The sequence below is a fragment of the Lepidochelys olivacea genome (genome assembly GCF_965140295.1).
Source record: "Lepidochelys olivacea isolate rLepOli2 genome assembly, chromosome: 1".
NCBI lineage: Eukaryota > Metazoa > Chordata > Testudines > Cheloniidae > Lepidochelys > Lepidochelys olivacea.
Genome location: NC_140411.1, coordinates 176,843,954 through 176,965,849, shown reverse-complemented (window position 1 = coordinate 176,965,849; position 121,896 = coordinate 176,843,954). Strand labels below are relative to the sequence as shown.

The following is a 121,896-nucleotide window of genomic DNA, read 5'->3' as shown; positions in this document are numbered from 1 at the left end:
ACAGAACCCAAACATCAGGTCAGGTTCTCAGCCCTATTCTGACCACTTTATTGCTAAAGCCAGTGAAACCAATCAGCTGTGGATATGGTACAAAAGGAGCAGGAATCTCCCACATGATCCCATCTGGGGCTTCCCATAGTGGGAGGGTGTCCCAGGGAGTGTATAGTCACTGCCATCTCTGCCCCTGCTGCCTTCTGCTTAGAGGTATTGTTGGGTAGGGAGAGGTGCATTGGGGTCATAGCCTGACCTCAGTGCATTACAGAAATGACCAGGTTGTTGTGTGGTCCCATGGTCTAGGTAAGAGCGGCCCCTAGGCTGTTGCAGGCTGGCCCAGAGAATCAGGGAGCCATGACAACTCCACGATGCCCCCCACCATTGTACCCACAGCTTAGGCAGAGATGCCAGAGTGGGAGCATCAGGTAATGGAGGCAGATGATGAATCTGGCCAGTTCTATCAGCATTCCCTTAGCAGAGATAAGAGTAGGATGAATTAGGAGAAATATGTTCTTTTTTTCTGTTTAAGTGCAAAATGTTAAAGATGCCCTGTCTATGAGACATAATAATGTATTGCACACAAAAAAGCTATATTAAGGTTGTAAAGTCAAGTCCTTAAAAGTTAGGAAATGCCTGAATTAAGGTTGCCTTCACCAAAATTCAGCTCCCTTGTGCGTATGCCTTAAGACACAGTCTGTAATAACATGATCACCTGTTTTTTCCATAGGATCCCTGCTTCATGAAGAGCACAGGAATAAAGGGGGCTTGCATAATGAGTAGCTATTCAGTATTTCTGTCTTCATTGTTCAATGTGCACCCCTAGAACTTATTTACTGCACTTTATTCAAACCCTTCTCTGAAGACAGAATTATTAATTTCTTCCTGGGCTCCTCCACTTTAGTAGCTGAGTGTTGCACAAATATTCATAGGTTTCAGAGGGGGTAGCGGTGTTAGTCTGTATCAGCAAAAACAACCAGGATTCCTTGTGGCACCTTAGAGTCTAACAAATTTATTTGGGCCTAAGCTTTTGTGGCCACACCCCACTTTATCAGATGCATGGAGTGAAAATACAGGAGCAGGTATAAATACATGAAAGGATGGAAGTGGGAGGTCAGTCTAACGAGACAAATCAATTAACAGCAGGATACCAAGGGAGGAAAAATCACTTTTGAAATGGTAACGAGAGTGGCCCATTTCAGACAGTTGACAAGAAGGTGTGAGTAACAGTAGGGAGAAATTAGTATTGGGGAAATTAGGTTTAGGTTTTGTAATGACCCAACCACTCCCAGTCTTTATTCAGGCCTAATCTTATGGTGTCCAGTTTGAAAATTCCAGTTATGCAGTTTCACGTTGGAGTCTGTTTTTGAAGTTTTTTGGTTGAAGAATTGCCACTTTTAGGTCTGTTATTGAGTGACCAGAGAGATGGAAGTGTTCTCCTACTGGTTTTTGAATGTTATGATTCCTGATGTCAGATTTGTGTCCATTTATTCTTTTGCATAGAGAATGTCTGGTTTGGCCAATGTACATGGCAGAGTGGCATTACCAACGTAATATATGCCAGCAATGCCCCTCTGCCGTGTGTGTGTGTGTGTGTGTAATTTACTTGGTTTTAAAAAAAAGCCTAGGAATTCCATCATGTGGCATCATATTTGTTATGTTCATGACATACATAAAAAGAAGTTAGATTAAAAACATGAGTATTCTTGCTGGAAGGTCGCAGCATACTCTACTTTATTTCTTGGAATTCAGATCAATAATACCCAAGGACTCCAAAACAAAAAGAGACAAAGCAGGTTGCTCCCTAAAACAGCAGCACAACTCATCCCACCTGATTGTTAATCCCAGGTGCTTCACTACAGAGCCACCTACCTTGCAAGCAGGACTAGAAACAAAACTGATCCCCCCTCTCCCTTAAAGTGATAGCTTGCAATTCCAACACAGTCCTCAGTACACCAAAATACTGATACCCACGTGGGTCATCAGCAGGGCTTGAACCATAAGCCCACAGACTTCTTCCACTTGAGCTAACAGAGTAACTGATAGCAGTAGTAGGTTGTCATTCTCTACGTGGACCAACACTCGAAGGGGATTGGACACTGGCCAGAGGGTTTCACAGATATATGCTGACAGCGGAGGAATGGTGAGACTCTGGTTCCATTCTGGAGGGGTGTATGCTCTAGTTGGCACAGAATTTTCTTTATTCACCTCAAGCTTGATGCCTTTATTCCCATCCCCTCAAACCTGTCTTTGTCCCAGTCGTGTGTCTTCTCCACTCCACTTCCTCATCCCAGTCCCATTCTCCTCACCTAGCCAGTCCTAGTCTGCACTCCTCAGGCTTCTCATTCCAGTTCCAGTCTCCTTGCCTAGCCAGTCTCAGTTTCCCCTTCTGGCTTCTCTTCTGATTTGTCTCTTTCTACCCCACCCAGGCCTCCAGTTCCCACCTGTTCACTCCCATTTTTATACACATTACTTCCTAGCCTCCATATCCCTCCCTGAACTTCTCATCCAATCTGTGTCCCCAACCCTCATGGCCTCTTGTTTCAGTCTCTTTGCCCAGCCATTCCTAGTTCTCCCACTTGCACACCTGCTCCACATTATATCAGTCACCCCTCACCTCTTTCTCCCACCCTGCTGGTTCTTAGTCCCAGTCTCCTTACCCAGTCAGTCCCAATCTCTATCTCTAGCTCCTTATCCAGTCTCAGTCTCTACTGTTTCCCTTCCCAGCTCCCAGTCACTTTGCCCAGCCAGTCCCAGTTTTCCTTCCCCATCCCCCCGACCCTCAGGATCCAGTCCCAATTTTCTCCCCATTTGGCTTCTTTGGGCTAGATCCACAAATGGATTTAGGTGCCTATGTCCAAGATGAAGGTGTTTTGAATACCTCAAAGCCCCTGCTCATCTCCCACCTAACCCTGGAGGTGCCTCAGATTCCAATGGTAAAGTCCCAAAGGTCAGTGCTTATCTTGTAATGAAAGAGGTGCTGAGGCTCAAGCAATCTTCTTTACATTGATAACTGATGCAGCAAAACCAGAGGTGCTGGGGCTATGAACTACCAAGCCTAGAAGTGCTGGGGCTCAGCCCTGGCACAAATTAAGTGCTGCCAAAGGTACCTAAATTTCTCTTGGTGGGCACGCACACAGTGACTGCAGTCCTGATGCTGTCACTGCTTGGTACCTAGTTCAGGCCTAAGTACTGGCAAAATGTTCAAACTAGGTATTTCTCCATTCTTTGGTACCTAGCTCTCCCCATGCATTGTACAGGGGGCCTGGGCACCTAACTCAGCATTCCATAAAGTCGCAATGTGCTTAAGCCCCCTTGTGGATCTAGCCTAGTGCGTTCTCAACCTATTTAGTGTTGGCCACATATGCAGCTCTTAATGTATATACTATTTGTATGGCCCTGAGGATGTCACATGGGCCACAGCTGTGTGCTGATTGGGCCATGACTGAGAACCACTGCTCTATTATAATACCCTGTTTTCAGTTGCTTGTAATTTTGCCATCTTTAACCATTTGGGCTGAAAATGTCGAGTGTCTGCTTTAGGCTGATCATTTATTTATTATTGGAAAATTTCAGCCAAAGCAGTTCAGCTGTTTCCAAGAACAAAATTCATTGTTTTGCCCATGTTAAAAAATTCAAGTGAAGAAATCTAGCTGAAGATCTGGCCTGCACTGAGCATATTCCAGCCCAGGACTGACCAGGACTTTACCTATAATTCCAGCTCTGGGCTGCTGCAGGCTGTCTCACTTGTGCTCTCAGTGACCCCCTTGCTGGGCCCAGGTAGCATGGAGGAGGAAACTGTCCCCTCTGTTTTCAAATCAGACAAGGGCTGGACTTTCACATAAAACAGGACTACAATCTCTGTTTTACAATTTAACTGTGGAGTCAATAGGATTTGCCTCCATAATAACAATTAAAAGAATATTAAATTTGAGCAGATAAAAACAAGAACTGACCTTCAGTATGAAGGCACAATGAAACACTCCCACATTCCTTAACAGGGCCTGATAATGTCTTGTTAAAGATGAGCATGTACTGTGAATTCCTCGTTGTTACCAGCCCATGCCATGACTGAAACATTTTTGAAAAGTAACTTTGGCTAGTGAATACAATTAATGTATGGTTGATGTCCATACACAGAAAACTTTATTCTATTTGCATCCAAACATTAACTATTAGTGAGTTTAAAATATTTTTTCCTTAATGAGATAAGCAGAAGTTTTATATCTCCTGTGTCTTACGTATGTTATGGCAGCAAGAGAAAAATGATATAATATAAAGCATGAAGAGTTGTGAGTTCTGTTTTGGAGAGAATTATTGTATAGATAAGAACAAAGGAAACAGGAATTAGGTTAGAATATGATGTACCAGTAGGCATGCATTGTTTTATACCAAGAAGCACAAATTGTAGGTAAAATTTTGAAACCTGAGTAACTAAAGTTAGGCAGCTAAATATTATATATGTATTTTACAAAGGCACAACCGATTTTAGGGTAGAACCAGAATCCAAGATTTCTGGTTACCACTCTTATGGTGCAGCTGTTAAAAGACATACTATCACAGTACTGGTACTGATGATGGATGGTATTTTCACAAGCATCTAAGTAACTAACATGCATGTGACTTTCATAGAATATCAGGTTTGGAAGGGACCTCAGGAGGTCATCTAGTCCAGCCCCTGCTCAAAGCAGGACCAATCCCCAACTAAATCATCCCAGCCAGGGTTTTGTCAAGCCTGACTTTAAAAACCTCAAAGGAAGGAGATTCCATCACCTTCCTAGGTAACCCATTCCTGTGCTTCAGCACCCTCCTAGTGAAAAAGTTTTTCCTAATATCCAACCTAAACCTCCCCCACTGCAACTTGAGACCATTACTCCTTGTTCTGTCATCTGCTACCACTGAGAACAGTCTAAATCCATCCTCTTTGGAACCCCCTTTCAGGTAGTTGAAAGCAGCTATCAAATCCCCCCTCATTCTTCTCGTCTGCAGACTAAACAATCCCAGTTCCCTCAGCCTCTCCTCATAAGTCATGTGTTCCAGTCCCCTAATCATTTTTGTTGCCCTCCGCTGGACACATCCACATCCTTCTTGTAGTGTGGGGCCCAAAACTGGACACAGTACTCCAGATGAGGCCGCACCAATATCGAATAGAGGGGAACGATCATGTCCCTCGATCTGCTGATATGCCCAGCCCAAAATGCCATTAGCCTTCTTGGCAGCAAGGGCACACTGTTGACTCATATCCAGCTTCTCGTCCACTGTAACCCCCAGGTCCTTTTCTGCAGAACTGCTGCCTAGCCATTCGGTCCTTAGTCTGTAGCAATGCATGGGACTCTGCACTTGTCCTTGTTGAACCTCATCAGATTTCTTTTGGCCCAATCCTCTAATTTGTCTAGGTCCCTCTATATCCTATCCCTACCTTCCAGCATATCTACCACTTCTCCCAGTTTACTGTCACCTGCAAACTTGCTGAGGGTGCAATCCATGCCATCCTCCAGATCACTAATGAAGATATTGAACAAAACCGGCCCCAGGACAGACCCTTGGGGCACTCTGCTTGATACTGGCTGCCAACTAGACATGGAGCCATTGATCACTACCCTTTCAGTGGGAGCTGTGAGCCTAAGTTACTTTGGCATTTTTGAAAATCCCACCCACCCACTGTTTTGATCTAACACAATTCCAGTTACCTACATTGATGTAGCTGAATGTCCTTCTATTCAACAAGAAAGTAGAAATTCTGCTACAAGATTCTTTTCTTGATGGCAATTTACCAGTGATCTGAATTTGATATTCTTTTCCTTTTGAGTGAGTTCCTTTGCTTAAACCGTAGTCCAAAACTCAACATCTTTTTAACTTTGATTTGTTCATTATTTTTAAAAGTACAAAAATATATTCCCGGATCTCACACAAAAGCCAAATTGCTTTGAGTATTTGTCATAATGAAGGCAAAAAGAGAATTGGCCATGAACAACAGGGACAATAGTACAGATTTGTGCAGAGTCTCCATGGAAAATCTGAAGCGATTCAGCTGTTTCTTTTGAACTGCTCAATTGTTGCATATTTGAGAGCTCAAATTCTGAGAGTTATTGTGTGACTCTCATTTCACAGAAAAACACATCCTTGTACATTGTGATCCACGTCTCCAGTCTTCCCCATGAGTAAATCCTTCAAAATACAGCTAATGTTATTAGAGACGATACTTAAAGGTGATGAAATTCTCTGTGTACATGGCTGTCACCTGGAAGGAAATGTATGTCTTTGTGTTTAATTTTGAAACAGTTGTTGTCTGGTATTGAGCAAGTTCTCTTTTTGTGCCGAGTTATTTCAACTTAAGGCTATGTCTTCACTGCACAGCTGTATCAATGTAAAAACACAACTTGTTATCTCTATTTAAAATCCTAGTGGAGACAAGGGACAGTAATTCTTTCCTCGATGTGTAGCTAGGAGAGGTCAGCCCTAATCTCACTTTAGGTTGACTGTGACAAGCTACCTCAAGTTAAAACCTCTAAAGTGCCTTGTCTCCATTATCATTTCACATCAAAATAGCTATCTTGGGGTAAAAACACACTGCTTTTTCATTGAAGACAAAGCCTAACGGTTAAAAGCAGAGAGAGCTCTACTGGACTGTAGCTAAAGCTTTTCTTTCTTTTCTTTCCTTCCAGCTGTTACTACGGCATGTGGCAGCTCAGTGCCTGCAGAATTGTAGTTGCCCTTTCTCTCTGGTTTTGGTTACGCAATGGGAATCAGGATTATGCACTGGGAGACAGGATTTCTCATGATCCTGCACTGGTGGTCAAAAAAACAGGAACATTTTACACAAAAAAATTCACACACACCTTTTTAAATTTTTTTAATTTCTTGATCAGCTCCACTCTGACTCCCCAGTAATACAGGCGCAATAGAAATGTAAAAGCATCTTTTGGTGTCGTTTATAAAAATAAGTGGCCCCCGTATCATTTGGGCTGAGCTTGAAGTGCTGGTTGATCACATGTTGTCACATGCTCTTATGCAGCTTTGATTCTATAGTATGACTGCTCAGCTATTTTAAAGCCTTTGCTTTTCAAATAGCTACGGGCATGTGACTTTCAAAGAGCTTGTCTATTACTCTTAGGGCTGACATTGTCAGCAGCCTAGAACAGTGGAAACTGACAAGCCAGGAATATTCTTGGCTGTTGGGAATCAGGATAGAATCTCTGCTCCAGCAGGCCAAACTATAGGGAATGTTGTTGATGGCTGCAGCAGCTACTGAGAAGGCTCAGCGACATCCATCTCTTGTTAGATGATGTGGTTATCATTAAACAGATTAAATGTTCAGTCACTGCTTATATTAGGGAATTTCCCAGATGCCATTGTGTGGATTCTGACCTGCAGATCCAACAACATTGGTAAGGCTATTGTTCTTTACCAAAGTCCTCTAACCCTGGGGATTTTGCATGTTCCAAGATTAAGTACTAATTCAAACAATTACACTGCTTTCCCCCATTGAAAAAGACTTGGAAATTACCACCATCATTCGTAAGGCCCAGCAGTAAAGCACTTAACCACATGCAGAACTTTACGCAATGGGACTGCTCATGTGCTTAAAGTTACACACAGGCTTGACTGTTTTGCCAGATTGAAGCCTAAGGAAAGATGTGTTCAGTATTAGTCTCTGAAACCATCCTGGCTAGGAAGCTTTGTGTTTTTTATTGCAGAGTCACTGCACAGCTATAAACACAGTAAATTGCACTCCATGCTATTTTCATTTCAAAGTGTGAGCACGTTGGAATTTGAATTCTAATTAAAATAGCTACTGGAGTCCTGTAAACTGCTAGGAAAGAAATGCTAACACTGACTTTTAGTGAAAATCTGATGGTCTGTGCTAGACTTCTTTTTTTAGCTTGAACAGGTTAGCATAAAAGGTGGAAAAATTGACTCTATTTCCCAAACATTTCTTCTTTCCGTAGAAGGAGGATTAAGAAATAGTCTTATTTTATAAGCTGATATTTGCCTTTCAGTGTACTCATTTTTGTGCTGCATCAGAAAGCTGGGGAAACGTTTTAAAGTGAAATCATTATAGGGAGTGCTATTCTGCACAGGAATTTGTACCAAGCAAGAGTTACTAAAAGTAGAAGTTTGGCAAATTGCATCAACTCAGTTGTGGTCTCCTCATCTCAAAAAAGATAGACTGGCATTGGAAAAGGTTCAGAGAAGGGCAACTAAAATGATTAGGGGTTTGGAACAGGTCCCATATGAGGAGAGATTAAAGAGGCTAGGACTTTTCAGCTTGGAAAAGAGGAGACTAAGGGGGGATATGATAGAGGTATAGAAAATCATGAGTGGTGTGGAGAAAGTGAATAAGGAAAAGTGATTTACTTGTTCCCACAATATAAGAACTAGGGGCCACCAAATGAAATTAATGGGCAGCAGGTTTAAAACAAATAAAAGGAAGTTCTTCTTTACACAGCGCACAGTCAGCCTGTGGAACTCCTTGCCTGAGGAGGTTGTGAAGGCTAGGACTAGAACAGGAAGAGAACTTGGTAAATTAAAAGAGAACCTGGTAAATTCATGGAGGTTAAGTCCATTAATAGCTATTAGCCAGGATGGGTAAGGAATGGTGTCCCCAGCCTCTGTTTGTCAGAGGGTGGAGATGGATGCCAGGAGAGAGGTCACTTGATCATTACCTGTTAGGTTCACTTCCTCTGGGGCACCTGGCATTGGCCACTGTTGGTAGATAGTATACTGAGCTGGATGGACCTTTGGTCTGACCCAGTATGGCCATTCTTATGTTCTTAACTCCTGGTCTGTTGAAATTCCAGTTTAGTCACCTTTATTGCCAATATAATACAATATTTAATGCTTTGTAACATGAATTTGCTTTGACTACATATCCTTTTAGGTGACAATCACATATTAGCTCCAGGAAAGACAGCAATACCAAGAATCATTAGAAATACCGGCTTGCATATGTTCTTATTGGGACAACCCCCCCCCCCCAGGCCCTTTAAGGCATCAAAAACATTAAACTGTGTGTTAGTCTTGTGTCTAAGGTCTCTCCCTCCCTTCTTCAAACATTTGGCCAAAAAAGGGAGGGAGGGGAGTGGCAACTATTTAAATATTTTCTAGTAGAGTACTTCATTTAATAAAGAGGGATTAGAAAGAGATCTTCCCCAAATTGCTATATTTTCAAGCATGCCTGCACATATATCTCACACGGTTAATATATAGGCGCACACATCTCCACTCACACAAATGTGCTGGTAAGAGCCATGTGTTAAATTACAGAACCTGTAACCAATGCAAATTTAGCAGATGGCTCCAAAACTTATCATGTACCTTTATAGCACCACCTGTCTCTGCTCACTAATCTGTGTCCATGGGGCCTTCTTCCTGCATTCCACCCCACCTTTTAAAAATAACAGCAACAACAAAACATGGCAAAGGAATGATTCCTCTCCTCTCCCCATTCCACCTCCTAAATACGCAGACCTGAGGCCAAGGATGGGTAACATCAATTCTTACAGCAGTGTGTCCTTGTGACTATGCAGGGCTTTGAACAAAAGCTGTCATAACTGATGCAGGGTCTTGTGGGCTCTCCATTGCAGATCTGGCTTGCTACACTCCACTAAGGATGTAGAGACATGGGAGAAGCTCTCTGCTCAGAGCCACCTTGATCAGGGGTAGGGAGAACTAAGATGAACAGTCTAAAGGTCACACCTATGAGTAGTCAAGCCTAGGGAGAAGTTTTTACTCTGCCGCAGTGCATGGAATGTGTTTTAAAGGAGACTCTAACCCTGACAAGGCCTCCTTCAGGTTTTGGACTTGACCAGAAACAATGATCATGTGGGAAGGGTCAGATCTAAGGACTCAAAGTGGTTCGTATTAGTGGTGCCCAGTGTGTAGCCCATGTCTGGGATCACTGTCTTTTCCTGTGTGTTATAATGACAATTTTAAGAAAAAGAGAAGTTTTCAGCAATACTTACCAGGAATATGTTTGAAGTTCTCTAGCCTTACTTATATTAGCTCAGCTACGAGCAACCTCGTATAGCAGTGATGCTGCTACTGTAGTAAGATTTCAAACTTTAAAGTCAGCCTGAATTGAAACAAGCACTAGTGCATGTAAAGTATATTTGTGATGGACTGAAGATCTGTAGGCCGTTGCATTCTAGCGGATGTCATCATGTGGTTGTCAAGGTAACCCAGTAGGGTGCAGTTGTGTTGGGGTTTCAGCTGATAGGCAGAAATCAGTTGGAAACCAGGGATGTGGTGGGATTGTGTTTGCGGATATAAAACTTGGAGCCTCTTGGGAGGATAAATGGAGTTCTAGCATTCCTCAGTCCTACAGGGTGTTCTGTCAAGTGTGAGACCAGAAAGTAGAGTCGGGAGAAAAAGAAAAACATGTTTTTAGGAGACAACCACATTTTGTTCAGTGTTAATGTCAATGTTAATTTTCCTCTTTAGATATATTGTCCTGGAGTTGAACAGGCCTAGTGTTAGGGGGCTTATTCCTTCACCCACTTACTTCCCTGGTCCTTCTCGCATGAACAGAGAGCAACAATACCCGAAGTCCAAAGGTGCAAACAATTCGATGTTTATTGGGGTGAACTTCCAGCAAGCATGATTCCAGTTTCCTTCCTTAGTATCCTCCTTCCCAGCTCTGACACCACAAAGCCTTACACCTGTGTCCCTGTTCCCATTCCTGCCCTTAGCCAAACATGATTCCAACTTCCTTACTCCCATTCCCTGTTCCCATTTCCCCCTTTAGCAAAACATGATTCCAATTTTCTTACCCCCATTCCCTGTTCCCATCTCCCCCTTTAGCAAAACATGATTCCAATTTTCTTACCCCCATTCCCATCTCACTCTCACACCCCCACCCCCACCCCATCACTTCCTCATTGACTACAGATTATATAGTAAAACTTGAGTTCTGCTTAGCTATACCTTAACCAATCATTTTCCTGAAATTTAACTAACCAATCCTAACATATTGTAACATGATTATGTAACCAATTATATCCCACCACCTCAATTAGTTTACACCCAGCAAAATTAATTATACAGCAGACAGGAACAATCACAGAACCAGACAGAGATTATACAGACAAACAACAGCAAAGTGGGAACTATAATGACAAAACAATACAGAAGTGAGGATTTCACATCCCAGCTATTGATAAGTGAGTTCTTGCCAGACAGGATGCTATCAAACTAAGTTTCCTTTTACATTTTCTAGGCACTTCCCTTTCTCTGGAGGTGATAGGAATACAATCCTGTCCTGATAGTGCCTAACAGCCCAATAGCACCTTATTTCAATGTGACTAGTTTGGAATGCGAGGATGTGACCGTTCGCTTCCCAGCTTATGGCTGCCTCTGCTGCTTAGCCAAAGGCCTGAGCCTAAGCACAGGGCCACAAACTGTCACAGTAAGAGAAGGCCCTTACACTGGCAGACAGTGGTTTTGATTCTTTCTTTTATACCTCTATCACTAGCCAAGTGATAAGAATACACCTAAATTCTTAGAGTATAGGCCTTTACAGACAGGCCTGAATATCTATATCCTAACACCTAGTAGTTTATATAGTCTTTTTTTTTTTTTCAAATTAGCCTCGTGACCTGTTGCACTTAACTGAAAGGCAGTAAGTAGTGAGCTTGGATGTGCCCTTGAAATCCTGCTCTGATTAAAGTTCCCCAGAAGAATCAGGGCCTTGAATAAAACAACTATAAACCTAAGAGCCTGGATGGGGGAACCATGAACTATTATTCCTTTTAAACCTTCTTTTATTCCAAAAATGGTACAAGAGCTTTAAGGCTGCACAGTTAAACACTCAAAAGTTAGCAAATGTAAAAGTTATGATCATACACTACACTCACTCTTCCCCCTTGTGTCAATGAACTGAGGACATTGCCTTTAATTATATGATTACATGCTACTGCAGGTGAAGTGTCGTCGTTTTTCTACAACCCGAGATGCATGAGTAACATCTTGCAATTTTTATTCTTGTATATTTACAGTTTTCATTATAATAGTCCAGTCTATCCCTGCTGATAGATTTTTAAAGTAATTTCACATTAGGATACATAGTACTTTCAACTATGAACTAATATACCTTCTCTCACCAATCAGCAGCACTGCCTTCCCTTTTTAGTTAACAGTCTCACTGCAAATTCTGTGGGCTGAAGCCCCTTAGACAGCAGGGAGCTTACTATTGACAACTGGTGGTGAACAGGGAGAAGCGTGGCCCACATATGCTTGAGAGCTCCAGATGGACAGACTACATAGGTGAAGGGGCTCTCTGCTGACATCTGTTGGTGAGCAAGGGGAAATAATTGAATGGGCGAGGCTTCATTTGCATTTCTGTTATGTGACAATTTGGGGCATTTTGGTCAAAATCCTGTTAACTTTTTAAGTTTGGGGGAATAGAACATTATTATCCCTATTGTGTAATGAAAGGGCATGAGACCTGCATCAACTGTGCAGGGGGAGAGGGGTCACCTTGACCAAAACTACAATCTGGTATGGTTGGGTAGTAGTGAGTTTGTTCCTGCCTTGTGATAGGAGTGTATTCCTAGTGGTAAAGATTTGATCCTATATGCTACTGCTCTCTGCCTGAGTAGTGCACAGAGGTGTTTTCATGAACATGAGGTGGGTAATGGTGAAGAGGTAGCTTTTGCTGAATCTGCAGAGGGTAGTAGCTGAGCTCTGGTGTGGGTCTCATACCCAGCAATCAAAGCTGTAATCACTTCAGCTGGGCTAGGACCAGGCAGCACTTCTGTTTGGGGGTCTGCCTGAAGTCTGGAGTCTCCTAACACTGGAAAACAGTGAGTGGCATTGCAGCAGGGGAGGAAAGTGGCTATTTCAGAAACATATGGTCTGATTGGACACGTACAGTGTGAGAGGAGGACTACGTTTAAAACTGTTGTCTAGACACCATGGGAGACTGAAAGGTCTCATTGGTTCCCCCAAGCTTATTCTGTGCCCTTTTGTTCATACAATGGCCTCGGTGCTTGTATGGGGAAGTGTTCCTTTCAAGGGCATCTGGGTGATATATAGTTTCCCAGGCTTATGGACAGAGGCCTTGAGTCAGTGACATTACAGATCATACAGATGCACAAGGGGACAGGGTTAAATGTTGCATGTGGAACCCCAATGGCAGCATTTACTAACTTCTGAGTAACTAACTATGCAAATATTATCAGGTCTTTTAAATATGGAATTTCCTACATTTTTCCCCCTCCAGCTAAGGGTGCAAGTAAACAGCGAGTACCAGATTTATCAAACCCTTAGTATGTTTAGGAATAAACATTTTTTTTAAAAAAAGTTCTACACCTGGAAAATTAAACATATCATTTGGAAATGTTTGTCACATTTCAGGGTGCAATCCAGATCAGTGAGGGGCTGTGCCACTGCTGCCCTGCACCTTTGGGTGCCTCACAATGCTTTGCTGTTGTAGCTCCCAAGCTCTGGGCTGTTCGTAAACAGCCTAACAGCACGCAGGTCCCACCCTGAGTGTCTGGGTATAGCTGCAGCCCTGATCCAATAGTTCTGACACAGCAGCCTGTCAGCAAACACCAGCCACTCTCTGGCTTTCTGCAGCCTTGGTTATTACTTGCACAGTGACCCAAGCACACTCCCAGGCCCAAACATTCCCCAAAACATGTGTTCTGCGCTGTTCATCCCCCTCCTGGGTAGTTCAGATATTAAAGGTCCATTGGCCCCTGTGAAGGGTCAATATTCAACAGTTTTCTACTTCAACTAGAGTAACCAAACAGCTTAGTTTAAATCCAACACTGGGTTAGTTTAGATTAAAAATAAAACAAGTTTATTGAACTACAAAGAGAGATTCTAAATGAGTATAAGTATAAGGTATTCAAGTCAGAAATATCCACAAGAAAAATAAAGATACAACACTTCCTAGTAGCTAAAATTTAACATGTTAGACTTGGTTCAAGGTAACATTCTTACCACATATTTCCAGCAACATGGCCAGCCAAATTCTCGGGTCAGGCTCTCCCCTCACCAAAATCAAAGGGCTGGCCCACATATGCTTGAGAGCTCCAGATGGACAGACTACATAGGTGAAGGGGCTCTCTGCTGACATCTGTTGGTGAGCAAGGGGAAATAATTGTTTTTTTTAGCCGAAAAAGAGAGGTTGGGGGTATTTTTGCTCCTCATTTTTATAGTCCAGTCACCCTTTGAAATGCATTTTCTTGAGGGTTACCCCAGATAAAGTTCATCCCAGCAGTGAGGACAGAGACCTGGAGTCTGGTGGTGAAAGAGGTTCCATGTTGTTGTTTGCTAAGAAATCATTACTTAGTGCAACTGTGGTTCTTTGAGATGTGATCCAGACGTGTATTCCTCTTAGGCCTGTGTGCACCGGATCCGTTGGCATAGTTGAACCACCTCCAGGAGAGGCAGTAGCTATGTCGGTGGGAGCAGCTCTCCTGCTGACATAGCACTGTCTACACAGGGCATTAGGTCGGCATAACTACGTTGCTCAGGGATGTGGATTTTTCACACACGAGTAGATGCAGCTGTGTATTACATTTAGGCATGTGTGTGCCCAGTGCACTGGAGCCAGAGAATTTTGCCTTGCAGGAACCATAGAGGGGCAGCACTCATGTCTCATGGTCATAGCCCCTCACCTGGCTATATGAGGAGGTGGCACTTCTGCTCCAACCACTCTGTTTTTCACACCAAATGTCCAAAGATGAGACTCCGATTCAGAGGGATGGAGGGTGAATTGTGGAATACACGTCTGGATCCCAGTAAGTAACAGTTTCTTCTTCTTCAAGCAGATGCAGCCATGTATTCCACTTAGGTAACTCACAAGCAGTACCCACCCCCAAAAGCTGGGGCTCAGAGTCTACCTAAGCAAGAATTGGAGGACTGCCCTTCTGAAGGCTGCATCCACCCTGGAAGATGTGGTAATGGCATAATGAGTCAAAAATGTATGTATGGAAGATCACGTAGCAGCCTGCAAATGTCCAATATGAAAACATCGCTGAATGCTATTGATGTTGCTTGTGCTCTCGTTAAGTGAGCTCACTCCCTCTGAGGGGGTGTAGTGGAGGCTATTTCATATGCAATCTTGATACAGGATGTTACCCACCATGGGAGTGTCTGCGAAGAGACCACTTGGCCCTTCGTACAATCTGAATATGACACACACGGGCGGGGCGAAGCACTAAATTGTTTAGTCCTGTCCAGATAGAAGGCTAGACATCACCTGATGTCTAATGTATGGAGACGCTGCTTCTCCGGAGATAAATGTGGCCCAGAAAAGAATACAAGTAAGTATATCACCGATTTCAGATAAAATGGAGAAACCACTTTAAACAAAAATTTTGGATATGGTTGTAAAGTCACCTTGTCTTTGGAGTATTGTGTATAAGGAAGCCCTGCGATTAGACCATGCAACACGCACACTCTCCTTGTGGACGTTATCGCCAGGAAAGCAGTTTTCTGACCCGAGCAAAAAGGGACAAGATGCTGGGGGCATCCGATCAGTGCTGCTAGGACCATGTTAAGGTCCCACAGAGGAACCTATTCTTGGACAGGAGGCTGTAAATGAAGAAGCCTTTTTAAGAATCTTACCACTATGGATTGGAGAAGACTGATCTTCCCTGAGGAGGATGAAATGCTAGTATCGCTGCCAGATGCACTTTCAATGAACTAAGTACCGGTAATTGAAGGTGCAGAAGGTACTCCATAATGTCCTGGGTGGAAACCAGCATCAGTTGAATTCCGCAGGAGAAGTGACTGCATGGAAAACCATTTCCATTTTGCTGAATAGGCCAGCCTGGTAGGGGGCTTTCTGCTGTTAAGTAGAACCTGCTGAACAGCTGCCGAATACTGCTCTTCCTCCTCATTCAGCCATGCAGCAGCCATGCCACGAGATGCAGGGAACTGAGCTCAGGGTGCAAGGTGTGGCCATGATTCTGAGTGAGTAGGTTGGGATGGAGAGGAAGTGGTATGGGAGGCTGAACTGACAGTGCAAACGTCGAAGAACAGCACTCTCTTGGCTGCGCTTGGGCAATGAGGATGAGCTTGGCCCAATCTGCCTTCAGCTTGAGAATGACCTGTGGGATGATTGAGATCGGGGGAAAGGTGTAGAAGAGAGCCGCTTGCCAGCTGAGATGGAAAGCGTCAGACAGGGAACTTGGACCGAGGCCCGGGAAGAGCAGAACAGGAGACATTTCCTGTTGTTCCTTGTAGCAAAGAGGTCTATCTTTGGAATTCCCCCAAGTTGTGGAGATAGTCCAGAGCATGCTTGTCTTTAGAGACCATTTGTGACTCAGTGAAAAATTCCTGCTGAGATGGTTGGCAAGGTGATTCTGAACAGTGTTCCCTCTAATTTTTTACCAAGTGTGGAATGAATTTTGTTATGTGCACCAATATAGAGGTGACGTGTGATACATCACCTTCATATTGGTGCACATAACAAAATTCATGTGGCGGGAGTGGGGCCGAGGGGTTCAGAGTGTAGGAGGGGGCACAACGGCAGGGCAGAGGGTTGTGGTGGGGGGGGATGAGGGCTCTGGGCTGGGGGTGCAGGCTCTAGGGGCGGGGGATGAGGAGTTTGGGGTGCGGTAGGGAGCTCAGAGTTGGGGCAGAGGGTTGGGGTGCAGGGGGCATGGGCTTTGGGGTGGAGCTGGGGATTTGGGGTGCTGGCTGCCCTGGGGCTGCGAGGGGGAGAGAGAACTCTCCACAGCCCTCTCTCGCCACAGCAAATCAGGGCCATGTCGCCTCTCCCGCGGCCATGGCAGGTCCACGCTGGGGCCAGCGGGGTGGGGCGTCTCTCTCTGCTGCAGCCCTGAGCCCCTGTGCAGGGCTTAATAGGCAGCTGCGCAACTTAGAGGAAACATAGATTCTGAACCCTGAGCAAGTGGTCAGTGTTATATCCTTGGGAGCAACAGTTTGAGGAAGAAATCACTGGAGAGACAGAGCGCTGTAAACCTTTAAAGCAGCCATTTATTGCCCCACACTGAACTAACCAAAAAACAGCCAAAACTGCCTGGGCTATCCCCATATAATCTAACTCAGTTGCCATAGCAACACAAGATTCTATTACCACGACAACCAAATACACAACAATGGGCTATAAGAATGAAACTCTCCCCCATGCTAATCTGTCACAACCTGAGCGCCTCCTGGCAGAGCATCCTGGACTGTGCTCTTCCTTGCTTGTTCACGATACGTTGTCGTGGTATTGTCAGTAAATATGTGAACACCTAAGCCCCTGATCTAGACCTGAATGGCTCCAAGCACCTGCACGCTGATACGCAGGGAGGACTCCTGCTCCAGCCACAGACCTTGGTCTTTCAGCAGTCTCAGATGTGCTCCCCAGCCCATCATTAAAGCATCACAGTACAGCGTGGACATGCCCAAAGAAGAAAATGCCCATTGATGTGTTCCTGTCCCACTTTGTTGCCAACGAATGGCCACTTGAAGGTTAGTGCCAGTCAGTTTTGATGACAGCTGGCTCGAGCTGTCAGCTTGTGCTCTGTCTTTGAGAAACACATTGTAGTTATAAATGGAAATTATGTTCAGAACTCTTAATATGCATTTCATACATAGATACATTACACAAGAATATTAATGATCAGTGTGGTGGTAGTTTTTGAAGGATACCTCACAAGGCATACATTGCACAAGCATTATTACAATAATGTGTAGAGTATGAATACAGCAGTGCTTTCATATGAATCTAATTGTTTTTGGTAATGGGGAAAACAGGATTACAAAACATGAGATTAAGACAGACCAGACCTGGATATAAGCATCCAAGCTATACGACCCACTAGATAGGCCAGAGGTGGGTAAACTACGGCCCGTGGGCCACATCTGGCCCGCGGGACCATCCTGCCTGGCCCTTGAGCTCCTGGCCGTGGAGGCTAGCCCCCGGCCCCTCCCCTGCTGCCCCCCATCCCTCACAGCCTCAGCTCGCTGGGCTGCCAGCACGCTAGCCCTCCGCTCCTGCCGGGCAGCATGGCGACGTGGCTGGCTCTGGTCGGGTGGCGGGGCTGTGAACTCCTGCTGCTCTGAGCAGCATGGTAAGTTGGGGGGGAGGGAGATTGGATAAGGGGCAGGGGATCCCAGGGGGCAGTCAGGGGACAGGGAGTTGGATAGGCATGGGAGTCCCGGGGGGGCCTGTCGGGGGTGTGGATAGGGGTCAGGGGAGCAAGGGGACAGCTAGTTGGGGAGGTTGGATGTGGGGCGGTTAGGGGCGGGGGTCCCAGCAGGGGGTGGTCAGGGGACAAGGAGCGGGGGGGGGGGGGGGTTGGATGGGTTGGGGAGTTCTGAGGGGGGCAGTCAGGGGGCAGGAAGTGGGGGGGGGGCAGGGGCCAGACTGTTTGGGGAGGCACAGCCTTCCCTACCCAGCCCTCCATACAGTTTCATAACCCTGATGTGGCCCTCGGGCCAAAAAGTTTGCCCATCCCTGCAAAAGGCTCATAGCTTCTTTCTGGTCCTTGCTGGATTCAGCAGTGTGGTGATGAATTACGAGAAGGTAAAATCAATGAAACTGTCATCTGCTTACTGTGTGTGGAGCACCTACCACACTGGGCTCCATGACTGACATCTCTGGGTTGCTGCAGTACTAAACAAAGCAATGAGTTTAATCAGCCTGGAAGACCTGGTATCTTCTGGCCACACACTATTAGTCCCTCTTTCAGCTCTCCCTTTGATTTTTAAACGTTAAGTATGTGTACGTTTGAATAATGATAGTCTCAGCTTTTTAAATGTTGAGTTTGTAAGACTTTACTAAGACAAATGCTTTATTGGTGCACCATGGAGTGAATAGACACATATACGTATACAGCCCTCAAGCAATGAACAGAAACCCGAGTTTTTAAAAATATAATTAAATAAAAATTACTTCTAGTCTTCATGAAACGGCTGTTTGGTTCTTACAGTGATCTAATTTTGATGACCTTCTGAGACACTTTACAAGCACAATTTTTATATGTTTAAGAATTTCCCTTTGGGGAGAAACAATATGATCTCATCTCAATTTTATGCGGTGGGAGCCTTGCAGGCAACTACAGGTGCAGTTGCATTGAACTATGACAAGTACCAGTCCAGAAGCATCACATACCTGACCAAAATATGAGTGTGTGTCCTTTGTGCTTCTCCCCCACCTCCCAACAGCCAACATGGATCAGTGGGGGCAGCTTTGATTTTTGTAAAGTCTTTGGGGATGACCAGTAGAGTCTAAAGATAATTTTTTTTAGAGAGTGAGACATAATTGTCGGTTGAAGTTCACTTCTTTAACCTCTCATATTACTCTATTCCACTATAGGGTGTATTTGTGTGAAACCTATTGCCATTCTTTGTTTGGCTCATGACATCAGTATTATCTCTGGGTGGGTTCATTAGAAACTCATACAGCATAGCTGCCCACCTAGAGGAAATAAACAGTATCACACTCTACTATAAAAGGAAAGGAGGACTTGTGGCACCTTAGAGACTAACCAATTTATTTGAGCATAAGCTTTCGTGAGCTACAGCTCACTTCATCGGAAGAAAAGTACTCCTTTTCTTTTTGCTAATACACTCTAACACGGCTGCTACTCTGAAACACTCTACTATAAAGTTTGAGAAGTCCTGGTACTTCAGAAAGTGCAAGTACTTCCAGGCTGAATTCTGAGCAGGTGATGGATTTGAATATTTGCAGTGTAGTTGGATAGCAGTAAAGGGTGTGGGTTTTTTGTCCTCAGTTGTTAATTAGCTATATAGTATACTGCATTCCATTTAGTTTTACTACATTAACAAGCTCATCTAAAGCAACTCTACTGAAGACTATTTCAGCAGCTAGGCCCAAATGATCAAAGTATATTAAGGCACCTAACTCCCATTGAAATCAATGGGTGTTCAGTGCCTAAATACCTTTGAGGCTCTAGGACCTAGCAATTATGCTACCAGAAGTTCCTCTGAGTGGTATGATACTGCAGTTGGATTGATTTAATAAAGCTGTCCTGATTTAGGTATATAACAGGGATTGGCAATGTTTGGCACGCATCCCACCAGGGTAAGCCCCCTGATGGCCCAGGCCAGTTTGTTTACCTGCTGCGTCTGCAGGTTTGGCTGTTCTGGGTCAATGGGGGCTGCAGGAAGCGGCGTGGGCCAAGGGATGTGCTGGCCACCTCTTCCCACAGCCCCCATTGGCCTGCAGCAGCAAATCGTAGCCAGCAGGAGCCCCCCCCCCCAGGGGGCTTATGCTGGTGGGCTGCGTGCCAAATGTTGCTGATCCCGAGCATATAACAACCTGCAGCAAGAATCTTTGCATCGCCATTTATCAGTGATATGAGCCTTTAACTTATACTAATGATGGGTTGCCAAGATTCATGGCCAAACAGCCTCATCAAGGAATTCATTAAAGGCTGTCAGGTGGGCTGTGTGTTTTGTGCGTGAGGGGGGATCTGTTTTGTATAATTCGGAATAAGAAATATGGAATTATTAATGTCCTCCTCTGTTGTATGTATTTTTAAGCATTATTACATAGTAAGTGTGTTTTACCTGGGGATTTTTACTTTCAGCTTCTATAGGAGGAAGTTGCCTACCCTTACCCCTGGACTCCAATCATCTTGTTTAAGGTAAAATACAGATTGAGATCTCCTTTCTACCAGGATTTTGTCAAGAGTGGATTCTTTAGCATAGCCTTAGTCTAAATTTGTTTTTTAGGGAGAGTTTGGTAGATATTTTCTATAGTACTGTGGTTGATGAGGCTGCAGGACCCTTAGTTTTGTGAAAGGTCTCCAGTTCACTGGTGAAATCCACAAAGATGGTATTGGTCAGGAGTGAGATGTTAAGTTTCCATGCCTCCGTAGGACCCCAGCAGGGAGAGGTTCAGCTTGTACATTCATCTGTTTTTTCAGATGACTGCCCCAGGCCACCAGACTATAGAGTAGTTTTCTTTCATGCTCTGAAGCTCTGCATATTTAGAGTGAAAATATTTCTGTAGCTTAACACCACTCATCTGAGAAGTGGGAGACAGATGGGAGAACTGGGTCTCCCACATTTCTGGACACTAACTCTTAGGCTAAAGGTTAGGGGGGAGGCCTCTTTCTTCCCACTCCCAGGCATTTTGGATAGAATTAAAGTTGTTTTGCCACTCTTCTTGCAGGAAAGGGTTCAGGGCTGTGAAACGCAAGCAGAGCAAGGCACTTAAGTCTTAGGACATACCCCTCTTAACACTGCCTGCTATTGGCTATTGTAGATCGCATTCTCAGGCACCTCTGTCTCCCCATGTGTTGTATAGGGAACCTGTGCACGCATTTGAGTTTGTGAATACAAATTAGGTGTTGCAACACTTTGCTCTTTAGGAATACGGGTATGCAAGGGCAAGGTGTGATTGCAGCTTGAACTTACATTGCTGAGCTAGCTTGGGTCCCAGCAGTGAAGTTGCTTTAGTGCAGGCTTGCCCTTTCATCCCTTACACAGGGTTCCAGGTTGGCTTGTTCAGCTCACACAGTCACAGCTTCACTGAACTGGGATCCAAGATAGCTAGACGAAAAGCTTGCCCTCAGCTATGTCAACTCAACCTGTATGGACATTTTAAATATAGGCTAGAGCTCTCCCCCACCTACTGTGAGTAGGATGAGGCAGGCTGCAACTGGTTAGCAGCATAAGACTAACCACTTACAGCATCAGCAAGGGTACTAAGTATGAGAGAGGAATGAAGAGTGCCGCTGGAGTTGAATTTTGGGTAGGTGTGGGTATTAGCAACCCACAAACTGGGCTATATATTAAACTATATATTAGATTATAAAGCTGCTTGGCTTCTCAAGCAGACAATTTTTCTCTCTCTCAAGTACACAAGTAGCACATCTCAGAAGGAGCAATAGCCTACTTTCATAGTGGCTATTAACTGCTCTCAAATCTTCTCCATCTGGCTGGTGAAATATTTCAGACTGGTCAGGCTTCATAAAAATGCTAACAGCAAAGCTACTGCTTTGATTTTGCTGAAAGCCTAGGATAAACTGTTGAATTTACTCTGCTCTAAAAGGGTAAATATTTCAAAATGTAATCCAGTTAAGTAACCAGAGACCTTTATCAATACACTACCAAAAAATCCCCTTGCTGAACATCTTATTCATGTTTATAGTTATCTTGATATTACATTAAGAAGGTTTAAAGGTGGTCTTGCCTATAGAGAATCCATATTCTCTGGTAGTTTTAGATACTCAGGGATTAGCTAATGCACCACTGTACTTCTAGGGCTCATTTTGCATGCAAGCCATTTGGTATTACAGCTCTTTCTCCCTTCAATCACAAAATACCGCAGTGACAAACAATTCATAAGTTCCTAATGTTGGTGCTCAGATTTTGCAGTTGTTCCTTTCTAACAGGTGAAGGCCTCTGAACTACATGTGACAGTCACATTAGTATTCAAACCCTAGAAAACAATATTGCCTTGGCGTTTGTTCTGACATATTTTCTCCCACCTCTTTCCTACCTGCCACTAGATTACTTCTGAATATGAAAACCCCAGCACCATGCCATCTTAATTGTGTGCACACATCAGTTTAATTTATTTCAGCTCTGGGAAAAGCCTTTACTAGTAACTTGTTTATTGCAGTAGCAACAGAATGAGCAAAACAAAACACTAACTGTTTACCTAAATTTTACATATTAGATCCCTTCTTCTGAGAAATGTAAAGAGCAGAGACTGTGCCTTTTTAATATTGGTAAGCACAGTATTATTTGTGCTCCCAGCACTAGTTCCTCTCAAGATACAGAATTGTACTACGACCAAGTCTCTTCAATTCATATTCTATTTAAAACACTAGTATTGAGACAGTTAATGAGGTATTACAGGTTTATTTAGTTTCTTTGAAGCCATATACCTTTATTAAGCATTGAAAAATATTTCACACATACAAAACCAACTCCATACACTAAAATCAAAATATGGAATTTCAAAAAAAAAAAGAGGTGCTGTGCTTAAGTTTATTCTACCAGAAGATACAATCCATGCCTGATGAAATCACCTTCTTGAATTATAAAGTTGCTAAAAAGAGATGCACCATCACAATTTATTTAATGGGAAATAAATTTGTCTTTAGAAAACTTTTTTTTAAAACATCTGAATCATGAAATATAACCATACACAAGGCATAAATGTTACACAGAATCATTCAAACATTTTATAAAGAGATTTGAAAAAGTACCTAAAATAGTAACTTTTGTTCAGTATAAAATTTCAATAATAAAATATTGCTCATAATAAATAAGGAATTTCATGAATACTGCTCTCCTTGTAAAGCTCTCTTGGTTGGATGCTGTTTGATCAGGCATCAGGTCGTTCGTTGTTGTTGAACAAATATTTCTGTATCACTAAGACATGACACCTGCTTCAGGGGACACTGCCAATTGTGCATGGAAAAAACTACTTCCAGAGTGAACGAAAACAACCCCCCAGTAGATTTTAACATCTAAACACTTGCATTTGTTAGAATCCAAAAGCTGTTGCATACAACTTGTTTTATTTAAGTTTGAAGAAATTTTTCCCCCCCATCATTTCCCCAAAAGCTCCTAGAAGTCGGTGCAGCTTTATTTAATGGAACTGTTATGGAAAGTTAATACTAGTAAGGACCTCATGCCATTTATATGGGGACATTTGATTTCATTCCTGCTCTTCCCACCTGTAGACATGGCAATTTGGAACAGTTCTTAAGCAGTTGCTCAATAGCAATGTGGCGGACATTGAGTTCTGAGGCCAAAGAATCCTTTTCTTGCACTTGCCGAGTCAGCTCCTCAAAAACATCTGTAAGAAGGTGGACAGTCAGGTTTAAAAGCCATTGCCTGAAGATGTGTTAAAATTGGTTTTGGAATATGCAGTGTGATATATACAGGTGCACAATAGAGAGCATGAGTACTGGGAGAACATTCAAACATTTTTAGTTGCAATACTCCTTGGTATACAACGCCCCAGTATGTTTTAACATCTAAACACTTGCATTTGTTAAATAATCCCATTTAATTTATTTGTAATTTTATTTAAAGTTAAACTCAATGAGCTTACTTTAAAATACAGTTTAAACTCTTGCACAAATACCTTACCAGCAAATGAAGAAGCACATCTTTGAGGAGTTGTAACTGTTTATCAAGAGGTAAGTGCATTAGAAAATGTAGAAGTGTTTTTCCTGTCTCTGCTCTGGAATTCAAGTTTGTGTAGATTTCAAAATGATCATTTAAGCAAACCTAGAGTTTCATTTCAAATGACATTTTCTGCATTATAAAAAAAAATCAATAAGTATTTAAAAATGATTTCTCACCCTGGATTTGCTTGAGGAGTTTTTCATTCAGTTGCTCTACCTCTTCAGGAGTCATCATATTCACTGCAACATGAACAAAACCCATCACCACCCCCACCAAAACAGGGGATAACAAAAAAGCACCTAAGATTTTTTATTTCTACCCTTGAATGTTAATAGCTGTATTAATGTGGATTTGTCAGTGTTTGAGATTTTTCTAGTATGATAATTGTGCTCTAAGACAAATGTGTATTTCATACAAAAACACTTAGTTCAATGTTAAAAGTCAAACATTCAATGTTATGAAGTGCCAGAATTAAAGCTGTAAGAATAGATATGCAGTCTTTAACTACATGATCATATTATGTTTTTCTAAGTGTGGGGAGGGTTAATTTTCATACTTTTAGGCACCTCCACAATTAGATGGTGAGCACGAATAGGAAGTGCTATGAAGTTTGTGATCCTGCAAAAACTGCCTCTGGCCATGACTCCTTCAAGGTAGAAAGCATCTGTCAAGAGCCATGCTGGACTATGATGTACACAAATAGCCCGATGGCAACATTTTTCAAACCTTCGGGAACTCAGAACAAAGTCAAGTATTTCTTTCTCTTGCCCAAATCCCACAAGCACCAAAGACAAACCCTGTACCACCTTAGAGCCCTTTGAAGTGCCAGAAAACTGTCAGTTTCCTATTTTCTACTCAGCTTGCTTTTCAACTGTCCATTCCATGATCGTTTTTTCCATGTCTTTCTTCCCTATGCAGCTTGACTGCCCTCAGAAGGGTTTTGAAAAGTTCTCAGGGGTGCCAAACTCTGCTTCAACTGAAGTCAATGGAAGGAGAGTGAGGCCAAAGCCTAGTATGTGTCTGGAAAAAAAAAAATCTCATGAGAAAGCCTCTTATGCTGTCACAAGTGCAGGGCAGGCTGGGTATGGTCTGCTGCTGCTCAGATTTCCCAGGCAGCAGAGTGAAAGTGACGAACCTTGTCATTAGCACAGATGCCCACAGGATGCTGCATAGAGGCAGCAGAAACTTGAAGATCTTAGTAAGTTTTTACTGTGCTGCAGCTTAGCAGAGCCATGAGCAGGTGCACCAGAGGCGCTTACTGCAGACTTACCACCACACTGCACCCATTTACACCTAAGTTCTTGTTCAGAAGATTAAAAACATTTCTAGCACTTGTTTGAAGTAAAGTCAAAGTTAAAATCAACCTGGGATTTTTTCTTGCCCCATTTTAGTTGCTATCTTCTGCACAGCGCCCTGCCCACGGGGCCAAGTGAGGAGGCATCAATATAGAGGGGACAAAGAGCAGGGCACATGGGGTTGCTGGGGCGTGTGTGGGGCACTCAGACTGGAATTTAGAAGGGCTAGTGGGGGAAGGGGGGGCACAGAGGTAGTGGGGTGACATTGAGCCAGAAGCTGAATGGGGGTGGGCAGGAACAAATGGGGCCAGGGTCAGAGGTGCCTGACTGAATGGAAGAGGCTAGGGGGTCAAATAGGTCTGCATGGCATGGCGGAGGCTCCCTAAATCCCTGCTTCCCCAGCCCCACCCCACCAAAAAACGAACCTGTTCCATACTTCTTCCATCCATACCCAACCCCCCCACTCCCCTTCTTCAGGTTCACACTCTGGCTCCTTCATAGCAATTACTTCCCTCTCTTTCAGCTCCTCTGTTATCCCTGACTCCCCTAAGTCTTTGCACTGCAAGAAATATGTTTTTGTATTGTAGTTTAAATGAATTAACAACTTTGAGTAATATGCTGGGAGTTAACTTCACTGTCCTAGTCAATATGCCTTTCAATAAGACAGGTTCCAAAGTCCAAGGGTGTTTGAAAGCTTTAGTGCATAAGGGCTACTGTATATACCTATAATCGTTACCAGTATATAATTAAGTACTTTAGGATACTTTGAGAGTGTGACTAATCTCAACTATTTTACTTTGCACATTATTTTGGTTCTATGCAAAGTTTTCTCTAGTTTCCTCGAATTCATTCTACTATTCAGGGCAATTTGGTCTCTGAATTACATATCTCAGGAACAATAATGAGAAAAAGTCAGTCAGTAAACTGCTAATAACCTCCACTGACACGACTGTGCGTCATTGCCATGTCTGAATTATGAAGGATAAGCAAAGAACTCTCCTCACAAGAGCTTAGGAGACACATGCTATGTGATGGTTGGGTTAAGACTAGCAGGGATATAAAGTGAACACCTCACACTGATTCGCTTGGTTGTGTAGACGCCTGAAAGCTAGTTTTTATAGATGTAAAATAAACTGTTTCAGCACGTTAGACACTTATAGCTAGTATGTGGGTGAACTTAACTGTTAAAGAGACTACAGATCGTTTTACAGAATATAGACCATAGTGAGAAGTAGAAGTGTACCCACCTAATTCCCCCTCTACTTACATTCGTCCCTGCTGTAACAGGGATGTTGTCTTTGGGCATTGGCATCTGAATCACTTTTAGCTTTTTCTGTCTTCGGTGCTTGACTGCAACTAGGCCACAAAACACTCTTGCAACAGAATGTAGCTCCTGTTTCTTGCAACATATCAAGTCTGAAATCAGTAGATTCTTTTTGTTCCAAAATACTTTGAGAACAGTTTGAGATACCCCCAGAACTTCCATCTATCCATTTTGCAGAGTACCTGGGTACTTGGGAGTCAAATTGTGGAATAAGTTTTCTGTCTGTCTGATGTCTGAAGTTAAAAAGCTGGTGTTGAGAAGTTTTTGTGCTCTCAGAATCAGAATCCAAATCTTTGTTTTGTGCATACTGTATAATCCTGTTAATTTTTTTGCTCAAGATACTTTTTACTTCTGCATAGGTACTTTTGGAGAGTTTTGATCGTGGGCAGTCCTGATTTGCTATTAAATGGAATTTTTCAAAGCAGTCTCTGTGCCCCCTTAATGATCTTGTGTGTAGAAGATTGGATTTTGGTACCCCTGTAAAGATAGAAATGACATTGATTATGTAAAATGTGTGTTATTCCGTAATACCTTTAATACTTAGAAAGCAAATGCTTATGTTTTCAAGTTGAATTTGTGGTTCTATATATTGTTTCCGGGACTCTCATACAAAATGTGTTGGCAGTTTTCCATTTAAGTGGATCTGAAGACAACTAAGGCTTCAATGAGCACAAAAAGGCCACAAGCATATGCTGCATCAACACTTAAGTATCAGAGTATTAGACTTACTGTTTTTGTTTTGGAAAGATAAGGTGGGTGACGTAATATCTGTTATTGGATGAACTTCTGTTGGTGAAAGAGACAAGCTTTTGAGCTACACAAAACTCTTCTTTAAATAGTTTTTACCCTAAGGCTTGAGAAATCTTATTACCTGTTCATCTCTAATGAGTGGAAAGGCAGAGTGCTGTACATCAACTTCTGCAGAATCCAAGTTTTTACTCAAAACTAAGTTTCTAGCCCTTACAGTTGCAAAGATAACCTTCCAAAGATGAAGCTTGTGCACAACAATGTATTGGCTTCACCCTGAGTCCCTCTATTGCCAGTTAGACATTCCCAAGCTGCAGCAGAATTAAATTAACAAGACTCAGGTTAGTTTTATTTCTAATTTTGAATTCTGTGCACAGCAGTGAAACTTAAGAGTGTTAGTTTCATACTGTTGCTTAGGAAAGCATGTAGTGCTGAAACAGTTTATGGGGAGAGAGGAACCAAAAAAAACCAGAAAGCGAGGGAGAAAGAAGAACAATGGAGATCCTTCTCCTCCTTTTCTCTTTTCAGCAGCCAGAAGGGTCTGGTGGAGGAGAAACAAAATTTCTCACCTTCTGGGAGCTACATAGGTAAGGAGACCCTACTAGCCAGATACAGGAAAGACTGACCTTCCAAATAAGGTCCAAGGACATATTCCTACCCAGCAGCTACAGGTTGGACTTCTCACCAACATACTGCCTCAACTCTTCACTGACATCTTTCCACCCTCCATGTTTCATATCTACCATTGGCTAGTATGTGGGAGACAGGTTTTTTTTCCTCAAGCTCTGGTTATCAACTCTATAGTTTTCAAAGATAACCTGCAAAAGACTTTCAAAGCAAACTCCAGTGATAAATACATACACATTTCTAGTGTAAACCAGGGAAAGGCAAATCAATTTTCTTTTCATAGCTTCCTAATATAACTTAAATATAGCAAATCTGCTTAACTCAAGAGGCAACAAGCCTTTGTTGCAAGCCATCAGATCTTTAAGCCATCAGAGAATAGAAACGTCTGTAAGTCAAAGTTACAGTGAATACATTGCTTAAAAGCCTTCAGACTTTTGAGATTGATTTTTTCAATACCATTCCCCTCCCTCGCCTTTCTTTTCAGCATGAAATGCTGCTGATGTTATTTTATGCTTATGAAAACTTCAAGTCTCTCATATCTTTAAGTGAAATATTATACAAGTTACTGTATTTTAAGTCTCTCTCTTTGTCCAACAGTGCTACACAGAAAAGAAGCTACTAATGATTTGGATAGGGAGCAGAATGCACAATGAAGTCTGTTCCTTTTGTTGGCTTGAAAAAAAAAAAACAGTCCATGCAGCAGTAACTAAGGATCCCCTGAAGGTCTTGTGCAAGAAAATGGGGAGGGAAGACAGAGAAAATATTTTATCATTAAGTTCAGAATGTAAGTTTCAGTACACAATGTCTCTACGTTTTTGCCTAGTACCCATACACTGTAACGGTTATATGGAATGTTCAGTTTAAAGAGTTACGCCAATACTTACAATATACTTCTTTGTTTCCTCCCATGAAAAACAAGGAAGTCATTAGTCGATAGAGGATGAATTTCTCGCCCCCATCCCCACAAAGTTAGTTTCTTAACTATGGTTGTTCGGGGAGTGCGGAGGATGGATGAAAGGAATTTTAAACCCACACCTCCAAACTGTTGTCCCAATTCTATTTAGATAATACTTTAAAAACAAAATAACGTCATGTGGTCTACACAAGGCTTGAAAAGTCTACCAGACACGAACCAGAAGATTTTTGACCAAGGACATCAATCCTGCAAAGTAGTTAGTGTGACTCCATCTCACACAAGAGATTCCATATTAGGCAGCAGACTCCATCAATTTGCTCACAGATGGCCACAGACTAGGTTGCATAAATGAATTTGGACACTGTCCAGAAAAAGCTATTCCTTAAAACTGCTCAAATATCTAAGTGACAGACTTATGTCCATGACATCCAGAAATCCTCACAAGAGGGCTACCATGAGAACAGTCAAACATCTACTGCAAATAGGGACAGAGTCCTTCACTCAGAAAAAGCCAGGGAATATGCTATTTTCTCTCCCAAAAGACATGGAGAGTGGGGGTGGGGTGGGGAGGGAGGATGGGGGTGGAGAAAAGACCATGCTGTACCTGATCAAATTAATACAGAATACAAAATTCAAGACAGAGGCCTTAAAAATCTAGGTTGGCAGCTGCCATCTCCAAGGGCTCTGGAAGCCATCTCCACCATACATTAAAAAAGGAAATATTTTCATATTCCAATCTGATCTGTGCACTGCAGTTTCCTTTCTTTCTGGTACACCTCCAAAGATTTCCCTACCTTTCAGGTTATTCTCTGCTCTAATGTTTGTTTGTTTTTTAAACCAAAGTAAATAAATAAAATAGATTAATTTTTTAAAATTATTGGTCCAGATTGCTACACTGAAGCTGAAGCAACAAGTCTGCAATCCAGAAGCACATGCTAAATGTGAGGTCCCCAGCTCTTCAGGGGCAACCCTTAAGCTACTGGAAAGTGGAAGGTTACTTGGAATACACCGGGATGTTGCCCAAAAATCCTTCGCAGGGGCCACATCTTTCATATCAGTTTCTCACTAGGAGGCTCCTAATGAGATTGAGATCCTCAATCTCCTCTGGCTACCGAAAGAAGGTGCAATAGGGAGGATGTCCTCTACTACAGTGTTTTCCTCAGCCTTCTGTCTTGATTTCACGTTGCTGCACTTTGGGAAAAGTGTGACCAGCAGAAGAGACTTAAGAGTTGTCTGAAGACTTAGGAAGGCAGTTGCATTGATTTATGATGGGTTTACATTCAGACAGTTATAAGGGCTAGAAGTGTTGGGTTTTTTTAATCAACTTTTCAATTGTGCAGAATGTCCTGGTCCTTAGTCAGAAGTTATGATACATGGTTTCCTCCATTCACAAGGGAAAGAACTATACCCACCAATGACTGGGTTTTTCAAACCCAGAAAGCAGGCAACTGCTGGTCATGTTTCTGCATAATGTAACTATTAAACAGCTAAGTTTCAAAAAATGAATGAGTGCGACTTCATGAAGAAATGCTGATGCCTCAACTAAAGGAGACACGACATGTTGCAATTAGAAGCAGCACTCAGAGTTTATAAAGGAAGTATATTAAAATGTTGACAGATCCACTAAGAACTCTAGAGTGTTAAATAAAGCCACATTCTGCCCTTGAATATATGGCCATTATCCCCACCAACTTCAGTGGGAGTTCCATGCATGTAATTACTGGCAGAATGTGTCAGAGGGTCAAAAGGTGCATAACTTTCTACTTGTAAAACTGAGGTTGAGAATTATGGATCTGACTCAGTGAATGCCTGGAACACTGTAAAAACACAAAACAGAGAGACAAGGGGATGCTCAGTTTATTTTTGATTCAACTGATACAAGGAAGGATTTTTAAAATACGTCTGTCAATATTTTAACTGGCATTTTCTCTTTTTTGTAAGGAATGGAACGTCTGCAAAACAGTGACAGACAATACGCACTGAGCAAAGTTTGAATTTTACTAAGATGCTATAACATTTTTTCAATGTTGGAGAGTTAATTACAACTTGCAACAAGCACTTCGAAGATGTGATTTAGTACAATGGATATTCACTGCCCCACTTCTTATCTTAAGTTTCCAACCAAAAATGTGTATTAAAAAAATGTAATAATACAAGAGCTGCATCTTACTTAAACACAACCCTGGGCAAAGTATTTATTTTTATACATGTTCTGAGGTGATGTTTTAAAATCCTAATCAGTAACTCATCTATAGACTTGAGAGCCCAATAGTGTCAAATTCAGTTGTGAAAAAGGTCATGAAGTTTCTGAGGGTATGTCTACACTACAAGCACTACAGCAATGGAAGGGTTCTTTTCCATCACTGTAGTAAATCCACCCCCTTGCTTGGAAGAATTCTTCCCTTGACCTAGCTGTGTCTATTGTGGGAGTTGGGATCAGCCTAACTACTAAATCATATATGGGGATACATTCATAAATAGGACCCTACCAAATTCAAGGCCATGAAATCTGTTCTTTTGTGGGCTTTTCCCATATACCACCGATTGGCTACCTTTGGCATCCGGCCCGTAAGGGAAATCCGATGGAGGGCCGGGATGGTTTGTTTACCTGCAGCGTCCGCAGGCTCGGCCAATCTCAGCTCCTAATAGCTGCGGTTTGCCTTGCCAGGCCAACGGGGACTGCGGGAAGTGGCGCGGGCTGTGCTGGTCACCACTTCCCACAGCCCCCATTGGCCTGGCACGGCAAACTGTGGCCAGTGGGAGCTGCGATTAGCTGAACCTGCGGACACTGCAGGTAAACAAACTGTCTTGGCCCGCCAGTGGATTTCCCTGATGGGCCGTGTGACAAAAGGTTGCCGATCCCTGCCACATACTATACAGATTTCATGGGGGAGGCCACCATTTCTCAAACTGAGTGTCCTGACCCAAACAGAGGTTGCTGGCAGACTGCAAGGTTATTTTAGGAGGGTTGCAGTATTGCCTCCCTTACTTCTGTGCTGCCTTCAGAGCTGGGCGGCTGAAAAGCGGCAGCTGTTGGCTGGGCACCCAGCTCTGAAGGAAGCACCTTGCTAACAGCAGTGCAGAAGTAACGGTGGCAATACCATACCATGCCATACTTACTTCTGCGCTGCTGCTGGCAGCGGCTCTGCCTTCATAGTTGGGCTCCCGGCCAGCAGCCGCAGCCCTGTGGCCACCCGGCTCTGAAGGCAGCACCACCTCTGAAGGCAGCAGCAGTGCAGAAGGGTAGCAGTACCGCAACCCCGCTACAATAATCTTGCAACCCTCCAACAACTCCTTTTTCTGTCAGGACGACCCCCATAATTACAACACCATGAAATTTCAGATTTAAGTAGCTGAAATAATGAAATTTACAATTTTTAAAATCCTATGACCGTGAAATTGACCAAAATGGACTGTGAATTTGGTAGGGCCCTATTCATAAAGTAGTTTAGGCATAGTCACTATACCTAATTTTCAGGGGTCTGGGATTCACAAAGCCTGATTTTGGCAACTATGCTACATATACAATGAAGGGGGATAGACAGGTGTCTTAGAATGGGATTAATAAAAGTCAGCACACTAGGTGGTTCCCCACTTAAATTACCCAATGGGAAATCCCAAGCTAAGTGTGTGCACTACGTCCTTGGCCTGTCTCAGAGATCAGTGCCTATGTCCAAGCTGCAGGGAGGTGTCTCTATCTGCTTCAAACTCTCAGCTGCAAACACTGCTTTAGCATTAAGTTGTTTTTGTAAGAAGCTGGGAAAAAGGAGGATGACTTCCCTCATACCCTAACCTAACCACTGTGGTAAGACTTATTTGCCTGGAACGTGAGAGACCCCTTGTTCAAAACCCTCCTCTGCCTGAGGGAGAGAAGGGATTTGAACAGGGCTCTGCCACCTCTCAGGTCAGTGCCCTTGTTACTGGTCTACGGAATAGTCTGAAGTGGGGCTCCTTCAATCTCCCCTGCTGAAGCTGTTCCACTGTAGATATACAATTAAAAAAAAAAAATCACTGGAGCAGGGGAACTGGTTCCTGGGTCTCGCTCTTTCCAAGTGAGTGCTCAAGCCACTAGGGTACAGAGTCTCCCATGCTTGCTCCCCCACCGTGATCCCCCTCCCCCCCAGCCAAAAGTATTTACCCTCTGGAATAGCTCAATATTGGGCCAGAGAGTGCACATAAGCATGAGAACGACCCTAGTCCCATCATTTTATGCAGTCAATTGAGTCAGGCTACTGCAACAACCTTCCAGGCCAATAACTTTACTATTCCAACAAATACAATTTTATGCATTATTTATTTTCTTGCTCTGGACTTCAAATAACTATCACACTGACCAAATGTATCTATTCTGTGTCAGAGTATGATATTAGAAGTTGTGAGCTTCAGACATAATTGTTATATAAGCAGAATTAAACAGAAGAGAAGAACTCAAGGCCATGTTCTGTACTATGTCAGTTGTGCAGCCACATAATTTTAAACCATATGATCATTTCTGTACTAAATTACAGAACTGTTTGTTTTTTGCAAGCACAATGTTGTCTATGAAAAAGCCAAAGAGGGCCAAAATTTAAATTTCTTATGTCAGTTATTTTTTTTTTTTAAATTTGGAATTTGAAGTAGTCTTTATACAACAAAACAGCAAAAAAAGGGTGCACAAATCATTTGTAGGTCACCTTTAAGCTATCATGAAAGCTTTGCATTCCAAGATTTCACACATCCACACTACCAATCTTACTACATGATTTTGATGCAATAGTTTCTAACTACCTTTTTAATGAGTTAAGTGATAAGTAGTGCTTTCCTCCACAGCAGCTCTGTCTAAGGTCTAGAACTGATGTTCTTTAACATTTTGGACTGAAAACTCAGAACTTACAATTGCCAGCCCACCACAGGCTAACAGACACTCATCCAGAATCAGACCTACAGAAAAAAGTACTCTCCATGCAATAGATATTGTAGTCCAAAACATTGCCCATCTGCTTTATATGGTAACTGGAATGCCACTCTTGGAAACACACACACCACACAGAGTCTTAAGATTTATTTTTTCCTTTTATTGGTATTTCATCAAAAACTTTTTGCAAACTGAAGAATGCCATGGACCAAGCAGCTTAGTCAGTTTTATCAAGAAAACAGGTATTCAGTCCTGGTAGCAATTAAATTAGTTCTTCCTCCACCCTATGGAAAGGGGCAAATAAGCAAGCAAAGCAAAGCTCATCAAGGTTATGGTAAATTACAGCATAAGTTTATCTTACAATGATACAATATTCACTAGCCAACTTTGAACCAGAGCTTCCCTGGCTAACCTTGTCCCAGGGTTTCTTTATTACACTGTTTAAAATATTGATCCTTGTGCCTCAAAATTCCCACATGGTAGCCTGCTGCACCTGTGCTCCCAGCATGACTTGACTAATTTGGATAGTCTAGTCTTTAGTAGCCAGGTATGCATCAATAGTTGCTTTTACGGGTATATGTATACACTTGCCCATTCGCCCTTTCCCCAGTTTTCTGGGAAGGAAGCAATGCTGCAGCAATTAACACAAAGAATACTAGTAGCCAAACACCATGCTATTACACAAGTATAATTCATTACATTGTACATTTAAAAACAGCCAAAAATGGATGAGAACTTAAAACCAAGGCAATAACAGATCACAAGCCCCTGTGATGATTACATTTGGTGATATTCTAAATAAAAAAGAGCTCTCAGCCATGTTTGCAGGTATTTTGATCACTTCACCTGGGGGGTGGGGAATAGTCATCCAAAATTCAAAGTACATAAGATTAAATCCACTCAACAGGTGCAAATGCTGAACACACCACAGGATGCTCTTGAACACCAAGACTATTTCACATGCCTACATGACCAACTTGCAGTGATCAGCAGCCTGTTTTGCTTAACTTCTGTTGCATTTTACTTTGTTAGGTAGCTGTTAAGACACTTTGGTCTTTCCACCCTATCAATTTAAATTAAATGTAACAGAATAAGCTACTGCCATTACCTTCAGATCCCAGCAAGCGTCTAATGGGACTTCTCAGTTCTAATTGCTTTTACAACTGTGAACATCAATTAATTTTATCAGTAGCTGGAAAGGAAGGAACTTTTTAGTCATAAAATGCACTTTTCAGATACATGAATGCTATAAAGCTTACTAAACCGGTTAATGAAGGTTTGTATTGCAATATTACTTAATTAAAATGTTCACTATAAGGCTACTAAGTTTGGCACTCTCCTCTACTGAAAAATTAAATGTACAGGTGTAAATTAAAAATGATAATCCAGTTAAAGTGCATTACTTTAATGGAGTCTGTATGAAAGCACCTTGTTAGTTAAAATTTAATACTCCTGGGGGAATTCTGCACCACTGTGTGTTTGCAGAATTAGTGTTCCCTGCAGATTTGATTCCCTGCAGAAAAATGACTTTCTGACAGGGAAGCTGCAAGAGCAGTCACGCACCACTCCCTAGAAGTGCAGGTACATTGTTTCGGGTTCCTCCCCTGCTTCCTGCCCCCATCACTCTTCAGCTGGGTGGGGGGAAAAGAGGGGGATCACTATTGGGGGAGCTGCTCCCTCATCTGCCCAACTCCCATGCATCTGGGCTTCTCATACCCAGACACCCGCACCAAGCCTTACCCCGTATACCCAGAACCCACCCTAGCCCTCCATACCTGAACCCCACTCCACTGAACTCAATCCCTGCATCTGGAGCCCCCCTGCATCTAGACCCCCTGCCTCCGGACCCCACACCCCTGCACCCAGACCACCCCCCACTGAGCTCCCTGCACTCAACCCCCCTCCACACTGATAATCCCCACTGCACATGCACCAGCCTCAGCCCCCACATCCAGACCCCCAACTAGTTGCACCCAGACCTCCACCCCAACACACACCATTCCCCCAGCACCCAGACTCTCCCACTGAGCCCCCTACACCCAGACCCCTCTGCTGAGCCCTAAACACCTTCACCTGGAACCCCCTGCAGAGTCCCACTGCCCCTGCACCTGGAACCCCCCCCAACAAGCCTCGGTGCATCCAGATTCCCTGCTACTCAGACCCCCCGCTGAGCTGCCTGCACCCAGACTGTCCCACATAGAACCTTCTCACCCCACACTGAGTCCCTTCATACTTGGATCCTGCCTGCCCCACACATGGTGCGCCTTGCACACAGGGGAAGGCCCCCAGGGTGTTTTTGGGGCAGGTCCAGGCCTTGTGCTATGTCGGGGTTGGATGCAGCCTCACCGCTGAGTCTGTGTCCCAGGGATGGGTGGTGGGGAGGCTGCAGGGTGATCTCACATGATCGTGCAGCCAGTGGCCTATGCTCCACACTGCCATGCTGGAGCCTCTGCATTTATTTATTGACAAATAAAACTTGCAGAATTTTAAAATATTGTGCCACAGATATTTTTATTTTTTGGTGCAGAATGCCCTCAGGAATATTAAACTGATGCAGTTTAGTGTGTAGACCAGGCCTAAGATCTAAAGAGCAGCGGAAGGGAGTATAAGACTCTGCTATCTGGGTATAGTGCTGGTGCCTGTCCTATCCCCAACTTCTATTAATTCAGGATTTTGGGGTGGGGTTACTCATCCACAAAAGTGTAGGAAGGAGGGAAACTGCGTTCCATGGTCTTCTGGATCCGCTGGGCCAGTGATGGGAAACCTGTGTTACCATCCTATTAATCCAGTACTTTGGAGCACCAAATCCTTCCTACCTGGCCTATTAGGTGGCTTTAGGCACTCTTGGTGCTTTTCCTTTCTGTCCATAGCTGTTGAGATGCTTCAGTCACTTAACAGTTGGTCTGATTCTGCCTTCCCTGGGAGATCCAGCCCTAGTTATGACATCTATGGAATACCAACTTATACTGAACTTAAATCAATGTAGCATTGCGCGGTGTGAACATAACACTTGAAATGTTATGTCATGTTAAACTGGTTTAACTACATTAATGTAACTATCCCCATGTAGCTTAAACAACAACTAATGTGTTGAGGCCAAAAGCTAGCCATTACTCAATCTCTAGTTTTCCTGGGCTGGTGGTGAAGTTGTAAGTAAAGTGCATAAAATTCTTTTAAACATAAAAGAAAGACAATGACTACAGCTTCCTAAAAATGTGAGAGACTGCATAGCCTTGGATAGCGGTTCAGGTCAATAGTGACCGAAAGCAGTTGTTATCCAACAGTGGCCTGTAGTGATCTGGTCTGTCTTGAGTTTGAGACCCCCTGAACTAATGACCACGAGGGCCACATGAGGACTAGTATATTGGCCCAAGGGCCACACCACTCACCACCCCCGCCCTGCTGCCTCTGCCGCGCCCCCAGTCCACCTTTCCATGAGGCCCTGCCTCTTCCCACCCCTTCCCTGCCCCCATTCCAACCCCTTCCCTGAAATCCCTACCCCAACTCCACCCCCTCCTGCTCCCAGGGGGTGCACGGTGCATCGGGGGCTCAGGGCAGGGGGTCGGGGTGCAGGGTGAGGCAGGTGGCTCAGGGCAGGGTGTCGGGGTGCAGGGGGTCAGGGTGCGGCAGGGGGCTCAGGCCAGGGGGTCGGGGTGCAGGAGGGGTGCGGCAGGGGGCTCAGGGCAGGTGGTCGGAGTGCAGGAAGGGTGCGGCAGGGGGCTTAGGGCAGATGGTCGGGGTGCAGGAAGGGTGCGGGATGCAGCAGGGAGCACAGGGCAGGGGGGTTCGGCTGAAGGAGGAGTTCAGGGGGTGGCTCCGGCCCGGCACTAACCAGGGGCAGGGCAGGCTCTCTCCCTGCCTGCCTGCCCCCCACGCCGTTCCGGGAAGCGGCCAGGACCTGGGGCGGGGCCCCAGGGGTCTGTGTGTTGCCCTGGCCGCTCCTGCAGGTACCTCCCCGCAGCCAATGGGAGCTTTGGCGGAGGTACCTGGAGGAGCAGCCAGGGCAACACACATACCCCCGGGCCTCCAACCCTGGTCCCGGCTGCTTCCCGGAGTGGTGCATGCCGGGCCGGAGCTGCTTTAGGTAAATGCTGGGGGGGCTGCGGGGCCGCAGAAAATAACCCTGCGGGCTGTGTGTTTGAGACCTCTGGTTTAGTTCCAGTGGAATAGAGTCCACATTGAAGACTACCATCATAATTAGTCTTTGCAGACAGGACACACACAAAAAAAAAAGAATAGCAACTGAACTACTTTAACCCCTACTTGGAGTCTTCCGTAGGAGGAGAAAAAACTGGCGAGAGTGGATGACGGAAACTTTCACTGCACATGTTCTGCCGTTAAGTAACAAATTTCAGTCTGACACATCAGATTTTAGATTTTATCATGTAATATAGTATAGCTTTTATTTAAGACATTTTAGATGTTTAATAATAGACTTGTCAAATGTTTTCAATAATTCTGCATTAACAAGGTTTTAAGTTAGTATGTCTTGGAACAGTTATTTTCCCTTCTGCCAAAACACATTAAGTGATAGGAGCATGCAAGCAAGGTAGTCCAGTGTAAGAAGTAAAAGTTTTTTTGAATTACACCAGAACCAACGCACCTTGATCTATTTTTGTATTGCATATCTTAAAAAAAGAGAGACATCCAACTTTTGGAGGAAAAATGCTGGAAGAGACCTTTACTGCCAAGTCTGAGCTCTTAATAAGCGCATGCAGATGTCTTAAGCTTCCGATATTAGAGCATCCGTCAGAGAAGCAAAGCAGAGCTCAGTAGTAAAGCAGAGTCTCCAAACTAGTTTACAGAGGATGTGTCCGTCTGGATGAGAAGCAACTCAGATCATGCAAGGTTTCTGCTAAAATTAAAGATCCAGGCTAGCTAATGGGTAATACTGAAAACGGTTCAGTTAGTCTCCCTTCCTACGCCACAACCAACACGAAATTACAAGGGGGGAGGGGAGGGAAGAAAGAGTCTGTAGAACCGAGATACATCATGAGATTTCCTGGCTTACTTAAGCAATCTAAGCCTTATAAATTAGAAACAGGAAATGCATTTTAAGCAACAAATCTTTTCATGTTTCCTGTAGTTGTGAAAAAGCAACTAAATTATGTGTGTGTGGTTGAGCTGTTGGTTTTTTCTTCTTTTTAAAGCCGTAGAAGAGTTGACATGCAAGGATATACACGAACAAAACTGACCTTTTAAGTTTTTGTAGACTTTGTTCAGCATAACTAACATGTTACATGGTTTAAAGAGTTATCAGATGTCTATTCTGAACTAAGTGTTAAGGGACACAATCAGTTACTTTAGGCACAATTCAGAATTGGCAAAAAAACATTTTTTAAATTAAAAATGATTTATATTTAGGTAAATACACCTTCTTTCCCCCAAAGAAGAGATTTAGATACAAAGATTCCCTTACAGTGCAGATTAACACATAATAACTAAAATGTGAATCTGACTACACAAACTGAGCAAAGTGTAAGGCAGGTGAACAAATGATGTAAGATTATATTAAAATGGAAATAATGTTTGAAGTTTACTAATACTTTAGCACAAGTATAGAAAAATTTTAAGATGTGATTTAATCCAAGTTTTTCTTTAAATAATGATAGTTTATAACCCTCCTTCCTCCAAAGAAATTATATAGGTAGGTATCAGGAAACAGGGAGAATCAAAGCTGCAACTGTAATATTTTGCATATGTTATGTGTCTATTCCTGTGTCTTCTGTCTTTTGGCTCAACCCTGCCAAGAGCTCAGATCAGGTGGACTTCAGAACTTAGGTGGATCCCTACTGATTTAGACTGCAAGCTTTTCAGGAGAGTGACCATGGATGAAATCCTGGTTCCACTGAAGTCAATGGCAAAACTCCCCTTGCCTTCATATGCATTTATACAGCACCTAGTCAATGATATGAGCCTGATTTGGTCCTTATGGTATTAACTCAATACAAATATTGACCAACAGTATAGACACAGCATGCATTTATATTTCACTCAAAGGCTAAAATCCCTACTGGTTCAAAGGAATTCTTTTAAATGAGCAAAAATGCTATTTAATATGATTGGGGAGGGGTGTAGAGGGTAACCTGTCTGCTCACTCACAAAAGGCTCTGAACGAGACATTTGAATTTTGAGTATAGATATCCTTGTGATTACGTACTGCCATCTGAGCTAATGTCCAAACATGCTAATAAACATTTAACTCCTAAAAACAGCCTCAGAAAAGCAGAAGCTGAAACATACTGAAACCCTAACACCAATCCAGGAAACAACCTAATGACAGACTGGAACATTCCCAACCTAAGAGCTAGATGAAAAACTACATTTTTAATTCTACTTAAGTAAGGCCCAAAGGATGTAGTCATTATCCATACAAATGAACTTCTACAGTTGTTTGGAATCTCACTGAAGTTAGAGTCCATACTAACCAACTGAAAGATCATGGTTTATGGTTAATTAAGAAGTCAGCCTAACTATCTGTACTTTCTACAATATTTAATCTACATACATTTGAAGTTCTACAATCTTTCTGGTTTTCTTATTGTTTTAAATCTCAGGCCAAATAAGTTTAGTTTTGCTTAAGATGTGTGAAATTGGTACAGGCAGTTTTAGGAAAAAATGCTGACAAATACTCCCCAGGGAAGAAAACAGAACTCTGACCTTAAAGGAGACCAAGTCAAGAGAGAAAGCTTCGGTCCTTTGTGAAATATGAGGGAAATGAAAACTCATTTCCAGAAAATGTTGAAGGGAAGCTGACACAGGCTACTGGGGGCACTGGAAATGCTTATTACCTTGGAAAGATACTAAGCACAGTTACATGTATTGAAAGTTTGTTTTAAAATACAAATGGCTTCTTTATTTTACTGAGAGGGAACAGTTTGTTTATAGGCAAACCTCTTATCTAAATATAAATTCAGATATTAAGTTAAACCAAACATCATATACAATAGTTAGAACGAATATCTCTTTCCTAGCTACCAGTTTCATTTCTGAAGAACTGCAAAAGTGCTTGCGTACTTCCCATCGGAACAGCTAGCACTCACCAATAGAAAAGACACCCAATAAACTAAGTGTTTGCAAGTTTAACAGTCTGAGTGCCTGACGCCATACAGTTCAAATAAAAAGCAGCAACTATAAATTTTAAATAGCCATGACATTTCTGACATACTGCATCTCATAATTTATAACTATTCAGTGCAAGAAAATTAGCAATTACAAATGATTGCTGATTTCTTGTGCAAGAAGTGACTGATGACAGAATGATAGAAATGTAAAGCTAGTAAGAAAATCCCTGATGCATTTTCCTTTATAAAAGTGTGTGGATTACCCAATGTGGTACCCTCCCAAGTCTTGAATAACTGAAGACCATTACTACTTGTCTACATGCCAAATAGTAAACTGTTCTGGCAAGTCAAAGTGAAGTGTTAGTGAAAGTAACTTAATATCACTTCAAGGTAGAAAAGATCTAGTCATCAGGGCTCTGCGCCGGGACTCAGGATACCAGGATTCATTTTCTGGCTCAGCCACAGACTTTCAGTGAGACTTCAGAAAAATCACTTATTTTACTTTGTGCCTTGGTTCAGTTTCCCCTCTGTAAACATGTACAGTACTTCCCAAATTCATTGGGGCATACTGAGGGCAAAAGGCAGTATTTATGAAGTCCTCAGATTCTATGGCGATAAGGGCATCAATGCTTAAATGTTTCTAGATTGATAAGTATATGAACCTAAACACATCACATTTACCTTAAACAAAAAATAGTTTTAAGTAACTATTTCTTTATGCTTTTTGTAAAACAAATCTTAAAAATAAAGCCTATATAACAAAGACTTTTGTGCAGTAATATTAGTACCTCTAATACTATTCAAAATAACCAGAAATAAATGCATTTATTTTGCAATCATATTAAATCTGAGATTTTTATAAAGCTATATTTATCCACTACTGTCTCAGATTCAAGCTCACCTGCTCAAAACAAAGCACAGAGAGACAAATACATACAGTAATCTCACAATAAAAGCAGAAATATTTTTATATCAAGGCTCCTATCAGCAAGAAGCAAGTGTCTGAATGTGAAAGTCATTTATGTTCACAAGTCATGCACAGCCGTTACACTGCAACAAGAGCATTTAACTGCAAATAAAAGTATAGTATTTGGTGGATTATGGCACCAGGTTTTCTTTAATCCTAAAGTGTAGGTGGTGGCATTAAAATATAACCAGAAAGAGAAATCTGTAAGTCTATCAGTTATTTTAAAAACTATGAAAAAAAAATCCAAGTTTTAAAGTACACTGACAATATCCCTTAATTCAAAGCAACTGTCCAGTTTCACTATCAAAAGATGAAGCTATAGTAGGAAGCCCTTTCTACATAAAAAGGGAAGGCAGATGGTGCAGTACTACTGAAGTATTAAACACAAGTGCTTGCTAGATTAAGATGTGTACTACCTTTTTAATTGAATGAGTGACAAAGTTTAAGGCTGTTTTATTTTAATTTTTACCAAAATGAGTTGAGAGCACATGAAAGTGACACAGACTGACCAATATATTTTCTGGCTTCTGTGAGACACGAGTACAACTACCATTCTTTAGTATTATGTATGCAGTAAGTGAGCTGTAGCTCACGAAAGCTTATGCTCAAATAAATTTGTTAGTCTAAGATGCCACAAGTCCTCCTTTTCTTTTTGCGGATACAGACCAACACAGCTGCTATTCTGAAACCTGTCATTAAAACTTCAGTTAGAACTGAAACAGAGCATATTTTTATAATTATAGACAGCAAGCATTCACATCAGTTTCACTCTTCAGGCATTTAATAAAGCTTGAGGAACAGCAAAGGCATTGGAGACCTTGACCTCAACTTCAACAGTGCTCCCTGACCCTCCCAAAAAACCCTCTAAGGCCTTTGCAAGCTTGGTCAAAAACTCAATGGCATTTCTTTGTAATGTGGTAACTTTTGAATGCAGCATCTGACCAATTCCAATATTTAAGGGAATGTTCTATGCAGACTGGAACGAGACTGATTTGGGATAAACTGCAAGACCAATGGGGAACACATGAAGCTGCTGCCAGCTCTTAAGCAAATCTCCAATCACCTCTGCAACTGTCTATAGATTTTAAAAAAACCTGGTTGATAGCATCCATCAATGTCTTCCAACATAACAATACCCTATCTCATCTCTGCTCAGCATCCCAATAGTTTAACACAGCGGTTCCCAAACTTGTTCCACCGCTTGGGCAGGGAAAGCTCCTGGGGGGCCGGGCTGGTTTGTTTACCTGCTGCGTCCGCAGGTTCGGCCGATCGCGGCTCCCAGTTGCCGTGGTTTGCTGCTCCAGACCAATGGGAGCTGCTGGAAGCGGCGCAGGCTGAGGGACTTATCACCCAGAAAGAAATAAGAAGGGTAGGAAGGAGGGGAATGGGTGCATATGGAGGCGTGTGCACACAGTCCTTCAGGAGTGGAGAACAGGGACCCAGGTATGGGGCAGCAGAAAGTGCCCCTCGCATGGGGAAAGTGGGAAAATGAGCATTTATTACATAAAGCTCTTGCTACCTAGGTAGGAGGAAATGGGAAGCAAGACACCTCCCATTGTGGGGAGAATGGGGAACACAAAGAATCTCTGGGGGGGGGGGGGGGAGGGAGAAGAGACTGGAGAGATGCAGGGAGTCCCTGAAAGAAAGACCAGGAGTATGGCACACTGGGATTTTTGGCCTACACAAGCTATGAAGTTTGTGACCCTCCACCCCTCCTTCATGTTAAATGCAATCAATTAGTTCTTTCCTATATCAGAAAGAAAGATATAGGACGAGATGCTACTACTTAGAACAGCACAAAGGACACACTAACTTCATACATTCCATACCAATTAACTTGTTCCCTTTCAGTCGCCCATAATCAATGCAGGCCAGATCTACACTAGGCTTCTGCTGGCATAGCTATATTGGTCAGCAGCGTGGACTGCTGTGATCCCTGACCAACATTGCTGTGCCAGCAAAACCCCACACTGTAGAAGCAGCTTTACTGGAAAATCTGCACTTTTAGAGGCATAGCGTGTTTCACTCTTTGGGGGTTGTTTTATTATACCGGTACTAAGCACACTTTTGCCAGTACAGCTGCATCCAGACGAGGAGCACTTCACCAGCATCGTATATTGGTATTCTTATACTAGTAAAGCACTCCTAATGTAGGCATGGCCTGGGATCACCCCTGCTAAAATACTTCTGGGATGGGTAGATCTATCCATTATATAATCAGACTGGATTACTTTTGTTTGCTGCCAGACTCAGACATGTGATACTACAAAGCATTTATGGTGTATCAAAATGGAAAAGTTCTAATTTGCAGCACTCTTTTGTGGTGCAATTTAATTCACACACAGATGAATACAATAAAGTAAAACTTGACACTTTAAAACAAGGCTGTTCAGGCCACAAAAACATCCACATATGTGGACCCTTGAAGCTGCAGGCACTGTCCCTGCCCTCAATATGGTTGTTTAGATTATTCCTATAAAAACTGATGTTTTAACCTATCAGGAAATGTGTTGTGCTTACACTTTACAATCTGATAATTATATAATTACATTAGTTTATTTGTAAACTCTTGGGGGCATAGAGTGCCTTCTGAAGTAAGTTTCTGTACAGTGCCAAACACATAAGATGGAAGAAATACTACTGCAATGGTTTGGACACCTGTCAGCAATGAATTTGGAAAGGATAGCATACATGGTGATACATACCAGAGGACCAGAACTAGAAATAGATGAAGACCAAAGGTGTGTTGGACAGACATAGTGAATGACATAGAACAAAGAGATTTAAAGATGAACAAAGCCACAACAAGACAGGTATTGGTGGAAAGACTTAATGCAGCCCAATCACTGCTGCTGAGCTGATGGACAGGAATCAAAGAAAATCAAAAGAACAAAAGACCGGGCTTAGCATAGGCAGCCACCTATCTCTGACTGGGAACTTCAGGCGCTACCACAGTACAAATATACTTTTCCAAAATAAATAGAAAAACATCCATTACACAATTTCTCTTGGTATTTTGAAAAGCATTTCCTGTAATTAGATACTATTTATCACTACAAGTATACAACATTATATGGAAAAGGTGATTGTCTACTTTTTTGTAAATTTTTGCTTATCCAAAAGCCCAGCCAAGCTGATTTTTATAGTACATAAAGAAATTAACTGAAACATGAAAGAAAAGGTAATAATGAAAGTCATCTACTCAGGAAGAAGTTATTTAGAATAGCAAAACTACGTTAAATATTCAGGATTTTGAAGACTTGAGGAAGAATATCCATAAAATTATCACACTGTTACTCAGAAATAGTGTTAAAATTACGCATTACTACAAATTTGTTTTTAACTATTTATACACCAACAGCTACAGACAAGAGTTTGTCTCTCATTGGCTTCAAGCCACCAAATCACTTCCCTTTTTTAAATTTTGTGTTAGAACCTTCTTTTTCTCTTTAACTCAATGCAAGGTATTCTGGGACATTTAGAATGAAGTACACTATTAAGCTAAGTTGTACTGATTTCTTACCTTCAATGTTTAGTTCAAAACAGACGTGGCAAAATGAGAGTGTTTCTTTTTCTGTTCCCAGTTTACACACGCTGCAAACATTATCATCATTCAAGTCAATGTTAACAAACTGCTCTTCATTCATAGTGCCCCTAGGAGAAAGGCAAAGGTGATAATGTTATTTTATAACATTATACTGTCCTTTGGTCAAAACGAGGAAGCAAGATATATATTCTGCATTTCTTGATAACAAAACCCAATATTCAGTCAATATGCATCCACATTTACTACAGAAACCGGTGGTTCCTGAAAGCGCTTTGAGTTCTGGACACAGATGCACAAAAGAAAATAAAGGCTACAAACTCATTTATGCAGTATTATTATTTTATTCATCAGCGCATAATTTCTGAAAGCAATACAAGCAATCAGATGCCTCTCCCTTTTCATATCTGACGTGATCACATCATCTTACGAACAAGAAAACACGGGGAAGGACTAAAGAGGCTTCTATATGCGCTCTGTTAACTCCACTGCATAAATATTTTAATGCAACGAGAGACGTTTGCCTAAACCACGTCCTCCTTGGTAATTCTCCAGTCAGACATTAGACAACAACAAAGCTTGTCCTACGACACGCTCGACGGTCTTTCCCCGGCCCCCGCCCGCGGACAATTAGCGGCGTCTGACGGCGCAGCGAGTTACGGCAGCGCTGCCGGGACGGAGACTATCCCGAGCCCCGTCGCGGACACGTGGGCCGGGGCGCTGGGGGCAGCACCGGCGGGCGAGGCGGGGATGACGCGACCCCGCACCGCCGCCAAGCGAGCGGCACGGGGCGCGGCCGGCTCCCAGAGCAGAGCCACTGGGGCCCGGGCTGGACTCGCGGGCGCGGCCGAGCAACGGGGCCGAACCCTCCGCCCGCCCAGCGCGGCCGGGACGGACACAGGCGGAGCCCGGCGGCAGCAGCGCCCCCCCCGCGCCGGCCCCTCACCACAGACCCCGACCCCCGCGGCAGGCAGAGCCCCTCACCGCTGCGTCGCTGCCCGCGTCTCCCGGGCCGCCGGCTCCCCAGCCCCGCTTCCCTGTGGCTAGCGGCGGCCGGGCGGGCTCCTCGAGGCCCTCGCCCGCGCGCTTCCGGAAGAGACCATCGCGCTACAGGGAAAGGGGGAAGGGGAAGGTTCGATGACCGTGGTCCCGGCCCTCTAGCCGCCTCCCGTCACGCCCGCCCCGGGGCCCGCGGAGGTTCGGGGTAAGTGAGGGGACGGAGAGCGCCTCCAGCCCTTCCCCTCCCCGCGCACGCCGGTCAGGTGGAATGGTGAACCACCCTCCGCATGTGCAGCAGTTGGACTCGCCCAGCGCATTGTGACGCTGGTTCCCACACACCGGAGAAAGGAGGACGAGCGCAAACTGTCTGACTCTCCACTGTAGCACAGTCGGTGTGGGTGCTATGACTGGCCCAGGGTAACCTTAACTCTGCCCCTCCCCCCCATGCACGCTGGTAACATGGCTCCCGTTTGTAGAGCTGGCAGCCTTTTGTTCCCAGAGTTGCCTGTGTCTTACGCACATCACATCTCCCTTCACTTTAGCGAACTAGCCCTTGTTGAAGTTGCAGGAAAAGTCATGCATTGTCTATGAAAGGATGACTTCCACAGCCTTGTCAGTTTCCTATATGATGTTTCTATGTCCCTGGTTTGGGAGTTTTGTCACATATTGTGTTGAAACATACCTGGGCCCGGGTAGGTTGAGCACTGGCAAGACAAAGTAGGTGAGGTGTTATATTTTATCGGGCCAACTTCTATGAGTGAAAGAGACAACATGGTTACAACTTTACTGCAAGCATCCATACATTGGGGTCATTCCTCTACAGTCTGGAATTATATGGTTACACCTTATTTCCAGGGGACACAGTGTGTTCAGTGAACAGGTTGGATGGTGATTCAAATGGGGACAGAATCCATATAATTCATGTCTCAAGTGGCCCTAATATCCCTCGTCCCCACATCCCTCAGCGCACGCCACTTCCCGCAGCCCCCATTGGCCTGAAACTGCGAACCACGGCCAGTGGGAGCTGTGATTGGCCGAACCTGCGGACGCTGCAGGTAAACAAACTGTCCCAGCCCACCAGCGGATTTCCCTGATGGCTCACGTGCCAAAGGTTGCCCATCCCTGCCATATGTAATTACTGCAGTCTAAATTTGCATTTGGCTTATGGAAATCACTGCTCTTACACCAATGATACGCCAGTGTAACTGAGAACGCATTTGGATCTCACATTGGTTAGGCCAGTGGCTCTCAACCTTTCCAGACTACTGTGCCCCTTTCAGGAGTCTGATTTGACTTGCGTACCCGCAAGTTTCACCTCACTTAAAATCTACTTGCTTACAAAAACAAGACATAAAAATACCAAAGTGTCACAGCACACTATTACTGAAAAATTGCCTACTTTCTCATTTTTACAATATAATTATAAAATAATCAGAATATAAATGTTGTACTTACATTATAGTATACAGTATATAGAGCAGCATAAACAAGTCGTATGAAATTTTAGTTTGTACTGACTTCGTTAGTGCTTTTTATGTAGCCTGTTGTAAAACTAGGCAACTATCTAGATGAGTTAATGTACCCCCTGGAAGAATTCTGTGTACCCCTGGTTGAGAGCCACTGGAGTAGGATGTGTAGTAAATACAGCAGTTGTATATAGGGAATGAGGCAAGGATCAACTTGTTGAACAGTGAGAAGAAAAACAAAGATAGCTCAGCTGCCTTAACCATTTGTGAAATTGGTACCTCTGTACTTTATGCACGAGTTGTCCTATTGACTCCACTGAAGTCAAAAGTACTACTCACTTAGTTAGGCATAAAGAAAAGGAGTACTTGTGGCACCTTAGAGACTAACCAATTTATAGTCTCTAAGGTGCCACAAGTACTCCTTTTCTTTTTGCGAATACAGACTAACACGGCTGTTACTCTGAAACCTGTCATTAGTTAGGCATGTGTTTAAGTGCTTTGGTGGATCAGGGCCAGTGTGCCCTGCCACTTGCAGAATGAAGCTTTCTGGAAGCAAAAGTTGGTCCTTTACAGGGTTGTTATTTTCACAACAGCATCTCATGAAGTTAAGGAAGAAAGGAAGGAGGGGAGTTTCAACTAAAGAGGGGTAAAAAATTATGTTTATGTGGAACGTGAAGAAGTGAGGTAAAACAGTGAGAGAGGACAGTAGGGTTGAGAGGGAGTAGGAGGGTTAGATAAGGTGGGGTGGGGGAGGAGGGTGACAGGGTGGAAAATGCCAAATATGGGTTGTGTGATTCAAACTGAAAGGAAAATCAGGTCTGCTCTGTGTTTGTACTTAACCTGAGTGAGTTAAACTGTTAGTAGTAGATTATATCTTCCAGAAGTTTCTGCAATTAAGAAAAGCTATGTACGTCACAGTGCGTGTATGTCAGAGGGGGATTTTGTCTACCCACACTCATTACCAAGAAAGAGGCTTAATATTATAGGAAGATATGTGCTGCATCGTACTTCCTCCTTAGAAACGCTTGTTTCTACAGTACTTAATATTATGTTTATTATATTTTTTCATTGCATTTTTTGTGGGGAATCTGATTCCATGCTGTCACGAATAAAAATTACAAGGAACTTAAACCCATATTACCACATTAGATTATAATAGTGAAAGATTTTTTTAAAATGTCATTTACTTTATTATCTGTATAATTGATAGTGTCACTGATAGTTGCCTAACACTTTCCGCTATAAAGCCCTGTACTCAGTTTCTCCTAACTTTGCTAAATTTAACATGTTTTGAGATAAAATTTTCCTGGCAAGTTGCCTGCCACCTGCTGATTTTTTTTTTTTTTTAAAGTTTCAGTAAAAACATCTTAGCTGTTTGCAAGAATAAGATTAAGGAACAATTGCCTCTGTTATATTCTTATAGTGAGATGCTGCAGCAACTCCATGTTTTGGAGAAGACACTTGAAATTTGGTAGAGTGTTAACACTGGTGTCGGTGATGTGCTTTTTGCTGTTCCTGTGAACATCCACTCAAATTTGGCCACGTTATGAACTCCGAAAAATTGGTTCATAGCTGTTCAGTAGAGGTTTGTTAAAGGATTGCAGTATTATTCTTCAAAGATTCACTATGTATTGAGCATGCACCACCATCCCTATGCTCGGGTTAGACTTCACATGCACTAACCCTACAGAGCCTGTGTAATCCACACACCTCCTGGGTGTGGCGTTCTGTCCCCTCTAGGAGCACCGAGACCACTTAGAGAGAGAAAAAATGAGTCTGCTCTACAGCCTTAGCTAACAGCCAGTTGGCTTTGAGCTCATGTGGTAGAGGCTCAGAGGTCCCAGGTGTAACCCTGCCTGCTGACAAGCGGGACCTGTGGTTGTTATACATACTCCAGCCTAGGGCTGGAGTAAAAGCAGGACTTTCCCTAGAATTGCTCTGCCTACCTGGTAGGGGCTAGTGTGGTGGCAGGTACTGGAACAGAGGAGGGAGACTGTCTCTCCGACGCTTTCAGTGCTCCTCTTGCTGACACCCATGTAGCATGGTGGTGGACGAGGAATTGTCTGACTTGAATGGAAAGGGGATAGGAGCAGAAGGAGACATAAGTCTGGGGTGGTGTGTAGGGGAGCTGAGGATGAGGGACTAGCCTAGGGAGAAAGGGGCAGAAGGGTCTATGAGTAGTAGCCCTCGGAGCCTGAAACAGGACCTAGGATTCCAGAGTCTCAGCATTGCATGGGCATAGTATTTCAACAACTGTGAAACCTATTGGCAAAATATGTTTCTCTTCCACTGCTAGTGGCTTGTCCCCATAGAAGACAACAGTCTATTAGTGCAACCAGCTGCTCAGTTAGCTCAAGCAGTAGGTGTGTCTCTGCTGTGGCTCTAAAGATCCAAACCGTGGTGATGAGCCATGCGGGGGTCAATATGGTTGTGCATGATGGATTTTTTTTTCCAGTTTGCTTTATAAAAAAAGAAGGAAATTACATAAAAATGTATTAGAAAGGCAAGGGGGCTGAGATAATATCTTTTATTGAGCCAACTTCTGTTGGTGAGAAAGACAAGCTTTCAAGTCAGACAGAGCTCTTCTTTGGGTCTGGGAAAGGTTCTCAGGGAGTCACAGCTAAATGCAAGGGGGAGCAGATTGTTTAGCATAAGTAGTTAGCACATATTCTAAGGGACCATTCCAGGTAGAATGGCCCATTAACACCCCCCCTGCAGTTATAGGACAAAAAAAGGGGGTGAGTGGGTCATGTTCTCTGTATGTGTGTGTATATATCTATATCTATCTATATATATATCTTCCTACTGTATTTTCCACTGCATGCATCTGATGAAGTGGGCTTTAGTTCACGAAAGCTTATGCTCAAATAAATTTGTTAGTCTCTAAGGTGCCACAAGTACTCCTCGTTCTTTTTGCTGATACTGAATAACACCACTACCACTCTGAAACCTGTCACCATAAATCCAGTGTCTCTATTCAGTTCATGATTTTTAGAGTCGAGCAGAGTTATGAATTTAAGCTCCAAGGTTCATCTTTTGAAAGTGTTGTACAGGTTTCCTTTGAGAATGAGGACTGATAGGTTAGACATAGACCGCTAAGTTCTGTAATGAACTGGAGCAACATTAAAGGGAAGAAATTAGCGGTTAACTTCAATGCCATTGTCCTTATTGACAGTGTTATCATCTTGCTATTAAATACAAAATTTTAGGAGCAGAGAAAGTGGTTTTTTGTTTGTTTGTTTTTTACTTTAGGATTAAATCTGAATTTCAACATCCAGCAGATTTTTTAAAAAATAATGTGTGTGGTAGCCTGGAAACAGATATTCTCCTGAAGTAAAAAGTGAATCCATAAGCTTGTACATCCATCCAGTGGGTCACAGAAGTGAGGTAGCTAAGCCAACTTGCAATTACTCCTCTGAGTCATATAGGATCTGGGTGGAGCAGCAGCTACTCCATTGTGTCACAGTAGGGAGGGGGTGGCAACCAACAAGCACCAGGTATTACAGTGGATTAGAGACATGATGAAACAAAGTGGAGTTATGGCTACTCCAGCAGCTGCGGATGTGAGGCAGAGGAGTGGAATGATTCTACTTCCTTCCAAGTTCTCGTAAAACATTGTTCCAATAACCTAATTAAGAAAATTACCTGAGCAGTCTCAGTATTTACTAGTTTACCCCATTCTCTGTTTTCCAGGATACACTTTGAAAATTCCTGATTTCTATGAATAAGGTCCCAGTTTTTAATAATAATGATAAAAAGAGTCTTAGCTCTTAAGCAGTACATTTTTCATCCATAGATCTTAACACTCTTTACAAAGCCACTGCCTCTTCAAATGAATTGGACTTGCTGTCTAAAACTGCTGCCTTGAGTTTCTCACTTCCAGCTCCATCCTTGACTCCCAACAATCTATTTTCCACTCTGTCCAGACTAAAGAAACTGCTCTCACTAAAGTCTAATAACCTTCTCCTGGCCAAATTCCAGAGCTTCTATTCTATCCTTTTCCTCATTGATCTTTCAGTAGCTTTTGACACAATAAGCCACTCTCTATTTCTTAAAACCATGTCCTCATATTCGTTTTTGTGACTGTGTTTTCCTGATTTACCTCTGACCTCTCACCTACGTCTGCTTCAGTATCTGGTTTAGTGGGTCCTCTCCCTCCTCACTCCCTTTTTCATTGTGCACCCCCTCAAAACTCTCTCCAAAGCCCTTCACCTCACTCTGTGTCCTATTTCTAGATACTCTTATCCACAAACTTGTCATTGACTATTATCTTTATGCCAGGTTTCAGAGTAACAGCCGTGTTAGTCTGTATTCGCAAAAAGAAAAGGAGTACTTGTGGCACCTTAGAGACTAACCAATTTATCTGAGCATGAGCTTTCGTGAGCTACAGCTCACTTCATCGGATGCATGCCAGTGACTCACAAATCTACCTCCCTACTGCTGATCTATCTCTCTGCATCCAGTCCAGCACTTCAGCCTGTTTTTCTGACATCTCCTAGTCGCCCACTTAAATTTAGTATGGCCAGAATTGAGCTGATCTTGCCCCCAGTAGCCTTCCCTCACCCCATTTTCACTATCACTATGGATACCACATCATCCTCCCAGTCACTCAGGCCTGTGATCTGGGTATCATCTTCACCTTGGTTCTCCCTCTAGATCAGCACATTCAGGCAGTATCTAGATGCTGTTGCTTCTTTGTACATAACATTTCAAAGATCCAGCCTTTTCTGACTGCCAAAGCTTTTGTCTGGGCCCTTATCTCATGCCTCAATTAATGTAAGTTCTTCCCTTTAACCATGATACTGCAATTTGTTGGATCATATTAAAGAAGTTCTGTATTAAAATCACAAATGAGTTTGATTCCCCATAGTTTAAATTCCAGGGTATTACTAATTAAGAGGTCTCTCGATTTTTAGTACTGTTTCTCTCCCTCTCCGTGTGAAACTTGCAAGCTGCTAATTGTGTTAGTACATTCTAAGACAGAGTCTGTTCTCAAAACAATTCTTTGTAACAACAACTACTCACGCAGAAAGAGACTCAAAGCAATACTCTGTAACAACAGGAACAGCACCCAGAGACTCCCCGCCCTTTTGTTGTATTCATCTCGCTTTGTTAACAATTGTGATTAAAATAGAGATAAAGGATGTATGTGGATGGATGCTTGGTGTGGATAATAACTGAATGATCAGGGAGGTGCCAGCCTAAGAATCCAGTGTTCATCAGTTGAAGAAGGCGTCAAGTGGAAATAACCAGAGGACCCCTGGAGGGCAGACTGGAATCCACCAAACAGCCTCAAGGACGGGAGAACCAAAGAACAGGATAACATCTGGCAGCACAGAGCTGTCAGGAATGTGCCATCTGCTGATTGATTCAGCAACAGCATGATGAAGCAATTCCCACAGACTGGCATAGGAAGAAATTCCTATAAAAATTGGCTCTAGAAAGTGAGAACTTTGGGGTCTGATTCTGCAAACCAACTTCCAGGAGCATCAGATGAGCATCTGACAAGGCCCTGCTCCCTCCTCATGTCCAGGCCACCTGGCCAGTGGCTTGGCATGAGCAACTCTAAGGCTGGTAACTATGATAATAACCTTTCAGAACCTGTGTGTGTGTGTATGAATGAATGAATGTGTGAATAAATATGAAATTGAATGGAATGTTATAGCTATAACTAACTGCTTACTATGATTCTTTCTGTATTCACAATAAATGTGGTATTTTGCCTTTTCCCCTTTAATAAGATCCTGCTGGTTTTTATTTTATTGGTATAACAAATTCTCCTAAAGATCATTCAAAATGCTGCTGATAGGATCATCTTCCTAGATTGTCATTCTGACCATGTCATCCCCCTTCATCTTTGTGGCTTATCCTTAGTGACGACTTCTTCTCCAGTGCACAAGCTTGTTGTCTTCTTCTGTAAGGCCCTTCATTATTTGGCTGTACCCTATCAGTTTTATTGTCTTAGCAAGCCATCAACTCCCACTTTCTCTTTGCCAATAATGTTGGTCTTTACTCCTTTACACTACTTCTCCCACAATCATCTTTGTGGCTTTCTACCAGTCTGCTCCTTCCATATGGGAAAAACTGTAAAGCCGTTTTTTGTCCTCTTTAAATTCCTCCCATAGTCTTATTTCTGCCATGCTGCCTACAGAACACTGTCAGATGATGACTGGGCAATAGTGACCTGAGACTACTGCTTAGTATAGCATGCTAATTTTACTCATACTTTGACCTCCCAACATTCCCATTTGTCCATTTCATCTACCTGTTGTGTCTTATTGTAAACCTGCATCGTAAACTCTAGTTTTTTTATCACTTGTGTATACAGTACTTAACACAATGGAGCCCTGATCTGTGATTGGGAGCCCCTAAGTGCTATTGTAATACAAATAAATTATAACAGTAACAACAACATGGTAGAGCTAAATTAAAAGACACACAACCTTTCATTTATAGCATTATGAAACTGGAGTGCCCTTTCAGAGATCCGAAAGAGCTATGTGAACCAAAGGCAAATCCTCTCCCTTCAGCCTGAAAATGGAAAACTAGACAGATGTCCATTTTAACGAGCAAGGAAGGTTTAATGACATACCAGTGTCTTTCCATGATAAACATCTGAAAGATTTTTTTTCTTTTATGTGCAGAATTCCCCTGAAAACCACATACAAGTCTGAAAGAGCATTCAGACAGATGTGCCACTGCTGAAGTATGTGGATGTCTAGGCTCTTAGCAAATGCTCTGCACTTACCTAGACAACTGATAACACAAGCTGCACCAACAGAATATAAAGTAGTCTGTGTCTGTTTTTATAAAACTGCTTCATGTGACAGGCTTCAAAGCTTTAATGTAGTTCTGATATTAGTGTGCTCCTGGCTCCTTATATGCTCTTGTGCACATTGACATGGTATCAGCAGGGGCTCATCTGTTCCATTGTAATTATTTCATCTTTTCCTAAAGAAAAAACAACAGAGACATAAACAACCCACAAAATCTTAACACTTACTAAACATGCTTTAATTTGTTTACCCTGTAGAAAGAGAACCACATCCTTCACATGTCCTTATTTAAACTTGTACTACTCTAGATCCTTGATATCACACCAACAGTTCAGTTATTCTGATCCTCCACTGTGTCTAGTATTGAAGGGCAGGAGGTCATTGTGGGGCTAGTACTGGCATCACGGTACATGTGCATGAGTCAAAGTGCACTCACAGAGCACTGGGACGCTAGTTCTGATTGCTAGCATCATGGCTGATGGTTTATATATGCAGTCCTCCTGTAGCACCAGGAGTCAGCGCTTGTGCCATATCACAGTGTGACAGACTGACAATATCCTAGACAAACCTCCTGAAATTAAGATAAACTTTATTCTATTAAATTAAACCTGATTGAATTAGAGTTAATACCTTTGGCAGTCCATTGTATTAAAAATGTCATTGTGTGTGTTATTGTGGAATTATATGTACCTTCTCTAGGAGGAGAGTGATGCTAATGTACTTCCTCCTTTACTAGCCCTTAGAAGCCATCCCCATGAAGAGGTGCGCATTAATTGATTGAAATTGGATTCTCCAGAGACCAACAGACAAAGAATGGACTTCTGAATAAACAGCTGGGTTTTAAACTGGCTCAGGGCCTTCTTCCTGATCCAGCAAATTGACAGGACTTCTGATCACCGGAGGGCCCCAATCCTTAGGGAAGGGTTGGAACATTTTGGCCTACTGAGACCCCATAAGACGGTGTGCTTGTTCTGGGCTGGAGCTGTGATGGACTTGTGAGCACAAAGGAAACCCTGTAGGTGGGGTATTGAAGGACTTCTCCTTCCAGAGTCCATGTTCGAGTTGGAATGGTGTCTGGTAAGCTTATTAGCATGCATCTAGGTTCTTTGATTGTTTTTAATATGCTTTCTTTGTAGTGCTTTTACCTTAAGAATAAAATAGGCTTGCATGGAAAGAGCTGTGTGGTAGCTTATAACTGTTGACAATCACTCTGTTATCAGTCTCTGAAGAGAAGCAAGAAGGTGTGCTTAAGCAGCCTGTCTCTCCTGGGAATATCACAGTGAAGCCAGGGAACTGTGTAGCCTGGAAATATCCTGCTCAGAAGGGAGAGGGATGAGGGTCTGCACCCAAGAAAGGCACCAGCTGTGGAGTCGGAAGCCTGAGAGTGGGTGCCTTTGCTGGACCACTGAGGAGAAATACAGAGGCAGTTGCCCTGAACAGTACAGTATTACCAGATACCACTGTGAGGAAGCACAGTTTCAATGCTGAGCTGCAGTAGGCAATGGAGATTGACAGGTTTCAGAGTAGGAGCCGTGTTAGTCTGTATTCGCAAAAAGAAAAGGAGTACTAGTGGCACCTTAGAGACTAACCAATTTATTTGAGTATGAGCTTTCGATGCATCCGATGAAGTGAGCTGTAGCTCATGAAAGCTTATGCTCAAATAAATTGGTTAGTCTCTAAGGTGCCACTAGTACTCCTTTCCCAATAGAGATTGAGAGAGAGATGCCTCATGAAGATGGACAGTTCCTATAAAATATGTTAGCTTGTTGACCTTGGGAACCCTAAGGGGCACAGAGATGATCTGAATAAATACATACTCCAACATTTCTAAACGAAACCATGCTAGATTTCTAGCCATCTTCATATAGTACCACTTTTTCATTCTGTAAAAGCCACAGACAGTGCCATGTTTGACTGCTAAAATGCATGTGTTTTCTATGTTGAACTAAATGAAAAGTAAAGACTGTGTTTAGCTCTGCTTCTTACTTAGTTAAAGCTAAAATGACACATCAATGTATGTGCAAGCTGAGCCTTAATCTTTAAAGACTGTCAGAAAGTATTAGGCTTATTGTTGACAATGGCCTAGTTTCCATTGATGGGTTCATTAAAAGTTTTGGCCAGCAAAATCAGGAAAAAGTACTGACTGGCAGCCCTAAATTAAATTCAGAAAGAGCCACCCTGTTTTGTTAATCCATTCCGGGTACTTGAAAACAACTCAGCAGGATAGGGAACTAATCTTATTTCATTTCAAATGCCTGCTGGGTCCATTTAATGAGGATCATGTCTGGTTCTTCTTTAATCCAAAATAAGACTTTAAAAATATTTTGAGTCACCTTTTTGGAAAGTGAAAGTCTGGCATTGAGATACTTAGGGCCTGAATATCACCTCCATTTGGATTAGTGGAGGGCTCCCAAAGAAAGTACAAATGGGATGTGTAGTAGGAGGGGAGAAGCAAATGGTCTCCCCTTCTCCAGATCCTGTGGAAGCTCTGCTGCAGATACATTGTGGACTAGGAGTCCAGATACAGGAGTGGGGGCTGTGAGTGGGTGAGGTGTAGAGAGAGAGGACTGCTCTTCTCATCATCACCTCACTTCATAGCAGAGAAGAATTTGCCGGGTGAGATAATGCTGACTCTCATGCTGCTTACATTGGAATGTGCACGGATGGGGAGAGGAGGCTCCAGCAGTTGGTGTGCAGCCCATCTCCTGAGGGAGCCACACTGTCATGGTGGGAGAGGGGCCCAGAGATTAATCCCAAGGTAGTGCACCTCTGTACAAATACTCTTGTCTCCCCCGAATATTGTGAGATCTGTGAAATTTCCTTCTGGTTCTCAAACATATGTGGAATAGGTGGGTCACATGCCTGCCAGTTTTAGTGGACCAAACCCCAGACCCCTATGACAGAGCAATCTGAACGGAACCCCACTAGTTTCACTGTGCTAACTTTCACAGTTTGAAGGTGATAGAGCTCTTAGGATACACTGTATCTCCCAGTTGATAAGGACTGAGGAAATCACAGTAGATACCATAGTGAACTCAATCTTTAGTTGAAGGGTGGGAAGGTCATAAAGAGATAATATCACACAGGAGAAAACTTGGGAAAAACAACATTCATAGACAATGTAGTAGTTTAGTCAGTATTTTTCTGTTACCTTTGATAGTATCAAAACTATTTGTGCTCCATTAAGGTCTCCCTCAAGCATATTCCAGACTTTTGTTCTACTGTAGCCAACAGTGATATCACAGTCTAGTGTGTGACATCATAGTGCTATGGAAATTATGTCTCCATTTTAACAATCTCCCTCTAGGATCACCTAAGACAAAAAAAGGTGTTAAAAGGGTGAAAACTGTTCTTTAAACACCGGGGCCTAGATCTTATAGTGTGATAGTTATGATTACAAACCATGCTTGCAACTCTAAAGTGTGCTGCCCTGATCTTCCCCATTCAGCTGAGGCTACAATGCGACCCGCATAGATCCCAGATGGCCACTCTGGGGAGGGATGTCCTAACCACCCATTGCTCTCAGCCACATCCCTACTATCTACTTTAGTTTTGGGTAGCTCAGCTCACTGCTTGTGGAGTAAGCAGGATGTCATTCATAAGCCCTGACATTCATCCTGGACAGACCCAATTAATAGTGTTCTGAGCCAGGTGTCTGTTGAACTACTTACCATTGGGCAAGTGGAAGCCCATCACGAACTTGCTTACTGTAAAGTTTCCTTATCCAAATACTTTCAGCTGACCAGCACCTAGACAGCTAAGCAACTGCAGAGACCTCATGCAGTGAATGAAATACAGCTATTCAAGAACTACCACAACACTGTTAAACCATGTAAACTACACAAAGTTCTTTACACAAAGCTGCAGGGTGATTCTGGAGCCTGGTGTAGAGTGCATCTTGTGGGAGCCATTTGATTCCCCTGTAGGAACTTAATGTACAGTGTGTTTCTTTAGAAGTAGCTGCCTACAATTCTCCATCTTTCTTAATGCACCATTTTAATGATGCTTCAAATTAAGCAACACTTCTCAAGGTGTATGCAATTAAATATACCTTCAAATCCCTCCCCCTTTTTGGAGCAAGAGCCATAGGCACAGTGACCAAGTGCTCAAACAGGTATTGTCCAGTGAATTGCAACTCAGACAACAGAAAAAATTGAAGCACACTGGGTAATTTAGACAGTGAAATACGTGCACACACTTTTTGTATGGCGGTCAGTCTATCAAAGGCAGTTCTCATTTCCATCACATCTACAGAGAGTCACATAGAGGGGACCTCCCCTGGTTATTAATGCACCAAGTTCCTGTTATTAACTTTAACGGTGTTTGCAAATTGCTTCATAAATTATCATGGCATACTTTGATATTTATCATTGTGAAAATTAATAAGCGGAGGATAGCTCAACAGAGTGAGTGCTAAAATCACCATCCTACGCGGCCCTGTACCAGATGTAATCATTTCTAGCAGTGAAAAGTGGGTGCAAAATACTACTATTCTACTCGGGCAGTGTTTCACATCCGTTTTGCACTGGTGCTGATGACTACACACAGTGCAGGGCAATGAAGACTCAGTCCCCATTCTGTTCACAAGGAAAAATATATATAGCTATCCTGACAATGGTCAAAGTTCTGCTACCTAGAATCACCATTTGGAAAGGGTACATCACAGAGAATGAAGATAACGCCATATACATAGCACATACTATTCATAAATGAAATTGACATGTTCATGCCAGGATGCTGGAATAATTTGCTTAGTATGGGTGCTGAGAACCATTGAACCAAACCGTAAACCCTAAATATGATGGAAACCACTTCAAGCCAGGGGGTGCAGTAGCACCCCCAGTTCCCCTAGTTCCAGCATCTATGGTTCATGCTGAAGAAATCTTTGACCCGAAGGCCCATTTTTAAAATGAACAGGCTATGACACTGAGCCAGCTTCTCCTAGCTGAAACAAAATCTCCACAACCAAATATTCCTTTCTCCCCATGCATCTCTGCTGTTTCTCCAACACTACACAGTTTGGAGGCAGAGTCAAACAGCTCCATGTTATTCTCTCTGGCCTGGAAGAGGTTGGCAGGCAGCCCTCTTCCTACATGTGTCTCCCTCCTAGTAGGGAAGAGATGGAACCTTTGCTGTTCTTCTTTCCAGAACTTGTCCTGATTAGCTGAGGGGGAGCTATGCCCCACTCTACATGACAAGGCACCTTCCTGGTTCCAGGCCCTAAAGAGAGCAATTGCCTTGGGTTTTTCTAGACCCCAGCTGTTACCCTGGTACCACTTATCTTCTCATAACATTTGTCAGTCATTTCCTAGATTTCTGTCTGCTGCAGAACTCCTGGAACGAGCAGCCTGGCTCCTGAGACTTCTCCCTTTGGCCTTAAAGGTCCATATACCGCATTATAAGTGTGTTAAAAATGGGCAAAGACTAAGTTTTCATAAAATATATCTTCATCTTTAGCAAGACCTCTATGTACCTATCTCTGTCTAGGGGAATAAGGGATGTCCTCAGCAATGGCTGGTTCAATGTCCTCCTCCTCCGTTGCTACATTTTTCGAGACCTCCAATATTGGTCAGACTCTTCACATCCACAGAGCCAAAATACCTTTTCCGGTGCCGTGCTGACTACAGCCTTAGCTTGTTGTAGCAACAGAATTGCAGCTATCTGATGTCAGAGTTACGCTCCATGTTGACATGAGTGGAAAATTTGAGTCCCTTACTCAAATGAGGTGCTTCGCAATCACAGCACAATACTATAAGGGCAGTGCACAAAATCACTTTCCCCTATAATTGTGAGAATAAAACAATTAGTAACAAATGTGTAAAATTAACTTTTCATGACTTTTATTTTTTCATACATTTTATACTTCCTATGATGTCCATGGCAAATTATCCATGTTATCAGTTCAAGACAGTTATGCACCATAATCCCAACAACTGCTATTCCTATATGTTACACAGGTCAAGGCATAAAGACACTGTCAGTAACCACAATTATCTCCCATTCACTGACAATAGTCCTATATCCCCATTGCATACAGAGCAATATGCCATTTGGCAGTGTAAATTCTGCAAAAATTATATCAACTAAGAAGAAAAGAAGGTGGTTCTTACTTTACACATAACAACATCACACTATTACTTACTTCATATCTGTATTCATAAATAATAACTGAAAGTTTAAACAGCAAATAATTGTCATCCAATTTCTGATGGTCAAACCAAAACCTTCACACATACAGCATTCAGAAAAAAATCCAAAGCCTGTAAATACTGTCATGTCACAGTTATCAAAACTATTTTCTCAGGTATAAACTGGGCACACAGGAAAGAAAGCCAGAACTCTAGTAGATTACTTCCCCAGTAACAGATTGCAACCATGTAATTTTTATGTTATCTTTCAGGAAACAAAAACAAAAACATGAACTTGTTGCAACTACATTCCTTTTGAGTTAAAATGTGACATTCTCCCCTAATCAATTTGTAATCTGAAACGTAAACCTGACCATATACACGTTTTTGCAATTCAGTTATTACATACCATTAGATTTAACTCCATCCCGTGAGGCCACCTTTTACAAACCACAGAACGATGCTGTGACAAAAGCTATGTAATCATGGAATATTCAAAGACTATTATATTAACTTTATAAATGATATATGTATCTGTAAGGGCTTGTTAGTGATTATACTCCTGGCTAAATGGGTAAGATAAACAATGCTTCCTGCAGGAACTAAAAACATTAGGGGGTAATTAATGCAAATCCTCAATACTGAAACAATGCAAGTAACATGTCTTTTTAAACTCCTCACCCCCTCTCCCGCAACCAAGCACAGAGAATGCTTTGGTCTGGTGGTTCAAAGAACTAAGAAAACAAAGAACTCAAAGCTGCATAAAACGACAGCCTGGATCTGGGAGAGACACCATCTGAGAGTGTATAGGCATTAAACAATGACCAACAGAAACAGGCCCTGTGGAAGGACTTGAAATATTTTAGACCTGCCAGGGTCTTCACGTGAAAGATGCATGACCATCTTCGTAAGCGGGGCATGCATATAAACTATTTATCGTTTTCAGACATGTTTCTCTACAATGCAAATTTCTGCCTGGTATAAGGCAAAGGAACAGTGATATCTGAGATTATTCTGTACTTTTCAGATGTCCTCCAGACTTTGCGGAAATTTGGATCTTCATCTAGATCTGAGCTTCATGACTTTGGCTCACCTCTAAACTTTAGGTTATAATTGAGGCTTGAGTCCATCTCATTTTTAGGGTCTAATTGCAGATATGTATGAAAACTCTGCATTTTCTACAGCCTTGTTACTGAATTTGATATAATTTAAACACAAAGTTCAGCAAATGTAGTGTTAACATAAAGTAGAGGCTGCGTGACTTGAATACTGAATGTTAATGAAACTGAGTTGTGTCATATTACCCTCATTTGCTTCCCATATATTTACTCTCCTTTCCCCCTCAGAAGCAGAACTCCACATTTCATCTTCATTTGTATATCCAAAATACAGCCAGCTTAATTACCAATTATAACCTTACTCGTTTAAAAACTAAATCAAGTGGAAACAACTCCAAAAACTGTCTCCCTTGAGGAGAACTAAAGCCTTTGTGTTCATTTTCTTCACATATTTTGATTAGTATAAAGTACTGTGTAGCTTAGAAGTTAAGCTCCCCAAATGATGTTAATTTTAAATTAAGGTGACACATTGATCCTCCTGGGAAGAAAGTCAGATCAACACTAAGCCTCCTTCTCCTCCTTCACCCCTGACCTGACATGAAAATCCATTCCTTCACAGGAGACTGACAAAGCAGCACTATTGTAACCTGCTCAGCAGGCAGCCTTTTATTTATTTCCACCATTTTTTGACTTATTTCTTTCCTGCCTGGCCTTTGTTATTTCTTCAGGTTTAGAAGTCCCTACAAACAGGCTTGTGGGTTTATCCTAAGTGCAATTTCTCCATCTCCTGTGAAACAAGAGCTCCATCAACTTTGTACAAGGCATATTAGCTACTGGGTTTGATATATTTGAGACCTCCACACAAAGCATTGTTCCAGTAGTGCAAGTGCATTTCACAAAACCTGTCTAGTTCCTGGATGATTTTACAGTGAGTTGTTCATAGTGAAGTTCTCCATTACCACAATAAGTGCCAAAGTAAATATGAGGTACTGAACAATTGTCTTGACAGCTGCCATCATTTGTGATTTTCCTTTAATACATAATTTCTCATCCTTTGTGACTCTGGTCTTTGCTTTGAGTTTAGGACCCTCTTCTGTAGAAGGTGTCATATCAATGATCATGATATTCTTTTTTCAAATCACAATTATTTAGGTTTTCAGAGGTTATTGTGAGAGGTTTTTGTGTCATCCCTTTAACCATCCTACAAGCAGCTGAAGTTCCCCCCTGCTCTGAACAGAATACAAACAAACATACTGTATATAGCTCAAATGTCATAGGATGGGGTTTTAGTGATGATTCATAACAATAACAGAAGATAATCCTAAATCTAAACTCTGCCCCATGCAAGTTCGGATGTTTCTAGGACAGTGGTTCCCAAACTTGTTCCGCCGCTTGTGCGGGGAAAGCCCCTGGCGGGCCGGGCCGGTTTGTTTACCTGCCGCGTCCGCAGGTTCAGCCGATCGCAGTTCCCACTGGCTGCGGTTCACTGCTCCAGGCCAATGGGGGCTGAGGGAAGTGGAGGCCAGTACATCCCTCGGCCCGCACCGCTTCCTGCATTGGCCTGGAGCAGCGAACCGCCGCCACTGGGAGCCGCGATCGTCCGAACCTGCGGACGTGACAGGTAAACAAACCGGCCTGGCCCGGTAGGGGCTTTCCCTGCACAAGCAGCGGAACAAGTTTGGGAACCGCTGTTCTAGGGTAACCATGAAAGTTGGCATCTGTCCCCACCCCTTAGCTCCCTCTGAGAAAGAAAGTCTCCAGACCTTCTTATATCCTGATGAAAATGCTAACAAGGAGCACTTGTGACTGTCAGATGATGTGACTTGTTCAGGTTCAAGCTTTAGACTCAGCACAGGAGTTCTGGATCCTTTCTTCTGGGTTTCAGAGCACGTTACACTTTCCCTTCCACATCCCTAGAAATTAGTACACATGACCTTACTGTGCATTATCAGGGCTCTCTCTCTTTTTTGGCTATTTAACTCTTTGAGGGCACTGGTGGATTACTTGCCTGACCATATCAGTAGACCATGAGTGGAATCCTGGCCCCATTGAAGTCAATGAATGTCTTGCTCTTGATTCCAATGATGGCGGGATTTCACCCTATATTTACAGCTTTCCATTAATTATAAGGGGTATTCCTTAAAAAAATTGGTAGCTCAAAGTGTGGTGCTCAGAGTTACATAAACTTAAAATATCCCCACTTTTTTCTTGATAATTTGTAAATTTCCCTCTTATTTTAAAATATTTTAGTTACATGGTTGTTTCTAATGCAAAATCATTTGACACCTAACTCCACTAGTGCATATTGTAAATCTTGATCTATAGCATATGCCCTTTTGTGATCTTCTCTTTTAAAAAGAGCCTTAATAAACATCCATGCTCATTTATAAACTGTTCAGGAGACCAAAAATGAAAAGAAACAATTACTGTATAGTAAAAATAAACAATGTTGATTACTTTATTCAAAGCGACTTTCCATTTGAAGATTGCACCTTCTGGAAATCATTCTGTCTTTTATAGCTTGTGGTAGACATCTAATAACTGAGAGATCACTCGTGTAGTATTCATTATTATTTTGAATGTATTATTTACACAGTAGCTATGTGTGTGCTATGTGTTTTATAGAGCTTAGAGTAAGACAGGTCCCTGCCCTGGTATTGGAGGAAAACAAGGAGAGAGAGAAAAAAGAAGGCAATTTTTCCCCTTCATGGCTATATGCCCCTGTGATAGTCTTCCCCAACCCTTAACATTTCTACCTTTATTTAACCAGTATAATACATATTTACTTTTCTTCTATGTCCACCCTTAACACAGAGGGTGGGTGAATGAACTAGGATTGTCATATGGCTCTTTTGTAGTTTGACATCATTGTAAACATGCATGTGATGCAACACATTAAAAAAGATTATGCGCAAAAGAGAAACCCGTAGCTATAGTACACACAGAGTGTATTTATCTAATCCTTGATATCCCTTTTGGGGTTTACAAAAGTTGGCAGATTCCCTTTAACCCATATTACTTCACCACTAATAGTTGTCAGCTTTTGCGACACATCGTGGTGTTTGAAATCCCCAGTTCCTGGAGGCATGCCACTGGGCGAGACTCTCAGCTTCCCTTTAAACAAAAAGTCAGTTTCTTGGTTGCCTCAAAAGACTTGAAAATATGACCTGAGTGCACCCAAAAACAAAAGGCAAAGGAAAAGAGCCATGTACTACTTTAACCCCCTCCCCGCCTTCAATTTTCAACTCAATCTCAGTTTTTTGCCAGGCCTGACTCCAGATTTTTGAACTCTTGGGGGAGTAAACACTATTTTTTTGTTTTGTTTTGTTGGTTTGTTTTAAAAAATTAAGTTCTGGAGAAGCGTCTCTAAACAACAGCTCTGAGGTTTGGCTGTGGGGGAGGGTACCACAGTGGCAGCTCAAAGAGGCACTGAGCCTTAGGAAGACACAATGCCTTTGGCAGCATTGTAGGTGAAATTTATACCCATGCAGGGTCAGTACAAGGCCTATGCACCACTTATATCCTATCTAAACCTTTAGAATGGTTCATAGATGTTGTTCTGGCCTTGTGCACAGGGCTGAATTTACAGTGGAGGAGCCTGCAAAACAGAGGCACTGCTATCGGGTAGAATGTGTGCTCCCTCTGCCCTCCCCAAGATATGGCCCCTCTCTTTTTTGGGAGCTCTGCACTGGCAATGGCACGAGGGATCGCTCCTGCAATGAACTCAGCATTCTTTCAGGTGCTGCTCAACCTCCATTCCCACTTCAATGTGATTTGAACACTCAACGCCTTGTAAGGTCAAGTCTTGGAAGCACAACAATCAGGATGGTGCACAAACCCTGCACAAAGGCTGGGGAGAAGGAAAGGCTTCTTTTCCCCCACACCTGGCCTTATGTACCCCAAATAAGTTAAGATACAATTGTCTCTGTGAATGCAGCTAACTGTCCTCATCTTATTTTCCTGCAACTCTACTCTCATTCACACATAAGGCTGGTCTACACTACAAAGTTGGGAGTCAGGCCAGTCCTCATTTACAGACACTCAACCTAAAGCAAATACTCACCAGTAACTACACACCACACAACAAAAACACTAACCCAGGAACCTATCCCTGCAACACATCCTGTTGCCAACTGTGTCCGCATATCTATTCAAGGGACACCATCATAGGACCTAACCACATCAGCCACACCATCAGAGGCTCGTTCACCTGTACATCTACCAATGTGATATATGCCATCATGTGCCAGCAATGCCCCTCTGCCATATGCATTGGCCAAACCAGACAGTCTGTACGCAAAAGAACAAACAGACACAAATCAGACGTCAAGAATTATAACATTCAAAAACCAGTCGGAAAACACTCCAATCACCCTAAACACTTAATAACAGACTTAAAAGTGGAAATTCTTCAACAAAAAAAAACTTCAAAAACAGACTCCAAGAAGAAACTGCAGAATTGGAATTAATTTGCAAACTGGACACCATCAAATTAGGCCTGAATAAAGACTGGGAGTGGATGGGTCACTACCAAAACTAATTTCCCCCTACTAATTTCCCCGTAGTGTTACTCACACCTTCTTATCAATTGTTTGAAATGGGCCACCCTGATTCATTGGCCTCATTACTACTACAAAAATGATTTTTCCTCCCTTGGTATTCCACTGTTGAGAATAGCCCACTTCCACTTTAATTGAATTGTCTCGTTAGCACTGACTCCCCACTTGGTAAGGCAACTCCCGTCTTTTCATGTACCATGTATATATACCTGCCCACTGTATTTTCCACTGCATGCATCTGATGAAGTGGGTTTTAGCCCATGAAAGTGTATGCCCAAATAAATTTGTTAGTCTTTAAGGTGCCACAAGTACCCCTCGTTGTTTTTACTACAAAGTTAGGTCATCTTAACTGTATTGCTCAGGGCTGTAAAATTTTTCATGGTCTATGCCAGGGATTGGCAACCTTTGGCACGTGGCCCGCCAGGGTAAGCCCCCTGGTAAGCCCCCTGATGGGCCAAGCTGGTTTGTTTACCTGCCGCGTCCACAAGTTTGGCCGATTGCAGCTCCCACTGGCCGCGGTTCACCACTCCAGGACAATGGGGGCTGCGGGAAGCAGCGCAGGCTGAGGGATGTGGTGGGCCACATGCCAAAGGTTGCAGATCCCTGGTCTATGCAATGTGATTAAATCAATCTAAGCCCCAATGTACACAATGCTAGATCAATGGAAGAATTCGTCCATCAACTTAGCTTCCACTTCTTGGAGAAGTGGATTTACAACTGTGACAGAAGAACCCCTTCCACTGCTGTAGTGTCTACAATAGAGTGCTACAATGGTGCAGTTGCAATGTTACAACTGTACTGCTGTAGTATTTCTAGCGTAGGCATAGTCTACGTCTTCCACCAAATACTGCAGGACACAGGGACATAATGAATGTTCTTTTTGGACATGGCCTTCTTGGAAGAATAAAAAGTTAATTGACTCAGAAATGCCACAAGTGATTAGACCAAAAACCTTCTGTTAAAATAACCTTTGATTTAAACCCTCAGAATTCAAGGAAATTCAGAGCTGACGTTTAATCCTATCAACACAATTTATTTATTAATCTTACTTTTGCCACGAGGGATAAATTCATACTAAACAGCATGAGTAAAAAGGCAAATAGATTCAGTAAAACAGTTTTACTGCCCAGATCAATTCGGGATCCGTCATTAATTTATGGTTCATCAGCATCCATCAGACATCATACGGTAAGTTACAATAGGAGCTGGAACAATCCCCACCACATTTTTCCTTCTAAATGGGGGAGTGTAGGCTAGTGGACAGGGACTGGGATTGAGAGAAAAGGCCCAAAGTCCTATTCTGACTCATTGTATGACCGTGGGCAAGATATCAAATCACTCTCAACCTCACCTCACCCACCTGTAAAACAGGGATTTTTGGAGCCCTGGAAGCAGAGAATAGCCAAAGTACAAAGGAGTGGACTCTGGGGGTATGTTGGAGGTATAGCCAATCTGCTCCCTGCACAGAGGGCTGAGACTAGGGCATTGTAGAACCTTTATGCCAGTTCAAAACAGCAAACAGGGGAGGTTTGCATGGGGGCCATTTCCTCCCCCTTTGGGGCCCCTTTACATTTCCACAGCATCATAAAGAGGCTTTAACGTAATTGAAAATCAAGCCTACTGTTTCAAGCTGCCTGTTTTCAGAGTAGGGAGAATCAAGACTTAATCAGTTAATATTTGATTCACATTTTGGTATCTTTCTTCACAGCCAGAAGGGCTAGTAATTTAATTTCTCTTAGATGAAAGCTTAGATGCGGATTCCTGATTCTGTAGTAGGGAGCAAAGGCTTCAGCAAACTTCATTGCTGCTGAAGTATAGGAAACATGGGGTCCTGTCTTTTTAAACAAAGGCGTAATCCATTTTCCCCTCCCCCCCCATGGCAACATAAAATTTACATTTCAACAGATAATGAACTGGACCTTCCAGCTGACACACCCCGTAGGGACTCCTTCTCATAGCTTTAGTGTTATTATTCCTTCCATCTGCTCAACATGGAGCTTGGCTAAGCTATTCTGTGTGTCTTATGCAGATAACCCTTTCTTGAAAGCAAAGGCACTTTTCATTTTCTTTTTCAAACAGGAAAGAGCTTATTACTAGACACACCTGTCATATCTTCTTGACTGGCAATATCATTACTGCTGCTTTTAACTGACCATTTATTAGTTTCCAAAATCCAAATTGTCATGGTCCATGGGAAGCTAGCTCCTGTTTTGAATGTAACATAGTATCAGAAAAGGTTATTCACATTTCACAAAAGCCCCTGAAAAGCACAGTCTGGGATATCTAGCAAATTAAAATGGTTGCATGGTCATTTTTAAAAATTCTAACAGCTACATTTATTTCCCAATTCTCAGCTCGTAAATACACTCCTGTTAGAGCATGAAATAAAACACCTAAAAATATTCTTTATTCTCCCCCTTCCCTGCCCCCAGAGAGCTCCCCTAAGTCAATCCCCCAGACTCCAGCCACATGAAGAGTTTGTACAACAGTCAAACTCTGTAAAACATTAGGATGGCATCTTTATTAAGGACTGTAACTGTTCTCCCCTCCACTTGTGGAAATAGGGTGGGTAAGAAATCAGTGGCTTACAGCTGTGTTGCCGGTTCAGAAGTCTCTCCAAGGGCCTGGGGATCCACAAGCAGGCAGGAGTGGACAGTACAGCGGAGGTGATCCTGACTGGGGCCTGTTAGCCCAATAAAAATAAGTGATGAGGTAGGTTGCAGTGATCCTTCATGCTTTGCCACAAAGTTTTATCACCCTAGCTCTTAGCTCTCTTTTACTATGGAACACACTCCTTTTTTAAGGTGCAAGCTAACCTTCCACCCACACTAGTGTTAACTCATTTCTCTTATTTTAAAATGCAGCGTCATAGACCTGTGGTTAGAGAAAGTGTGATTCACACAAAGTATGTTTAATTCTGCCTCCCTTTAATTTTTATTTTCATAGGAACCTACAGGGGTTACATCCTGTATGCAGTCTATGAGCCTGATCCAAAACCCATTTAAGTTAAGGGAGTTTTTCCATTGACTGTAGTGGGCTTTGAATAAGGTTCTATGTAGGCAGAAGCTCAAAGTTCATCATCACAAGATAGCCTTTTTGTTTACAATACAGACTGCATGGATCAAATTTTGTATAGAAAATTCATCTCTATTTTCATTAAGGACAAAAGTCCATTGAAATCAATGGTAGCTTTTCCAATAACTTCAGTGGACTCTGGATCAGGCCCTAATTGTTTGTATGACATTGGTCTTTTTCTTTTGAAATATGGAAATAGTTCTGTGATTCTTAAATATAATGTAGTGGTGTCAAGGTTCCGTCCCCACTCTGAACTCTAGGGTACAGATGTGGAGACCTGCATGAAAACCCCCTAAGCTTATTTTTACCAGCTTAGGTTAAAACTTCCAAGGTACAAACAATTTTACCTTTTGTCCTTGGACTTTATTGCTGCCACCACCAAGTGTCTAACAGATATATAACAGGGAAAGAGCCCGCTTGGAAACATCCTTCCCCCCAAAATCCTCCCCAAACCCTACACCCCCTTTTCTGGTGAAGGCTTGATAAAAATCCTCACCAATTTGCATAGGTGAACACAGACCCAAACCCTTCGATCTTAAGAACAACGAAAAAAGCAATCAGGTTCTTGAAAGAATTTTAATAGAAGAAAAAGTAAAAGAATTACCTCTGTAAAATCAGGATGGTAAATACCTTACAGGGTAATCAGATTCAAAACACAGAGAATCCCTCTAGGCAAAACCTTAAGTTACAAAAAGACACAAAACCAGGAATATGCATTCCGTTCAGCACAGCTTATTTTATCAGCCATTTAAACAAAACAGAATCTAAAGCATATCTAGCTAGATTACTTACTAAGTTCTAAGACTCCATTCCTTTCTGTTCCCGGCAAAAGCATCACACAGACAGAGCGAACTTTTGTTTCTTCCCCCCTCCAGCTTTGAAAGTATCTTGTCTCCTCATTGGTCATTTTGGTCAGGTGCCAGCGAGGTTATCCTAGCTTCTTAACCCTTTACAGGTGAAAGGGTTTTTCCTCTGGCCAGGAGGGATTTTAAAGGTGTTTACCCTTTCCTTTATATTTATGACAAGTGGCAACGAATGAGACATTGCAGCAAGGATGTTGAAGAAAAGACTTTTCTTCTGAAGTGCTGGTGTGTACTCAAATTACTATAATTTTTGTAATATTTGTTTCCCTTTTGAAACTGAAGTGGGAACAGGAAGAGAAAAACCTAGAGCAAGGATAAAACTCTCTCCTTACATCTGCAGCATAACCCCATAGACACAGTTTGGATCTGAGGGGAGAATTTTGCTCCAAAACTAGAAATGACTTTGGAAACATGTATAGCTTTATGCTACAGTAGATGGAAATGGAAGACACCTAATAGAAATCTTAGGCATTGGTATCTATCAGAAGTCAGTTGCAGGATCAGGACCTGAATCTATAACCTCCTGCAAGGGCAGGGGAATGGGCCTGATTTCAATAGCAGCAGGGCTAGGCTCATAGGCCCTCTGCAGAAATAGATATTTCTATAGTTATCTCCGCCACACAGCCTCATTAGTTTCCAACAGGGATAATCTTTCATTCAAGAAAGGTTTTTGTATGAATATAAATATTTATCCAGGATATTTTAGTGTGGGAAAGGTTAATGATATATACACAAACTTCATCCATCTGTTTTTTAATAATAAGAGGTCTGATTCTACTCTCACCTGTATCGGTATAAATCAGAAATTTCAGCATTTCAAAACTGCTGAAAATGAGAGATTGGACCTGATTCTCCCATCTATGGAGTTCTTTGACATGAAGCAGTGTATTTATAGTATTACTGCTCTGTAGGGTGGAATGTTGCTCATTTGCTGCTGATAGGACTAAATTATATATCAACTACTCAGGTTCCTTATTTCTCCACTGTGGTCTGTCATCCAGCAATATATAGGAGCTAATAATAATTAAAAGATCTACAATCTGGGGATTAATGTGCACTCTCTCTAAAAGACATTACGGACTATGCACTTGTTAAAAACAAATGGCTTTGTTACTGCTAACTAGGGGATGTGAAACAACTCATAGGGTCCCAATTTGCATTGGTCATGACTAGTATTTTCTGTACCTACATAATTATTAATTTGTGGCACTACTGATAGAAATGGGCAGGAGGAAACAGTTAAAATTATGCTATATTTACATCTAATTGTGTTCTTGGATATTTAATTTGAAAATGAACTTCTTTGTATTATTATGCTTGTGCCTACAAACCCCTAGTAAGGTTAAGGTCCTGTTGTGATATGTTTCTACAGCACCTAGGAGATTATCCCTCCCCAAAGAGTTTACAACCTAGATATGCAAGACAGACATAGGATAGTGAAAAAGGATACAGCTTTTTTTTTTTTTTTTTTGATACCATGGAGATCAGCAGCATCTGCACACTGGAGGTGAAATCCTGGGCCTATTGAATGGCAAAACTCCCATTGACTTCAATGATGTCAGTAGCACCTCAGAAACAGAGAGACAGAGGAATGTTGAAGAAAAGTGACCATCAGTTCAGGAGCAAGTGTAATTACACCAATGCAGTCTGCTTAGGCCGTTGCTTGCACGGACTCAGATGCATTTGGAAACGTATCCACTGCTGTACATTGGCTCTGAGTGCATCTTGGTGTGTCATTTTTGTCCTATTTTCATATGTCACCCAGAATACTGTGTTCAATGCGAGTCACCTCATCAAAAAAACAAAAAACCTCAACACTGCTCCAGAGATAGACAGGTTTTGAAAGGCAAAAGAAATGATCAAAGGAATGATGACCTCTGCATGAAGGGACACTAACAAGATGGTTTACTTTGCAGAGGAAATGAATATGAGAGGTCAGAAAAGAGATATATGAAATAATAATGCAGGGTACAGAGAAAGTAAATCAGGCACAGGGATCTCCCCCTCTCAGAATTCAAGAAAGAGGGTACAGTCAATTATATGCAAAGGCAAGAAATTTAAAACTGATAGAGGGCAATAGGTCTCTCACACAGTGAATAACTAACTTGTGAAACTCATTGCCATAAGACAATTGTGTCCAAGAGTTTACGAGGATTCAACAAAGGAACAGACATTTGTATGAATAATTAGGAGATGTACAGTTACATTGGATAGGATGAAAAAAACCCCTCTCTATATGGGATATAAAAGCTCATGCTTCATTGCATAAACAACCACTAACTGCCTGGAGTTAGAAACCTCCCCTATGGAGAAGTTATCCATAACTGTCCGTTACACGGATTCCTCTGAAGCCTCTGGTACCAAGCACTGTCAGAGAGAGGTCATCATACTAGACGGACACTAATCTGATCTAGGATGGCGGTTCCTATATACTTGCAGCTATGCATTGACATTATGACATAAAGCCCAGGGGGATTTTGGTTGGCTCTTTTGATGAAAGCACCAGCTTTCGGATATGCCAGAGTGCACACTGAGTACTGGACAAACAATCTTTGGCTTCTTTATGGGCTAATTAAAAAGGCTCTGTGCTCCTCAAGCTAAGCTTGTTGCATTTTCCACTGTCAATGTACCTTCAAATGCTGTTGTCCAAACTAAGAAATATGTGCTCCCTCTATCATCTGGCAGATACCTGCAGCAAGTTTGGTATTAAGGGTGTCCCACTACCAGTTAGTATACATCAGAAATTAATTCTGCCAGTTTTCTATTCCTACAATGGGACCAAATCTGCAGGGTAATAAAGCAAATTGCAGGACACCTCACACACCAACAATGATCTTTGACTGGCAAAGGGGAACTTCTGCATCAGCAGCTACAAAATGAATCCTGAGCAGTGTTCATACTCCTGAGGTATGCACTGGGGCCTCATTGTTAGTATAATATAAACAGATAGGCAAGGGAAACTTAGATGATGACTCTGCATACTGAATTGTGAAAGAGGGTTCGGCTTTTTTCTTGCATGTGGCTGAAGCCTCCGAAAAATGCTGAAGTTAGAAAAATTAACTTTGATGTTAGAGGGCCAAGAATGATTTTCACTGTCAAAATAAGATGTGTGTTAGATCTGAGTGGAAGACTGCTTCATGAAATATAACTAGGCATAATTGGCACTTTAACTGAAACAATGCACATAATCCTTGCCTTGATTGTTCAAAGCAAAATTATTAAAAGTTTATCATGAATAGGTTGCTTCTGAACCATTTTACCACACTTGAACTGTCAGCCAAAGCTATAGCCAATCTGTCTTTCTATTTGTGAATAAAGAAGCTTGTCAACAAATGGATGAGTTCGCCATATTCCAGATTGAAAGTAATGATGATTTTATTCAAGGTCTAGCTGAATTATCAAAGTGCTGGAATTCTGCAGAATTTATGACTCTTTTGGACATGACACTTTGAAAGTGACTTTAAGGCCTGTACGGTGCAGGCCACACTTCATTGCTGGGCCGGAATAGGCTTTAGGAATGGTAAATAATATAAAAAAAGGGACCTGCAACAGACATAAAAACCTTGGGGACTTTCCCTCTTTGCTATAAAGAGGAAGAAATTCTGCCCAGGACTGTAGTGAAACACTGCAATCTAACAGAGTCCTGGATTACAACTATGGGCATCTGAAAGCTCACAGCTCCTCCTTGTTTACAGCTCCTATGTCTATGCCAGTCCAGTCCACACTCTAGAAGTATATTGTTGATACAGAACAATGCTTCACTTTAGCCCTTGTTTTACTGTACACTTCCTGACAAATGAGCTGAAATGTTGCGGTATCAGTCTCTTCATGAGGATTTCAGTACTTTAAAGACTTTGGGGTTCATACAAGCACATAACAGTGTGCATTTCCTTTATACATTGATATGGATGAGAGAGAATAATGCTTGAAAGCTGACCTTGCCATATTAAGGAACAGCCTACCACATCATAACCCAGTTACCACATGGTGTTATAATTACTTTTCCATTAAATGATACTGCATAAAAAAAATGATGTATAGTTGGCATTGACTAGGAATTTGAACTGAACACATACAAATAAGAAATATTAGACAGGCATGGGATTAAGTATATGGATTTTGAGTAGAAGATTCTATCGTCCTGGAGAGACGAAACCTTTGTGACTCTCAGCTGTGTTAACAAATAACGAGTGAGTTGCAAGGCAAATGCTAACAGCTCAGAATTTATGCTGGGATTTTCAACTGAACTCAAGGGGGTTAGACACCCAGTTCCCATTGATTTTTAATAGGAATTGTGCTTTTAAATCCCTTTCATGCTCTGGAAAATCTCCACACTATTGTCTGTAGCCTGCTCTCACCAGTGTGAATGCCCCTGCTGGCACAGCAGCCCCTATAGCATGGAGTGAATCAAGCTCTATGGGTTTAAACATTTTACTCATATCTGAAGGTCAGTAGGTTCTCATTCTGCTTAGGAGACACTGAAAGAAAGAAAGAAAGAAAGAAAGAAAGAAAGAAAGAAAGAAAGAAAGAAAGAAAGAAAGAAAGAAAGAAAGAAAGAAAGAAAGAAAGAAAAAGATGGAAAGGATAGAAAAACCTGACATGAAGAATAAAATCTAGTATATTTCCTGTATACAGAAGGTCTATTTATATCAAACTAGTTTTTTGGGAGCGAACTTCTGATTTGTTGCACCTAATTCGAAACATTTAATTGAGGTTGATTTTATATTAAGCTGCATTTGCTTGAGCTGCTGAAATGCCTCATGGAAGTTATAGTTTGGGCGCCTTGTGCCCCAATTATCCTCTGCCAAGCTCCCTAGCTACACTACATTTCCTATGATGTACCATAGTCTCTCCTGTGATGATGCATCATGGGAGAAGTAGCTGAGATGCCCAGCCCATAGAAGAGAATGAGGGCCTGAGACATCTGAACTACAATTCCTATGTCCTGATGGCTGCTGAGGGGGACTGGGATGGGGTGTGCTCCCCACACTCACCTGGAAAGGGTTAAAGTAGGTCAGATAGGCCAATTAACCTATTAGGATCCAAACTGGGGGTATTTAAGCTGAGAGGAAAGCTCTAATTAAGGGAAGCTGGACTGTGCAGGAACAGGCAGGGCTTCTCTAAAATCAGGCAGTGGGTAGAAGAAAGTGGGCTGCAGTCACTCCCCCTGGGACAAGGAAGAGAAAGAGTTTGGAATCAAGGGGATGGGTTTGTCTAGCAGACCCAGGAAATAAGGGTTTAGCCAGAAGGGTGGAGAATGAGAGCATGGGATAGGCAAGTAGTGCAGGGAGTAGCAGTTCATGGTAGTATATGGTAGTACAGACCTTAGCTGCTAGACTGAGGGTCCCTGGAGTGGAACTCAGCGTAGGGGTGCTCCTGGGTTCTCCTCCCAGCCACTGAATGAGTGGCATGATCTGGGCAGTGAACTTGGAGACAATCTGGGACCATTCATTCTAGTCACCGACTGAGTGGCTCAGTCAGGGCAGTGGACTCAAGGACTGCCTGGGACAACATAGAAGACTTTGATAGTACTGCAGAAGGGGTTAGCTGTTAGCTGGTGGGCTAATCCACAAAGACGAGGTGCAGCAGCTGTTGAGGAACAAGAGAGGGGCTACAGAGCGAGAAAACAAGCTGAGAAAGAAGAAGGTATCAGGCTGGCAGAGCTAATCCCCAGACATGGCCAGAAGGAGGCACACCAGCAGTGAGAGGACCCTGTGACAGGGACAAAAATTAATGTTGAACCAAGCCAAAATGAAATATTGCAACATTTCCAAACCAAATTTTTCAGATGTTTCCATTCTGCAAAAAAAGTCAATATTTGTACAACTTTGGAATTTCCCACAGGAAGGAAATTTAGATTTTTCTACCAGCTCAATCTGCATTTTTAAATATACTTACCCCCTCTCTAGTTTTATGCTTCACGCTGCCCCAGGAGCGTGAAGGAGGGAGTGGGGGGTGGGGGTGGGAAATAAAATTAATAAATACTTAAAAAACCAAGAAAACTTGAAAAATGAAAATGTATTAGTGTCCCGGCCAAAGGCAAGTCTTGAACTTAAGTTACAGGACTGATAGTCAGGAACCTGGGTTCTAATCTTGTTCTGCAAAATAGTTGAACTTTGGGCATATCGTTTTAATCTCTCTCATTTACTTCATCTGTAAAATGTAGATTATAGTTAAGTAGCTCAGAGGGGTGACTGTGAAGTTATGTTTATAAAGTACTTTGAGATCATCCGATGGAAAGCACTATAGAAATGCAAAGCATTTCTATGGTGAAAACTGGAAGTTGGGCCAATTTGTTGGTCTTGTAGCAACTCATTGCACTATGAGAGGTGGGCCTTAGCTCCTATGCTAGAAGGGGATAGCAGATGAAGCTCTGGGATGAAGGGAATGCCTTTAAGGTACATTTGGGGGCAGCACAGATGGATGCTGTAGTAGTTATTTTCAGCTTTTCTTTGGTGTCTTCATGAGAGAGGATGGATAAGTGAATAAAAATACCCACACACGGGATCGCTGGAGCTCAGAAAGACGCTCAGAAAACCTGTCATATCATCTTGTCACCAGTGAATGAAAGAAGAAAGCAAGCTGAACGTTATGGGCCAAAACTAATAAAAAAACCTCAGCAAAATCAAACCCAGTTAAAAAGTTTACCACAAACAACGTATCCCTATTGTGAATAATCCATTAACTGTTTTTATGTAAACAGTGAAGCCCCTAAAACCACAACCCTACATTTATTTCTCCCCTTCCAGCGTGATACATCATGACAGGCAGCATCAATCACACTGTACTGCGTTATGTGACGAGACAGGAGTATCACATAAGTGGGACGATCTGTCGCAATGTCTCACATCGCTACACAAGGCAGCACCTATGAAATTAAGAGTTTTCCACAAAATTGTGATACCTCCCATCCCCGGAATAATAAGGGATAGTTTCAAACTGCCTAAGGGGTTTAGGAGCACAAGCCCCACTAAAAAATAAATGGGATTAGTGCTTCTAAATCTCTCGGGCACTTTTGAACATCTCCTTCAAAGGGGACAGATTCTCAGCCGGTGGAAGTTGATGTAGTTGCACTGAAGACCATGGAGCTACATCAGTTTACATTAGCTAAAAATCTGGCCCAAGAAGTTTAATGATCTGGTTTTAACAGAGATGGGCCTGATCCTAAACCCAGGGTCTGCACAGTTCTGAGGTGAAATTTGGGCCCCATTGAAGTCCATGGGAATTTTATCATGGACTTCCATGGGGCCAAGATTTCACCCCTGATCTGAACTTTAAAAAAACTGGAGCCAAACTGACTTACCCTTTGCACGATATTGGGCTGATCCAAAGTTCCAGATCCAAACACTCGAATTCCAGAGAAACTCAGGTCTGAAGTTTGTGGCTTGGGCTCATTTCTAGCTTATAAAGACACTTCTCTTTCTGATGGTGGGCTTCCAAATCCTACACACGCAACAATATATACTCAAGTGAGAAATAAGTGAACTCACATGCTGTGGAGCAAAACAGAGACATAAATGGGTTAGTCAATATCATCTCAGACTTTCATGCTGTATTAAAATCAAATGCCATTCATACAGGAATTTGTCAGATATTTAACTGGGAGCCCACATATCCCATAAACATATGGAATTTTGAAAAGAAGATGAAAGAGATTTCTTGAGAGAGACTGATTTGCAGCAAAGTGCATTCTCTGGCTAATTTGGATGCCTAAAACAATGTGATGATAATCTTATATAGTGCCTTTCACCCAGAAAACCCACCTAATGACAAAGGGACTACTCAGGTGCTTAAAGTTAAGCTCATGTTTAAGAGCTTTGCTGGATCAGGGCTAGAGCATTCACTACCTCACAGGATCAATCCTATAAAGAACCCTTTAGAGAAAAAAGTATGCTGCTCATAGACTATTTGTCAAGTTAATTGCTGTGTATTATTTTCCCAGTTGCAATACTTAGTGCACCCATCTTTCTAAAGAGTTTAGAGGCCCTCTGATGAAAGGTGTTATAGTGTCAGTATGCATTTTCTAAATTACTACTAAATTACAGTGCCAATGCTGAGAATGGCATTTTAAGACTTGTCTGCACAGTGCCTTAGTGAGCACAGGTGAGAGTTCTAGTCTGCACTTGCATGGTGTGCACTAACTGGGCCGTGTGGCTTCTGCAGATGTGCACTGAAAATTCGCAGTGCACATTGACATAGTCCCAAACAGTACTATGTTAACGTGCATTAGGGAATTTGTCGTGTGCTCCAGCAGAGTCCACAAGAGCTAGTGAATGAGCAACATGCTAGTGCAGACTAGAATTCACACCCCACTGGTATGGACAAATGCACTATGTAGGTAAGACCCGAGAGACAGATAAGAAAACAAGGTTCCTGACTTCAGGAGTTTTTCCTTTGACTTTAGTGAGAGTTGGATTGGGATCTAGACAGATTACCATGCACACGCAAAGAGATCATGGAGGCTGAGATAGAAGACTACAGCAAATAAGAGAAAACTGCACTTTGTTTCACGTCTGTCCCAAAGAATTCAGGCCAGGTGTTTCATTAGAGTTTGATGGGTTTTCTGGGAGGCTTTTTTGTTTAGTATTTGGTCTGTGTTGCTTCTCCTAAAAAAAATACAAAAACAAAACAAAACAAACAGAAGCAAGTTTTTGGTCCTAAGGATTTCTTAAAAATACATTGTTGTTGCTGTAATTCTGTTTGACCACAAATTAACTGCAGCTGATCAGAAAAGAATATTAGAAAAAGACATAAGATCAACCGAGCAGTTAACACAACCCCTTGCACTAAAATTCATTCACTGTTTTCTGATCCTCCATTTAATCTGGTCAATATTTCTGCAACCGAATTACTGGTATTTAAAATAACATAGCTTCCACCCTTTATTTCAGTCCATTGTGGTCATTTTAAGTACACATCTGGCAGCTCAGTAAATGGCTGAAGAAGAATGTCATGTAGTTATTAAAGGGACAAAATTCTGAACGAGATAAGGAAAAAACGGTCCTAAACCCTCAGTAATGAACAATGACTTCAATTAAATGATGCAGTCCTCACACACAGTTATTGCCATTAATAGCCCTACCGTTAGCTCTGCAAGTTGTGCCATGCCCTCTGGTGGTTGCATGGTTAACAAGTCCAGTTAATTATTTCATTCCAGTTACAGTAAAAAAAAAAAAAATATCCAAATAACTATAGCAATTTGCTTTCTGTAAATTTGACCTAAGCGTATTCCATTTGATTAAAGCAATAGAATAGTTTAGGAAACCTTTTGACATTAAATGTCAATGACAGATGAATATTAGTGTTTAATATTTCTATTATAGTAGTACTTAGTAGTGGGTTCCTGTTGTGCTAGGCAACATACAAACACAAGGTCCCTGGCTGTTAAAGTGTAAGGGCCCAATCTTGCAAATAAACATAGGTGAGTTTATCTCGCTAAGATACGTATATGGCCCCCATTACCATTGGGTTTGACTGCCTCACAATCTTCAATATAGTTATCCTCATAATACCCTTGTGAGGTGGGGAATTATTGTTATTCCCTTTTACAGATGGGGAAATGAGGAACAGAGAGGCTAAGTGACTCGACCAAGTACACACAGGAATTCTGTGGCAGAGCAAAGAACTGAACTCAGGTCCCAGGTTATCCCCTTAATCAGCAGACCAGAGGCGACCCATGCCTGACTGACAGTGGAGCGGGGGGAGAGGTGGGGGCGGAGTGAGGGGCAGCGGACCATCTTTCCTTAGCTTCACCAATTCCAAAGCCAGAAGGGACCATTGTGATCATCTAGTCTGACCTCCTGTATAACACGCACCATAGAACTTCCCCAAAAAAATTCCTAGAGCAGATCTTTTAAAAAGAAATCTGATCTTGATTTAAAACTTGTTGGTGATGGAGAATCCACCACAACCCTTGGTAAATTGCTGCAATGGTTAATTACTCTCACCATTAAAAAAATGATGCCTTATTTCCATAAATTCACATACATAAAATTACTCATGTGTTTGCCAAGTTGGGCTCTTAGATATCAAGTGGCGTACTAAATGTGGGGCAGAGGGATGGAATCAGATCTGTAACTTTTATTAAAAAAAAATAATGGCGAGAGTGCCAACTAACCCCATATGGCCCTCAAGCTATTGTTAATTAGCACACTTCGTAGAGGCATCACAACAGGAACCAGCTAATTAATGTCGATTCACTGCCAAATACACAAAAGTTTTAGAGCTTCTGAGTCTGATTCATGAGTGTTATGGTGGTATAACTCCATGAGAGTCAATGTTCAGATAATTTTGGAACAGATTCATTGCTTATCCAGACATCTCTGGTCCGGAAGTTTCATGAGAACAAAGTTATCTTGTGAGGTTTCCACTGGTGCTTGGTATTGCCCAGCTCAAGATTACCAAGACAACTGTGTCTCACAGTATTTCAGTCTGGATCCCGCATGGAGCCAGGAAATGCAGAGGCACATTGTGACAGGCTTGCGGGGGACCTCATCCAGTGCAGGGCAAGTGTGTCCTGGCTCCCTTAGGGTATAGGGGAAAAGTGTATGTCGCCTGCGTCTATGTCTCCAGAACCAGAGTCAATATACTGGCCTCTGTTAGTGGGGCAATGAGGTCTAATGGCCAAAGTCAATGTATTAGCCCCGCTTAGCAGGGCAGTATGGACAAAATGGCCAGAGTCAGTAGTTTCCTCTTCTTGGCAGGGCACAAAGGCCTAGTTGCCAGGATCTATGGATTTTCCCCAGTTCACTGGGCCACAAGGTCTGGGGACTAAAGTCCCTGTATCCGTCCCTGTTAGCAGTGCGGCACAGTGGCCAGAGTGAATAAGTTCACCCCTCTTAAGAGGGCAGTAGGGCCTCATGGCTGAAGTCCACTAGAACTGCCCAGTTTGCAGGGCAGTAAGGGCGAGTGATCAAAGTCCATGGATTCGTCCCCATCCATAGGGCAATAAGGCCCAGTGGCCACAGTCAATGGATTCACCCCTGTTCACAGAGCAATAGGTCTTGTGGCTAAGTGACGTCAGTCAGGGAAGGGGGCCGCCAAACCAAGAAAAGGGAGTAGCAGCAGCTCAGGTAGGGGGATCCAGGCCATCCCTCTCCACTGGGCCTCAGCCCAGCCAAGGCCCTGATAGTGACAGGAGCACATGCCACTGACTCAGCAGGGGTTGAGGGGGTCCAACCGAAACACACTGACTCAATATTCCAGTTCACGAACTGGGCCACTATTTGTTTCCCCTGGGCTGCTTCCTACCTTGTTTCTTGCTGCTGCAGTCTGGGTGTTTCGGCTGTCTCTAGCTTCCCCGGGCTGCACTGTCCCCAGCGACTCTGCGGGGCTTCTGTGGGTAGCCTGGAGTCTGCCTGGGTTGTGGCATTTAACAGGTACAGAGAAGGGCTACTACGATGATCCAAGGAATGGAAAACCTGTCTTATGAAAGGAGACTCAAGGAGCTTGGCTTGTTTAGCCTAACTAAAAGAAGGTTGAGGGGAGATATGATTGCTCTTTATAAATACATCAGACGGATAAATACTGAAGAGGGAGAGGAATTATTTAAGCTCAGTACCAATGTGGACACAAGAACAAATGGATATAAACTGGTCATTGGGAAGTTTAGACTTAAAGGAGTACTTGTGGCACCTTAGAGACTAACCAATTTATTTGAGCATAAGCTTTTGTGAGCTACAGCTCACTTCATCGGATGCATAAAAGTGGAAAATGCAGTGAGGATGTTTTTATACACACAGACCATGAAAAAAATGGGTGTTTATCACTTCAAAAGGTTTTCTCCCCTCACTCCACTCTCCTGCTGGTAATAGCTTATCTTTTAGATAAGCTTTTATAAGATAAAAGCTTTAGATATCTATCTAGCTTTAGACCTATCTGGCTTTAAGATTAAACTCGATAAGTTTATGGAGGAGATGGTATGATGGGATAACTTGATTTTGGTAATTAATTGATCTTTAAATATTCATGGTAAATAGGCCCAATGGCCTGTGATGGGATGTTAGATGGGGTGGGATCTGAGTTACTATAGAAAATTCTTTCCTGGGTATCTGGCTGGTGAATCTTGCCCACATGCTCAGGATTTAGCTGATCACCATATTTGGGGTCAGGAAGGAATTTTCCTCCAGGGCAGATTGGAAGAGGCCCTGGAGGTTTTTTGCCTTCCTCTGTAGTATGGGGCACAGGTCACTTGCTGGAGGATTCTCTGCTCCTTGAAGTCTTTAAACCACGATTTGAGGACTTCAATAGCTCAGACATAGGTGAGAAGTTTTTTGCAGGAGTGGGTGGGTGAGATTCTGTGGCCTGCATTGTGCAGGAGGTCAGACTAGATGATCATAATGGTCCCTTTCTGACCTTAGTATCTATGAATCTCCAGCTCCCACAGCCTCTGGCTTCGGGTGATCCTTGGCTGAAGCCAGCAGCAGGCATCCTTCCTCTCCAGCAGTCAGCCCCAGCTGAGTTAAGCTGCTCCCTTTTATACTGATGCATTTGGAGCATGCTCAGTAGATTTGAGGGGCATGGCTTCCTCAGCCCAATGTAGGGTTAACCCTTCCCAGTCCAGTAAGGGGCAAGTGCAGCCCATCACACACATGAACGTTGAAAGAAAAGAAAAATGGAATTTTTCTGAGCCTCCAACCATGTTGAAGTTTGAATCTTATTTTATCTGAACTAGTTCTCCCCCTTTTAGTGCTAAAGGCATGGATCTTCACAGCTGTAATCGGATTAGATATCTGGGCATGTGGTTTCCACCCTGTAGGCCAGCCTCTGGAGTCTATTCAGGCCAGATGCCTATTGAAGTTTGGGAAATACCATGTCATTTAAAAGAACACCATTAGGATAACAATAACTGTTACAGGAGAATGTTTAACATTAGTTTTGTTACTAATATCATTAAGATGTGCTTTAATCTTGTCCCCAAATCATGTGTTAGCCCTGCAAATGTTCAAGGCTATCTCACAATCTAGGAATACTATTAAAATGTGGCTTCCAGCTGAGTTTAAGTAATGGACCAAGCTAAAGCACTATCATAGAAAAACTAAGCATCGTAAAATTTTAAGCATGGAAAAATTACAGCGTAGACAGGGAGCTGCAGGTTTGTTCTGTGCTGATCTGTGCTAAAATTTCCATATGAAAATCTGTGTGTTTTTAAAAGTGACATCCCATGTAAGAGTACATTTTTAAAAAAAGATACTTAAGTACAGAAAGCAGATCCCTCTGTTTCTTCTGTGTGGAGTATTACCAACCTCACTCATTAATTCACAGAGCTGAAATAAGTGATGTACTGCAGTAATGCATATTTGTCCACAAGAGGGTAGCAAGATTGCATAGTTAGCTATAAAAGCTTGTTGAAAATCACAGTCATTTGTAGTGGATCAAAAGTGCATTTAATGATCTAGGGCCAGAGCCTTAGCTGGTCTGAATCAACTTTCATTGACTCCACTGAAATATGTCAATGTATGCCAGCTGAAGATTTTGCCCTTTGATATTCTGAATTCATGGGGCAGGTACATTTTCAAAGTTTGGTGTGTACGTATAATTTATGTATGCAGAAACTCAATGTAGTACTGAGAGAGAGAGGTTAGTTAGGCACCTAAATGACAGTATGTGTGTGTGCGCGCATACGTGTACGTGCAGTTAATCTGCATGCACACCTTGGGTATTTGCATATGTAAATTAGGCATTGCACACACTTAACTGAAATTCTGGCCCTAACTATCTGCAAAGCTTGTAATTAAGAACAATGTCAAGTTATTGCTATCTTATTTTTAAAAGAATGCTTTCAAAGGGAAACCCTCAATGAAGATAAACATTTTGGAAGGGATATTAAATCTCATGCTTCAAATTTTCAGTCAATCTCAAACGAGCATAGACCAGCCTGAGACCTGGATAGGGAGCAGATTACCCCACATATGCCTCCTGCACCATTCCAACACCTTCCTCTGAAACCTCTGGCCATTGTCAGGGTATCTCTTTACTGCACAGTTAAGCCAGGTGATCCACACCTAGGTTAGCCTAGCCCAGGTATGAGTGTCCCCACTGCAAAGCTCTGCTCACATTACTGTGTCCTTACTGTTTCTGCACTTGCTCATGTGTATCCAGGGGCATATCCCCTGGTTCTTTGTACTGAGCTGCTCGACGATTTCCCCCCAGTCAATTGTGTCAAGTGCAGGAGAACTTGTCTGTCCTTTGGCGGGAGTCATGGGAAGAGGACTGGAGGCCTATCAGCACTTGAGTGATTTTGCTTGTATCCTCACTGCAAAAGTGAGGTGGGTTCTAGCTGAGTTAAAGCAGAGCCTGGGTTCTAGCAATGCATGGGAAACTTGTTTCGTGACACCGGCTGGTTAATATGTCATGAACATAACTCAGGTGTGTCCTGTTACCTCACCTACATCAACTCCCATGAAAACAATGCTGTTGAAAATACTGTGTTGCTCTTCTGACAGGTTTTTTTTTGGACAGGTTCAGGTGATGATAAATAACATTCCATTTTTGATGACTTAGAGTACCTCCTAAGTCAAATGGGTTGAGCCTTCTATAGAAACACTGAAAACATTCTCTAAGAAAATAAAAGAAGTGTGGCTTACCTATTTGAGATGTTTCCCCCTTGAGTAGGGAAAGATATTGTTTTAGTTGTAGTTTGGAATAAAATCAGAAGGCATCTCTCTGAATAAATTTAATAGAAGACAAAAAAAGTAAGGGCATACAGACAAGATCTGTGGCAAATGAATGATAGCACAGCGATCGACAGTCCATAATGTCTCAGAAAACAGGTAGAAAATGTGGTCAGAGCAAAAGATATATTTCACAGGCAACCTGCATCCTTGATCCAAATGGCTATTAAAGGTGTGTGCACCTGGGACAAAGGGAAAAGTCACATCTAACAAACAGTGGTGTTGGCATATGGGATGAGTGATCTGGCAAGTGAATTTCTGAAATTCTGTTATTTCTAATCTCAGCCCATTACTTGTTCATTTAAATCATCTCTATCTAAATAAAAAGGAAAAATATTCCCATTATGGCACAGCCAAGTTATGGAGGGGTTGGTGACAAGAACTGGCATGTGTAGACTGTGGAAGTTTTGCATCAGATGAATCAGTTGGGGCAGGCTCTATCCTACCCTATATCTCCCTTGCTCTCACTCTCCTTATGGAAGGACACTAAGTCTCAGATCCTCAAAGGGAGTTATGTACCTAAATACCTTTGAGGATCTTGGCCTAAGACAGGAGAGCAAACTCACCTCACCCCCCTCTAGCTCTTTTAACAGAAACTCAGTGCTGGGTTTGCCTCTCTATTCCTCTTCCTCTGATCACACTGGAATTCAGTCAGGAGATGACTGTTTCTCCACTGCAGCAGATGGCAATGAGTGTGGTGACAAACTGGAAAATAGTTGTATTATTTTTTATGAATATTGTGCATACACATGTGGCATTATGGTGACTTGCTATGAGGTGAGATCAAAAAGGGATTGTTGAAAAGGCAAAACAATGACCTAGATCAGAAACATCCCAGCAAACAGTCCAACACAATAGCCACATTATTAGCTGTAAAGAAACTGTTTTCTCAGTGCCAGCAAAGTTATGCAGCCATTTTTCCCAGGGCTGAGAAGAGAGAGATCAAAAGATACTGGAAAGTTACAGGATTCACTCTGCAGAGAGGGAAGGGGAGGATGGGTTATCAGTAGACTGACCCTGACACACAATCTGAATGAAACACAGAGACAGGGTCTGCAGAGATGCAAAGTATCCCCCACACTCAGATAGGGATCGGGGGAGGAGGGGAAGGGATGTCTGGAATAAACTGGACTTACCTGAGCTATAGATAGGGAGGTTAAGCTTAGGAAAGGCAAGATGCATCTAGGACTGTTATTTTAACCCATTTTCCTAAATGCTGTGTTTGCTTTGGCAAATAAACAATACTTGGTTCTGAAGAAGCTGTTTGCCCACTTAAGTCATGTCTTCACTTACAAACTTACAGCAGCACAGCGGTACTGGTACAGCTGTGGTGCTGTAAGTGTGCTTGTGTAGTGGCCTTATGCCGATGGACATGACAAAACCAGCTCAACGAGTGGCGGTAGCTACGTTGGTGGGAGAGTGTCTCCCCCTGACATAGCGCTGTGCACATGAGCACTTATGCCAGGAAAACGTATTTTGCTCAGAGGGGGTATTTTTCACACCCTTGAATGACAAAAGTTTTGCCAACATATGTGCTAGTGTAGACATCGCCTTATTCTGCCCCAGCCCTGCCCCCAGAGGAAAAGGGCTTACCAATGCTAAACATGGCTGGGTCTGCTGAATAAACACTATTGGTAAACTGGGGGCCGCAGCCCAGAGAACCAGTCTGAGAGTGGTTGGACCATGAGGTTCCTCCCAGAGTGAGATGTAGGAAGACAGGTCTGTCACCTCAGGGGTGTACTTGAGAGGGACTGAAAGGGATCTAAATTGCATCTTGTCTAGTAAATTGTGACAAGTGGTTTATGGTGACATCATAAAACATGAGAGAGATTTATATGGTGGCAGTATATTTAACATTACTATTCATGTTTTGTAATAGTTTTGTGCATGATCTTTGCATGTACATGTGTCAACACATTTTCACCAAGAATTCTATTTGTGCAAATATTTGAAAATGCTATGCTTTTACAAGGCTAGTGGAAGGCTATTGTTTTGTAGCAAGATCTTCCAGTTACTGAGAAAGTGTTTAGAAATATAGGGCCTGACCCCTAGCTGGTGTAAAATGGCATAGGTCCATTGACTTCAGTGAAGCTACCCAATTTACATCTGTGAGAATCTGACCAATGAAGATTTGTTTTATCCTACATTACTTTCATTTTTCAGTTAGAGGGCAGCAGGCTGTAATTGTCAGACAGGACATGAAGATTAATAATAATTATGTTTCTGATTGAATACCATTACCAGTCATTTATTTTAATGAGAGCTTTCCTGGGAAAAAATACAATGGTGATTTGATTCATTACTTACTTTGAGTCCATTTCTTTGATAAACATTTCAGCAATTGTTTTGTAAAATTTCAAGAAGCTCTTAAGGAATTCCACCATGATTTCAACAATTTCCATCCCACCATCAACCTCAGCCTGGTCCAGGCCACACAAGAGATCCACTTCCTGACACTACAGTGCTAATAAACGATGGTCACATAAACACCACCCTATACCGGAAACCTACTGACTGCTATTCCTACCTACATGCCTCCAGCTTTCACCCTGACCACACCGCATGATCCATTGTCTACAGCCAAGCTCTGCGATACAACTGCATTTGCTCCAACCCTTCAGACAGAGACAAAAACCTACAAGATCTCTATCAAACATTCTTACAACTACAATACCCACCTGCAGAAGTGAAGAAATAGATTGATAGAGCCAGAAGAGTTCCCAGAAGTCACCTACTACAGGACAGGCCTAACAAAGAAAATAACAGAACGCCACTAGCCGTCACCTTCAGCCCCCAACTAAAACCCCTCCAACGCATTATCAAGGATCTACAACCTATCCTGAAGGATGACCCAACACTCTCACAAATCTTGGGAGACAGGCCAGTCCTTGCCTACAGACAGCCCCCCAACCTGAAGCGAATACTCACCAGCAACCACATACCACACAACAGAACCACTAACCAAGGAACCTATCCTTGCAACAAAGCCCGTTGCCAGCTGTGCCCACATATCTATTCAGGGGACACCATCACAGGGCCTAATAACATCAGCTACACTATCAGAGGCTTGTTCGCCTGCACATCTACCAATGTGATATATGTCATCATGTGCCAGCAATGCCCCTCTGCCATGTACATTGGTCAAACTGGACAGTCTCTACGTAAAAGAATAAATGGACACAAATCAGATGTCAAGAATTATAACATTCATAAACCAGTTGGAGAACACTTCAATATCTCTGGTCACGCAGTTACAGACATGAAAGTTGCGATATTACAACAGAAAAACTTCAAAACCAGACTCCAGCGAGAGACTGTTGAATTGGAATTTATTTGCAAATTGGATACAATTAACTTAGGCTTGAATAGAGACTGGGAGTGGCTAAGTCATTATGCAAGGTAACCTATTTCCCCTTAAGGAAAGGAGTACTTGTGGCACCTTAGAGACTAACCAATTTATTTGAGCATGAGCTTTTGTGAGCTACAGCTCACTTGAGCATGAGCTTTTGTGAGCTACAGCTCACTTCATCGGATGAAGTGAGCTGTAGCTCACGAAAGCTCATGCTCAAATAAATTGGTTAGTCTCTAAGGTGCCACAAGTACTCCTTTTCTTTTTGCGAATACAGACTAACACGACTGTTACTCTGAAACCTATTTCCCCTTGTTTTTTCCTACCCCCCTCCCCATTCCTCAGACGTTCTTGTTAAACCTTGGATTTGTGCTGGAAATGGCCCACCTTGATTATCATACACATTGTAAGGAGAGTGATCACTTTAGATAAGCTATTACCAACAGGAGAGTGGGTGTGTGGGTGTGGAAAGGGGGGGGGGGGAAGAAAACCTGGATTTTTGCTGGAAATGGCCCACCTTGATTATCATACACATTGTAAGGAGAGTGATCACTTCAGATAAGCTATTACCAGCAGGAGAGTGGGGTGGGGGGAGAGAAAACCTTTTGTAGTGGTAAACACATTTTTTCATGGTTTGTATGTATAAGAACATCTTCTGTATTTTCCACAGTATGCATCCGATGAAGTGAGCTGTAGCTCACGAAAGCTTATGCTCAAATAAATTGGTTAGTCTCTAAGGTGCCACAAGTACTCCTTCTCTTTTTGCAAATACAGACTAACATGGCATCATCTAACATCTCAGTGTTCCATTGCCTTGTTACAGTATTAGATTATCAATTTAACTATGGTAGCTATAAACATAAGAAGTTAGTACCTGATCTTGCCCCATTCAAGTCAATGGGAATTTTAACATTGACTTCAATGGGCACAGAAGGAAGCCCTTAATGGGCACTTGCTAGTAAAGGATGGACAAAGCAAGAAAAAATCAGGACCTGGCTACTCAAAATTCCAACAGAAAAAGTCCAGATAATTAACCCTAGCTGTTCCTCTTCACTGAAAGGTATCTTGGGGTCCCAAAAGCAGGTCTGGCAGTCTCTGCTAGTGCAGCTGTAAATCGTGTACAATTTGGGGCTGTGCTGGGTTGGGAGAGGGAAATGAATTCTGAAGCCTCTCTGACCCACAGCTTGTCTATGGCCCAGAGCTTTAGTTGAGATGTACAGAAAAGGTACTGCAGCTCACTGCTTTAAAAGGCATATGCACTTCTAAACAGAGATGTTTTTCTATGCGGCCCAGAATAAATTCAGGACCAGGCTTTCTTCAGCCACATCCCAAAAGGAGGCTTCCTTCACCCTAGTTCAAATGAGGACAGGCTTTCTTCAGTCTGGTGCACAAACAGTCCAAAGCAGCCAGGACTGAATGCTCAGGGAGCCAGTGCAAGGCTCCATGGTCACGACAGGGAACAAAAGCAGTCTTTCAACACCTTCCTACCCCCTTTCCCTGCTCATCAGGGCAGCTGGGAACTGTTTTGGTTCCCAGTGCAACCTACAACCCTAAGGCTGCTTTCAGTTGCTGCAACTTGTAATGTCCCTTTGTTTCCACAGCATGCTCACGGAGGCCAGGGTTGGGGGCTGTTCAAGTGTGGCATAAGGCTAGCGATACCCATGCTGAGGAAATCTGCAGTTGCTCACTTAGCATAGCTTTAAGCTCCTTTGCATCATCAGAGTAGCACAGAGAGTCCTTGCTAGGGGGCAGGATTCGGTGCATTACATCTATTTACAAAATAATCACCACTGAATATCCATAAAGAAACCCATCCTGCAAGCTCCTAACACACAGAATTACCATTGTCCTGAGTAATAAAATCATTTCATTTCTTGCATTACTGTTACAATTTCCCCTTCTTTTGGCATATGCTTTCATTACATTTTTCATTGTTTGGAGTTCAGTCTGTCCTTCAGGGAGGGACAGGAATGTTGGGATACATCATGCTGGGTGTTATAAGGTTGTGACCTCTTCTCAGGGTGTCTGTTTGTTGCTGTTGTTTTTAAATTACAGTGGAAAATTCTGAACTAATATAATTAATCTGAGTTGTCTGTTGACCTTGTGAGAAATATTTGTTGGTTTTCTTTTGTACTATTCATTTTCAGTCAGAGAGGGGCAAAATCAACTGCAGTAATTTTCCATCGCCTTTTCACCTGACTGGGTGGGAAAAGAAGGGGGGGGGCAGATGTTTTAAAGTTATAGATGGTGAATACAGTCCTATTGCTCTGGAGGATCTATATGAAGAACGATAGGCTTCTATTTGCAATTACAATATAAATGATAATTTGTGAGACTCCTCTATTTCCCTGATGGACAATGGTTCACTGTTCTTTAACCTAAAGATGTTTCAGTCAGACAGAACATTTAGAAAAAGAAAAGGATTGCTTGTCAATGTGTAAGAATTATGTACCTATTTCATTTCAGCCCACGAGACTGTAGAAATACAAAATTGTTTTTCATGCTTTTTTCAATTGTACTGAAAGGGTGAAAATAATGACCAGGTGGGAATTACTTCTCCTATTTCCATCTGGAAAGCTTAGAATGTGGTTTAATTTAAGGAACTTACCAATTTTACTTTTATTCTTTCCTTCCTTCCTTCCATATTGGCTATGCTTCCTATTATTATACAATATTTTATAGAGCCTGGGTTTGAAGTTAAAGTAATAGCTTACTGATGCTCACATTTGAAATTAAGATACCAGATAAAGTATAGAAACCAATGAACTTTTAAAAGTGTATTATTGCCGTATAATATGGCATGAAGTGAGAAATATCTTCATTGCTTTTCAATGTTTCCATTAGCTGTTCTGTGCAAGGACAGCCGTATGTGATGAGAAAGGGATGTAAGGCATTCTCTGATCTTGAATTGAAGCATGTGCTGAACAGGGCCATTGAGGTCATTATACTAATGCATTTGGCCCAGTGAAGGATGACATCCCTAGGATGGTCTGCAGCTTCTCTCTGAATTACACAACAGGTACCTTCTAATGCATCTCAGTAGATCACTTCTAGTGTGGAGGGAGAGCCTGGAAGGGTCCTGGTTCCCTATCATCTCTGAAACATCAGGTAGAGACTTGTTCTCCGTAAAGTTTGATCATATGGTACTCTGGTGTAAGCAAGTTAGGGACTTTTTTTAGGGGAAAAATACACACTGGTATAGACATAGTTTTAGGGTATGTCTGCACTTCATGCTGAGGGTGTGATTTTCAGCTCGAGGAGACATACACATGGTAGCTCTGATCAAGCTAGCACAGTAAAAACAGAATATAATGCAGCAGCATGAGTGCCAGGAGAGGCTAGTGGCTCCAAGTACATACCTGTGGTCTGAGATGTGGTTGTATTCTGGTCAGATAGCCCCTCCCATTGCTTGCACTGCTGTATCTACATTCTATTTTTAACATGCTAGCTCAATCAAGCAAGGACTGAAACCAGTTTAAATGCACCTGCATTAGGGTTGCACTGGTGACGAGGAGCGGTGATCAGCAGGTTACCTCAAGTGCCTATATACAAATGCACGAAGCCTGGGAAACAAGCAGGGAGAACTGGAAGTCCTGGCACAGTCAAGGAATTATGATGTGATTGGAATAACAGAGACTTGGTGGGATAACTCACATGACTGGAGTACTGTCATGGATGGATATAAGCTGTTCAGGAAGGGCAGAAAAGGTGGGGGAGTTGCACTGTATGTAAGGGAGCAGTATGACTGCTCAGAGCTCAAGTATGAAACTGCAGAAAAACCTGAGAGTCTCTGGATTAAGTTTAGAAGCCTGAGCAACAAGGCTGATGTCGTGGTGGGAGTCTGCTATAGACCACCGGACCAGGGGGATGAGGTGGACGAGGCTTTCTTCCGGCAACTCGCAGAAGCTACTAGATCGCAGGCCCTGGTTCTCATGGGAGACTTCAATCTCCCTGATATCTGCTGGGAGAGCAATACAGCGGTGCACAGACAATCCAGGAAGTCTTTGGAAAGTGTAGGGGACAATTTCCTGGTGCAAGTGCCAGAGGAACCAACTAGGGGAGGAGCTCTTCTTGACCTGCTGCTCACAAACCGGGAAGAATTAGTAGGGGAAGCAAAAGTGGATGGGAACCTGGGAGGCAGTGACCATGAAATGGTCGAGTTCAGGATCCTAACACAAGGAAGAAAGGAGAGCAGCAGAATATAGACCCTGGACTTCAGAAAAGCAGACTTTGACTCCCTCAGGGAACTGATGGGCAAGATCCCCTGGGAGAATAACATGAGGGGGAAAGGAGTCCAGGAGAACTGGCTGTATTTTAAAGAATCCTTATTGAGGTTACAGGGACAAACCATCCTGATATGTAGAAAGAATAGTAAATATGGCAGGCAACCAGCTTGGCTTAACAGTGAAATCCTTGCTGCTCTTAAATACAAAAAAGAAGCTTACAAGAAGTGGAAGATTGGACAAATGACCAGGGATGAGTATAAAAATATTGCTCGGGCTTGCAGGAGTGAAATCAGGAAGGCCAAATCACACCTGGAGTTGCAGCTAGCAAGAGATGTTAAGAGTAACAAGAAGGGTTTCTTCAGGTATGTTAACATCAAGAAGAAAGTCAAGGAAAGTGTGAGCCCCTTACTGAATGAGGGAGGCAACCTCGTGACAGAGGATATGGAAAAAGCTAATGTACTCAATGCTTTTTTTGCCTCTGTCTTCACAAACAAGGTCAGCTCCCAGACTACTGCACTGGACAGCACAGCATGGGGAGGTGGTGACCAGCCCTCTGTGGAGAAAGAAGTGGTTCGGGACTATTTAGAAAAGCTGGACGAGCGCAAGTCCATGGGGCCGGATGCGTTGCATCTGAGAGTGCTAAAGGAATTGGCGGATGTGATTGCAGAGCCATTGGCCATTACCTTTCAAAACTCATGGCGATCGGGGGAGGTCCCAGATGACTGGAAAAAGGCTAATGTAGTGCCCATCTTTAAAAAAGGGAAGAAGGAGGATCCTGGGAACTACAGGCCAGTCAGCCTCACCTCAGTCCCTGGAAAAATCATGGAGCAGGTCCTCAAGGAATCAATTCTGAAGCACTTAGAGGAGAGGAAAGTGATCAGGAACAGTCAGCATGGATTCACCAAGGGCAAGTCATGCCTGACTAATCTAATTACCTTCTATGACGAGATAACTGGCTCTGTGGATGAAGGGAAAGCAGTGGACGTGTTGTTCCTTGACTTTAGCAAAGCTTTTGACACGGTCTCCCACAGTATTCTTGCCAGCAAGTATGGACTGGATGAATGGACTATAAGGTGGATAGAAAGCTGGCTAGATTGTCGGGCTCAACGGGTAGTGATCAATGGCTCCATGTCTAGTTGGCAGCCGGTATCAAGTGGAGTGCCCCAGAGGTCGGTCCTGGGGCCGGTTTTTTTCAATATCTTCATAAATGATCTGGAGGATGGTGTGGATTGCACCCTCTGCAAGTTTGCAGATGACACTAAACTGGGAGGAGAGGTAGATACACTGGAGGGTAGGGATAGGATACAGAGGGACCTAGACAAATTGGAGGATTGGGCCAAAAGAAATCTGATGAGGTTCAACAAGGAGAAGTGCAGAGTCCTGCACTTAGGACAGAAGAACCCCATGCACCGCTACAGACTAGGGACCGAATGGCTCGGCAGCAGTTCTGCAGAAAAGGACCTAGGGGTTACAGTGGACGAGAAGTTGGATATGAGTCAACAGTGTGCCCTTGTTGCCAAGAAGGCCAATGGCATTTTGTGATGTATAAATAGGGGCATTGCCAGCAGATCGAGGGATGTGATCGTTCCCCTCTATTCGACATTGGTGAGGCCTCATCTGGAGTACTGTGTCCAGTTTTGGGCCCCACACTACAAGAAGGATGTGGAAAAATTGGAAAGCATCCAGCGGAGGGCAACAAAAATGATTAGGGGACTGGAACACATGACTTATGAGGAGAGGCTGAGGGAACTGGGGATGTTTAGTCTTCAGAAGAGAAGAATGAGGGGGGATTTGATAGCTGCTTTCAACTACCTGAAAGGGGGTTCCAAAGAGGATGGCTCTAGACTGTTCTCAGTGGTAGCAGATGACAGAACAAGGAGTAATGGTCTCAAGTTGCAGTGGGGGAGATTTAGGTTGGATATTAGGGAAAACTTTTTCACTAGGAGGGTGGTGAAACACTGGAATCCGTTACCTAAGGAGGTGGTGGAATCTCCTTCCCTAGAAGTTTTTAAGGTCAGGCTTGACAAAGCCCTGGCTGGGATGATTTAGTCGGGGATCAGTCCTGCTTTGAGCAGGGGGTTGAACTAGATGACCTCCTGAGGTCCCTTCCAACCCTGATATTCTATGATTCTATGATTCTATGGTGTAACTAGATTGATTTCAAATAGTTCCTGTTAAACCAGTGTAACTTTAATCTCTATGAAACAGTCATAAATGCCTGATATCCTTAAATATGTCCCTTTGCTGGCATGGTCTAACTTTATCTATCACAAAATAATTAACCTATTTACTCATTACTCAATAGTTTTATTAACAAGAGTTGCCAAGACTTTTAAATACCTTCCATTCCCATTTCTCTTTTCTTTGTTCCCATCCCCATTTCTCCATCTTGCCTGTGAAACATGTTAAGCCTACTAAACTCCATTTTAAAGGCTCATATAGGATTTATGTGGTGTGTTGGCCTTGTGCTGACCCTCTTCACTGGCCGAATCTCACTTTCCATGTATACCTGGTTCAATTAAGTATGGGACCTCCTTACACGGAGGAAACATACTGCCCTAGAATTTAAAAAAAAACCATATAGTCTTGCTACCCGAGCATCCTTTGTTTTTTTAACTGAGTCTGATATATATGCCTCATAACCAGAAAATCCATGATACAGAGATCCCTCTTAACAACTTGGAGTGTTATTGTCATAACTTCTGATTTTCTGCACAAGTGAATAGTTATCAAAGATAATTTTCTTTGTATTTGTGAATTTTCATTTTCATTTCACATCTACTTGTATCTAAATACCTATGTTAGTACTTGCCTCTATTTGCCAACAAATATCCCAACATTTGAAAAAATAGCCAGGGTACTATCTTTTTTTTTTGAAAATATGTTTAAGAAAAAAAATTGGTGACCCAAAAGCTTTAACACATTTCAAGAAGCTCAGTTAGAGTTGGTACCCACACTAGCTGGGGCCTTGAAGGCATTTGGCAGCACACCAAGCAGGGATAATTCATGTCTGGTAAAAGGAGGTCCACTGAGGTCACCATGGCTGAACTTGTACCATGTTGTTGCTTACACAAGCAGCAAATTGTTGGAAATAACATTAGACTACAAACAACAGAGCCGGTCTATATAAATATATAAATAGTAATGCCCAGGAACAAATCATACTTACTTAGATGTTACGACTATCCTCACTGAAAGCCTGGGAGGTGCAGAAAAATGAAAATGAATAAAATATTTTCTCAACTTCAGAAACGTTCAGCTAAGATTCAGGTTCAAGTTTAGTTTAAAGATTTTGCATGTGTGTGAGAGAGAGAGTGAGCGAGCGCATACATTTTGAATAATATTAGAGCTGGTCAAAGGATTTCAACAGATGAGTTTTCTGTTGGAAAATGCTATTTCATCAAAATTGAAACCTTTCAAAGGAACATGTCAGTTTTGATGGAAAATTTTTGAAATGATCCTCAAACCAAAGCAGAGTATTTTTTTTCCAACTCTTTTATTTCATTTTGACTTTTTAAACTTAAAAATAATTATTTTATTACATTCATATATATTTAATCTTTCATATATTTTGATAAAGTTGTTTTGATAATTCTGAAAATAAATATTTTGGAATTTCTGTTCCACCTGTAATTTCTACTTTTTGTCCTGATTCCAGATGACAGGAAATTTTTGAAGCGTCAGAAATTCCCACAGGGTGGAAATTTCATTTTCTGACCAACTCTAAATAATATTCCATATAAATTTAGACCTATTTTTTTCACAAACCAATCTTGATTCTGCAAATATCAGTTATTTCTAAATATTCTAAAAACAAGCTTCAACAAATAATTTTCAGCCCTTAGATTTTTCATAAACTCCTTGGATCTACTATTTATGATGTGTGTTGTATGAATGATCACCAGTATTGTATCTACTTCTTCACAACTCAAATTATTCCTACTTCCTATTTTCCTTCAGGTAAGAATTTTCAAACATTTTTACTACATTTTTCCATAAGAATAGGGGAGGAAGGAGGTTAATACACTGGACTGAGATTCAGGAGTGCTTTACGGTAAGTTTTGCACCAATTTAACTAAACTAGTGGAAAACCCACTGAGTATAGACAAGCCCTCAGGCTATCTGGATTAAGTCACAGTTCTGCCACAGACTTCGTTGGGAAAATCACTCAGTATGAGCTTCTAAGCCCCTTATTCATGCTGAATAGTCCCTAACTCCAGGAGTAGTTTCACTGAAGTTAATGGGACTACTTGTGGAGGAAGGTGTTATCCTTGATAAGTAAAAGTCAGAAGCTGACCCTTAATCTCTCACTGACTCAGTTCCTCAATTATAAAATGTGAATAATAATATTTCCTTGCTTCCTGTCTTGCCTAGTTAGGGGGAGATTTCAAAGACCATTTAGAGGAAGAATGGCCCAGTAGTTAGGGCCATGACCTGGGATCTTGGAGATGCAGGCTCAACTTCTTATTCTGCCACAAACTTCCTTGGGAAATCACTTAGTCTTTCTGTTCTTCAATTCTCCATCTCCTGACCTCAGAGGAGTGTTGTGAGGATGACTATATTAAAAAAGATTGTGAGGTGCTACTACACTATGGTACTGGTGGGTATATAAGTATCTTAGATAGATAAAGGCACAACCTCACTGCCATTCATGTCTTTGAAGATCTCTCCCTTAACTTCCAAGCTCTTTGCAGCAGGGACTGTTTCTCACTGTGTGTTTGAACAGTGCCCAGCACAATGGGGTCTCAGTTGGTGCTACTACTGGTACTAGCTTTTGGGATTCATGGAACATTTTCACTAATACTCAGTGGCTGTTCACAAACACCATCACCTATATATTACCCCAAGAGTCATCGTGAATTCAACTCAGTGCTTTTAGCAGAGAAAATATTTACAATCTTTTACTTTTTTTTACACTCCTTGACCCGTTCTGCCCTTTGTTGTGGTTGTATGAAGGACAAAGACAGCAAGAAAAGCAAACAACTCAACCTCTGCTCATTTCCAGTTAAAACATATTCCCCAAGCTGTTCTAAGCAGACAGTGCTACTACATCTTGCTCTGCAACATCTGACTGTTTTTTAGTTCATTTACCATAACGTACTGCCATTACACAGTAGATAGCATTTTTAACACAGGGGTTCAGTTTAATTAACATTTATTTAGCTTTTTGAAGTTGTAAAGCACTAGACAAGTCCTAAAAATGATCAATAATAATCCTTGGTGACATCTATCAATGTGCTCTCATTCCTTTTTTTGGTGCATGTAGAAGCTTACACTTTCCAAAGGCAGGCCAGGTAACTTCCACTGATGGTGGCCAGCACAGAAGAATACACACACTTGATACTACATGGCAGTGTGTTCTTATGGGCTGCACTATGTCATTACCTTAAGATATTAGGGGCTCATTGATCCTTTGAGCTCTCACATCACAAAACTTACATTTGTTAAAAAAAAACAACAACTTGAGTCACCTTCAACTGCATTACAAATGTTACTGGTTCTGTTTCTGATTTAGAAAGGTGTATTTCTTAGCAGCTAACTTCTTTCTTTGCAATAGCATTTTCTCCTCAGACCCCCAGTCCTCACAAGTGAGTTGTCTTCCTCTGCTAGGATAGCAAATGCAGTCTATAGTTTTCAAGCTTGGACAGAATCAGAAAGGTTAAGACACAAATTGAGTTACACATAGCAAGGGACATAAAAAATGATAAAAAGAGGTTCTATAAATACATTAGGAACTAGAGAAAGATGAATAAAAGTGTAGGTCTAGTACTTTTCAGAGCAGGAAAGTGCAAAATGGATAACATCAAGAAGTCTGAGGTGTTTAATGCCTATTTTGCTTCAGCCTACATTAAACAGGTTAATGATGACTAGATACTCAACACAATTAGTATTTACAACAAGGGGGAAGAAACACAAGCCAAAATAGGGAAAGAACATGTTAAATAATATTTAGATACGTTAGATGTATTCAAGCTGGCAGGGCCTGATGAAATTTGCTCTATGGTACTTAAGGAAGTAGCAGAAGCAATCTCAGAACGGTTAGCAATTATCTTTGAGAACTCATGGAGGATGGGTGAGGTCGCAGAGGACTGGAGAAGGACAAACATAGTACCTATCTTAAGAGGAGGAAGAAAGGTAATCTAGGTATTTTAGACCAGTGAGACTAACTTCTATACCTGGAAAGATGCTGGAACAAATTACTGAACAAGCAACTTGTAAGCACCTATAGAATAATAGGATAATAAATCAATAGCTGATATGGATTTGTCAAGAAGAAATCATGCCAAATCTACTTAATTTCCTTCTTTAATAACGTTACTGGCCTAGTGGATGGGGGAAAGCTTAGAGGTGACATATCTTGATTTTAATAAGGCTTTTGACAGTCTTAAACTAAGGAAATGTGGCCTAGATGAAATTATGATAAAGTGGGTGCATAACTGGTTGAAAGACTATACTCAAAGAGTTGCTATCAGTGGTTTGCTGTCAAACTGGTGGATGTATCTAGTGGGGACCCACAGGAATCAGTCCTCAGTCCAGTACTTCTCAATGTTTTTGTTAATGACTTGGATAAAGGACTGGAGAGTATGCTTATAAAATTTGCAGAAGACACCAAGCTGGGAGGGATTATAAACACTATGGAAGACAGGATTAGAATTCAAAATGACCTTGACAAATTGGAGAATAGTACTGAAGTCAACAAGATGAAATTCAATAGAGACAAGTGCAAAGTAATACACTTAAGGAAGGAAAATAATCAAATGCACAACTACAAAATGGAGAATAACTGGCTAAGCAGTACTACTACTGTAAAGGATCTGTGGATGATAATGGATCTCAAATTGAATATGAGCCAACAACATAATGTGTTCTGAAAAAAAAAGCTATTTTTTTTTGGTGTATTAACAGGTATGTCGTATGTAAGAGATGGGAGGTAAGTATCCTGATTTACTCCCCACAGATGAGGTCTGAGCTGGAGTATTGTATCCAGTCCAAGGCACCACACTTTAGGAAGGATGTGGACAAACTAGAGAGAGTCCAGAGAAGAGCAACAAAAATGATGAAAGGTTTAGAAAACATGACTTATGAGGAAAGGTTAAAAAACGGGCATGTTTAGTCTTCAGAAAAGATGACTGAGGGGAGGACCTGATAATAGCCTTCACAGGGTAGCTGGCTTCAGTAAATGAAGTTAGTCCAGCTCCCCTTTGCCAAAGCAGGTGCTCCCATTTGGCAGGTTAATGGCGGGAGGGGAGAAGACAGCACTAGGGGCTACAAAGCATCAGGGTGAAACCTGGTTATAGGGTGAGACCCCGTGAGTCAGAGCAGACAGGTTAAGTCATGAACGGCAGGTAAAGAGACTGGACAAGTGCCAGAAGGAAGCAGAAAGTAGTTCCTGGGAGAAGGCTGAAGGCAGAACAGCAGCAAGAGAAGTTTGCTAACTAGAGTCTAGACTCAGAGAGCCAGGACTGAAGGCAGGAGGAGCAGCAGACGGAGTTCTTTGCTGGCTGTGACCTGGAAATCTGGAGCCATGGGCTAGAGAGGGCTGAAGCCAAGGGAGCAGAGTTCTGGCCTATGGAATTTTGAGCATGTGCAAAATCTTGTGTGTGGGGTGGGGACTAACAGGGGTCACTGGTGCTGACTTGTCACAGAGCTAAAATTATAGTAGCTCAAATATAATGGGTACCATATATGGATTTTATGAGAGAGCACAAATTTATATTTGAAATTCCTTATATTTCACTGCGTGTTACACCATGAAAAACAATTATATTTCTTCAGGCCTGAGAGAACTTTCCTCCCCCCCACCCCCAAAATCAGAATTGAATTCAAAATGACCATTTCCCCCAAAAGGTAATTGAATTAATTTTAATTCTGTAATCATTAAAAGGAGGTCAAACAAAAGTCATAAATCTATCTTGCTTTAAATAACATCACCGGAGATACATCAGAACCATATAAAATTGTGTTCTGTTCTTACTAACCGGATCAAAGTCATTAAGAGTCATTATTTTATTATAATTATATCCATAGCCTACCCCACCTAATAGTTAAGTGAAATATGTAAATCAATTTTTAAAGGAAATAATTTATTTTTATTCTTTAATAGAGGTCAAATATCCTTGTCAATATTCATTGGCATATTTGACTCATCCTGTATGACCCTTAGGGATTTTGGCTAAGTAATTGGTCCAATAGCATTCAAAGAAGTTCAGGAGGAAAAAAATGTGACTCTTATGATTGCTAAAGCAGCAGTGTGCGCATGATTGTATCAGTACCAAATGTTATGTAAAAACAATATTAAAGATCCCATTTTAAATAACAAATACAAAGAAATTCAGAGTTAAAATTGAAACTTAAATGTCTTTTCCTGCCATTTTTCTTAGATGCAGTACAGTGCAACACTTAGCTAAAATGGGGTAGGTTAAAGACATGCGGCGTTCTCCTGAAGTCCTCCCTCAGATGAATTGAAATCAGTCTCTTTTTTTCCTAGTTGAGAGTAAGATTGTCACTGACCATTGGGGGTTCATGTTGGGGAGTAAGACGGCTTGAGTCCTTCTCCACTCACCTATGCCACATGCATGGATTACTTCTCCGGATACATATGTGGAGAGGAGAGCAGGCTCTGAGGCCATTGCTCCCTGTGCAATGGAGTGCTCGGCAACTTGCTCCCCCAGCTCTAAGGTGCCAGTCAGTAGATCTGAGCTGCCATGAAGGGTGAGGTAACCTGCACCCAGGAAAGGGCTATAGAAACTTATTTCACTCACAGAGTTGGGGCAGCTAACTCTGCATCACAAATGCTTCTCAGGACTGCTCCTGAGGCAGCATAGCTACGTGCTACTCCTTAGGCAGGGCTAGATGTAGGGTCTCAATCTAGCCCTGAGATGGGACCTGTGGGCCCAATTACAAATTTTTCAAAAGATCTTAGCTCCCATTTAGGCACCTGAACAAGGGCTAGATTTTCAAGAGTGCTCAGCTTCCAACAGATCCCATTGGGAAAGAAACTCCTGCCACTTATGTAAATACTTAAATGGGAGCTGCTAAATGTTGAGCTTTGTTGGGAGATTTGGTCTGTCCTGTTTTGCATCCATGTGTTAACACAGCATTTCACTTTAGTGAGTGCTAGAGGAACAGAAAAACATAAAGGCCTGGCTCATTTGCTCCAAGGGTAAAAATAAAATGGAGCTCTTACTGGTAAGGGGCTGCTCTGCCCCACCCCCTCTCCGGAAGGGGTGGGACCTCGGGCGGAAGGGGCAAGGCTTGGGGTCAGCCTCCCCCAGCGAGTCCATCTGTGCTCCCTGGCCCACGCCGCCCAGGGCGATTTAAAGGGCCTGGGGTTGCGGCTGGCAAAGCCGCTTCCAGAGCCCCAGGCCCTTTTAAATCGCGGCCCCGGGGCAGCTACTTCTTTTGCCCCCGCGACCAGCGACATTAAAGCTCAGCCGCAGCGCTTTAACGTCACTGCCCCTTTTATGCCCCCCCCATCGGTGGCCTTGCTGGTAGGGACCTGTCAGGGCCCCCAATGGGGGGGGGGGGCACAAAAGGGGCAGCGATGTTAAAGTCAGCAGTATGGGCTAGTACTGGCAGCTAACTTTTATCAGTATGCCGTACCGCCCTACTTTCACCCCTGATTTACCCAGTCTGAATGAGTTGCTGCTTCAGTTGGAGGGGAGGTGGGGCTTGATTGTAAGGGAGGACATTGGGCACTATTGTAACACAAATGATAAATAGTAATACAGCAAGTGAATCACCAGTGCTTATGAGCAATACTTTTTTTTGTCCCACGCCGAGTATAGATAAGGGACGTCGCTTGGATAGCCCCTCCCCCCCATCTGAATCATCCTGGCCTACTGTGTATGTTTGTGAAATATATCTAATTATGGAGACCTTGAATTTTTTAACACAATTGTGTGTCATGATATGACGTGAATGATATTGTGTCATTATATAAAATCATCCAGGCAGATTTTTTAATAGACTGGCTATGTCAGTGAGTCTCTCTAGATAAATGATTATTTAATTACAGTAAATAGATTAACCTCAAAAAGGTTATTAGGAATAAGCAGAGAGTCTATAGGGAATGGAAAAAGCATGATCAGCATGAATGATCAGCAAACAAAGCTGGATCGTGGAGGTTAGAAAATGTAGGAATAAAGTGAAAATTGCTAAAAGAAAATCTGAAATAGCTCTTGCCAAGGAAATTAAAATTAATAAGTGGATTTTTATTTTATATAAGTAAAAATAGAATAAGGAAGAATGAGGTTGGGCTGCCATGCAGTGTGTTGGGAAGGAGATTAAAAATAACCTTGGACTGGCTAAACACCTAAATGCTTCAGTTTTCAATAACAATGCTAATATGGAACATATACGTGAAGGCAGGATGCTGATAGAAATGAATGTCTAGAAATGAAAATTACCACAACTGAGGTGAAAGAAAAATTTAGAACTTAATATGCTCAAATCAGGGTAACCAGATAATTTCCATCCCAGAATACTGAAAGAACTGGCACATGAAATGGCTAGTCCAGTAGCAAAGATTTTTAATAAACCTGTTTGTTGATGATACAAAGTTAGGAAGCATCATAAATACAGAAGAGGATCAGAATATTACACAGGAAGATCTGGCTGACCTTGAGAACCGGAGTGACAGAAATGGGATGAAATTCAATAGTACACAGTGCAATGTCATGCATTTAAGGTCAAATCATAAGAATTTCTGCTTGAAGCTGGGGGCTTATACAGTAGTTGGAAGCAACAGAGGAGGAGAGAGACCTGGGTGTATAGGTCAATTACAGGATGACAATGTGTCACCAATGTGATGCAGCTGTGAAGGAGACAAATTAAATCCTAGGATGTATTAGGCAAGGCTTATCCAGTAGAGATAGAGAAGTATTAACGATATTGTACAAGGCACTGGTAAGACCTTATTTGGAATATTGTGTACAATTTTGGTCACCCATGTTCAAGAAAGAAGAATTCAAACTGGAAGACGTGTGGAGAAGAGCTACTAGGATGATCAGGGGAATGTAGGACCTATCTTATGATAGGAGACTGGAAAAGCTTAGCTTGTTTACCTGAGAGGGGATATGATTGCTCTCTATAAATACATTAGGGCAGTAAATACCAGGAAGAGTGAAGAGCTATGTAAGCTCAAGGACAATGATTGCACAAGAACAAGTGATTATAAACTGTCCATGACCAAATTCAGGCTGAACATTAGAAGGTTTCTAACCATAAGAGGAGTGAGGTTCTGGAATAGCCTCCTAATAGGAGTTATAGGGGGGAAACAAACTTAATTAGTTTTAAGAGAGCTGGACAAATTTATAAGTACAACTGTATGACCAGGTTGCTTGTGATGGTAGGCGGCAGGGCTCAAATAGCCTTGGGACTTACTTCTGGTTTAAGTTCCTAAAGCTCATGCTTCAGGGTTTCAGTCAGTCACATGCAAGGGTGAGGAAGGGATTCCTCACCCCACCCCAAATATATTCTGTCAGGGTTTTTTATGTCCTTCCCCTGTTGCTTCTGAGATAGGGTGACCAGATAGAAAGTGTGAAAAATAGGGAGACAGGGTGGGGGTAATTGGCGCCTATATAAGAAAAAGCCCCGAATATTGGGACAGTCTCTATAAAATTGGGACATCTGGTCACCCTATTCGGAGATGGCCACAACTGGAGATGGGACATTGGGTGGGATGGGACAGGGCTCTGAGGTGGCACTGAGCAGTTTCTCTTTGAGGTGCTTGGCTGGCTGGTTCTTGGTCACATGCTCAAGTCTAACTCAAGAGTTCCCAAATTTTGCCTTCATGACGCATTTTGAGACTGTTTTCTGTGATCCTGTTTTCCGTGATCAACAACAAAGCAACATAGCAACCAAGGAATCCAAGGAAATTGCCATTAATTATATTATTTAATACTCTCTAATGTGACACTTGGGCTTGCGTGTTGTTACACAGCTTGTGAAAGACTGGAAGCATGGTAGAAATTACACGTCTAATCTCCAGTATATCAGTACTGAGATTTGATGATGCAAGTGCACTGAATCCGGCTTCACTCAATGCTCACGAATGGCACCATCAATTTCAAGGCATATGTTGAGAGTGCAGGATATTCATTCTTGACAGTCAACCAGAACTCTGGGAGAGAAAGTTGGGCATATGTTCCTCGCAAGAATTGATAGTAGGAAATTTCAATGAGCTGTTTGTTTTGAGCTGTTGGCAAATCCATGGTATCAAGTTTGCACTGACAGGGGTTTTGCACCCAATCATACTTTGTCATGTCCAAGTTGGGGGGAAAAGGATGCACACTGTTTCTCCATCTGGTTGAGATGCTCAGCCATCACCTGTGTGGGAGGCTGAATAATTTCATTATCAGCTGGGAACTTGCAAAGCTGTGGGAAGGATACATAGATTAGTCTTCAAGAAACAATTTTCTTCATGAATCCTGTGATTAGATGAAAGATGTGGGTGCTCATTCCTTGCAGATCTGTATTCAATTCATTCAGTTTTCCAGATATTTCTGCGATATAGACAAGAATGCACATCTTCCTTTGGTCACACAGAAAATCAATTAATTCACTCTTTGCAGTCCGTTTCATAGGCACAGAGCTTGTCTCTCAGTTCAAAAAATCATCCCACTGCTTTTCCTCTCAAGAGCCAATGCTCTTCAGTGAGCAACAACTCCACTTCATTATAAGCTCCTATGTTTTCACACAGTTTTGAAAACAAACTTGCACAACGAGGCTGAGTCTGGATGTAGTTCACAATAGATGAGACCTGCTGCAAAATTTCTCGTAGCTGTGGATTCAGAGCTTTAGATGCCAGTTGTTCCCTGTGAATCATGCAGAGAGTCCACACAGCAGACGGAGCACTTCCCTTACCAATGTATGCGGTCTTGCTTTGTGGAGTGCCCTGGACAGAACACCATTTGTGCAAAAGCCCTCCATGTGATCACACAGAATATTTTTGTTTTGCACGTAGCACATCAAATATTCCTTGTGCTGTCTTGTGTCTGAGAAGAGAGAGAAAGAACAAAATGTCCTGGAGCATTGCACTGTCCCATGTGTATTTCAAAAAGCCAGGAAATGTGCATCACAACCCTCAGTGCTTCCATCAACTTGAAGAGCAAAAGCATCCATGTTTTTCAGATGCTTCACCTGTGTGTTTTCCTGATCTGCTGCTATCACCTCAATCCTTCAGTTAGCTGTGTTGCTGGAGAATGGTATGGCTTTGAGTTTGACTCAGTTTCCCCACACATTATCTTCACCATATTGATTGCAGCTGGCAAAATAAGAGTCTCTCTCCAATTGTGTGAGGCTTCTTGGCCAGTGTGATATGGTAACTTACCTCAAATGATGCCTTTTGAGTATGGTCAGAGATACCATGTGGACCTGAAAGTTCTTCTTTCTGGCACTACAAAAATGACCTTGGTTTTTCTATGTGTTTCTTGTGAAAGGTTTTCAAGAGTAATGTAAGTTTATTAGGCTTCATGCTTTTGCTAGCTAACACCCTGTGAGACAGCAGGCATTTTGGGCTCTCTTTGTTATTGACAAAAATACTGGTGAAGCCATACTCAAAGCCTCATCATATTTGAGAACATGTTTCTTGCACTCATTTTTCATTAATAACTGCATCACTAATGTCACCGATGAAGGTTACATAAAAATGAGTGCATTGTGCCTCTTATCACAAATCAGAAAGTGGAATTCACTATTAAGCAAGTAAGACCAAGACTTTGAAAGGCCCTGTGTGGTGATACAATGATTCTTTATCAAGTAGCAACAGGATACTCAGGCTGGCATAAAAGTTAAGGCTGTTGTTGATAAGGCTGATGCCCACAGATAAGGATCTCCTGGATTTAAGTCTCTCAGCTGGATGCTTGCATTGCCAGATGGTGCAAATGGTAAAATGACGTCCACACAGACACCTCTACACAGCCAACATGTCTGGAACTGCTCCATAAATGCTGTGCCAGCAGGCTGCAATTTTAAAAACTGGTGGCCTCTGCACAGCACGACCTCTTATGCACTGTAAGAAGTCATACAGTGTGTGGAGGCCGCCATTTTGTAGATCAAAGTGGCAGCCTCCTGGTGCAATGTTTGTTGTGCAGGTCCAGACACATTCAGGGGCAGATACCATTGTCTCAAGGGCTGCATCAGGCCTCTTGGATCCGCAATCCATTTGCTGATGCTGCAACTCTAGTGGGGGGTCACAACTCACCAACTGGGAATGCTGACCTGATTGCCATATATTGGATTGGGAAGAAATTTTCCCCAGGTCATGTTGGCAGTAACTTTAGGTTGTTTTTGTAGTTTGTTTTTTCCCCTTCCTCTGCAGTGCGTGGAATCCATATGCCAGGATTATCTGGGTATATCTCATTTAATCATTTCCATGCCATCGAAGGGACCTCACTCACTGATGCACCTGAATCCCTCCTATTTTCTACCTAAGGCATATAATTGTCTAATCTCATGTGCATTGTAATACTTTGGTCTCATTTTGGTTGTTGGGTTTAGCGTGCAGGTGCTGGGTGGTGCTGGTGGCCTGTGATATATAGCAGCTCAGAAAAGATGATCGAAAGGTCACTTCTAGCCTTGAATGCTATGATTTCAGATGACAGCAACAAAATGTAAGGCAGGATGAATAACTGGTAAGAGGGGAACTGGACAGTAAAAATTATACTTTTAGTGAGGTTAAAAAAATCCCATACCCTCAAAATGAAACGGTGTTCCTTCTCTTATTGACTCCTTGCATTTTATGCATGAAAATCTGTCTTCTTGACTGATTACCACTAACCAATGCAATCCTTCCTTCTTATCAATAATGACTGGCATCAGGCCTCTTTAGTTTATCTTGGATTACTTTCAATTGATCAGCAGTAGTATTTCTTAGAATGATTTATTACTGCTCTGACTAGTTTTACCTCAAATTCTTCCTTTTTATGTAACTGTACCAGTTGTTTCCTACTCATCCTAATGCCTCCTCCTTTCTTTAAAACTGTCTTTATTTGGAAATTTTCAGATCTCTCCAATTCTTGTTTTTCTTACCTGTACATGACAATTAGAGGTGGGAAAATAATTGAGAGCAAATAACGTACTCAGAGGATTTAGCATCTTTTCCTACTTGCACAATGGCATCAGGAAGATGAATTTTCCTCCAATTTACTCAGTCAAAATTAAACAATACATTTTAAATTGTATGTGTTGACCTCAAGTCGTTTACGGTAAGTGTTCAATATCTAAAATGTGAGTTGTGTTCATTAACTATGCAACCCTTCTACCAGGTGTTGGCAGCAACAACTTGGGTTCATATAACTGTGGTCCATCTTAAAACTAACAAATACCACAAGCTTGAGTCCCACCTAGAATTTCTGGAGTCACTAAATACTTTTCCTGGGTACCCTCAGGAGGCAATACTTCCACACTTACAAGCACTGAGTCTTTTTATAAAATAAGGGAAACATTAGGAGAACAGGGAACACAGCATCAATGTAAGAAAACACAGCAACAATCTATCTATATGAATGATTAATAAAACACTCCCCCATGGTAACTTTGGTAGTTATCTGTTAACTTTGTCTCCCACCTATCAGCGTGAACTTCCAGTAGGCAAATATCTTTACCAAGTTACTTCTTCCTTCCCCCTCCACTAAACCCCAGTCATGGTTTGGCATTAGTGTGTAATGTAGTCCCAGAATCCTGAGGTGTATTTGGGCAGGCCTGTCTCCAGTCCCTTGGGAAGTGCTGCCTACTCCTGTTTTGAGGCTCCACCACCTAACCCAATTAGAGTGACTTCAGCTTTATTCAGTAGCTGGGTAAGAAGGGGCCTAGTTAGAGTTCACTCAGCTCTGCTGCTTTCCTCTGTGGCTTCTGTAAAGAAGCCTCCCAACAGTACAGGATCCTCAGTAGAGGGGAACCACTAGCAAACAGAACTCTGGAGCAGAGTCCTTACCTCCAGGGATGCACTCCTTCCCCTCTCTCAGTTCAGTGCCACTACCCAACCAATTCAGAATTTGTGTAGAATTTTGGTAGCTCCCAAAGTGTCAGTGGAGGAATTCCATTTAGAACATTTATGCAAATGAGCCATTGCATAAATGCATACTTCCCCTTGCACAAGAATAGATGGAGGCAGAAAGCTCCTTCGCTTGAGGAGCTTCTGTTCGTCTGCAGTTCTGGGTAACTAGTTTATGCAGATGAAGCAACTCTGACTGTTCTTTCTGCTGTTCACCAACAGATTGGAGCAGACCTTGAATAACCCCTTGGGCTTTGAATCTTTTTGGGTTGGTCGACACACAAACTTGCCCTGAAATAAGTACATTGTTTTTAATTTATACTCTTACTTTGGCATATGCCAACAAGTGGTTCTGACTTTAGAATAAGAGTCCTATTTGATTTTAAGTCAGTAACCACATATAGACTTGCACTGAAGCAACAAAAGGTGTGAATATATTTATTTTAGTGCAAATTTATGTGTAGACCAGCCCTCAGAAAAAGAGGTGGCAGTTTAGGGAATAGTAGCAAAGAGGAAGGCTTAGGAAAATTGTTTTTTGTTTCTGGGTCACACAGAACTTGCCTGAAGCATCATTCTTAGGAAAAGTTAGGCTAATGTAAAATTTACTGAGCATAGAGAATTTAAATGTAATTTTCTCTTTTCACACTCCAAGTAATGTACATACATGCTTGGTCCTGTCTGCAAAATGATGAGATTGATTGTATCTAGCTGATCTAGTTCCCTCTGTGTTAGGATGCTGGGGGGATTGGGACACCCATCACTCTGCGTGGTAATAATTAAAATGGTACAGTTCTAAAAATAAACCTCCAAAATAAACCAAGCACCTCTAGTTATTTCATACAAATAACCAACACCTCAAATATCCACATATGGGAGCTTAAAGTACACTTAAAGTACACTAAAGTGAGCATTAGTTTGAGTAAAATTCATATCACTCAGCTGTTTGTGCAAAGTCAGCACAGAAGGGGTGCAAGCACAGCCCAAGCAAATGCATTTGTAGATTGACTTGTATTCTTACTAGAAGTATCAGTCAAGCTGAATCCCAACTCAGACCAAGTATAAAAGGTTTCACCTAAATTCTCTTTCCATGACAAATTCCTATCTCTTATGTGTATTCGCTTCAGACTTTGGATCATTGGGAAAAATTTTCTTTATGACAGGTTCAAAATTATTGCATTTTCTATACAGATTTATCATCGCTAGTGCCTATTTTCTTTTGCAGGTATTTGCAGCAGGCCTCCTCTTAATGGCAGTTTTTATGAGTTGGGGTGGTCCCTTGGAAAGGTTTCCCATCCCCTTCTTCAAAGGAAAAGATCTGGGGCAAAAGGTCAGTGAGCTGGCAGACTGACTCCCATAGGAGACAGTGTGAATAAGTAAACCAAATCTACTTTCTACAGTATAGACACTAAACTTTATACTGGGAAAAAATAGACAGTAGGTGGCAGCAGAAAATTCTCTTACAGAACTGCTTTGGCAGCATTGCAGTCTGCAGTTTTCTCCTCCATCCCCCTTTGTGCATAAGGAGTTGGCCAGGAATTCAGATACTGCTCCAGCTGCACTGCTTAGCCTTGTCTACACTAGGCTTTTTTCCTAAGATTTCCCCCATTGCTATCAGCAGAGCTTCATTGGTTGTAGCAATGGCCAGCAGAAAAAAATGGGGGTGGGGCAAAGTTGTGTCAGCATATGATTATGTGATTATATTGTATCCTGCAAAGTTGGGAGCAGGGGAAGCAGACCTATGAAAAGTTGAGGGGAAGAGTGGCAAACCGTGAGGTTGGGGCAACTTCCGCCCTAACCCCATAGCAAATGAGGGCTACTGTAATCAATAGCATTTTAACCACCATGTTGCATAATCCGGCACTAAGGAAGGTAAGACATGGTGCTTAAAACATAGGCAGCTGATCTACACTATTGCACTCACCCTTGTCACTACTTGAGTTCCTTGGAGGTAGTATCAGTGGGAAATGTCAAGAAAAGCGGCTAAATAGAAACCGCCACAGTAGTATAAAGGCCCTACAGTCAATCAAACCCTAACCCCGCCCTTTGACCCCTTGACCCCGCCCCTTGACCCCTTAGCCCCGCCCCAGCTCAAGGGGGCACTACCATCAATCAAACTCTAACCCCGCCCCTTGACTCCTTGACTCCGCCCCCTTGACTGGAAGTCCCGCCCCCATCTGGGGTATTACTCCCGGGGTCAAGGCTGCCATGTGACCGGAACGCTTTTCATAGTCATGTTACCCAATAAAGCACTCCTGGTGAGGGGTTTAAAGACAATCGATGTTTGGCGTGGTTTTTTTTAAAAAACAAAACACAATGACCCAATTCAGAAATGTTTTATTTAAAGCAAAACATTACCAGTTTAAAAAAAAAATAGAACGTGAAAAAGATCACAAACTGAGCCATTCGGCTCTTTTAGCCAATTTTCGTTTTTTAGATGGCAAAAAAGGGGTTACTGTTTCTTGGTCCACACCGGTGTCAGCGATCGAGGCCTTGAGGTGTTCCAAAAGATCTCTGTTGGTCACATTGCCCATGACGGAAGATGGTATGTTCAGTTCCGCTATGGCATTCATAAACACATCCCATCCTTTAGGTACATGTCTGCTAGGAACAGTGCGCGTCTGGGTGATGGCCCTGACTAAGTCGAGCATGTTAGAACCATTAACCACAGAGCCTTTGTTCACAAAAGACCCTTTATCGGTCCATGAAGAAATGTTTTTATCTTGGCCCAGCTTACTTAGCAATACTGATGCATTTTTCTTATAACGCTTATTCACGTTATCCAACACCTCCTGAGCAACAGAGTCTGAGGTCTTTGATGTTTCGGAGGGTTTGGCAGTCACACTTTGTTCCTGTTCTGGTAGAAACAGACTTATTTTTCCTTTGTCCACATCGCTCTGCTTCACGTACGTTAGGTACCTTTGAAGCATGGTGCTGTAAAGTTTAGCCTTTTCATATTCACCTAAGTCAGTTCTTTGAAGAACAGATTTCATTTCAGCATCCACTAAGCGTGTTGCGGTCATTCTGATATTTTCCTCTGCCGGAGGGGGAGCGCTTAATTGCTCCAACTGCCGGCTGGGCACCAGGTACATTTTTTCTGCATACTCCATTATCGATTAGTTAAAAGCCCCGTTATCACAGGGATAGCAAAACTTAACAGGGGTCCGATAAACCCCCCAGACTGCTTCACCAGATGCTTCTTCTTTTAAGTGAAACCCTTTTATTACACAAAGTTTTTATAAGCATGTGTTTCTTTTTCAGCACACACACTTGCTTCTGTGTTAAAGGTACGTTTCCTTTTAAGGTGTTGAGCGCTATTTCTGAGATGGCTGCTACTAGATCATCAGAGGCCGAGCACACTATAGCCCTCCTTTGCTGCGGGGACGATTTGCTAAGTAATTTTAAAAGGCCCAGGTTTCTTTTCACGCAGCTAGACATGTTTTCAGTCAGCAACCCCGGCTGTTAAAAAGGGGCCTGCCAATAATTCATCTCTTTTTATACCGGGCTGTTGTTCTTTTTAAAGTATAAACTGCCGGCCAGTCTGGAGGGAAAAGACCAGTTCTTAGCCTATAAGCTTCTGGGGTGGAAGCATTTAAATCCACCACCAGGTAGCCATAAGGCCTTTTGGTAGCATCCTCAAAAGCTTCTAGAAAGAACTGAGCTTTGCCGGGGTACATTTGCCGAGCGAGTGTAGCAATTTGTAATCTGTCCCTGGGGTTTTTGAACAGAACCATGTACTTTGTGTTTAGGTTAATAGTGTGACTCTTTTTTCCCTGGCAAAATACGTTCTGAACTATATACATAATGCTCAGATTCCTGTGATGCACATACTAGGTAAAGGCTTTCTCGATTTCATCGCTTTCACAAGCGGAGTTCATCAGATCGTCTATAATAATCATGTTCACTTTATTGGTAGGAAACAAATGGTCATCGTCAAAAGCATCAGGCAGACCCTCCACAATATTGATCAAGGGGTATTTACAGAGCAGTTCTTTATACAGAGGTTGCCAACAACTGTAACACCACACAATATTCTCAGGCGTAACAGACAATGTTTGTTTGGCATTATCCAATACATTTTTTATAAAGTAACTTTTCCCGCAGTTGCTAGGCCCCACGAGAATTGCAGAAAAGGGGTGTTTCCACCTCGTATCCATTTTTCAAAAGCCGTGGGGCAGGGTTTTAAATCCTTCTCCTAGGACCCTCTTGTTGTAAACGACTTTCTGTGTCTTTTTAAGGGTTTTTGTCTCTATTTGCCACTGATTTTTGTTTCTTACAATAGAGGGTTGCTGCACCTCTATCTTTTTTGAGGGGTTTTCTCGCAGACCCGTGCAATAGTCCAGGACCAGATCTTTCAAACTGTCAAAGTTGATCTTTTCACAGTTTGCTACGTTCAGGGTAATACCTTTGACATTCATACAGGCCTTTCCTCCCGACAGTTTATACCCGTATGTTTCTGGGCCTGCTGACACAAACTCGGTGATGTGTTGATCTGGTGGGATCTCGCTCGTGAGGTCCCCTAAATAATCCCCCAGAGGGGAATTCCAGGCCCCCTCCTTTTTCACAAATATCACCGAGTCAGTGTCATGGTACAGGCACCGCTCTTGCAACCCGTCTAGGAGGCTGTATAGTTCTAAGCGGGCATAAGCGGTGGTGAAACAGGCTATAAAAACATTGGTATTGCCAGAGACAGAATAACAGTCTTTTGTGTGCTTCCAAGATACGCACGCTGTTTCATCGTCGATAAACTCACAGGATGAAACCTCATAGTTGTGGGAAAATAGGTACTGAAAGAGTTCGTCGGGGTCTCTCACAATGCTGATATTGGGTAGGTTGGTTCTTTGGCCGAATTTACCCCACAGAGAATTTAAAAACAATTTAGCAATTTGGCGTTTAGCGGGGTTTAGCCTGATCTCGTAATCAGAACATAATTTTGATTTTCTAAAGTGTTAAAAAAATGTGGAAAATACCCTTTGCAACCTTCAAACCCCATCGCCTGCGGGAGCTTGCTAAGCTTCATGGGCAAGAAGTTTAAAAAGTCTATAAAACGAATGCCAAGGGCCTTAACTTCCACGCACATTAATTTACTACCCTGAGCGATCAATTCTATGCACATCTTTTCCTTCAGTAACTGTCTAACGCAGAAATACGCATCATAACCTTTGGAATTGTGCGCTAGGAACGTGTAGTCCCAGAACTCTTTGCCAATAAAGGTCTTAACAAACATGGAAAGATATTCCTCACTCTTAAATTCCCAGGATTTTTCCGGCTTTAGGGACATCGCAAAAATGTAGTTGGGAGTGTGCAACCCAGTCTCCTGCATGCATTCAAAATCATAAAAAATATACTTTTCTGATGATTCGGGCTTTCTAAGGCTGCCCATAAAACAGAGGTGAACGTCTACATCTCCAACGATCAAACCCTGACACTGCTTACAGCGCCTCCCTTTACACCTGTGCCGCTTGTCCATGTATGCCTGACACTTATCGCACAAAGTTTTAGACAGGCATTCAACTTGGTTTTTTGACGCACAGTTGACAAGTCTGTCTAAACACTCTTTGGACCAACAATACAGTTTACAGCTAGGACACCTCCACTGCACACCCACGTTGTCAGAGCATGTTGTGCTCAAGCAGAGGCGGCAACGATTCCTGAAAGAATGGTCGTGACTGTACACAGTGTGGCAAAACTCACAGTAATTTTTTGCTCTGAACAACTTTTTCACATCCAGAACCCCATAGTAATGTTCATCGTGCAACAGGATAAAATAAGTCTTAGGGTACACGGGGCCCCCCGTTTTAAAAAAAAACCCAGCCACCTTTCACCGCATACAGCACCACCTGTATGTTAACTCCTAAATGCTGTTCAAACTTTGCTACATCACTGAGCATAAACTTTTTTTGATCTGACCACCCCAGTTTCTCGTGCAACTTTCTCGCCTCTGCTAACAATTCCGCATCCGTAGGTTTATGTCCGGCCATGACAGCCAAGAGCCCTCCCGCAAAACATAGATTGGTACCGGTGTAAGTCAGGTCTACTAAACATTGTCTCTTTTTATGAATAATCTGACTACTAAGGATAGAATTTAAAACTCTTCGAGTGCCCCCACCCCTATTTTTTACAACTGTCACAACGAGGCGCAACGTACCATCAAGTTGCAATTCTCTATTGCTCTGAAGCAGCTTGGAGGTTTGATTTAAGAAATCCTCAGCGGATAGCTCATCCCTAGTTCTTCTGACCGAAAACAAAGGGTTCGTTAAACGACGGCTCTCTAAACGTAACTGTACGTAATCATCAGGGCCTACCCTACCATTAACGTCATCAAGAATTAGCTGTATCCCTCTGTGTATGGCTTCAACAGCCTGTTGAGCTGAATTTATTTGCTCAAGATGGACAAAACGAAACTCCTCACAATACACTGACCGCCCAAATCTAGGTAATTCACGTTGCCAACTTCTCACTCTCTCCATATACACCTCTGCATTTTCAGGGTTACTTGGGGGTTCCTCTATGGAACCATCAATGGCATCTTCTACATCAGATACTAATTGAGAGTCAGACTCTGAGACGCCCCCGTGAGGGTCATTGGGAGTAGATGGGACCCCGTCTAGAGAGCCCTCTGGGGAATTTTCTAAACCGGAGTCTGATTTCACCTCCCCATTTTCAGACATGCCAGTTTGAGAGTCTCTGGTAGGGGGCATCTCTTTTTGTTTTTTTTCCCTCATTACCTCTTTATCCCTTTTTAAAATTTTTACAGCGACTCTGGCCTGGAATTTTTTGGCAGCCATCTGTTTATCCCCCAAGCGCCGTCCGCCCTTTTGTTTACACATGAGCTGATGTGCACCCTTGAGGGTACCCCTTTCCACACCTAGTCATGCCTGATCAGAGCCACCCTTTCCAGCCCCCCTTTCTTTTAGGCCCCCTGAGGATTCAGCGTCCATCAGTTTTCTGAACAAAGCTTCGTATTTTTTCCAAATCCTTTTAGAATACCGTAGTTTTAGATCCCCCGAGGATACAACGTCCATCAGGTTTCTGAATGAAGCGTCAAACTCTTCCCAAATACTAGAATATGGGGGATCTTTGTCAGTCCTTAGTTTTTTACTCACAACCCCTAGAGCGCCTGCTCTGGGTTTGTGAATGTGTGTGTTTCTGCACACATTCAGAGCCCCTAGAGTGCCTACTCCGGGTTTGTAAATGTGGACGTTTTCGCTCACAGTTTTCTCAGGGCTTGGTGCGGCGGTGGCCACTGAGGAACTGGAGTTGTGTTTGCATGGTTGCAATACCTTGGCATCGCAGGTGTTTTCAATCCTTGGTTTTTTATTCACAACCCCTAGAGCGCCTGCTCCGGGTTTGTGAATGTGGGTGTTTTCGCTCACAGTTTTCTCAGGGCTTGGTGTGGCGGTGGCCGCTGAGGAACTGGAGTTGTGTTTGCATGGATGTTTTTTACTAGAGTGTTTTGTTTTGTCCTTGGGTTTGACGTAAATGAGATTTGGACTGGGCTGATGCTTCATCTGCACTCTTGTGCTGTTTTGCGTTGTTAAAGGTCTCAAAGCACATTCCTGGTTCTTTGGTGGTTCTCGGGGAGGGGTCCTTGTAGCTCCCACTACAGCCTTGTCAGAAGGGCTGCATATGCCTGATTGGAGCGGGGGGGGAGGGAAAGCATTTTACAAAAACGTAACTTTGCCAGCTTTCTCACCCACACCTATGTATATACTTAAAATACAAAACCTCATAAATTAACCAGACTAATAAGCAAAATATATTTACCCGGCTTCATCCATCCATCTGTCAGTGATACTTGTGAATTTTTCTTTTCAGTTGTCTCTTTCCTTTTTCTTTTGAGCATTTTTACCCGCTTATGTTTTGACCATGCTGTAAAGCAAACAACATTCTAATAAAACACATGAAACTGTCTAGTAAACTTTAAAATAAAATAAAAAATATCCATTAGGGTGTTTTTTCTATTTAAAAAAGTCATAGCTTTAAAACAAAATAATCTATTTCAGGCTGTACAACAAACACAGGTTTTGAGTTTATTTCTACCACTTTGAAAACAACCCCCACAAATATTTTTTTTTAAAAAATACATCTCATTTTTCAAAGTAAAAACCCTGATAATTGGAAACACACCATCACCATCAGTTTGTAGACATATACTTTTTAAAAACCACCTATGTTTCACACACACACACACACACACACACACACACACACACACACACACAGACAGAGAGTTTAAAACACTGTTTGCAACAAAATATTTTTCAATAACCCCACATGCTTTTAAAAAGACCCCTGGTTGTTCTGGCCGCCGCCCCACCCCAGCCATGTGTGCTTGGGGTCTTTGGGGTAAAAAAACAAGCCAAAATGTTAGTTAGTATTAGCTCCCAAATCCCTATTCAACCTATGTAATACCTGAAGTTATTAAGCACAACTACAGTTAAAAATGGTTTTTACCTTGGCCTGGTGATGAACTGCAACTTAAAGTTACTGGCTCCGTGCTAAACAGATCACACTGCAATAAAGATGTGCACCATTATCTACTAAGACAGCATGGCCAAAGAATGGCATTATATATAATATATATATATTTTTTCAGAGTTAAAAAAAAACAGGGAACATACCTCCACTTGCAGTCCAGCAGCAATTCAAGAGAGTTTCTGTTGAAAGAGACAGTCTCCAAGCTACCTGAGGTTTTTTTTTTTTACGCCATCCTAACTCTTTTGTTTCAAAATAGTTAGCAGGTTGATTGGATCACCCCTCCTTAGCATTCCCTTTTGTGATCGGGGGTGGAAAATAAGTTTTTTGCACAATTGGGCTGCTTTTCTTTTTTTCTTTTTTAAGTTCAAATACTTTTTGTTTTTTTCCCCCCTGTAGGGCCTTCTTACAGTAACCATTTCAAGTGAGGGGCCCTTTGCAGATATCAATGAATGTCTTGGGGCTTATTTTTGTTTTTAGAAACATGTTTCTTTCATGCTTAAAGTTTGGTGGGGCAGGGGTGCTTTCTAGAAAAAGTGCCTCGTGGCCTTCAACCAACTCCTGGGCCATATTTAAACTGGCCTATAGCGTTCCACCAACTCCAGGGGTTATATTTAAACTGTCCAATAGCATCTGCGAACTCCTGAGGTTTTATTTCATTTCATATTAATCAGAACTCACCATCCTCACCCACCCACCTCCCTTACTATGGGTGCACCCCCATCAAAATTAACCCTATGGCAACAAGGGTGAGTAATCACAGTCACCCTGGCTAGTCAGTGAGGGGTGGGGATGGTTAAACCTTTCAGTTCAACAGAATAAGTCAGCTCTATTGTACTCAACCACATGTCTGAACCATCCCTGTTTGTTTTATTGTAAACACATTTTTAGGATATTTTCCCCCCTCCCACAACATACATTTCAGCTTTTTTTTTTTTTTTTTGCTGTAAATGGGTCTCTCTTACACAAAAGACACAAGAGCTAGGTTCTCACAAACAATTTTTTTTTATTTAAAAGACATACAGCTCCTTGAAAACAAACCAAGATGCTCCATTAAAAAAAGAAAGAAAAAAAATTTAAGCTCCCTTAAGGGCCAGAGACCTTTTAACAAAAATACAGATAGTCACAAAGCCCTTTTCAATAGATTTTTTTTTTAAATCTACAGCTACCAAGTTTTATATCACATGTTTGGCCCCTCACTATTTTCTAACTTAATCCTTTTAGATTTCTTACAAATAGCCTTTTTCTTAAGCAGGGTTCTATAATTTTTTGTGCGGACCAGACGGTCAATATAACGCTCTAAGCAGGCATCTTCCAGTTTGGTCATTTTCTTTAAAACATGGTCAGGGTCTCCACTGAATTGCACAGCATTTATCAAGGTCACCCCTTGTGCTAAACGTTCTTGGGTTAGGCACAGACATTGCATAGCATAACCTATGGCAATAACAGTGTTTAATAAGCTTTCCAAGCACAGCTCAGCACACAGGCCCCGGAGCTTGAAGTTTATATCCACTGAAGTCCAAGTCACACAGTCATGGTGCCGCTGGCCTGATACATCTATAACACAGCCCTCACAATCTTCAAAAAGCTTTTCCCTAAGACAGTGATTAAGAACAGAATAAACAGCAACGCGTACAATAGTCCGCATGACTTTTTTACGCTCACGACGTGGCACTGGCTCAGTCAGTTCCATGCCAATCCTCCTCCTAAACTCCTCATAGCCGTCATCCTCGGAGTCCTCTTCAACATTTTGTATTGGCGTTGAGCAAAAACAAGCTGGGCCCGGTTCATCTTCGCTGCTTGGTGCAACGCTGTCCAGGGTCTCCGGGTCCTCTAGAAAGGCATCGTCGAACTGTTGAGAGATTTTTTTTTTTTTTTTTTTAGAAAAGAAACAGCGTAAGCACCCCACTGCTTGGTTTTTGATTTACACAATCCCTGGTTCCTAGCCCCGTTACAACCCCCAACCTCGACTGTCACCTTTTAAGCATTCATTTACCTGAGCGTTGTCTCTTCCGTTCATCTTGTCCACTAGTGACTTCCCCGAGCTGCGATCACCTTCCTCCTCCAGGGGGGTGGACAACAAGAGGCCATCACGCTCCTCGCGGGGCCCCACAAGCGGCTGGGTTTCATGGTCCGGGGTATCCATGAATGGCTGGGCCAAAGGGCTCCCGTCAATCACCCCCTCCTCCTCCTCAGAACTGTCACTGATGTAGTGCTTTCTCCGTGGTTTGTCGAAGGCCCTTGGGGCTAAAACAAAGTCCGAAGTTCTCACAGGGGTGGTGAAGGACTCCATGTTTCCACGATTTGTAAAACACGTGCTCTTGGTAAAAGACAGGCTCTGCCGCCCGACACTGGGACTTATGGGGTGATGGTGCTGCACTCTGATTGGCAGAGGGGTCACACGCCGCTCTTCTGGGCAGTTCACCCCGTCCCAGAACATTCCCTATTTTGGTCAAATCTGGTCTATGGGCGGCCTGATTGGTAGAGGTTGGTGCGAGGAGTCGTTAGAGGGGTTACACACGAATCGTTTCCGGTCGGGTCACCCCACCCTGGAACTCATCCTGATTGGTCAAGGCTTCTCTTGGGGGAAGTCCTACAAGGGCGAAACCCATCCTGATTGGTAGAGGATGGGGGGAGAAGTTGTTAGAGGGGTCACAAGACCCACTTCCGGAGAGGACACCCTGCTCCGGAACTCACCCTGATTGGTCAAATCTCCTCTTGAGGGGAAGTCCTACAGGGGCAAAACCTCTCCTGATTGGTAGAGGGCAGTGGGAGGAGTTGTTAGCGGGGTCACATGACATACCTTGCTTCCGGTCACATGGCAGCCTTGACCCCGGAAGTAATACCCCAGATGGGGGCAGGACTTCTGGTCAAGGGGGTGGGGTCAAAGGGTAGGGTTAGGGTTTGATTGATGGTAGGGCCCCTTGAGCTGGGGCGGGGCTAAGGGGTCAAGGAGCTGGGTCAAGGGGCAGGGTTAGGGTTTGATTGACGGTAGGGCGCTTATACTACTCGCCACTGTGACAAATTAAAAAAAAAGTCCTCTACTTACTTCGTAATATATACTGAATGTCATTGCCACTACACCAAGAGAAAAACACATTTAAGCCCATTGGAGAGCCTTATTTTCAGGATTGTATAAGCATTCGCCATTAACTGCTGCCATAAGCAAATTTTTTATATTTTATTTCCACTTTATTCTTACTATTTCAGTCACACGTGTAGTGTATACGAACAGACAGGTAGGAGGGATGCCAAGGTGTGTCTATGTAAGCTAGTGATGGATGAACCACAATTTTGGATATTTTGCCAATTTAGTGGAATTGGAAATCTGATGACAATAGGCTCATCAAATTTTTGGTACTTCCTGCTTGCAGGTGGACTAGAAATACTACGAAAACAACCTTTATTCTATTATCTGGGCACTTCTGTTTACAATGTGTGCTGGAATCAGGAAATGCAAAGGCACGTGAAAAAAACAAACATTCACTGTATTGCCAGATCATGATTTTATCAGGAGTCTCACTATATTGGGTATTTTTCTTAAAGCCCCAGCTCCTGAAGTCAAGAGATTAGGTAAGAATCTTAGCTGGCTGGCTTGCTCACTCTCTTTCTCTCTCTCTATTTTAAACAAAGGTAAACTTCTAGCTTTTGTGATTAAGGAGACGAGGTTAAACACATGACTTGAGCCCCCCGTAAACGATAAATTAAAATAACCTCAAACGTATTCTTTTTAAAATCTCATGATTTTAAAGCCAAGCTCATGTCTTTGGGACACGATTTATGAACACAAGGGATTAGCAATAGTATAAGCAAATCCTTGTGGAGTCTCTCCTGGTAAGCTTTGACTTCACAGCATCCACAAGTAACACTTTGTCATCACCAGTTGGCTAGGAGACTCCATCCCATCCTGGTGGACCAGGCCCACTGACAGCAATTCCGGGTCCCAGGGCAGAACAATCAATGGACCCCCCATGCACGCACAAGCTGCATGCATGCGGACGTGGTCCGCCTGACATTTGGACAGTGCTGCGGCTGTACTGGCTGGTGCCCAGCAAGCTGTCGGCTGCGCTGATAGGTGTGCTCTTCCAGCCCTGCTGGGCTTCTACATGGCTGCCCGGTAGAATTGCCCACTGTCTAATTGCTCAAACCCAAAGACCCCGCACCACCCCTGAGACCATGTCCTGTCCTGCCCCTTCTCTGAGACCCCACCACCTGCTCACTCCATCCCCCCTCCCTCTGTCACTTGCTCTCCCCCACCCTCACTCACTTTTACCAAGCTGGGGCAGGGGGTTGGGGCAGGGGAGTGGGATGCAGGAGGAGGTCAGGGGGTTGGTGCAAACCTCGGGCAGCTCCCGAAAGCAACTGGCACACCCCTATAGCAGCGGCTCCTAGGCGGGGGGGGGTGTCCAGGCGGTCTCCACGCACCCGCTGCCTGCAGGCACCCCTCACAGCTTCCATGGGCTGCAGTTCCCAGACAATGGGAGCTCCAGAATCAGTGCTAGGGGTGGGGGCAGCATGTGGAGACCCCCTGTCCCATCCCAGGGGCTGCAGGGACATGCCAGCTGTTTCCGGGAGCAGTGTGGAGCAAGGGCTGGCAGGAAGCCTGCTGTAGCCAGTCTGTGCTGCTGGCAGCAGTGGTGGCCAGGGGCCCTAGGCCCTTTTAAATCTCCTGGGCCTGTGGGCAATTGCCCCCTTTGACCCCCCTCCCCCACCGCCCTGTATCAGCAGGCCCCTGGTAGACAAGGGCCTGGCTTCAGTTATTCATTTTTGTCATCTCTTGGCTGGACAACAGCAGTG

The 121,896-nt window shown here is 42.6% G+C and overlaps 1 protein-coding gene and 1 long non-coding RNA gene across 2 annotated transcripts; one reads left to right on the top strand and one right to left on the bottom strand.

The window, feature by feature from the left end:
* Positions 1-17,131: 17,131 nt before the first annotated feature.
* Positions 17,132-31,025, top strand: LOC311514359. The gene is made up of 4 exons (XR_014709873.1): positions 17,132-17,427; positions 20,514-20,570; positions 28,669-28,855; positions 30,929-31,025. It is a non-coding gene; the product is annotated as an uncharacterized lncRNA (long non-coding RNA).
* On the bottom strand, positions 22,800-46,452 carry LOC311514349 (protein EURL). Its single transcript, XM_084616904.1, has 5 exons — positions 46,441-46,452; positions 45,436-45,566; positions 26,641-27,174; positions 24,255-24,317; positions 22,800-23,743 (listed from the first exon to the last, which is right to left on the bottom strand). Exons 2-5 carry the CDS (start codon positions 45,557-45,559, stop codon positions 23,583-23,585), a joined length of 882 nt encoding a protein of 293 aa, XP_084473030.1. The 5' UTR covers positions 45,560-45,566; positions 46,441-46,452; the 3' UTR covers positions 22,800-23,582.
* Positions 46,453-121,896: the final 75,444 nt, after the last annotated feature.

What these genes read in the sequence shown, in the direction of transcription:
- LOC311514349 (XM_084616904.1), bottom strand. Translation starts at nt 45,559, where the DNA reads ATGAATGAAGAGCAGTTTGTTAACATTGACTTGAATGATGATAATGTT. An exon ending in CTGTTACAGCAGGGACGAAT is followed by an intron (nt 24,318 to 26,640) that starts GTAAGTAGAGGG and finishes TTCATGTTGCAG; the next exon opens with TGAATATGATGACTCCTGAA. An exon ending in ACTCCTCAAGCAAATCCAGG is followed by an intron (nt 23,744 to 24,254) that starts GTGAGAAATCAT and finishes ACCTTCTTACAG; the next exon opens with ATGTTTTTGAGGAGCTGACT.